General features: G+C 36.4%; 6 protein-coding genes across 6 annotated transcripts in view; 4 read left to right on the top strand and 2 right to left on the bottom strand.

Moving 5' to 3' along the window:
* The window catches only part of LOC138324204 (sorting nexin-8-like), a 19,747-nt gene extending 7,904 nt beyond the window's left edge, over positions 1–11,843 (top strand). Inside the window, exons 2-13 of the mRNA XM_069269285.1 lie at positions 1–182; positions 514–631; positions 2,830–2,951; positions 3,537–3,617; positions 3,901–4,061; positions 6,471–6,478; positions 7,075–7,103; positions 8,194–8,280; positions 8,768–8,878; positions 10,284–10,322; positions 10,713–10,862; positions 11,064–11,843. The exon at positions 1–182 is cut by the window's left edge and continues 12 nt beyond it. Coding sequence (XP_069125386.1) covers positions 45–182; positions 514–631; positions 2,830–2,951; positions 3,537–3,617; positions 3,901–4,061; positions 6,471–6,478; positions 7,075–7,103; positions 8,194–8,280; positions 8,768–8,878; positions 10,284–10,322; positions 10,713–10,862; positions 11,064–11,186 — 1,167 coding nt within the window. The 5' untranslated portion in view covers positions 1–44 and the 3' untranslated portion in view covers positions 11,187–11,843. The remainder of the gene's footprint in view (positions 183–513; positions 632–2,829; positions 2,952–3,536; positions 3,618–3,900; positions 4,062–6,470; positions 6,479–7,074; positions 7,104–8,193; positions 8,281–8,767; positions 8,879–10,283; positions 10,323–10,712; positions 10,863–11,063) is intronic.
* A 1,043-nt stretch (positions 11,844–12,886) lies between these two features.
* LOC138322670 (sorting nexin-8-like) lies at positions 12,887–15,828 on the top strand. The gene is made up of 4 exons (XM_069266687.1): positions 12,887–12,973; positions 14,593–14,631; positions 15,021–15,170; positions 15,372–15,828. Exons 1-4 carry the CDS (start codon positions 12,923–12,925, stop codon positions 15,492–15,494), a joined length of 363 nt encoding a protein of 120 aa, XP_069122788.1. The 5' UTR covers positions 12,887–12,922; the 3' UTR covers positions 15,495–15,828.
* Positions 15,829–39,517: 23,689 nt separating this feature from the next.
* On the bottom strand, positions 39,518–66,151 carry LOC138322668 (H/ACA ribonucleoprotein complex non-core subunit NAF1-like). Its single transcript, XM_069266686.1, has 10 exons — positions 65,987–66,151; positions 63,037–63,765; positions 62,532–62,610; positions 54,470–54,563; positions 53,453–53,535; positions 45,216–45,376; positions 43,024–43,075; positions 42,642–42,811; positions 41,059–41,114; positions 39,518–40,863 (listed from the first exon to the last, which is right to left on the bottom strand). The coding sequence occupies exons 2-10, from the start codon at positions 63,699–63,701 to the stop codon at positions 40,103–40,105; spliced, it is 2,121 nt and encodes a 706-aa protein (XP_069122787.1). The 5' UTR covers positions 63,702–63,765; positions 65,987–66,151; the 3' UTR covers positions 39,518–40,102.
* Positions 66,152–66,330: 179 nt separating this feature from the next.
* On the top strand, positions 66,331–87,325 carry LOC138324203 (mitochondrial import inner membrane translocase subunit Tim23-like). Its single transcript, XM_069269284.1, has 6 exons — positions 66,331–66,412; positions 77,463–77,576; positions 77,716–77,800; positions 80,446–80,504; positions 85,603–85,713; positions 86,036–87,325. The coding sequence occupies exons 1-6, from the start codon at positions 66,331–66,333 to the stop codon at positions 86,143–86,145; spliced, it is 561 nt and encodes a 186-aa protein (XP_069125385.1). The 3' UTR covers positions 86,146–87,325.
* Positions 87,326–88,245: 920 nt separating this feature from the next.
* On the bottom strand, positions 88,246–128,442 carry LOC138324202 (uncharacterized). Its single transcript, XM_069269283.1, has 19 exons — positions 128,170–128,442; positions 126,084–126,246; positions 125,764–125,833; positions 119,603–119,729; positions 119,285–119,402; positions 118,621–118,824; positions 118,360–118,463; positions 117,919–118,064; positions 116,023–116,514; positions 115,536–115,618; positions 101,545–101,636; positions 101,227–101,344; positions 100,572–100,769; positions 100,313–100,416; positions 99,874–100,019; positions 97,887–99,080; positions 89,773–89,825; positions 89,484–89,555; positions 88,246–89,124 (listed from the first exon to the last, which is right to left on the bottom strand). The coding sequence occupies exons 1-19, from the start codon at positions 128,286–128,288 to the stop codon at positions 88,930–88,932; spliced, it is 3,798 nt and encodes a 1,265-aa protein (XP_069125384.1). The 5' UTR covers positions 128,289–128,442; the 3' UTR covers positions 88,246–88,929.
* Positions 128,443–128,615: 173 nt separating this feature from the next.
* LOC138322667 (enkurin domain-containing protein 1-like) lies at positions 128,616–140,314 on the top strand. Its single transcript, XM_069266685.1, has 7 exons — positions 128,616–128,700; positions 132,175–132,339; positions 133,679–133,839; positions 134,215–134,370; positions 134,593–134,756; positions 137,761–137,897; positions 138,259–140,314. Exons 2-7 carry the CDS (start codon positions 132,270–132,272, stop codon positions 138,414–138,416), a joined length of 846 nt encoding a protein of 281 aa, XP_069122786.1. The 5' UTR covers positions 128,616–128,700; positions 132,175–132,269; the 3' UTR covers positions 138,417–140,314.
* The last annotated feature ends 3,865 nt before the right edge of the window (positions 140,315–144,179 follow it).

The raw sequence follows: 144,179 nt of genomic DNA, 5'->3' as shown, positions 1-144,179 counted from the left end.
CTGGTCTAGGAGATTTAGGAGACCTTCGGGCGAGCAGTGTAAAGATGAGGAGGTCAAAAACACCAACAGTGCTTGGTTTTACATTCCGAGAGTTGTGTGAACTAGATACTGTCAAAGTAGAGCTTGTACCCGAGAAAAAAGGCCTCATCTTAAAACATGTCGAATACGAAGTGACTAGTCAGGTAAGTAATGCTATATTAATATCAATGTTATGATTATAGGTACTCTTTTCTTTTGGTAAAGCCAATAGTCATATCACTTCTCAATTTTGATTTAAATATCAGAACAATTAAATCAAGATCAACATTGCTTACCTGAGGGTATCCATTTCAACTGGTTCGAAAAATTTGTAAGTTGATACTTGTAGTATTTAAATCATAAGCCAAATACAGGATTGATTTCTACATACAGTATAAAGTCTCTTTCTCTCTTGAGCTGATACATGTTTGACATGAAGATATCAGGGTATATAAATCTACACAACATATATAATGTGTGGATATTCTACTCCAGAATTGTAAAGCGACCGTCCTCAGAAGATACAACGACTTTGTGTCCTTTTATGAGTTGTTAATGACTCGTTTTCCCTACAGAATGATTCCAAGTCTTCCACCCAAGAAAATGATGGGAGGTAAGACATTGAGTTAATTAATATAAAAAAAAGCTTTTGAATAATACCAATTTTTAGGTCATCTGACCCGAAGGGTCAGGATGACCTATTGTCATCATGCATCGTCTGTCATCCCATGCGCCGTCCGCCATGTGTAAACTTTTCATTCAAATGACTTCTTCTCAATAACCGAAAGGCCCGGGGTACTGATATTTGGCCTGTTGCATGCTGGGATGAAGGGCTACCAAGTTTGTTTAAATGAATGACCTTGACCTTCATTTAAGGTCACAGGGGTCAAATGGGATAAAATCCTTTAAACAACTTCTTGTGAATAACTTAAGAGGCCTAGAGACGTGATATTAGGCCCATGACATGCTGGGATGAGGGGCTATCAAGTTTAATCTTTAAATGACTTCTTCTCAGTAACCAGAAGGCCAAGGGTACTGATATTGGGCATGTAGCATGCAGGGATGAAGGGCTACCAAGTTTGTTCAAATGAATGACCTTGACTTTCATTCAAGGTCACAGGGGTCAAATAGGCTAAAATCTTTAAACGACTTCTTCTCAATAACCAGAAGGCCCAGGGTACTGATATTGGACCTGTAACATGCTGGGATGAAAGGCTACCAAGTTTGTTCAAATGAATGACCTTGACCTTCTTTCAAGGTCACAGGGGTCAAATAGACTTAAATCTTTACACAACGTCTTGTGAATAACTAAGAGGCCTAGAGACCTGATATTTGACCCCTGACGTGCTGGGATGAAGAGCTATCAAGTTTGTTCAAATGAATGACCTTGACCTTCATTCAAGGTCATAGGGGTCAAAAAGGCTAAAATCTTCAAACGACTTCTTCTCAAGAACCAGAGTGCCCAGGTTACTGATATTGGGCATGTAGCATGCTGGAATAAGGGGCTACCAAGTTGTTCAAATCAATGACCTTGACCTTCATTCAAGGTCACATGGGTCAAATAGGCTAAAAAATTTAAAAGACTTCTTGAGAATAACTTTGAGGCCTAAAGAATAGATATTGGGCCTATGACCTGCTGGGATGACGAGCTACCAAGTTTGTTCAAATCAATGACCTTGACCTTCATCCAAGGTCACAGGGGTCAAATAGACTAAAATCTTGAAATAACTTTTTAATAAAGGGCTACCATATTGGTTTAAAAATGACCTTGATCTTCATTCAAGATCACAGGGGTCAAAATGGCTAAAATCTTTAAATGACTATGTTGTATTGTGCCAATAGTCAGATGACTGTTAAGGCCCATAGGCCTCTTGTTATCTTTAGAGGGTTGGTGGGGAGCAGCTTTAGAAATATGCAGCTTTTACACTTTGATTCTGTTCACTGTAAAATACAAAATGGGATGTAAAGTGCATATAACAGTTAGCTCTATTTATACTTTTGATTTGTTGATCTCTAGAGCAAGCAGAAAGTTTACTATACCTATATGTATAGCTAGCTTAATTTAACATAAAATTTAGGGTTAGCATATTATCCCTATCAAGAGCGCCTCTAATAAGCCCCCCCCCCATGTTTTTTGCTGAAAAAATAAACTAATTTCATACAATTTTTAAAGCAGATTGTGATGATTTGTCTTTGGTGGTGCTACTTAAATAGTGCCTCACATCAGTTTGGTGCATAACATATCTATATCATCTTGTATAAGAACTAAATTTATTGTATTGGACAACTTAAGACATGTTTGCCAAGTGTTTATGCATAGAACAGTAAGGCCGCCATGTTCAAAACAAAACATGTCACTTGAATGTCCCACACACGAGTGGATGAACACTAACTGGCATTAACATTTTAGCAATGTCTACACAGGTTTTATGAATACTTACTGTATATCTATGATAAAATCTCCGCCAAACAGACATATTTAACCAATGTTTAATACTTCTGGTGTATACATTTCTTCATAATAATGTAATTCCAATACTTACTTGACTTAAAAACGTAAGTTGGTTATAGTAAGTTTCACAAAAATACGAAAATAGATGCAAGATGACAATGTAGTCTGTTTCAGAAAAAAAACTTCTAAAAATGGTCTCAAATAACGGTGCCCCCCTTCGGCCAATTAGCCGCACCCGGTGCCCTTATTAGGGAAAATATGGTATTTATAAAATATACTGCACTATTTTAACGGGCAGAGATACTAAGCAGCAGTATCTTTTAATTCCTGCTTATTTGCGTATTTATTTTACTTTATAGCCAGCAGAGAGTTCATAGAACAAAGGAGAAAATCTTTGAGAAGATTCCTGAACTTAATAGCTCGCCATCCTCAGATCTACGACGATAAATTAGTGCTGTTCTTTTTTACCTTTAATGGATCGGTAAGTAATGTATTTTTATCTTACGAAAAATCTGGTAATATATTAAGGTACCATTCTAATATCTGACAAATAAGAAACGACATCCCGATACTGGAGTTTGTGTGTCTGTCTATCTTTCCATCTCAGAGTATTACAGCTGTTGATGAAACCTGGCTCATATCATACGTAACGTGTTCTTGTGTTTCGCAAACTGAATAATCACCCTGTTACAGTATGTTATATTTTGGCACTCTAATTTCGTCCAATTTTGACAATAAACGAATTGCCCTCAATATAAACATTTTCTTTGTACCATAAAATCTGAATATAGGATAGTGTTTTTATTGGTATAACATTTACAATATTATAAATCATTTTTAGAAATATTTTCACTATAATTTGATTGATGAAATAATAATATAAGTTAGAAATCAAATTTTATCAGTTTGTTAAAATCTACTTTCCTTGGTTTTAGTGAATATTTACAAAGTTGCAAAATAAAAAAAACTAATTCAATAATAACCGTAATGTAATCATAAAAAGTAAATGATAGTCATCATGTGATAGAGAGTTATATAAAGCGCTACATATGTTTGATCTCTACAGGATATGCAACATAAGATAAAGGAGGCCTTCCGAGGGATACCCGATGAATTTATGACCAGTAACCTTGCTAGTCAGGCCAAGGTGAGTGTCTCATTCACGATGGTCAAACATTTACAGTTTTATGCCTGAAAACAAACAGTGAAAGCACATATACAATGACACAGAAAAACTCCAGGCTTGTTATGGAATTAGATTAATATGCACCTTGAATTTTGTACTAAAAGTACATGATAAAAGCAGATAACAAAAACATAGATAATTATTGGCTTATAGTGGAAATTGCCTCAATTCTTTGAATCAAAGAATAATAAAGAATATTCTTTTGGCTTTAGATTATCAGTTGATCTTGTTGTTTGGTTGTTAGGACCTGGTTCCCATGGATACACAGGTACAGCTTGGTAACAGTAAGGAACACATTCGTATCCTGAGTAGCAGTGTCTCCAAGCTAAAGGACATCGCCGAGAGGATGGTGATGAGGGCCACGAGCTATGCGTGTGATATGTTACAATTTGGCCAAGAACTCAGGTAGTCTAGCGATGCGTGTGATATATTACATTTCAGCCAGGAACTCAGGTAGTCTAGCGTTGCGTGTGATATGTTACAGTTTGGCCAGGAACTCAGGTAGTCTAGCTATGTGTGTGATATGTTACAATTTGGCCAGGAACTCAGGTAGTCTAGCTATGTGTGTGATATGTTACAGTTTGGCCAGGAACTCAGGTGGTCTAGCGATGCGTGTGATATGTCACAGTTTGGCCAGGAACTCAGGTGGTCTAGCGATGCGTGTGATATGTCACAGTTTGGCCAGGAACTCAGGTAGTCTAGCTATGTGTGTGATAATTTACAATTTGGCCAGGAACTCAGGTAGTCTAGCTATGTGTGTGATATGTTACAGTTTGGCCAGGAACTCAGGTAATCTAGCTATGTGTGTGATATGTTACAATTTGGCCAGGAACTCAGGTAATCTAGCGATGTGTGTGATATGTTACAATTTGGCCAGGAACTCAGGTAGTCAAGCTATGTGTGTGATATGTTACAGTTTTGCCAGGAATTCAGGTAATCTAGCGATGTGTGTGATATGTTACAATTTGGCCAGGAACTCAGGTAGTCTAGCTATGTGTGTGATATGTTACAGTTTGGCCAGAAACTCAGGTAGTCTAGCTATGTGTGTGATATGTTACAGTTTGGATATGTTACAGTTTGGCCAGGAACTCAGGTAATCTAGCTATGTGTGTGATATGTTACAGTTTGGCCAGGAACTCAGGTAATCTAGCTATGTGTGTGATATGTTACAGTTTGGCCAGGAACTCAGGTAGTCTAGCTATGTGTGTGATATGTTACAATTTGGCCAGGAACTCAGGTAGTCTAGCTATGTGTGTGATATGTTACAGTTTGGCCAGGAACTCAGGTAATCTAGCGATGTGTGTGATATGTTACAATTTGGCCAGGAACTCAGGTAGTCTAGCTATGTGTGTGATATGTTACAGTTTTGCCAGGTAATCTAGCGATGTGTGTGATATGTTACAATTTGGCCAGGAACTCAGGTAGTCTAGCTATGTGTGTGATATGTTACAATTTGGCCAGGAACTCAGGTAGTCTAGCGATGTGTGTGATATGTTACAGTTTGGCCAGGAACTCGGGTAGTCTAGGAACTCAGGTAGTCTAGCTATGTGTGTGATATGTTACAATTTGGCCAGGAACTCAGGTAGTCTAGCTATGTGTGTGATATGTTACAGTTTGGCCAGAAACTCGGGTAGTCTAGCTATGTGTGTGATATGTTACAATTTGGCCAGGAACTCAGGTAGTCTAGCGATGCATGTGATATGTTACAATTTGCCCAGGAACTCAGGCAGTCTGGTTTTCCTGACCAATAGAAAATAGATTTTAATTTACAGCTATAGAGAGCAAGAGATCTGGTAAAATACAACCAAGTGAGGGTGTTTGGATTTCATTGGGACTATATCTTGTTAGGGTCTTCATGTAAATAAAACAAATTAAGAAATAGGCAAAGGTCATGTAGAGGGTAAAATAGTGACCAGTTTGTTGACTGTATATTCTATTGAATGTAGAGGGTAAAATAGTGACCAGTTTGTTGACTGTATGTTCTATTGAATGTAAGGTTAAAATAGTGACCAGTTCTTGACTGTATATTCTATTGAATGTAGTGGGTAAAATAGTGACCAGTTCGTTGACTGTATATTCTAATTTTTACAGTTTGCACTGACATGGACTCAATAACCATGCTTTCTAGTATTATCATTATCAGTGTATAATGATAGTAGAACACGTGCGAAGATTCTATTGTTACGTGAATAGTCGATGGCGTAGCAACGTGAGGTCATGACCCCACTTTTGGCAGGAACATATGAATGACTCGATTCCAATCAGCTGTTCAATCGAATTCGTTGACAATGACAGGAGAGAAAAAAATATGGGTATTTCAATTAAAAAATATGCAACTGATAATTAATTATATTCATTTACGTGAAAAACTGTAAATATAAGGAATAGATTTTTATTTTGTTGAGGTAACATAATATTTACACGGGCTCCATTATCATTATACCCTCAAAACCTCTACAAATAAAAGTCTATTCCTTAATTGAATGTAGAGGGTAAAATAGTGACCAGTTCGTTGACTGTATATTCTATTGAATGTAGAGGGTAAAATAGTGACCAGTTTGTTGACTGTATATTCTATTGAATGTAGAGGGTAAAATAGTGACCAGTTTGTTGACTATATATTCTATTGAATGCCATTATTATACTTTACCCCATTGTCTTGATCATGAAAATTAAAAAAAAAAAAAAAAACATTATTCAAGAAATATTAAAAAAAAAAAAATCATTCATTAAAGACAGAAATTTTTGTTCCCAAATTAATAACTTGCATTTTGTGACAATGAGTTTCTTTAATAACCAAATGTTTGTTTATAGTGCCCTAAGTAAATCCTTATAGTGGGGTAATTCAAAATAATGACCCCCCGAGGGCCTGAGGGGCTCGACATCATTCAAAAATTTGGCAAAATGTGACGACAAATGGAAGAGCACTTATAATGCAATGGGGTTGGGATTTTGAAATTGTACAAATGATAGGGCTGACCCCCGGGGCCTTAGACGGCAATTGATGCGAGTGGTCAAAAGGTAATGTAGGCTACTACGACTGGGATTGCTTATTTGTATGGTTTCAATCTAACGACTCGTACAGGGCCCTGGTCTTGATCATGAAAAGTCTGAAGAGAAAGGAAATTAAAACACCTTTTGTCCTTAATGAGTTTATGCTAGCCATGGGAGACACGGGCTTCAAAGTCAAGAGGTAAACACACTAATGCTAGCCCTCAAGGCTTGAGGTAAATTACCTTAATATTCCTGTATGTCTCTGTAAACAATGGTTTTGATTTAAAGTTATCTCCCTTTAATCTGATTTGTTCATGGTGTTGATGTGAAACAGTATAATTATTATTGATTACTGTATCACCCCACCAGGGTAAAGCCTGCGGGATATAAAATCCAGCATTTAATGCTATTTTGTTAAACAAAGTCCAGATAGCCTCCACTGACAGGTTTCTCGTAGGTTGCATGTCTATAACAAAGTAATTTTATTTGAAAATTGACAATACACCTTATATAGGTACATATTGTATATATTCAAAGGCATGTAAATCAAATGATTTGTAAAATGTTAAAAAAGGCTTTAAATATATAAGAATTTTTAAAAATTTCCAGAGATAGCCCACAACAGCAGATAGTCTCATTAAGCATCTTCTGATGTAAATGTAAAAAATAATTGTATTTTTCATGAGCAATACACAGGAAATCATGATATCTCTTTAGAAGTTAGAATACTTCTTCATGTCTTTTTAGCCCACCATCATCATATGGTGGGCTATTCAAAAAGCTTTTCGTCCGTGGTCCGTCCTTCCGTTCGTTAAGCTTTCTTGTTACCGCTATTTCTCAAAAAGTACTAAAGGGATCTCTCTCAAATTTCACATGTAGGTTCCCCTAGGGCCCTAGTTGTGCATATTGCATTTTGGGACCGATTAATGAACAAGATTGCCGTCAGACAGCCATCTTGGATTTTGATAGTTAAAGTTTGTTACCGCCATTTCTCAGAAAGTATAGAAGGGATCTCTCTCAAATTTCACATGTAGGTTCCTCCTCCTAGTTGTGCATATTGCATTTTGGGACTATTGCATTTTTGGACTGATCAGTGAACAAGATGGCTGCCAGGCAGCCATCTTGGATTTTGATAGTTAAAGTTTGTTACCGCTATTTCTCAGAAAGTACTGAAGGGATCTGTCTCAAATGTCATGTGCAGATTCCTTAGTTTTCTAGTTGATCATACTGCATTTTGGTACCGATGGGTGAACAAAATCGTCAACAGGACGTCATCTTGGATTTTGACAAGTGAAGTCTGTTACTGCTATTTCTCAGAAAGTATTGAATGGATCTGTCTCAAACAGGTAGCCATCTTAGATTTTGAAGTTTATTACTGTTATACATTTCAGAAAGTGATCTCTTGTTTTAGTTAGTCATAATGTTTCGTCTGTCATCGTCCGCCGCTCACTTTTCACATTTTGAGCTTCTTCTGAAGTTCTACCATGTATTTACTTCAAATTCAGAATAAAACAGATTTCAATAATGATTTCTTATTGATAAGATGTGTGTTTTACCACAGGCTGCAGATGAAGCTGAGAAGGTGGTAGAAAAGTTAGCACTCTTCCAGGATTTACTATTGTCATATAAAGTAAGTACTGTCTATTCTTCTGTTATGTAGATCATTGATGCCCTTATTGTAACCTAAATTAGGGCTGCATATATATCTATTGAGGAAAGCCTACTGTAATCACCCTGTCAGTTTGTATGTTTGTCTGAGATTTTCTTGAAAACTGATACCCAATTGTTTTGAAAATGGTATACAATGGTGTACATAATAGGACTTCTATGTGGTCTTCTAGAAGTCCATGATATACTTTGGACACAAAACTATGAAGTGGTTCTATGCATCAATTCCTCTGGGATATCTTGTTTTATATCAGTAGGAACATTGGAGTCTGTTGATATTGTACCCATATCTAAGAACATTTGTTTTATTATGAATTGTATTATATCTATATCAAAGTAATTTGTACCAATAGGTGTTGCATGATCTTTGTGTTATAAATACATGTACAGATTTGTTTACTGATATGATGTACGAGGTATTAATGTATTCTGGTACCTTTATTTTATAGGAATTATGTGAGAGACATGAGAAAGGTGTACTACATGACCACCAAAGGGCGATCCAGAAGATGGGACAGTATAAGAAAAAGAAGATGTCGGCTACTGTTGGCACCTCAGAGGTAGATGGATGTTTTATTTTTTTTGTGCTTGTTTTGAGGTTAATGCAGCTTCAAACTTTCAATACAGGTATTTCATGGCCTTGGGGTCTCAGATTCCCCCTGTGGATCTAGAGGGGGTCAAATTTAGTATATAGGGAAAACACATTTATAAGTATAATTTGTTAAATTTCATTAGGTAAGGAGTCAAACCAGGAGAGCGATATAGGCCCTATGGGCCTCTTGTTTGTTTAATTTCAGTAGATAATCAGTCAAACTAGGTTAGAAAACCTGAGATTGTACAGCATTTTAACATCATATTCATATTGACCCAGGGGCCAAAAGGGGTCTCTGTATTTGATTGAAATTTATAATCCAGTATATAGATGTTTTTAAAACTGCTAATGGCAGAACCAAGCGGCTTTATTAAGATGGGTGCGTGTTGGACCCATCTACGGTTGATGCATGCACATCTGCTGACTTCCGGTATTGACAGTTCGCAGATAAACAATCAATAGCCGTGTCACCAACCTGTTCATATTATTATAATCATTACTTGATATTTTTGGAGTTCACAAATAGAAATGGGGTTTTTCGTGATGCATCTTTCTGTATTATTAGCGTGTTTCCCAGTTGGTATATGGCTTTAGACGATGACTTTGTTTTGGCCACTGGCAGTTGATTTTTAGTACACTTAAATAAGGCACATGCTTTAGAGGGTATTAAACACACATGAAATAAAAATTTAGAGGCACATGCTTTAGAAAATAGGCACATGCTTTATTAAAACACACATGAAAAATAAGGCACATGCTTTAGAGGGTATTAAACACACATGAAAAATAAGGCACATGCTTTAGAGGGTATTAAACACACATGAAAAATAAGGCACATGCTTTAGAGGGTATTAAACACATGAAAAATAATAAGGCACATGCTTTAGAGGGTATTAAACACACATGAAAAATAAGGCACATGCTTTAGAGGGTATTAAACACACATGAAAAATAAGGCACATGCTTTAGAGGGTATTAAACACACATGAAAAATAAGGCACATGCTTTAGAGGGTATTAAACACACATGAAAAATAAGGCACATGCTTTAGAGGGTATTAAACACACATGAAAAATAAGGCACATGCTTTAGAGGGTATTAAACACACATGAAAAATAAGGCACATGCTTTAGAGGGTATTAAACACACATGAAAAATAAGGCACATGCTTTAGAGGGTATTAAACACACGTTTCGTAGGTAACATCAGATCTGTAGGATAGATTGTTTTAAGAAACAATCAAAATCAGCTGTGCAGCGGCTTTTCATGTCATTACTGACATAATTCTAGTTTAAATAAACTTTAAAAATTTTAACCATTTAGTAGTTGTGATTGGAAGAAGTTTGATTTAATTATCTTTGTTTACATTGTAGGTGGGAGCAGTAGAACAACTAGAACAGAAAATATTACAAGTAAGTATCTGTCTTTTGTCAAGAATGATTAAGTGTATTGGCCAAATGGCATGTAATTTGACTGTACATTTTTTTCACAAATTTTGATCAATAGCATAGGATGGTTCTTGATGACCTGTTGATGTCTGTATTGTCTGCTATCACATCAGATAAAAGTTCAATTTTCTCTCACTTTTATCAATCACATTAATGTCCAAATTTCTTTTATCATAGTTTTTAGTGATCACCAGCCAAGGTTAAAGATTTTATTGTATCTCTTAGCCCTATTTTAATGCCAAAATTTATGCATTGTTTTATTTTCTGTAATATATTCTCTGCTATTGTATAACCTATTTTGTATTCTGTAACTAGTATTTGGTTGGTTATATGAAAATTCTTTTTTACCTGCAGCAAGAAAGTCAGATTGCCAACATGGAAAACAGAAACTACTACAGCTTACACTGCCTACAAATGGAGACTCAGCTAATATATGCAAATGTAGAAATACTGTACGATGTGCTCGGTGGGATGGCAGAAACACAGGCAAGGTCACACACAGAGGTAGGTTCAACTGTTTTCTTTATCTATGTTAAATTTTTTTGTTGAAATTCGATTTTACTGTTTAATAGTCTCTATTTATGTAAGATTTGGTAAATATACTAAAATTGATCTAAAAATACTTTTCTAAATTTCTATAATTTATCTTTTTTGCTCACATTCATCAAAAAATGTTCAGACCAAATTAACTATTTTTGTTTACAGCTCAGCAGAGTGTGGAATGAAATTCGACCAATCATAGAGAATGTAATAGGTAAAGAAATTTCCTCAAGGACTTCCCCTGTCGGCTCCTCACTGAACAACAACCATGCCGGCATCACCTTATGAAAACAAGCAATACTTGTGTAAATATAGACAATAAATATATGATGGTGGGAAGTGAATATCCAGTCTGTCAACAGCAGTATACTGGGCCCTAAGGTCATTCCTCAAGGTCATCCAGGACCAGTAACCTTGACCTCAGTGTTCCAGTCCCTCCTCAGTACATGTGATGTGATGAAGATGTTGTTTGGGCCTGTTGTCTCTACACATTTCTCAGAAGAACTTTACACACACTACTTTAGGGATACTCTATATGATCCCACCTGTACAACTCCTAATACAATGAGCTGTTGGAACATCTCCAGAAAGAGACTTTCCTGGTGTCATGCTGACTCTACAGTGAGGTTCCCAGATAGTTACCCCACCACAGTCCTTTCCATGTCAGCCTTTGTCTGTGTTTGGCAGCAACCTGTATTAACCAGAGAGCCTCGGCCACTATAGGGTTACCCTGACAGCTGTGTATTTATTCCCCAGTGTAACTTTTGATGTTATTTTTTTGTTTAACAGCTGAAGGCATGTTACCATTATACACAGATTATTATTGGATGCATGTGTTGTTAATGCAGATTATCAATTTATTTCATTTTTAGCTCACCTGGCCCGAAGGGCCGGTGAGCTTATGTGATGGCGCGGCGTCCGTCGTCCGTCGTCCGTCGTCCGTCCGTCCTCCGTCCGTCCGTCCGTCAACATTTCCTATAAATCGCTACTTGTCCTAGAGTTCTGCATGGATTGTAACCAAATTTGGCCACAAACATCCTTGGGGGGAGGGGGAACAGAACTTGTATAAATTTTGGCTCTGACCCCCCAGGGGCAGGAGGGGCGGGGGCCCAATAGGGGAAATAGAGGTAAATCCTTTAAATCGCTACTTGTCCTAGAGTTTGGCATGGATTGTAACCAAAATCAGCCACAAAACATCCTTGGGTGAAGGGGAACAGAAACTTGTATAAATTTTGGCTCTGATCCCCCAGGGGCAGGAGGGGCGGGGCCCAATAGGGGAAATAGAGGTAAATCCTTTAAATCGCTACTAGTCATAGAGTTCTGCATGGATTGGAACCAAATTTGGCCACAAACATCCTTGGGGGAAGGGGAACAGAACTTGTATAAATTTTGGCTCTGGCCCCCCGGGGGCAGGAGGGGCGGGGCCCAATAGGGGAAATAGAGGTAAATCCTTTAAATCGCTACTAGTCATAGAGTTCTGCATGAAATGTAACCAAATTTGGCCACAAACATCCTTGGGGGAAGGGAAACAGAACTTGTATAAATTTTGGCTCTGACCCCCCGGGGGCAGGAGGGGCGGGGCCCAATAGGGGAAATAGAGGTAAATCCTTTAAATCGCTACTAGTCATAGAGTTCTGCATGGATTGGAACCAAATTTGGCCACAAACATCCTTGGGGGAAGGGGAACAGAACTTGTATAAATTGTGGCTCTGACCCCCCCGGGGGCAGGAGGGGCGGGGCCCAATAGGGGAAATAGAGGTAAATCCTTTAAATCGCTACTTGTCACAGAGTTCCGCATGGAATGTAACCAAATTTGGCCAGAAATATCCTTGGGAGAATAAGAACTGAGTTTGTATAAATTTTGGCTCTGGTCCCCGGGGGCAGGAGGGGCGGGGCCCAATAGGGGAAATAGAGGTAAATCCTATAAATTGCTACTAGTCATAGAGTTCTGTATGGATTGTAACCAAAATTTCATGGCCATAGAGTAAGGTGTACTACATGACCACCAAAGGGCGATCCAGAAGATGGGACAGTATAAGAAAAAGAAGATGTCGGCTACTGTTGGCACCTCAGAGGTAGATGGATGTTTTATTTTTTTTGTGCTTGTTTTGAGGTTAATGCAGCTTCAAACTTTCAATACAGGTATTTCATGGCCTTGGGGTCTCAGATTCCCCCTGTGGATCTAGAGGGGGTCAAATTTAGTATATAGGGGGGAAAACACATTTATAAGTATAATTTGTTAAATTTCATTAGGTAAGGAGTCAAACCAGGAGAGCGATATAGGCCCTATGGGCCTCTTGTTTGTTTAATTTCAGTAGATAATCAGTCAAACTAGGTTAGAAAACCTGAGATTGTACAGCATTTTAACATCATATTCATATTGACCCAGGGGCCAAAAGGGGTCTCTGTATTTGATTGAAATTTATAATCCAGTATATAGATGTTTTTAAAACTGCTAATGGCAGAACCAAGCGGCTTTATTAAGATGGGTGCGTGTTGGACCCATCTACGGTTGATGCATGCACATCTGCTGACTTCCGGTATTGACAGTTCGCAGATAAACAATCAATAGCCGTGTCACCAACCTGTTCATATTATTATAATCATTACTTTATATTTTTGGAGTTCACAAATAGAAATGGGGTTTTCGTGATGCATCTTTCTGTATTATTAGCGTGTTTCCCGGTTGGTATATGGCTTTAGACGATGACTTTGTTTTGGTCGCTGGCAGTTGATTTTTAGTACACTTAAATAAGGCACATGCTTTAGAGGGTATTAAACACAAATGAAAAATAAGGCACATGCTTTAGAGGGTATTAAACACACATGAAATATAAGGCACATGCTTTAGAGGGTATTAAACACACATGAAAAATAAGGCACATGCTTTAGAGGGTATTAAACACACATGAAAAATAAGGCACATGCTTTAGAGGGTATTAAACACACATGAAAAATAAGGCACATGCTTTAGAGGGTATTAAACACACATGAAAAATAAGGCACATGCTTTAGAGGGTATTAAACACACATAAAATAAGGCATACATGAAAAATAAGGCACATGCTTTAGAGGGTATTAAACACACATGAAAAAATAAGGCACATGCTTTAGAGGGTATTAAACACACATGAAAAAATAAGGCACATGCTTTAGAGGGTATTAAACACACATGAAAAATAAGGCACATGCTTTAGAGGGTATTAAACACACATGAAAAATAAGGCACATGCTTTAGAGGGTATTAAACACACATGAAAAATAAGGCACATGCTTTAGAGGGTATTAAACACACATGAAAAATAAGGCACATGCTTTAGAGGGTATTAAACACACATGAAAAATAAGGCACATGCTTTAGAGGGTATTAAACACACATGAAAAATAAGGCACATGCTTTAGAGGGTATTAAACACACATGAAAAATAAGGCACATGCTTTTAGAGGGTATTAAACACACATGAAAAATAAGGGCACAATGCTTTAGAGGGTATTAAACACACCATGAAAAATAAGGCACATGCTTTAGAGGGTATTAAACACACGTTTCGTAGGTAACATCAGATCTGTAGGATAGATTGTTTTAAGAAACAATCAAAATCAGCTGCTAGTTTAAATAAACTTTAAAAATTTTAACCATTTAGTAGTTGTGATTGGAAGAAGTTTGATTTAATTATCTTTGTTTACATTGTAGGTGGGAGCAGTAGAACAACTAGAACAGAAAATATTACAAGTAAGTATCTGTCTTTTGTCAAGAATGATTAAGTGTATTGGCCAAATGGCATGTAATTTGACTGTACATTTTTTTCACAAATTTTGATCAATAGCATAGGATGGTTCTTGATGACCTGTTGATGTCTGTATTGTCTGCTATCACATCAGATAAAAGTTCAATTTTCTCTCACTTTTATCAATCACATTAATGTCCAAATTTCTTTTATCATAGTTTTTAGTGATCACCAGCCAAGGTTAAAGATTTTATTGTATCTCTTAGCCCTATTTAATGCCAAAATTTATGCATTGTTTTATTTTCTGTAATATATTCTCTGCTATTGTATAACCTATTTTGTATTCTGTAACTAGTATTTGGTTGGTTATATGAAAATTCTTTTTTACCTGCAGCAAGAAAGTCAGATTGCCAACATGGAAAACAGAAACTACTACAGCTTACACTGCCTACAAATGGAGACTCAGCTAATATATGCAAATGTAGAAATACTGTACGATGTGCTCGGTGGGATGGCAGAAACACAGGCAAAGTCACACACAGAGGTAGGTTCAACTGTTTTCTTTATCTATGTTAAATTTTTTTGTTGAAATTCGATTTTACTGTTTAATAGTCTCTATTTATGTAAGATTTGGTAAATATACTAAAATTGATCTAAAAATACTTTTCTTAATTTCTATAATTTATCTTTTTTGCTCACATTCATCAAAAAATGTTCAGACCAAATTAACTATTTTTGTTTACAGCTCAGCAGAGTGTGGAATGAAATTCGACCAATCATAGAGAATGTAATAGGTAAAGAAATTTCCTCAAGGACTTCCCCTGTCGGCTCCTCACTGAACAACAACCATGCCGGCATCACCTTATGAAAACAAGCAATACTTGTGTAAATATAGACAATAAATATATGATGGTGGGAAGTGAATATCCAGTCTGTCAACAGCAGTATACTGGGCCCTAAGGTCATTCCTCAAGGTCATCCAGGACCAGTAACCTTGACCTCAGTGTTCCAGTCCCTCCTCAGTACATGTGATGTGATGAAGATGTTGTTTGGGCCTGTTGTCTCTACACATTTCTCAGAAGAACTTTACACACACTACTTTAGGGATACTCTATATGATCCCACCTGTACAACTCCTAATACAATGAGCTGTTGGAACATCTCCAGAAAGAGACTTTCCTGGTGTCATGCTGACTCTACAGTGAGGTTTAGTTACCCACACCACAGTCCTTTCCATGTCAGCCTTTGTCTGTGTTTTGGCAGCAACCTGTATTAACCAGAGAGCCTCGGCCACTATAGGGTTTACCCTGACAGCTGTGTATTTATTCCCATGTAACTTTGATGTTATTTTTTTGTTTTAACAGCTGAAGGCATGTTACCATTATACACAGATTATTATTGGATGCATGTGACCCCCAGGCAGGACGTTGTTAATGCAGATTATCAAATTTATTTCATTTTTTTTTGCATTTGTATGTTGTAAAATTTAAATATTGTTAAGATTTTAGAATGTTATGAAATTAATTGTAACTTAAAGGGACAATTTAGTCTGAATGTATTGAAAGTTAAATTAATTGCACTAATAAATCATTCTAATGAATGTAGGAGTACTTGGTATCACTGGAGTACTTGGTATCACTGAAGTACTTGGTATCACTGGAGTACTTGGTATCACTGGAGTACTTGGTATCACTGAAGTACTTGGTATCACTGGAGTACTTGGTATCACTGAAGTACTTGGTATCACTGGAGTACTTGGTATCACTGGAGTACTTGGTATCACTGGAGTACTTGGTATCACTGGAGTACTTGGTACTTGGTATCACTGGAGTACTTGGTATCACTGAAGTACTTGGTATCACTGCGACCTGTTGGAGTACTTGGTATCACTGGAGTACTTGGTATCACTGGAGTACTTGGTATCACTGAAGTACTTGGTATCACTGGAGTACTTGGTATCACTGAAGTACTTGGTATCACTGCGACCTGTTGGAGTACTTGGTATCACTGCGACCTGTTGGAGTACTTGGTATCACCACGACCTGTTGGAGTACTTGGTATCACCGCGACCTGTTGGAGTACTTGGTATCACCACGACCTGTTGGAGTACTTGGTATCACACTGGAGTACTTGGTATCACTGCCACCTGTTTAGAGTACTTAGTATCACCACGACCTGTTGGAGTACTTGGTATCACTGCGACCTGTTGGAGTACTTGGTATCACTGGAGTACTTGGTATCACTGCCACCTGTTGGAGTACTTAGTATCACCGCGACCTGTTGGAGTACTTGGTATCACTGCCACCTGTTGGAGTACTTAGTATCACCGCGACCTGTTGGAGTACTTGGTATCACCGGCCACCTGTTGGAGTACTTGGTATCACTGCGACCTGTCGGAGTACTTGGTATCACCGCTACCTGTTGGAGTACTTGGTATCACTGGAGTACTTGGTATCACTGCGACCTGTTGGAGTACTTGGTATCACTGGAGTACTTGGTATCACTGCCACCTGTTGGAGTACTTGGTATCACTGTGGCCTGTTGGAGTACTTAGTATCACCGCGACCTGTTGGAGTACTTGGTATCACTGCGACCTGTTGGAGTACTTGGTATCACCGCGACCTGTTGGAGTACTTGGTATCACCGCGACCTGTTGGAGTACTTGGTATCACCGCGACCTGTTGGAGTACTTGGTATCACCGCGACCTGTTGGAGTACTTGGTATCACCGCGACCTGTTGGAGTACTTGGTATCACTGCGACCTGTTGGAGTACTTGGTATCACTGCGACCTGTTGGAGTACTTGGTATCACACTGCGACCTGTTGGAGTACTTGGTATCACTGCGACCTGTTGGAGTACCTGGTATCACTGCGACCTGTTGGAAGTACTTGGTATCACTGGAGTACTTGGTATCACTGCGACCTGTTGGAGTACTTGGTATCACCGCGACCTGTTGGAGTACTTGGTATCACTGCGACCTGTTGGAGTACTTGGTATCACTGCGACCTGTTGGAGTACTTGGTATCACTGGAGTACTTGGTATCACTGCGACCTGTTGGAGTACTTGGTATCACTGCGACCTGTTGGAGTACTTGGTATCACTGGAGTACTTGGTATCACTGCGACCTGTTGGAGTACTTGGTATCACCGCGAGCTGTTGGAGTACTTGGTATCACCGCGACCTGTTGGAGTACTTGGTATCACTGCGACCTGTTGGAGTACTTGGTATCACTGCGACCTGTTGGAGTACTTGGTATCACCGCAACCTGTTGGAGTACTTGGTATCACTGCGACCTGTTGGAGTACTTGGTATCACTGCGACCTGTTGGAGTACTTGGTATCACTGGAGTACTTGGTATCACTGCGACCTGTTGGAGTACTTGGTATCACTGGAGTATTTGGTATCACTGCCACCTGTTGGAGTACTTGGTATCACTGGAGTACTTGGTATCACTGCCACCTGTTGGAGTACTTGGTATCACCGCGACCTGTTGGAGTACTTGGTATCACTGTGGCCTGTTGGAGTACTTAGTATCACCGCGACCTGTTGGAGTACTTGGTATCACCACGACCTGTTGGAGTACTTGGTATCACCGCGACCTGTTGGAGTACTTGGTATCACCGTGACCTGTTGGAGTACTTGGTATCACTGTGGCCTGTTGGAGTACTTAGTATCACCGCGACCTGTTGGAGTACTTGGTATCACCGCGACCTGTTGGAGCACTTGGTATCACCGCAACCTGTTGGAGTACTTGGTATCAACGTGACCTGTTGGAGTACTTGGTATCACTGCCAGCTGTCTGTCACTGTGGTCAGTGGGTTCAATATAAAGATTATCTCATAAGGAATAAAAAACAGAAGTGTTATCTGATCTTTTGCTCTGTGGTTATATGACAGAATTCATTTCACTTAATTGTCCCTTTAAGTGTTTGTAATGTGTAAAAGTTCTCAACAAATTTTGAAATTGTATACTTGCACAATTCAAGTCTTTGATCATCGCATACTATGTCCTTAACTATGTTACTTATATATATTGGAATATGTACATAAATAGTATGAGTTTAAAATCAGCTGCTACATAGGTGTGATATTTAAGACATGTGTCAAAACTAACGACAATAGTAATACCTCAACAAACGACAATGTTCATATCTCTACACAAGGTCTTTAAACAGGTAAATTCCTAACTAGTGACATATGTTCATATCTCTACACAGGTCTTAAAACAGGTAAATCCTAACTAACGACAATGTTCATATCTCTACACAGGTCTTAAAACAGGTAAATCCTAACTAACGACAATGTTCATATCTCTACACAGGTCTTAAAACAGGTAAATCCTAACTAACGACAATGTTCATATCTCTACACAGGTCTTAAAACAGGTAAATCCTAACTAACGACAATGTTCATATCTCTACACAGGTCTTAAAACAGGTAAATCCTAACTAACGACAATGTTCATATCTCTACACAGGTCTTAAAACAGGTAAATCCTAACTAACGACAATGTTCATATCTCTACACAGGTCTTAAAACAGGTATGATACAGGTCTCTGGTCTCTGCATGGCCTTGGGGCATCTGAGGGACAGTTGTTATATATATATAATAAAACATTAGCCAAACCTTGTGACAAATGCCATACCTTTGTATTACCTATATTATATCTTAGAAAAAGTGTTTTAGTATAAGATTAGTGAGATATTTGTCCAAAAATACACTACTGCGCCGCTGTTGGATTTCTTGCTAATACAGATGCATTTTTTGTATGTGCACAGAACAATGAGCCATGGATATTGTGAGGTTATTTTTTTAAATGTCAGGTCAAAGAAAAGTTTAGGATAAAAGTGAAATACAATATTACTGCTTGTAAAGTTTAGTGACAACTTACAAAACCATGTTGTTGACTTATGTGCTGAAGTCTATAGACAACTTACAAAACCATGTTGTTGACTTATGTGCTGAAGTCTATAGATTTCTGAATATTGTATGAAATGAATGAGTGCTTAATCTGTTATATTTTACACTGTTATAAGTCTGATCAAATTGCCTTTTATGATTGTCAATTTAGTCCAATGCTATTTATGATAGATTTTCAGGGTTAACCCTTAACCTTGGTCCTTTTTACTGGGATACATGAAGCTTTTGTCTCACGGACTCTGTATCATTTTCAAACTTATTGTCCAGGAATGTACCAATATTGGTGGACTGATGATTAGATTTTCTTTTAAGTGAACTGCAATTTTTACAGCTTTGTTAACTATAAACGGCAGAATTTAAAATAAGAATTTGTAAGCCTATTCACTTTGTAAATTATAACTCCTCTGATACCTCCTACTTTGCTTGACCTTGATCAGGCCAGCTTTTTCTGCGCAATACTTAGCAATACTCACCTCTATAATATATTCCCAATGTGTTCTAGTCTCTCATTTCTCTCTAAACCTTGACTCACTTATGTTTATCATTAAGCTCTTACCTATTTGATTTACAACAACCTCCCCTCACCCTCAGAGATAGTGTCAAAACTCCACTATGCTACATTACACAACCCAGTGCAGGCTGATCACGAGGGAAGTTGATGTGAACCTCCCCATAATATGAAATATTATTATCACATATTTTTTTTCAATTTTGATACGTAAATTACAGTAGATAACATAAAAGATTTAAATGTGTATAAAATTACTTGAAAAAAATTATAAGATTGTTTTATATTGTGAAATATGTTGTGAAGGAAAACAAGTTTCCATTGGTTGGATAATAATTATTTTTTCTTTGTTTTCGTACTAAATCTAAATCTTTTCTTTTTACATTGTCCAACTAAATACCTCCCCTTACAAATGATCATTTCTAAAATTTAATGACCTCCCCTGAAATCTGATTATCAACCTAACATGTTATTATCTCCCTTACATTTAATTACCTCCCCTGACATGTTTATGTCTCTTATAGCCCGAGATACTCTGGCCCTAACACCAGACTTAGACTTTATGACAGATAGATGTCTGGTTTAGCGCCAGAGTGCACTAGTGCATGAAAAGGTGGAATTTGCCGACACTGTTTGATATCGGGCCAGGTCATCTCCTGTTCAGAATGACCACCGAGAAGAACCACTTATCTTTTTTTTTCTTTTTTTTTTAAATGATTGATTTATCTTCCAAAATATGGCAATTCGTCAAGATTACAGCCAATTTGCATACTATGAGAAAATGGCGGCGACGACGAGGAAGAAGATTTAAAGTTGGGGAAAAGAAACTAGTGTATTCACATAATATAACGTATGCGGGATAAAATGGATTGCTGTGAGTAGATAAATTACTCAGTTGTTGAAAAGACCAAGGTAAGTGATGGTTCTCGGTGGTAATGTTATGTAAGCAGCTGAATCAGAGATGACCTGGTCCGATACCAAACGGGGTCGGTTAATTCCATCTATCTGTGATAATATCTAAGTCTGGTGTTAGGGCCATAGTGTCTCGGGCTATGTCTCTTATATCTATATTTGTTGACAACTTTTGGTACTAACTCTGAGTTTGAATGTTGTGGTTTTGTTACGTTAATGAGATGTTGATTTATGTTACAAGGGTGATAGAATAATAATCAAATTCAAAATATATGTATTGTTTGTTGCATGTGTTACGATGAGAACATTTTTTATTGAGAAACTGTCCTTAAGTGGCTTTTGTGTGTATTGTTGAACTTATGGTAGTCTACTTATACAAGAGGATTATTGCATGCTCTCCGGGTGCAGAGAGTGCATGTTAATTGAATGGTAGATAAATTTGTGAGGAGAATTGGTTTGAGGAAAAGTCAGTAAAATGTTAGGTAAACTTGTGAGGTGAATTGGTATGAGGAAAAGTCAGTAAAATGTTAGGTAAACTTGTGAGGAGAGTTGGTATGAGGAAAAGTCAGTAAAATGTTAGGTAAACTTGTGAGGAGAGTTGGTATGAGGAAAAGTCAGTAAAATGTTAGGTAAACTTGTGAGGTGAATTGGTATGAGGAAAAGTCAGTAAAATGTAAGGTAAATTTGTGAGGAGAGTTGGTATGAGGAAAAGTCAGTAAAATGTAAGGTAAACTTGTGAGGAGAGTTGGTATGAGGAAAAAGTCAGTAAAATGTTAGGTAAACTTGTGGGGAGAGTTGGTATGAGGAAAAGTCAATAAAATTGTGAGGGAGAGTTGTTAGGTAAAACTTGTGAGGAGAGTTGGTATGAGGAAAAGTAAGTAAAATGTTAGGTAAACTTGTGAGGAGAGTTGGTATGAGGAAAAGTCAATATAAAATGTTAGGTAAACTTGTGAGGAGAATTGGTATGAGGAAAAGTCAATAAAATGTTAGGTAAACTTGTGAGGAGAATTGGTATGAGGGAAAGTCAATAAAATGTTGTAATGTTTTTGGTAAACTTGTAAGAGTGAATTGGTATGCGGAAAAGTCAATAAAATGTTAGGTAAACTTGTGAGGAGAATTGGTATGAGGAAAAGTCAATAAAATGTTAGGTAAACTTGTGAGGAGAGTTGGTATGAGGAAAAGTCAATAAAATGTTTGGTAAACTTGTGAGGAGAGTTGGTATGAGGAAAAGTCAGTAAAATGTAAGGTAAACTTGTGAGGAGAGTTGGTATGAGGAAAAGTCAGTAAAATGTAAGGTAAACTTGTGAGGAGAGTTGGTATGAGGAAAAGTCAGTAAAATGTTAGGTAAACTTGTGAGGAGAGTTGGTATGAGGAAAAGTCTGGAAAAGTCAATAAAATGTTAGGTAAACTTGTGAGGAGAGTTGGGTATGAGGAAAAGTCAGTAAAATGTTAGGTAAAACTTGTGAGGAGAATTGGTATGCGGAAAAGTCAATAAAATGTAAGGTAAACTTGTGAGGAGAGTTGGTATGAGGAAAAGTCAGTAAAATGTTAGGTAAACTTGTGAGGAGAGTTGGTATGAGGAAAAGTCAGTAAAATGTTAGGTAAACTTGTGAGGAGAGTTGGTATGAGGAAAAGTCAGTAAAATGTTAGGTAAACTTGTGAGGAGAGTTGGTATGAGGAAAAGTCAGTAAAATGTTAGGTAAACTTGTGAGGAGAGTTGGTATGAGGAAAAGTCAGTAAAATGTTAGGTAAACTTGTGAGGAGAGTTGGTATGAGGAAAAGTCAGTAAAATGTAAGGTAAACTTGTGAGGAGAAGGAAATTGGTATGAGGAAAAGTCAGTAAAATGTTAGGTTAACTTGTGAGGAGTAATTGTTATGTAAACTTGAGAAAAGTCAGTAAAATGTTAGTAAACTTGTGGGAGAGTTGCTATGAGGAAAAGTCAGTAAAATGTTTAGGTTTAACTTGTGAGGAGTAATTGGTATGAGGAAAAGTCAATAAAATGTTATGGTAAACTTGTGAGGAGAATTGGGTATGAGGAAAAGTCAATAAAAATGTTAGGTAAACTTGTGAGAGAGAATTGGTATGAGGAAAAGTCAATAAAATGTTAGGTAAACTTGTGAGGAGAGTTGGTATGAGGAAAAGTCAGTAAAATGTTAGGTAAACTTGTGAGGAGAGTTGGTATGAGGAAAAGTCAGTAAAATGTTAGGTAAACTTGTGAGGAGAGTTGGTATGAGGAAAAGTCAGTAAAATGTTAGGTAAACTTGTGGAGGAGAAGTTGGTATGAGGAAAAGTCAGTAAAATGTTAGGTAAACTTGTGAGGAGAGTTGGTATGAGGAAAAGTCAGTCAAAAATGTTAGGTTAAACTTGTGAGGAGAGTTGGTATGAGGAAAAGTAGAGTAAAATGTAGAGGTAAATGTTAGGTAGGAGAGTTGCTATGGAGGAATAAACTTGTGAGGAGAGTTGGTATGAGGAAAAGTCAGTAAAATGTTAGGTAAACTTGTGAGGAGAGTTGGTATGAGGAAAAGTCAGTAAAATGTTAGGTAAACTTGTGAGGAGAGTTGGTATGAGGAAAAGTCAGTAAAATGTTAGGTAAACTTGTGAGGAGAGTTGGTATGAGGAAAAGTCAGTAAAATGTTAGGTAAACTTGTGAGGAGAGTTGGTATGAGGAAAAGTCAGTAAAATGTTAGGTAAACTTGTGAGGTGAATTGGTATGAGGAAAAGTCAGTAAAATGTTAGATAAACTTGTGAGGAATTGGTATGAGGAAAAAGTCAGTAAAATGTTTAGGTAAACTTGTGAGGAGAGTTGGTATGAGGAAAAGTCAGTAAAATGTTAGGTAAACTTGTGAGGGGAGAGTTGGTATGAGAGGAAAAGTCAGTAAAATGTTGGGTAGAGGAAAAGTCCATAAACTGTTAGGTAAACTTGGGGAGAATTGGTGTGAGGAAAAGTCAGTAAAATGTTAATAAACTTTTGAGGAGAGTTGTAACTGATGAATGATTCCGACAAATTCATGTAAACATATATATACTTGTACAAATATATTCTGTTATTAAAAATATCAGTAAACAAATTTCAGAAATATCTAAATAATATATGTTTTGAGTTTTGTTATCTTTTGGCCCAAAGGCAAAATGAAATGGAGTACGGTCTTTCCTAAATCCATCCAGCTTCAACATTTTTCCACAATAATCAAACGGCCGTCAGTAATTACCATGACGAGTCTGTAACATGCTTGGGAAGGGATACCAAATTTGTTCTAATGAATTAGAGATTAACTGGTTGGCTCAGTATCACACTTGTATAACGGTCATTAAAGCTATATATACTGAAATGACCAGTAATGAGTAGCATATATTACTGGTTCATCTTGTCATTGACCAAGATGGGTGGTATGGACTATGGTGTACAGAAGTCTATATAGCAGCAACAAACTTCAATTATCAGCATCCAATATGCCAATCAGTCGGCCTTTTTATTTTCAATGGTTCCCAAAAAGGAATATACAGAACCAATGACAAAAGGACCCTACAACTACAAACTGAGAAAGATCTCTTCAAAATGAGAAATTGCAGTAACAAATATCCAAGATGGATGCATATGGTTGTTTTGACGACATTGGTAACTATGGTCATTGGGGAAAGTGAAATTTAAGATATATTTGGTCTTTTCTGAGAAGTTCAATTTTAGATGGCCACCCCATCAGTCATAAAAGCCATCAAAAAGCATATATGTGACGGCGACTGACAAAATGGGCCCTGGGTAGATGAGGAAGATGATATTAAAGCCATAGGATAATGCATTTAAGAGATATGCGACTTTGAATGAGGCAACATTTACATTCATTAATGACAAAATTAGCGACGTAAAATCATCACGTCATGAACATTGACGTCATGCCACAAGGCTGCCAATGACGTTACATAAAAACATACACGTGCACATGACTATGCTTTGAACTGGTCTTTAACACCTGTAATTGATTTAAAGGGCTTTCCTTTAGCTCAATCAATGTTAAATGAAACTACATCATTGTCCGTTCTATCAAAATACAAGATAATCTGTGACACGTGCATGTACATGTAACAAGAGGCCCAGAGGGCCTGTATCGCTCACCTGGTTTTTTGTTGGTAATTATCACAAGACTCATACAAATATGCTATCCAATACATAGGTTCAGAGACAAAGTAATTTATATGAAAGTAGTTAGCCTAATTATGGTGACCTTTTTGAACCTCTCGCATCTATTGCCGTCTATAGGCCCCGGGGGTCAGCCCTATCATTTGTACAATTTCAAATCCCAACCCTATAAGGATGCTACCATTGCATTATAAGTGCTCTTCCATTCTTAGTTGCAGAGAAGAAGTCGTTTATATGGAAATAGCCAAATTAACCCCTTTTGACCCCACCCTCAGGCCCCAGGGGGTCAGCCCCATCATTTGCACAATTTTGAATCCCCACCCTATAAGGATGCTACCATTGCATTATGGGTGCTATCCCATGCTTAGTTTCAGAGAAGAAGTCGTTTATGGAAATAGCCAAATTGACCACCTTTTGACCCCGCCCCTCAGGCCCCCGGGGGTCAGCCCCATCATTTGCACAATTTTGAATCCCCACCCTATAAGGATGCTACCATTGCATTATGGGTGCTATACCATGCTTAGTTGCAGAGAAGAAGTCATTTATATGGAAATAGCCAAATTGACCCCTTTTGACCCCGCCCCTCAGGCCCCCCGGGGGTCAGCCCTATCATTTGCACAATTTTGAATCCCCACCCTATAAGGATGCTACCATTGCATTATGGGTGCTATACCATGCTTAGTTTCAGAGAAGAAGTCGTTTATATGGAAATAGCCAAATTGACCCCTTTTGACCCCGCCCCTCAGGCCCCCCGGGGGTCAGCCCCATCATTTGAACAATTTTGAATCCCCACCCTATAAGGATGCTACCATTGCATTATGGGTGCTATACCATGCTTAGTTTCAGAGAAGAAGTCATTTATATGGAAAAAGCCAAATTGACCCCTTTTGACCCCGCCCCTCAGGCCCCCCGGGGGGTCAGCCCTATCATTTGCACAATTTTGAATCCCCACCCTATAAGGATGCTACCATTGCATTATGGGTGCTATACCATGCTTAGTTTCAGAGAAGAAGTCGTTTATATGGAAATAGCCAAATTGACCCCTTTTGACCCCGCCCCTCAGGCCCCCGGGGGTCAGCCCCATCATTTGTACAATTTTGAATCCCCACCCTATAAGGATGCTACCATTGCATTATGGGTGCTATACCATGCTTAGTTTCAGAGAAGAAGTCGTTTATATGGAAATAGCCAAATTGACCCCTTTTGACCCCGCCCCTCAGGCCCCCCGGGGGGGTCAGCCCCATCATTTGTACAATTTTGAATCCCCACCCTATAAGGATGCTACCATTGCATTATGGGTGCTATACCATGCTTAGTTTCAGAGAAGAAGTCGTTTATATGGAAATAGCCAAATTGACCCCTTTTGACCCCGCCCCTCAGGCCCCCGGGGGGTCAGCCCCATCATTTGTACAATTTTGAATCCCCACCCTATAAGGATGCTACCATTGCATTATGGGTGCTATACCATGCTTAGTTGCAGAGAAGAAGTCGTTTATATGGAAATAGCCAAATTGACCCCTTTTGACCCCGCCCCTCAGGCCCCCCGGGGGGTCAGCCCATCATTTGCACAATTTTGAATCCCCACCCTATAAGGATGCTACCATTGCATTATGGGTGCTATACCATGCTTAGTTTCAGAGAAGAAGTCGTTTATATGGAAATAGCCAAATTGACCCTTTTGACCCCGCCCCTCAGGCCCCCGGGGGTCAGCCCCATCATTTGCACAATTTTGAATCCCCACCCTATAAGGATGCTACCATTGCATTATGGGTGTATACCATGCTTAGTTTCAGAGAAGAAGTCGTTTATATGGAAATAGCCAAATTGACCCCTTTTGACCCCGCCCCTCAGGCCCCCGGGGGGTCAGCCCCATCATTTGTACAATTTTGAATCCCCACCCTATAAGGATGCTACCATTGCATTATGGGTGCTATACCATGCTTAGTTTCAGAGAAGAAGTCGTTTATATGGAAATAGCCAAATTGACCCCTTTTGACCCCGCCCCTCAGGCCCCCCGGGGGTCAGCCCCATCATTTGCACAATTTTGAATCCCCACCCTATAAGGATGCTACCATTGCATTATGGGTGCTATACCATGCTTAGTTGCAGAGAAGAAGTCATTTATATGGAAAAAGCCAAATTGACCCCTTTTGACCCCGCCCCTCAGGCCCCCAGGGGGTCAGCCCTATCATTTGCACAATTTTGAATCCCCACCCTATAAGGATGCTACCATTGCATTATGGGTGCTATACCATGCTTAGTTTCTGAGAAGAAGTCGTTTATATGGAAATAGCCAAATTGACCCCTTTTGACCCCGCCCCTCAGGCCCCCGGGGGGTCAGCCCCATCATTTGTACAATTTTGAATCCCCACCCTATAAGGATGCTACCATTGCATTATGGGTGCTATACCATGCTTAGTTTCAGAGAAGAAGTCGTTTATATGGAAATAGCCAAATTGACCCCTTTTGACCCCGCCCCTCAGGCCCCCCGGGGGTCAGCCCATCATTTGCACAATTTTGAATCCCCACCCTATAAGGATGCTACCATTGCATTATGGGTGCTATACCATGCTTAGTTTCAGAGAAGAAGTCGTTTATATGGAAATAGCCAAATTGACCCCTTTTGACCCCGCCCCTCAGGCCCCCGGGGGGTCAGCCCTATCATTTGCACAATTTTGAATCCCCACCCTATAAGGATGCTACCATTGCATTATGGGTGCTATACCATGCTTAGTTTCAGAGAAGAAGTCGTTTATATGGAAATAGCCAAATTGGCCCCTTTTGACCCCGCCCCTCAGGCCCCCGGGGGGTCAGCCCCATCATTTGTACAATTTTGAATCCCCACCCTATAAGGATGCTACCATTGCATTATGGGTGCTATACCATGCTTAGTTTCAGAGAAGAAGTCGTTTATATGGAAATAGCCAAATTGACCCCTTTTGACCCCGCCCCTCAGGCCCCCCGGGGGTCAGCCCTATCATTTGCACAATTTTGAATCCCCACCCTATAAGGATGCTACCATTGCATTATGGGTGCTATCCCATGCTTAGTTTCAGAGAAGAAGTCGTTTATATGGAAATAGCCAAATTGACCCCTTTTGACCCCGCCCCTCAGGCCCCCAGGAGGTCAGCCCCATCATTTGTACAATTTCAAATCCCAACCCTATAAGGATGCTACCATTGCATTATAAGTGCTCTTCCATTCTTAGTTGCAGAGAAGAAGTCGTTTATATGGAAATAGCTAAATTAACCCCTTTTGACCCCACCCTTCAGGCCCCCGGGGGGTCAGTCCCATCATTTGCACAATTTTGAATCCCCACCCTATAAGGATGCTACCATTGCATTATGGGTGCTATACCATGCTTAGTTTCAGAGAAGTCGTTTATATGGAAATAGCCAAATTGACCCTTTTGACCCCGCCCCTCAGGCCCCCCGGGGGTCAGCCCCATCATTTGCACAATTTTGAATCCCCACCCTATAAGGATGCTACCATTGCATTATGGGTGCTATACCATGCTTAGTTTCAGAGAAGAAGTCGTTTATATGGAAATAGCCAAATTGACCCCTTTTGACCCCGCCCCTCAGGCCCCCGGGGGTCAGCCCCATCATTTGTACAATTTTGAATCCCCACCCTATAAGGATGCTACCATTGCATTATGGGTGCTATACCATGCTTAGTTTCAGAGAAGAAGTCGTTTATATGGAAATAGCCAAATTGACCCCTTTTGACCCCGCCCTCAGGCCCCCCGGGGGGTCAGCCCCATTCATTTGTACAATTTGGAATCCCCACCCTATAAGGATGCTACCATTGCATTATGGGTGCTATACCATGCTTAGTTGCAGAGAAGAAGTCATTTATATGGAAAAAGCCAAATTGACCCCTTTTGACCCCGCCCCTCAAGCCCCCCCAGGGGGGGGGGGTCAGCCCTATCATTTGCACAATTTTGAATCCCCACCCTATAAGGATGCTACCATTGCATTATGGGTGCTATACCATGCTTAGTTTCAGAGAAGAAGTCGTTTATATGGAAATAGCCAAATTGACCCCTTTTGACCCCGCCCCTCAGGCCCCCGGGAGGTCAGCCCCATCATTTGTACAATTTCAAATCCCAACCCTATAAGGATGCTACCATTGCATTATAAGTGCTCTTCCATTCTTAGTTGCAGAGAAGAAGTCGTTTATATGGAAATAGCTAAATTAACCCCTTTTGACCCCACCCTTCAGGCCCCCGGGGGGTCAGTCCCATCATTTGCACAATTTTGAATCCCCACCCTATAAGGATGCTACCATTGCATTATGGGTGCTATACCATGCTTAGTTTCAGAGAAGAAGTCGTTTATATGGAAATAGCCAAATTGACCCCTTTTGACCCCGCCCCTCAGGCCCCCCGGGGGTCAGCCCTATCATTTGTACAATTTTGAATCCCCACCCTATAAGGATGCTACCATTGCATTATGGGTGCTATACCATGCTTAGTTTCAGAGAAGAAGTCGTTTATATGGAAATAGCCAAATTGACCCCTTTTGACCCCGCCCCTCAGGCCCCCGGGGGGGTCAGCCCTATCATTTGCACAATTTTGAATCCCCACCCTATAAGGATGCTACCATTGCATTATGGGTGCTATACCATGCTTAGTTTCAGAGAAGAAGTCGTTTATATGGAAATAGCCAAATTGACCCCTTTTGACCCCGCCCCTCAGGCCCCCCAGGGGTCAGCCCATCATTTGCACAATTTTGAATCCCCCACCCTATAAGGATGCTACCATTGCATTATGGGTGCTATACCAAGCTTAGTTGCAGAGAAGAAGTCATTTATATGGAAAAAGCCAAATTGACCCCTTTTGACCCCGCCCCTCAGGCCCCCCGGGGGGGGGGGGGGGTCAGCCCTATCATTTGCACAATTTTGAATCCCCACCCTATAAGGATGCTACCATTGCATTATGGGTGCTATACCATGCTTAGTTTCAGAGAAGTCGTTTATATGGAAATAGCCAAATTGGCCCCTTTTGACCCCGCCCCTCAGGCCCCCAGGAGGTCAGCCCCATCATTTGTACAATTTTGAATCCCCACCCTATAAGGATGCTACCATTGCATTATGGGTGCTATCCCATGCTTAGTTTCAGAGAAGAAGTCATTTATATGGAAATAGCCAAATTGACCCCTTTTGACCCCGCCCCTCAACCCCCGGGGGGGTCAGCCCTATCATTTGCACAATTTTGAATCCCCACCCTATAAGGATGCTACCATTGCATTATGGGTGCTATACCATGCTTAGTTTCAGAGAAGAAGTCGTTTATATGGAAATAGCCAAATTGGCCCCTTTTGACCCCGCCCCTCAGGCCCCCCGGGGGGTCAGCCCCATCATTTGTACAATTTTGAATCCCCACCCTATAAGGATGCTACCATTGCATTATGGGTGCTATACCATGCTTAGTTTCAGAGAAGAAGTCGTTTATATGGAAATAGCCAAATTGACCCCTTTTGACCCCGCCCCTCAGGCCCCCCGGGGGTCAGCCCCATCATTTGTACAATTTTGAATCCCCACCCTATAAGGATGCTACCATTGCATTATGGGTGCTATACCAAGCTTAGTTGCAGAGAAGAAGTCATTTATATGGAAAAAGCCAAATTGACCCCTTTTGACCCCGCCCCTCAGGCCCCCGGGGGGTCAGCCCCATCATTTGTACAATTTTGAATCCCCACCCTATAAGGATGCTACCATTGCATTATGGGTGCTATACCATGCTTAGTTTCAGAGAAGAAGTCGTTTATATGGAAATAGCCAAATTGACCCCTTTTGACCCCGCCCCTCAGGCCCCCCTGGGGGGTCAGCCCCATCATTTGTACAATTTTGAATCCCCACCCTATAAGGATGCTACCATTGCATTATGGGTGCTATACCAAGCTTAGTTGCAGAGAAGAAGGCATTTATATGGAAAAAGCCAAATTGACCCCTTTTGACCCCGCCCCTCAGGCCCCCCGGGGGGGGGTCAGCCCTATCATTTGCACAATTTTGAATCCCCACCCTATAAGGATGCTACCATTGCATTATGGGTGCTATACCATGCTTAGTTTCAGAGAAGAAGTCGTTTATATGGAAATAGCCAAATTGACCCCGCCCCGCCCCCCTCAGGCCCCCAGGAGGTCAGCCCCATCATTTGTACAATTTTGAATCCCCACCCTATAAGGATGCTACCATTGCATTATGGGTGCTATCCCATGCTTGGTTTCAGAGAAGAAGTCGTTTATATTGAAATAGCCAAATTGACCCCTTTTGACCCCGCCCCTCAGGCCCCCCGGGGGGTCAGCCCCATCATTTGTACAATTTTGAATCCCCACCCTATAAGGATGCTACCATTGCATTATGGGTGCTATCCCATGCTTGGTTTCAGAGAAGAAGTCGTTTATATTGAAATAGCCAAATTGACCCCTTTTGACCCCGCCCCTCAGGCCCCCCGGGGGGTCAGCCCAATCATTTGTACAATTTTGAATCCCCACCCTATAAGGATGCTACCATTGCATTATGGGGGCTATACCACGCTTAGTTGCAGAGAAGAAGTCATTTATATGGAAAAAGCCACATGACTCCTTTTGACCCCGCCCCTCAACCCCCGGGGCGGGTCAGCCCTATCATTTGTACAATTTGGAATCCCCACCCTATAAGGATGCTACCATTGCATTATGGGTGCTATACCATGCTTAGTTTCAGAGAAGAAGTCGTTTATATGGAAATAGCCAAATTGACCCCTTTTGACCCCGCCCCTCAGGCCCCCCCGGGGGTCAGCCCCATCATTTGTACAATTTTGAATCCCCACCCTATAAGGATGCTACCATTGCATTATGGGTGCTATACCATGCTTAGTTTCAGAGAAGAAGTCGTTTATATGGAAATAGCCAAATTGACCCCTTTTGACCCCGCCCCTCAGGCCCCCGGGGCGGGTCAGCCCTATCATTTGTACAATTTTGAATCCCCACCCTATAAGGATGCTACCATTGCATTATGGGTGCTATACCCATGCTTGGTTTCAGAGAAGAAGTCGTTTATATGGAAATAGCCAAATTGACCCCTTTTGACCCCGCCCCTCAGGCCCCCGGGGGGTCAGCCCAATCATTTGTACAATTTTGAATCCCCACCCTATAAGGATGCTACCATTGCATTATGGGTGCTATCCCATGCTTAGTTTCAGAGAAGAAGTCGTTTATATGGAAATAGCCAAATTGGCCCCTTTTGACCCCGCCCCTCAGGCCCCCAGGGGGTCAGCCCCATCATTTGTACAATTTTGAATCCCCACCCTATAAGGATGCTACCATTGCATTATGGGTGCTATCCCATGCTTAGTTTCAGAGAAGAAGTCGTTTATATGGAAATAGCCAAATTGACCCCTTTTGACCCCGCCCCTCAGGCCCCCCGGGGGGTCAGCCCCATCATTTGTACAATTTGGAATCCCCACCCTATAAGGATGCTACCATTGCATTATGGGTGCTATACCATGCTTAGTTGCAGAGAAGAAGTCATTTATATGGAAAAAGCCAAATTGACCCCTTTTGACCCCGCCCCTCAACCCCCGAGGGGCGGGTCAGCCCTATCATTTGCACAATTTTGAATCCCCACCCTATAAGGATGCTACCATTGCATTATGGGTGCTATACCATGCTTGGTTTCAGAGAAGAAGTCGTTTATATGGAAATAGCCAAATTGACCCCTTTTGACCCCGCCCCTCAGGCCCCCCGGGGGGTCAGCCCAATCATTTGTACAATTTTGAATCCCCACCCTATAAGGATGCTACCATTGCATTATGGGGGCTATACCATGCTTAGTTTCAGAGAAGAAGTCGTTTATATGGAAATAGCCAAATTGACCCCTTTTGACCCCGCCCCTCAGGCCCCCCGGGGGGTCAGCCCCATCATTTGTACAATTTTGAATCCCCACCCTATAAGGATGCTACCATTGCATTATGGGGGCTATACCACGCTTAGTTGCAGAGAAGAAGTCATTTATATGGAAAAAGCCAAATTGACCCCTTTTGACCCCGCCCCTCAACCCCCGGGGCGGGTCAGCCCTATCATTTGCACAATTTGGAATCCCCACCCTATAAGGATGCTACCATTGCATTATGGGTGCTATACCATGCTTGGTTTCAGAGAAGAAGTCGTTTATATGGAAATAGCCAAATTGACTCCTTTTGACCCCGCCCCTCAACCCCCGGGGCGGGTCAGCCCTATCATTTGCACAATTTGGAATCCCCACCCTATAAGGATGCTACCATTGCATTATGGGTGCTATACCATGCTTAGTTTCAGAGAAGAAGTCGTTTATATGGAAATAGCTAAATTGGCCCCTTTTGACCCCGCCCCTCAGGCCCCCCAGGGGTCAGCCCAATCATTTGCACAATTTGGAACCCCCACCCTATAAGGATGCTACCATTGCATTATGGGTGCTATACCAAGCTTAGTTGCAGAGAAGAAGGCATTTATATGGAAAAAGCCAAATTGACCCCTTTTGACCCCGCCCCTCAGGCCCCCCGGGGGGGGGGGTGTCAGCCCTATCATTTGCACAATTTTGAATCCCCACCCTATAAGGATGCTACCATTGCATTATGGGTGCTATACCATGCTTAGTTTCAGAGAAGTCGTTTATATGGAAATAGCCATATTGACCCATTTTGACCCCGCCCCTCAGGCCCCCAGGAGGTCAGCCCCATCATTTGTACAATTTTGAATTTCCACCCTATAAGGATGCTACCATTGCATTATGGGTGCTATCCCATGCTTGGTTTCAGAGAAGAAGTCGTTTATATGGAAATAGCCAAATTGACCCCTTTTGACCCCGCCCCTCAGGCCCCCCGGGCGGGTCAGCCCTATCATTTGCACAATTTTGAATCCCCACCCTATAAGGATGCTACCATTGCATTATGGGTGCTATACCATGCTTAGTTTCAGAGAAGAAGTCGTTTATATGGAAATAGCAATTGACCCATTTTGACCCCGCCCCTCAGGCCCCAGGAGGTCAGCCCCATCATTTGTACAATTTGAATTTCCACCCTATAAGGATGCTACCATTGCATTATGGGTGCTATCCCAGCTTGTTTCAGAGAAAGAAGTATTGGAAATAGCCAAATTGGCCCCTTTTGACCCCGCCCCTCAGGCCCCCCAGGGGTCAGCCCAATCATTTGCACAATTTGGAACCCCCACCCTATAAGGATGCTACCATTGCATTATGGGTGCTATACCATGCTTAGTTGCAGAGAAGAAGTCATTTATATGGAAATAGCCAAATTGACCCCTTTTGACCCCGCCCCTCAGGCCCCCCGGGGGGGGGGGGGGTCAGCCCTATCATTTGCACAATTTTGAATCCCCACCCTATAAGGATGCTACCATTGCATTATGGGTGCTATACCATGCTTAGTTTCAGAGAAGAAGTTTATATGGAAATAGCCATATTGACCCATTTTGACCCCGCCCCTCAGGCCCCCAGGAGGTCAGCCCCATCATTTGTACAATTTTGAATTTCCACCCTATAAGGATGCTACCATTGCATTATGGGTGCTATCCCATGCTTGGTTTCAGAGAAGAAGTCGTTTATATGGAAATAGCCAAATTGACTCCTTTTGGCCCCACCCCTCAGGCCCCCGGGGGATCAGCCCCATCATTTGTTCAATTTTCAGTTAGTAGCCCCATAAGGATGCTACCAGTCAAATTTTGTTGAAATCAGACCAGCGGTTATGGAGAAGAAGTCAATTATTGACAGATGACGGACGCTGGACGGCGGACGACGGATGACGGACAACGGACGACGGATGCTGCGGTATCCCATAAGCTCACCTCAGTCCTTCAGACCAGGTGAGCTAACAATCTAATTCTACGATGTGACGGGGTGAAACACTGCGTACTGTGTGTCACAAAAATATTCGCGTGTAATTTAATTTCGTGAGTGTTTTCGTGGGAAGAGATACTGTATTTATGATTCGCCAATGATACCATTAATACATCAAATTTGTTCATATATATATTCAATCATGGTTCCACAGCAACCGCTAATAGATAAACTTCACGAGAAAAAAATCATGCAATATTAATTTTTATGTTCTAATGTTCGTGAAGATTTCACGAAAACATTAAAGTGTATATGCTTCCAGATTCTTTTAACTTGAATGTTGGTATACGAATAGCATTAATGGGGCGACCGATTACATACGTAACGAAGAAGTCAAATAATATTACATGTATGCATGAACAGATTTAAGCTACATGCACATGCATGCGTATGTACTCATGTGCTAAGATTTGACGAAAAGCGAATAGATGATGTAAACAAAATCGTCAAAACTATATTGAATGTAGATCAAATGACCACATAAAAAAAGACTAATGAATGGAATTTCGTATTCGGGTCAGATAAGGTTTTCAAAGTATACTAATGAATCGAGCCCGAACCCTCCGATCCCTTTGCGATCACCCTCGGACACCATCACCCTCGGACATGTCTGTGTACATGTCTAAACAGCCGTCATGTAGGCTGATTACGTTGGTAACCAGTGATATATATTTTCAATTCCCTATGTTTCTTTCCTTATGACCGGAATAATGTCGTTCTATCTCATCCACAATACGGCATACAATTATACGTTTCTATATATATTTTTGTTATATGTATGTCTTTTCTGTTAAATGTGTGTTTTGAGTGGAATATTTATATTTTTTAAATTGTGAATCAGGAAGTGCTTGTAGTTCTCCGATCCACACATTTTTTTATTTTATATCTTGTAGATATGCTACTAAATTTAGTATACTAACCCAATATGGCACATAAAACAAAAACCTGTGGATGGAGTGATCGAATTTAAGAAACCATTGATCGCATTTACATTTCGGACTCTCTCCTTTCAATATACCTGCTAGACAAAAAACGTAAAGAGAAATTGCAATACACACGATTGAAAAGAAAAAGATGCAAACATGTTTCAAACAGAGGGTTCTGAGAATTAAAACCCTAAAACCAATATGTATACACTCTGGTACACAAACGAATTGATATAAATTGTAACAAATTCTCAGACCCCTGTGGTTTCTAAAATAGTATTTCTACATAAAGCTCTTTCTAGATGGTGTGGATGAACTGAAAAATAATGTTTAACCCTAAGATTTCAGCCTGGATGAGTGATTTAACTAGACCGGGTGGGGTTGTCGAGAGCTGTACACTTCTGGTTTTGGGCCATTTTCCGACATATGACAACAACGGTCAAAAACGTACGGTGTCTGTTTCCCAAGAGATTTTTTGGGGTGCCGGTGAGGCATCCTCGATACTCCAGGGGTTCTGATCACTTACGATCACTTACATTTGACCAATCATAGGCTAGCAAAGATTTCCTTTGAAGACTACAGAGAGGGCGACGCCTAACATCAAAGCCACAGTCAACCACAGTGTACTGTTATACGACTCTTTTGATGTACATCAAATGACTAATTCTGTTGCCTCCAGTTTTACTATGAGATAGTCCAGGATTGTAGAGATCGTAAGTGATCGGAACCCCTGGAATATCGAGGATGCCGGTGAGGCAGTGAATATCGACCTAACATATCTAATGCTAATCGGCCGATTATCATATGATGTCCGGGCGATAACTGGCCTATTCACTGGACATCGTACGAATACCGCCTTAGTAGATTACGGACAACGAAGGACACCTGTACAAGGGCTGGGCAAATGTCGGGCGATGTGATTGCCCCTCGATTCCTGGCCCATCCTCCATACTGCAGGGGTTCCGATCACTTACGACTTCTACACTCCTGGACTAGCTATCTCATAGTAAAACTGGAGGCAACAGAACAGGTAATTTAGTTGTTTGATGTACATCAAAAGAACCGCACAATGATACACTGTGGTCGACTGTGTGGCTTTGATGTTAGGCGTCGCCCTCTCTGTAGTCTTCAAAGGAAATCTTTGCTAGCCTGTGATTGGTCAAGTTTTTTCCGCTGAGCTGTCTTCAATTTCACTATGAGATAGTCCAGGGGTGTAGAGATCGTAAATGATCGGAACTCCTGGAGTATCGACGATATTCCCGGCCGGACATCGGACGATGTTTAAACGATATGTGAAGTAAATTTTGCTGATTATGAAATTCTAAGGGACATCGGAGATATTTTAACTTCTAATTAAAACTCTTGGGGACGTCCCCGATGCTGTCTGAGAGCCTCGGACACCGGCCGGCCATGTCTGGTGTCCGACCGGATACCAGGCAAAATGGCTAAAATTCATGCCGGGAGTACATCATAATCGGACGGGGTTGTGACCAAAGCATAAGTACTGAACTATACGGATGTCCACTTTAAATACCACATTCTTTGTTATCATCGTCGCATAGTTCTACAAGAAAATAGACATCTTGTGCACTGATCAGAAACTTAAATTATTCTCATACAAAATTAAAGATCATATACAGGTGTTTGGTTCTATAGTTATTCTCTCTCTCTCTCTCTACTATAGAATTACATATGTATACAGAGTCTGTATACACCTGTGGTTTGCATTTTAAGTTTCCACACTCGTGATATGTTTGTTACATATACATGTATATCAATGTATTCGGTATAATTTCAGAGACTTTTACGGCTTTGATTTTCGATATTTGATTTTAAATATGTTACGACATATTGCAAAATATTATTAACTTGTGAAAGAGCAAAGCCTGTGGAATTTCCAGAATATCCGTGGAGAAACAATATAGCTAGATAAGATTAAAAAATGTTTAACTGTATTAAATTTATTTATAAATATTTTTGTCCGGATCCCCTGACATGTGGCATATTGGAATTTCAGTCGAAAAACTGCATTAACAACTGATTGAGATAAGTCAGGATTTGTTTCACTCTTATCTTTGATTGATTTCCATAAATATATTAATTGCTATCTCTACTAACGAAGAGAAAAACAATCTCAATATTTTTTTTCTAATGTGCTGTTCGCAGCTATATTTATTCATTTATTTATATTTTTGTTAGAATGTACCTACATGTATATACTGATCACCTGACACTCACCAATCTACCCTTCATATTATGTATTGATACTGTACAGGTAATTAAATTTATACATAAAATGCGGGCTTAATGAACCGTAGTTTATTGAGAGTTTCCGCAAATATACGTGGCGAAGTCGGCAAAAATTTTGCGTAACTATATAACGTCATTTATTCCGACGTCATAATCGCCGCATCTAGGCCCATTTTGTCAGTCGCCGTCACATATCATCAAACTTTTTCAATATTTTTATCATTTAAACATTTCCTACGGGTATTTAAAGGGACAATTCAGTGATGCCTATTGTAACATAACCACAAAGCAAAATATGACATAAATGTATTGTTCTACATTCCTTATGAAACATATAACAAGAAATATCAACAAATTTCAAAAAGTATTTTGCTTGATAACATTGGAATTTCATATTGTTGATCAGTACGCTGTACCTATAAACGAGTAAAAGTCACACACGTTAAAACAAATGCAATACATAACCACCGAGTTGATGAAATCATTTTTAGACAAGAACATGCACTTAATAAGGTAAACACACTTCTGTAAAAGCTATTTGAGTAATTCTAGACAAAAATTTCTTTTCTACATTGGCAAGTGCCAGGGTTTCGGCATACAAAATATCCGACCACTACCAGTATGTGTACACATAGTTTCACATACATTTCATTACAGTGGGATTTTCTGGCATATCACAGTAAAACCAACTAATCTAATTTCTATGAGAACTGGTTTGTTTCCGAAATATGTGCAATTTCAATGTACTCTTAGACTGAATTGTCCCTTTAACCTTGTAAAACATAGTTTACAGAAAAGCGAACCATTGACCTGTATGGATCATACCATACAGACAACCATCTTGAATTTCAACAATTTGTATAATTTACATGTTCCTACTTTATATTTACTTCCACCACATCTTGTGAGAAAGTAGGACAGAAGGGAATAATACAATCTTACATGGGTCTGTCAAGTGGACAGGGATATCTCAACCTGAGTGAAAGATTTTGGCCGTCAATCCTCAGCTTTCTTTTTCTCCCATACTTAGTAGAAAAAAATGATGAAATTCCACTTGGTTTCCAGCTTTTTCATCGCGCCATTATCGCAGGAACGTCGTTATGCGTCAAAATTGATGACGTCACATTATTGTATAGTGCATGTGAGCTGTCTTACACCCCTCTGTGTAAGATAGAGATATCTTTTCCCTAGCAACCACAGGATATCCCTGTGACGTATGGGAGAAAAGTAAGTCATTGATAGGATTTTGGTAAATTAAGTGATATCAATGGTATATCGTTGGTAACACAGGATCCTTACAAAAGTACATCTGTAGAATATGCATCGGAGTGATACAGATCATAACATATAAAAAGAACAGCACATTCTGGTATAATTTTATTAATGATTATAACAAAAACTTTCTTGTAGATAAAACAAAATATAAACATTTACGTACCAGACATGAACAATCAACAATGCACAATTGTTATCCCAGCTTTGGGCTGTAAGACTGTTAAGATATTATCAGAAGTAGGTTTATGATAAAATCACTATACATCAAATATTTTTGATAAATAATTGATATTTACTCTATATCAGAACTCAAAACAAGATAAAAAGTGAATGGGGTTTTTCATATGAAATGACTATTGAAATGACCATGTAACCAAAATTATTTGAATATACATGACAGCTGCACTCATTATTCCAACAAAATGCCCAGAGGAACATCAAATTATTTCCTAATGAACACATCAGACAACAATTCATATAAGAATTCAAAAGGAGTGTTCTTTCTAAAATTATACAAAAACTTCATATGTCCTTTCCATGATATGAATCTCTAAAAGAAATTATGGCTTTAAAATATGGTCAACATTTGGACAGACTTTCTTGACCTCTTGATCCCCAGGTATTTAATATCTGCCAACCTGACACGTCCTTATTTGGTGTCGACGCCTGTTTGACTATTGTCTGCCACTAGGTCCCTGGTTAAAGTAAGGCTGACCCCCAAACACAGGCGGATGTTGAGGGTACATTGGCCGTGCCATCTGCTGGTTAGGCATCGTTAGTGGGTGTAGGGGTGGGGGAGGTACAGCAGGGTTATAACTACCCTTATTGGACGAAGGTAAAATTGGAGGTGGCATTATGAATGGGTTTGTATTCGTGTTCAAAGCTGGAGGGGGAGACTGAAAAGACATGTGTTGTGTAGATTGAGGTGGTGGGAACTGTGCTGGGTTTATATCTAACCCAGTACTGGGATTGTAACTGGTTTGTGGAGGAGACGAGAAGTTCCGGCTATCTTGGTTCATCATAAGCCTGTGGTCAGTAACAGGTTGTCTAGGTAACCGGTTATAACTCTCCATATTACTCCACTGATTAGCACCAGTAGTGAAGTTTGGTCTAAAACTGGTGTGTCCTACATTTGGACTTTGTCCAATCTGCATTCCGCCAGGAGAATTGAATCTTCCAGGGGAGATAACTCTATTACTGTCTGGATAAAACTGGCCTGGGCCTGAATTCATATTGTATGAAGGTTCTGACTGGAAGACAGGGGGTCTACCAAAGGGTCCTGGGGCTCTCAGTCTGTGAAAGCGCTGGGGTGAAGCTCCTCCTTCTCGTGTTGCTCCTCCTCGGTTGTAGGGCTGACAGGGGTACCTGGGACCACCCCCTCTCCCTGGCTGGTTACCATAACTACACCGAGGTCCTTCACCATTGTACAAGTCACCTGTTCAAAACACTTTAATCTTAAGATACTGGAGGAATATAGATACTGAATTCACAATGGCACCATATCAAAGGAACCAATAATTCATCTATTGATATCTACTATTGATATCTACAACTTAGGCAATTTTCTTTACAGTAGCAAATTGTCATATAATGAGGCGAATTGTTTTCCACACAATATTTGTATACAAACCTGCATTATTCCAGCTCTGGGGATTATCCGTTGTTCCATACTGCTCTGTATCATTCCTGGAATTCATCAACAATGTTTTTGTTTAAATTTTTTTTAGACATGAATATAGATTTTATCATCTGAGTATTAAGAATATATTGGAACATTCAGATCATTGTTAGCTATTTTAGAAAAAAGGAAGACTATTTTTAATTGTTATATGCTTCACACTTAAGACAAGAATCGACAGTTGATCTAAAGGAACTAATATTTTATCAATGGACCATATTAATCAATTTATCATTTGTATTCTTTGATAAGATAAATACCATACAATGTTTAAGCATTTTTATCCAAATATCATGAAAAGATCTTTTAACAGCCTGGAAATTCACTGACTAACTTCTGTTATCAATGACTCATCATAATTTCTCCTGGACCTGGAGACAGCACACAATGTGTAGATTATTTTGTACTGTATAGGAGGTCTATATACTGAGGTGGTCTATATACTGAGGTGATCTATATACTGATGTGGTCGATATACTGAGGTGATCTATATACTGAGGTGATCTATATACAGGGGTGGTCTATATACAGTGATGGTCTATTCACAGAGATGGTCTATATACAGAGATGGTCTATATACTGTGGTGGTCTACATACAGAGGTGGTCTATATACTGAGGTGGTCTGTATACAGAGGTGGTCTATATACAGGGGTGGTCTTTATACAGGGATAGAGATGTGGTCTGTATACATAGGTGGTCTGTATACATAGGTGGTCTGTATACATAGGTGGTCTATACATAGGTGGTCTAAAACAGAGATGGTCTTTAAACTGATGTGGTCTATATACAGGGGTGGTCCATATACAGAGGTGGTCTATATACAGTGATGGTCTATATACAGTGATGGTCTACATACAGTGATGGTCTATATACTTAGGTGATCTATATACAGAGATGGTCTATATACAGTGATGGTCTACATACAGTGATGGTCTATATACTGAGGTGGTCTATATACAGAGGTGGTCTACATACAGAGGTGGTCTTTATACAGAGGTGTTCTATATACAGAGGTGGTCTATATACAGAGGTTATCTATATACAGAGATGGTCTATATACAATGATGGTCTATATACAATGATGGTCTATATACAGAGGTGGTCTTTATACAGAGGTGGTCTTTATACAGAGGAGATCTATATACAGTGATGGTCTATACACAGAGATGGTCTATATACAGTGATGGTCTATATACTGAGGTGGTCTATATACAGAGGTGGTCTACATACAGAGGCGGTCTTTATACAGAGGTGTTCTATATACAGAGGTGGTCTATATACAGAGGTGATCTATATACAGAGATGGTCTATATACAGTGATGGTCTATTTACAATGATGGTCTATATACAGAGGTGGTCTTTATACAGAGGTGATCTATATACAGTGATGGTCTATACACAGAGATGGTCTATATACAGTGATGGTCTATATACGGTGATGGTCTATATACAGAGGTAATTTATATGTACACAGATATGTGGTCTCTTTACAGACGTGGTCCCTAAGACATATTTTACTGTACAGTATAGTTACCAGTGTTTCTGTGGCCGGCCCGTCCCCCTTCCTGATGCCCGTCTGATTTTAGCCCCTGGTAAGACTTCGCCTTCGTTTCCATCTGTATCGTCCTTCAGTTTAGATCGATCTTTAGCTCTAGATTTAGACTTTGACGCCCTCTCTTCCTCGTCGTCCGAATACTCCATATACTGTAGACAAGATTTTCTCATTTTTCCTTATACTGTTTGCATATTCATTAACATTTTTTTCCTATTTGAATTAAATTAAATCTTCAACAGTGTTTTCAAATCTTGAAAATGAATTGAGATTTCTTCACATATGTATCACCATCATGTATAAGTTATCAACAAAGTTAAGAAAAGAAAAGCAGTTTGATTATACATATTCTTTGGTAACTCACCTTTTCTGGAGGTTCATTGTCATCTTTCCAGGAGGCATCTGATCCCCTTAGACTGAAAAATAAAATTAGAAAATCAAATAATAGCAGAACTGTCTGTAATATATAAATGTTCTGCCTTCGAATGAAATCTGGACAGGATACAAATGGATGAGAGATAAAGTGATTGGAGTACCGTCATACACAGCAGTAACTCTCGTCAACGTGCCAAACATCATAATTCAAATATCACCTTTCCACAGGAGTAATTAATCACAAAAAATAAAACAAGAGATCCCAGAGGGATCTTGGCGCTCACCAAAGATTGATCTATGTCTGACAATTGACAGATGGATCTTTTTTCTACCTTTCTCTATTTTTAAAACTTCAACTATCAAAATCCAAGATGGTGGCCTGTAGGTCATCTTGTTGACCGATCGGTCCCAAAATACAATATGCACAACTAGGGCCCTAGGAGAACCTACACATGAAATTTGAGAATGATCCCTCCAGTACTTTAACATGAAATTTGAGAATGATCCCTCCAGTACTTTAACTATCAAAATCCAAGATGGCTGCCTGGCAGCCATCTTGTTGACTGATTGGTCTCAAAATGTTAACGGATAGACAACAGACAAAAGACAAAAAATTATTTGAAAACTGTTAAAGGTATTTTCATAATTCCAACTGTTCTGAAATCAAAAAGAAAAGAAAACTACCTACAAGTAATATCAGTGAAAACAAGAGGCCCATAGGCCCATGGGGACTGTATTGCTCACATGGTTTGTAATGCTAAGTAATGTTCTGAATACAGGTTCATTGGGGTTTTTTCTGAAGGAATTTATGTATTTACCTCTTTTGGGCCCAACTCATTCTGCTCAAGGGGGTCAGAGCCAAAAAATTATATTCGTTTTGTTCCCCTTCCTAAGAGGATGTTTCTAGCCAAATTTGGTTACAATCCATGCAGAACTTTATGACTATATAGTAGTGATTTAAAGAATTTTCCTTTAATTCCTCTATTTGGCCCTGCCCTTCCTGACCCTACGGGTTCAGGCACACAAAAGTCTGTTCCCTTTTCCCATAGGATGTTTCTGGCCAAATTTGGATACGATCCATGTATAACTCTATGACTAGTAGCGATTTAATGACTTAACCTCTGTTTAAGGATTTACCTCTGTTTCCCCTATTGGGCCCTGCCCTTCCTGCCCCCTGGGAGTCAAAATCAAAATTTAAGCAAAATGTGTTCCCCTTCCCTATAGGATGTTTCTGACTATATTTGGTAACATTCCATTCAGAACTCTATGACAAGTAGCGATTTGAAGGCTTTACCTCTATTTCCCCTATTGGGGGGTCAGAGCCAAAATTTATACAATTCTATTCCTCTTCCCCTAATGAAGTTTCTGGCCAAATTTGGTTACCATTCATGTAGAACTCTTTGACAAGTAGCAATTTAAAGAAACAAGGACATAGTCATTCAGATCCCCCGCCAACGGAGATATCAAAGCTGAAGTAAGTTTGATTGTGGAGACTTATGTGTATGAAAAAAAACCCAGGAAAAAGTGCAAAAAATGAAAACCTAAATAGCAAAAGGTACTACTAGACCATAAAATGAATGTGTCTATGAAGTGGAAATATCTCTGCTGGTTTTAGAGTTGTGCTCCAGAAACGATTCTTACACAAAAATCTGCCATTTTCAGCAATGTTTCCATGGTAACAGAAAAAAGTACAAAAAGTTAAAACCTTAAAATAGCAAAAGGCACTACTATACCATAAGACCAATGTGTCTATGAAGTTTCGTGGAAATATCTATTCTGGTTTTAGAATTATGCTCCGGAAACGAACCTGGTACAAAAATATGATATTTTCAGCAATGTTTCCATGGTTACGGAAAAAATGCAAAAAATGAAAACCTAAAAATAGCAAAAGGCATTACTAGACCATAAGACCAATGTGTGTATGAAGTTTCGTGGAAATATCTCTACTGGTTTTAGAGTTATGCTCCGGAAACCATTCGTACGGACCGACAGACAGACGGACGCTCGGACGGAACCCATTTGTATATCCCCCGCCAACGATAATAAATGTTGACGGACAGACGGACGGACCACGGACCACGGACCACGGACGAAAAGCAATTTGAATAGCCCACCATCTGATGAAAAACTGAAAAGTTACGTATATTGGGCCTTTATAGGAACATATAAGCAATTACTTGCCTTTTTAGATAGCTGACAAACACATATTTAGTGTAATCATCCTTGGCTGGTGCATAGAAGACTTTCATACCACTTTTGATTCCCTTGGTTTCTATATCTGCATTGGTGTTAAATCTCACAGAATACCATGGAGTACTGACTGGACCAAAAACTTCAAACACCTTCAAATGGAAAACATTGTATATTAATAGGATATAGTACAAACAATTAAGTAAAGTAAAGTCTCCTACATCATAAACAAGCTTACAGTAAGTGTTGCAAGCAACACACGTCCCCTGCCGTCAATTACACTTTTAAAATCTATGGCCAGTTATTATTGCTTAGGTATGCTATCATTGTATGAAGTTTGAACAAATTCTGTCTCAAGTTATCGTCCTGAAACAAAAATTTGTGAAACAAACTATTTTTTTAGTAACATTGACCATTTGACCCCAAATTCAATCCCAAGCTATGTTTTCTCCTATCACTGGTAACCCAAAATGTGTTAATCTTGCCGAAACTTGTTAGAATAACGGCAGAATACTTAATTTTTAACAAGTTTCGGCAGGATTAACATATGTGCTTTTTTATTCAGTATTAACCCTTTATATTAAGACTTTTCCTCAGAATTCCAATTCGATCAATAAAATTAAGTATTTCTGCCGTAAAATTAAGTATTTTTCTGTCCGCCGTGGATCGTGACGGCTGACGGCCGAATAACGGAGGGTATCAGTCACAATATACCCAACTTCGTTACGTGCACGGCTATTTATTGCTACATTGTCGGAGGTTGGGAATCGACAAACTTTTCCGATGCGACGGTGAAGTTAACAGATTCGGCGATAGAATTAAGAGTTTCTGCGTTTATATTCAGTGTTTCTGCGTTTATATTCAATGTTTCTGCGCTAATATTAACACATTTCGTCGCTTACATCGAGCGGGCGCGCCGAGCCGTGACGGCCGAGCACACGGCTTACACAGGTAAACTTTACCTTGTGAAACGAGACTTACAGTACGTACAGCCGATTGTACCTGTAAAATAATTATGTTTACATAATCTCTTTTCCCCTTTAAAAATACATATATCCTCATTATCCTATTCTACTATCTTTTGTTGTTTTCTTTCCCGCGTTTCGTCATTTGAGCTATGCATTTTGCACCTTTTTTCGGAAGAGTTCCGATACGAGCGGTAACAAATGAATAACTGTCTAGGTTATGTGTAAAATATGTGTATATACACGGGGATTAACTATGACAAACAAATTATGTGTTTGATTATGTGCAATTACATGTATGTATATTCTTCTCACAAATTTGAATTGTTGACGATATTAAAGATAGTTTTTTCATTAAGATCATCATTTTTTTCATGATCTTTCATTAAAAATATTTTTGATGAATCTGGTCAGTCAAATATCTTCCTCAATGAAATACAAATGATTAATAGTTTTTATAAAAGTTTTATGAAACAGCGCCTTCAAGATCAGTTCACACAAAAATGGTTCTCAGATGTGGAAAATTCCTCAAGAGGGCAAACTTATCTAATATATAAAAAAAAAATTGGATTTGAAAAGTATCTTATAAAATTATCGGAAATGTATATATAACTAAATTCCGTACATCAAATTTAAAAATTCCAATTGAGACTGGAAGATGGTGTAATGTTGAGAAACGTGAAAGAATATGCCATTTATGCAATGAAAATATCGGGGATATGTGTATGATTTTTAACACCAGAAACACAGTCATACAGCTACCTAATAATTTAATGAGACCATAGTATATATAGTTTCATATGTAGTGTATGTCTAATTTCTGTGAGCACTTTTTCACACCGCGGTCGCTTATAATAAGATGATAATATGATACTAAGGATTTTTGTCTAAAATACATCCTTGATGATACCAAGGACGTATGTGAGGTGAATAAGTCACGCTGGGTTTTGGGCAAGTACGACGTAGGAGCTTTTGCGTTTGTGTACTGACCGTGACGTTGGGCGACGACTGATTTTCCGTTAATATCCGCCGGCGCAGCCTTTGATGTAGCTTGTGGGTGCGAGGGTTACCGTCTTACTTTCTGAAGCGTCATTTCATGAGTTGTTTTTTTTTTAACAAAAATTTAAGACATATCTTCTAAATCTTCCGTCCTTAAAGCAAGTACTAAACGTTGTGAAATTTTATTAACTTTACATTGGTGTTTCGTTGGACTCGATTTCCCGGTTCGTCTAGCCAAGGATTTATAAATGAGACTCATATACGTTCTTGGTCTAGCGTTACGCGTGGTGTTTAGTAGGGTAAAGAGACAGTTCTCACTTATAAATCCTTGATGATACTTTTGACGATGTTGGGATACAAAATGGGGGTGGTTTCAGTACCAAGTATTTATGAATTGGCATATATAATTACATTCACTTGACTTTATATATATATAATCATTGACACACACGCCATATTGCAAGTCAGCACTTTTAGGAGATTCATGTAACAGTACATCCGGGTACTCGGTAATCTGTACACATTTACATTTTTATTATGATAAAATGGTGCGTTAGTCCGATAACTATTAGGCCTAAATCAAGTTCAAAAAGTGTTAATAAAATACGGAACACGATTACATATATACAAGGATTTATAATTCCGTGATATATTTAAAGGATTTGTGCAGTCAAAAATGATAATTTTTTAGTTTATGCTGGAAATGGCTTTATTAGACCGTGTAGAAACCTCTCCGTGTCGCGCGCGACCGGATTAACCTGTAAACCGCCGATATCGAGGTCAAATTTTCTGACCGCCCGATTATGCATATTTTCTAGCCCTAAACCGTGTGACGTCACAATAGTCCGTGGCTTATTGCTGTACTTTAACTGATGTGCTATCACTTACATCGACGGTCACAGGAAAAGCCGATCAAAGATTTTTTTTATGATTACTTTTGAGTGAAGTTAATCGTACAATAACTTTGTCTCGAATATACTCTAATTTATGCTCTAATAGCAGGTATCTTCGTGTAATTATAAAAGAAAATCCACACAGAAATAAAAGTTTCCGATTTTTTGTCGAGGAGTTCAGCAACGAATTCGCTTTAATTAAATAATATTTTCCTGTAATCTGTATCTTTGATACATTGTGAATTGCAAAGTTTGTGACTGTAGAATGAAATTTTACGTAACAGTTGAAGAAATTCTTGATTAAAGAATCAAGGATATGATGCTTGACATACGTACACACCGATGATTTATCATTACAAACATTGTGTTGTGTGTTGCTAACCGAATAAATTACAATACCGTAAAACGTTTCAACATGTGGTAGAAAGAATTTACTTTCGATATTATAAAAGATCTAAATATTGATATTAAGCAAAACAAACTATTTTTTCAGACCGTGCGGTCGCTTTCAATTTTTAATCGATATACTAGTAGATACACCGACATTATAGATATATAATTAGCCATGCCTTTGGTTTGATGGTTATGTAATACCTTGACCAGGATGTTATTTACCTGTACACAACGCCATTCATCGAACTCACCTGTAATTACCTGGCCGCGGGCAATTTGCTTATCGGTGGACTATATCGGGTATTTGGCATTGTCTTACTGTCAATCAGGTTAGGACATCCGTTAATTGGATTGTGATTTGAATTATGGAAACCCCGTACATCTATGCTAAAGGTTTTTTTATTGTCACCTCCATTTTTAGAATGAAGATGTAAAAGCAAATGGAAATAAAATATACCTGATCATACCTAGGAATATATATTACATATATATATATGTCGTACACAGGTAAAACAAAAATGGAAGGTGACTTATTCAGAAACAAAAATGGTTCTAAGAACTAACTCAACTAAAGGTTTAACCTTAAAAATTATTCCAGTCTAGACTGTAATTACGGAATCGTGGCATATAGCAATCTCCAGTAATTTTAAGGTATTAGTAAAAATTCTAAGCATGTATTTTCACCGTTTCGAATCTTAATGTACATGTATAGTCATACAAGAAGGGTTACAACATTATCACACTAAATATACTTATTTAAAGATCACTTAGTATATTTTTAAAAAGATACAAGATATTATATCTATTTTTAACGCCTGTATACGAATAATTTCAATTTTCATTTGAACACTGTATGTGGTTACTTTTTGGATTATACGATAAATGTTCATATATCATACTATTAAATCTCGGTATGATATACAAAACGGTCGACAATGAATATACTATTAAGGATTTAGTATAATTTTGAAATAATGAATTTAAATCTACACTTAAACTGTAATAAAGGAACATATATCAGAAATACCATTGATGTATTTCTGCTTTTTAGTAAACGTTATGGATAAAGTTTCAAAGGCAACAATATAGATATACATATTATTTTCGGTATAAGTTCGGTACTGTAACTCCAATATCACATTTACTCAAAAACGGTGCCGTGTTTGCATCATATCATTATAGCAGAAGTTTGAATGAAATAAAAACACGGATTCTAGATATATTCATGCTAAATTTTGGGATTTTACTAGTAAAAAGATAGTGTTACATTATACTTTTTTTATTACACTGAAATTTCCATCATATGCTATCTAAATCTCAGTCCAGACTGATCCGAACATCATTTTGATATCGCTATCAAATTGGACTGATTATCTAATCTAAAGTTAAATATATGCTTGTTTGAATTTTTGAAGTGGTGTAAATGGAAGGTTTTGAAACTGAAAATATCTACATCATAAAGCTAGAATAACCATTTACTCGAAAAACTCAAATTGTAGATCTAACGTATACGTATATATGCTGTATACATGTATAGTACTAGGCTTACCTTGCGTCACGGCTCGGCGCGCCCGCTCGATGTAAGCGACGAAATGTGTTGATATAAACGCAGAAACATTGAATATAAACGGAGAAACATTGAATATAAACGTAGAAATAAATAAATACTGGAATTACATGCAACAAAGTACATCAAATATTACCAGAATATGATATCAGTCGTTTTATGTATATCAAATCAATTCAGCAAACCTGAAAAGCAGATCATTATGTATAACACTTAATCAGCATTTTACAATTAAAGGCAACAGCAAAATATCTTTCAAAAATTTTATTATAGTCTCCCAGACACATTTAAATGTGTTACATGGATTATAAAAATACAAGTTACATTTTTAACTGCACGTGGCAGGATGGACAATATATATCATTACCAATTACTAAAATGTGGACAATTAATTTGGAAATTAATACTTATACCGTACTACTATCATAGCTTTTATTCACATCTACAAAAATACCATCATTTTTCTAATGAATAGAGACACCTTCTTCAATAACTGGATATTACAAATACCTATAAGGCCACCCATTTTATGAAGACTGGGATTACTATAATAATGCTGTGGGATATATTTAATACGTATATTTTTTATTTCTTCGTGTTTACATACAAAAAGATAGTGAAATTCATCCCCGATATTTTCATTGCATAAATGGCATATTCTTTCACGTTTCTCAACATTACACCATCTTCCAGTCTCAATTGGAATTTTTAAATTTGATGTACGGAATTTAGTTATATATACATTTCCGATAATTTTATAAGATACTTTTCAAATCCAATTTTTTTTTATATATTAGATAAGTTTGCCCTCTTGAGGAATTTTCCACATCTGAGAACCATTTTTGTGTGAACTGATCTTGAAGGCGCTGTTTCATAAAACTTTTATAAAAACTATTAATCATTTGTATTTCATTGAGGAAGATATTTGACTGACCAGATTCATCAAAAATATTTTTAATGAAAGATCATGAAAAAAATGATGATCTTAATGAAAAAACTATCTTTAATATCGTCAACAATTCAAATTTGTGAGAAGAATATACATACATGTAATTGCACATAATCAAACACATAATTTGTTTGTCATAGTTAATCCCCGTGTATATACACATATTTTACACATAACCTAGACAGTTATTCATTTGTTACCGCTCGTATCGGAACTCTTCCGAAAAAAAGGTGCAAAATGCATAGCTCAAATGACGAAACGCGGGAAAGAAAACAACAAAAGATAGTAGAATAGGATAATGAGGATATATGTATTTTTAAAGGGGAAAAGAGAATTGTAAACATAATTATTTTACAGGTACAATCGGCTGTACGTACTGTAAGTCTCGTTTCACAAGGTAAAGTTTACCTGTGTAAGCCGTGTGCTCGGCCGTCACGGCTCGGCGCGCCCGCTCGATGTAAGCGACGAAATGTGTTAATAATATTAGCGCAGAAACATTGAATATAAACGCAGAAACACTGAATATAAACGCAGAAACTCTTAATTCTATCGCCGAATCTGTTAATTTCACCGTCGCATCGGAAAAGTTTGTCGATTCCCAACCTCCGACAATGTAGCAATAAATAGCCGTGCACGTAACGAAGTTGGGTATATTGTGACTGATACCCTCCGTTATTCGGCCGTCAGCCGTCACGATCCACGGCGGACAGAAAAATACTTAATTTTACGGCAGAAATACTTAATTTTATTGATCGAATTGGAATTCTGAGGAAAAGTCTTAATATAAAGGGTTAATACTGAATAAAAAAGCACATATGTTAATCCTGCCGAAACTTGTTAAAAATTAAGTATTCTGCCGTTATTCTAACAAGTTTCGGCAAGATTAACACATTTTGGGTTACCAGTGTATGCTACCATTGTGTGAAATTTGTTCAAAATCTGTTGATGTTTTCTCAAGTTGTCTTTTGGAATCTAATATTTTGTGAAACAATCTATATTTAGCAACATTTACCTTTGTAGTTGAACTTTTGACCCTAAATCCAATCCCAAGCTGTATTTTCTCATATGCTACCATTTGGGAAGTTTGATCGAAATCTGTTAATGTTTTCCAATTTATCATCTGATGAGGAAACTAATGTTTGGTGAAAACATGGAAACTAATGTTTTGTGAAACAATCTTTGTTTTTTAGTAACAATGGCCTTTGAATTTGACCTTTTGACCCCAAATTCAATTCCAAGATACGTTCATCCCCTATGTTACCATTGTATGAAGTTTGAACAAATTCTGTTGATGTGGTTCTAAACTTATCAGCATAAACAAAAATTTGTAAAACAATCTATTTTTAGTAACAGTGACCTTTGTAGTTGATCTTTGACCCCAATTTCAATCCAAAGCTGTATTTTCTCATATGCTACCATTGTGAGAAGTCATCTGACTACCTTGGCAATAGTAAAATTAATTATATATGGTGTCACTTTGTCAGGACCATATCAGGATCATTTTCAATTTCTTTCAACAAATTTTATTTCAAACAAGAGGCCCAAGGGCCTTAACATATAGGAAATTAATTAGATATAGTGTCATGGTAGACATCTTCTATTTGTGATCAACCAGAGATGTAACAATACTTTGTCGGGACCAAGTGAGGAACATTTCATGCAAGTTTCAGCCAAATTGCACCGGTAGAACTTGATAAGAAGTTCAAAATGTGTTTTCAAGATGACGGCTGTGGCGGCCATCTTGGATTTCGAATCAACCCGAAAAATAACAACACTTTGTCGGGACCATGTCAGGATCATTTCATGCAAGTTTCAGTCAAATCGCACCGGTAGAACTTGAGAAGAAGTTCAAAATGGATGCTAGAAAAAATCGATTTTTAGTAACAGTGAGTTTTATAGTTGACCTTTTGAACCCTAATTCAAACCCATGTTCGATCGTTCGTTCTTTCGTCCCATCTGTCTGTCTGTCTGGGCTAGCCGGCCGGCTGCGGGTGGACGGACGGACAGACAGACAGATGGGAACAAACATCAGAAACGATCACTGTCAAAATGACTGTTATTAAACTGTTTTCTTTATTTAACCTTGACATCTATCAACATATAGACACTCCAATGAGTGAAGAATATACAGACAATAATTTCATATCGCTCTAGCACACAATATGGTGATTTTCTGCAACATTCTGGCATCTGTCGGTATAAAACCATAGACTCCATGTAAAGAAAATGTAAATGCTGAAATGTCAAAATACAGATCATAGTAATCTTGTTTTTGGTACAATATACACCACCTCATTAAGATGGACCCATTTTTCAAGAATGAGGTCCCGGTGGCATATAATTTAGGTGGTAAAATCAGGACTAGATCAAGAATTGCACAGACAGATGTACAAACGCAAACCACTTATTCCTTAGGTTCCTGATAGAGAATTATATATATATACTCAGTAGTGATAGCCTACCCTGCCAAAAACTTTTGGTCCTTCAGTGAACAAAATGGTGTCTTCATTGAGTGGGGGCACCCCAACAGACGACTGGATTATTGCTGAAATATCAAACAAATAAAATAATAGATCTATTCCATAAACCAGTACAGTAAGGTGCAGGAGTTTCATTATTTTTCAGGAGAGGTGGTTCAATTGCAGTTCTAGGGCGTACTTTTCTGTACTATCTGTAAGCTATCTAATGTAATTTTTGCCCAAATCAGGCGGTAACACAACTAGGTTTAACCAGCAAAAAGTACCGGGTACCGCCTGATAATGAAACCCTTGAAGGTGGAAATTTTGATGGAGTTTAGATTTGCTTTACTTGCATTGACATGAAAGCCCAGTCATATGTATATCATTATAAAACATAAACAATATAGATCCATAGATATTATACATATGTATATCATTATAAAACATAAACAATATAGATCCATAGATATTATACATATGTATATCATTATAAAACATAAACAATATAGATCCATAGATATTATACATATGTATATCATTATAAAACATAAACAATATAGATCCATAGATATTATACATATGTATATCATTATAAAACATAAACAATATAGATCCATAGATATTATACATATGTATATCATTATAAAACATAAACAATATAGATCCATAGATATTATACATATGTATATCATTATAAAACATAAACAATATAGATCCATAGATATTATACATATGTATATCATTATAAAACATAAACAATATAGATCCATAGATATTATACATATGTATATCATTATAAAACATAAACAATATAGATCCATAGATATTATACATATGTTTATCATTATAAAACATAAACAATATAGATCCATAGATATTATACATTTTTCACACAAGGAAATTGATAAAAAAAATCCCTTGACAAGAACCTATTACTGTGGTAGACCAAATGTAGCACAGATGGACAAAAGGTGTACATTGCAATATTTTAATATCAAAATTGTTTCTTTTTACACTCACCAAGTACCCCAAGCACACTGGAGACAGTTCCCACAGGAACCATTTCTAATCCTTCTTCAATATCCAACGACAACTCTTCTATCGGAGGCAGACTCTGCTCACACAAAATTCATGTAAATGAGGAGTTTTAACTAACACGAGCATGTATATCAAAACAATGTTCCAAGGGTCTATAGACTCAATGACTACACTAAGAATATATTTTTATTTATAAATATTATTTACAAAATGCATGTCATCGAACCATTATCAGTTTTCAAGGCCTTCTGGTAATTCAGATCAAGAATTTCTTGAACCACCTAATCAATATGATCCAAATGACCTTGAGAAAGGTTGTTCATTTGGACAAACCCATATGACATGCTCAGTTTCAGATCCCACTACTGGTTATTGAGAAGGAGTCAATTCTTATTTGACACCTCTAGCCTTGAATGAATCAATTTATGAGCTCAATACCAGGTATCTTAGTCTCACATGAGGTGAAACTCACGTGTTATAAGTTGTTTGAAGATTGATCCCTTGAAATTGAGGTTACATTCATAAATGATCACCACCATGAACCTATCAGGTATGTAATTTAAAGGTTTTTCCTTTATAACTAAAAGGTCTTAACTGGATATATGTATGTCTATAAGAAGTACTGGCTGTAAATCTGTACCAAGGCCTTGTGACTGTCAGTATGTAGTACTGTAAATCTGTACCATGGCCTTGTGGCTGTCAGTATGTAGTACTGTAAATCTGTACCAAGGCCTTGTGGCTGTCAGTATGTAGTACTGTAAATCTGTACCAAGGCCTTGTGGCTGTCAGTATGTAGTACTGTAAATCTGTACCAAGGCCTTGTGGCTGTCAGTATGTAGTACTGTAAATCTGTACCAAGGCCTTGTGGCTGTCAGTATGTAGTACTGTAAATCTGTACCAAGGCCTTGTGGCTGTCAGTATGTAGTACTGTAAATCTGTACCAAGGCCTTGTGGCTGTCAGTATGTAGTACTGTAAATCTGTACCAAGGCCTTGTGGCTGTCAGTATGTATACTGTAAATTGTACAGGCTTGTGGCTGTCAGTATGTAGTACTGTAAATCTGTACCAAGGCCTTGTGGCTGTCAGTATGTAGTACTGTAAATCTGTACCAAGGCCTTGTGGCTGTCAGTATGTAGTACTGTAAATCTGTACCAAGGCCTTGTGGCTGTCAGTATGTAGTACTGTAAATCTGTACCAAGGCCTTGTGGCTGTCAGTATGTAGTACTGTAAATCTGTACCATGGCCTTGTGGCTGTCAGTATGTAGTACTGTAAATCTGTACCATGGCCTTGTGGCTGTCAGTATGTAGTACTGTAAATCTGTACCAAGGCCTTGTGGCTGTCAGTATGTAGTACTGTAAATCTGTACCATGGCCTTGTGGCTGTCAGTATGTAGTACTGTAAATCTGTACCAAGGCCTTGTGGCTGTCAAGTATGTAGTACTGTAAATCTGTACCAAGGCCTTGTGGCTGTCAGTATGTAGTACTGTAAATCTGTACCAAGGCCTTGTGGCTGTCAGTATGTAGTACTGTAAATCTGTACCAAGGCCTTGTGGCTGTCAGTATGTAGTACTGTAAATCTGTACCACATGGCCTTGTGGCTGTCAGTATGTAGTACTGTAAATCTGTACCAAGGCCTTGTGGCTGTCAGTATGTAGTACTGTAAATCTGTACCAAGGCCTTGTGGCTGTCAGTATGTAGTACTGTAAATCTGTACCATGGCCTTGTGGCTGTCAGTATGTAGTACTGTAAATCTGTACCAAGGCCTTGTGGCTGTCAGTCAGTATGTAGTACTGTAAATCTGTACCAAGGCCTTGTGGCTGTCAGTATGTAGTACTGTAAATCTGTACCATGGCCTTGTGGCTGTCAGTATGTAGTACTGTAAATCTGTACCAAGGCCTTGTGGCTGTCAGTATGTAGTACTGTAAATCTGTACCAAGGCCTTGTGGCTGTCAGTATGTAGTACTGTAAATCTGTACCAAGGCCTTGTGGCTGTCAGTATGTAGTACTGTAAATCTGTACCAAGGCCTTGTGGCTGTCAGTATGTAGTACTGTAAATCTGTACCAAGGCCTTGTGGCTGTCAGTATGTAGTACTGTAAATCTGTACCAAGGCCTTGTGGCTGTCAGTATGTAGTACTGTAAATCTGTACCATGGCCTTGTGGCTGTCAGTATGTAGTACTGTAAATCTGTACCATGGCCTTGTGGCTGTCAGTATGTAGTACTGTAAATCTGTACCAAGGCCTTGTGGCTGTCAGTATGTAGTACTGTAAATCTGTACCAAGGCCTTGTGGCTGTCAGTATGTAGTACTGTAAATCTGTACCAAGGCCTTGTGGCTGTCAGTATGTAGTACTGTAAATCTGTACCAAGGCCTTGTGGCTGTCAGTATGTAGTACTGTAAATCTGTACCAAGGCCTTGTGGCTGTCAGTATGTAGTACTGTAAATCTGTACCAAGGCCTTGTGGCTGTCAGTATGTAGTACTGTAAATCTGTACCAAGGCCTTGTGGCTGTCAGTATGTAGTACTGTAAATCTGTACCAAGGCCTTGTGGCTGTCAGTATGTAGTACTGTAAAATCTGTACCACAGGCCTTGTGGCTGTCAGTATGTAGTACTGTAAATCTGTACCAAGGCCTTGTGGCTGTCAGTATGTAGTACTGTAAATCTGTACCAAGGCCTTGTGGCTGTCAGTATGTAGTACTGTAAATCTGTACCATGGCCTTGTGGCTGTCAGTATGTAGTACTGTAAATCTGTACCAAGGCCTTGTGGCTGTCAGTATGTAGTACTGTAAATCTGTACCAAGGCCTTGTGGCTGTCAGTATGTAGTACTGTAAATCTGTACCAAGGCCTTGTGGCTGTCAGTATGTAGTACTGTAAATCTGTACCAAGGCCTTGTGGCTGTCAGTATGTAGTACTGTAAATCTGTACCAAGGCCTTGTGGCTGTCAGTATGTAGTACTGTAAATCTGTACCAAGGCCTTGTGGCTGTCAGTATGTAGTACTGTAAATCTGTACCAAGGCCTTGTGGCTGTCAGTATGTAGTACTGTAAATCTGTACCAAGGCCTTGTGGCTGTCAGTATGTAGTACTGTAAATCTGTACCAAGGCCTTGTGGCTGTCAGTATGTAGTACTGTAAATCTGTACCAAGGCCTTGTGGCTGTCAGTATGTAGTACTGTAAATCTGTACCAAGGCCTTGTGGCTGTCAGTATGTAGTACTGTAAATCTGTACCAAGGCCTTGTGGCTGTCAGTATGTAGTACTGTAAATCTGTACCAAGGCCTTGTGGCTGTCAGTATGTAGTACTGTAAATCTGTACCAAGGCCTTGTGGCTGTCAGTATGTAGTACTGTAAATCTGTACCAAGGCCTTGTGGCTGTCAGTATGTAGTACTGTAAATCTGTACCAAGGCCTTGTGGCTGTCAGTATGTAGTACTGTAAATCTGTACCAAGGCCTTGTGGCTGTCAGTATGTAGTACTGTAAATCTGTACCAAGGCCTTGTGGCTGTCAGTATGTAGTACTGTAAATCTGTACCAAGGCCTTGTGGCTGTCAGTATGTAGTACTGTAAATCTGTACCAAGGCCTTGTGGCTGTCAGTATGTAGTACTGTAAATCTGTACCAAGGCCTTGTGGCTGTCAGTATGTAGTACTGTAAATCTGTACCAAGGCCTTGTGGCTGTCAGTATGTAGTACTGTAAATCTGTACCAAGGCCTTGTGGCTGTCAGTATGTAGTACTGTAAATCTGTACCAAGGCCTTGTGGCTGTCAGTATGTAGTACTGTAAATCTGTACCAAGGCCTTGTGGCTGTCAGTATGTAGTACTGTAAATCTGTACCAAGGCCTTGTGGCTGTCAGTATGTAGTACTGTAAATCTGTACCAAGGCCTTGTGGCTGTCAGTATGTAGTACTGTAAATCTGTACCAAGGCCTTGTGGCTGTCAGTATGTAGTACTGTAAATCTGTACCAAGGCCTTGTGGCTGTCAGTATGTAGTACTGTAAATCTGTACCAAGGCCTTGTGGCTGTCAGTATGTAGTACTGTAAATCTGTACCAAGGCCTTGTGGCTGTCAGTATGTAGTACTGTAAATCTGTACCAAGGCCTTGTGGCTGTCAGTATGTAGTACTGTAAATCTGTACCAAGGCCTTGTGGCTGTCAGTATGTAGTACTGTAAATCTGTACCAAGGCCTTGTGGCTGTCAGTATGTAGTACTGTAAATCTGTACCATGGCCTTGTGGCTGTCAGTATGTAGTACTGTAAATCTGTACCAAGGCCTTGTGGCTGTCAGTATGTAGTACTGTAAATCTGTACCAAGGCCTTGTGGCTGTCAGTATGTAGTACTGTAAATCTGTACCAAGGCCTTGTGGCTGTCAGTATGTAGTACTGTAAATCTGTACCAAGGCCTTGTGGCTGTCAGTATGTAGTACTGTAAATCTGTACCAAGGCCTTGTGGCTGTCAGTATGTAGTACTGTAAATCTGTACCATGGCCTTGTGGCTGTCAGTATGTAGTACTGTAAATCTGTACCAAGGCCTTGTGGCTGTCAGTATGTAGTACTGTAAATCTGTACCAAGGCCTTGTGGCTGTCAGTATGTAGTACTGTAAATCTGTACCAAGGCCTTGTGGCTGTCAGTATGTAGTACTGTAAATCTGTACCAAGGCCTTGTGGCTGTCAGTATGTAGTACTGTAAATCTGTACCAATGCCTGTAAATTGTGGCCTTGTGGCTGTCAGTATGTAGTACTGTAAATCTGTACCAAGGCCTTGTGGCTGTCAGTATGTAGTACTGTAAATCTGTACCAAGGCCTTGTGGCTGTCAGTATGTAGTACTGTAAATCTGTACCAAGGCCTTGTGGCTGTCAGTATGTAGTACTGTAAATCTGTACCAAGGCCTTGTGGCTGTCAGTATGTAGTACTGTAAATCTGTACAGCCTTGTGGCTGTCAGTATGTAGTACTGTAATCTGTACCAAGGCCTTGTGGCTGTCAGTATGTAGTACTGTAAATCTGTACCAAGGCCTTGTGGCTGTCAGTATGTAGTACTGTAAATCTGTACCAAGGCCTTGTGGCTGTCAGTATGTAGTACTGTAAATCTGTACCTGTGGCTGTCGTATGTAGGCTGTACCTGTCTGCAGTATGTAGTACTGTAAATCTGTACCAAGGCCTTGTGGCTGTCAGTATGTAGTACTGTAAATCTGTACCATGGCCTTGTGGCTGTCAGTATGTAGTACTGTAAATCTGTACCATGGCCTTGTGGCTGTCAGTATGTAGTACTGTAAATCTGTACCATGGCCTTGTGGCTGTCAGTATGTAGTACTGTAAATCTGTACCAAGGCCTTGTGGCTGTCAGTATGTAGTACTGTAAATCTGTACCAAGGCCTTGTGGCTGTCAGTATGTAGTACTGTAAATCTGTACCAAGGCCTTGTGGCTGTCAGTATGTAGTACTGTAAATCTGTACCAAGGCCTTGTGGCTGTCAGTATGTAGTACTGTAAATCTGTACCAAGGCCTTGTGGCTGTCAGTATGTAGTACTGTAAATCTGTACCAAGGCCTTGTGGCTGTCAGTATGTAGTACTGTAAATCTGTACCAAGGCCTTGTGGCTGTCAGTATGTAGTACTGTAAATCTGTACCAAGGCCTTGTGGCTGTCAGTATGTAGTACTGTAAATCTGTACCAGGCCTTGTGGCTGTCAGTATGTAGTACTGTAAATCTGTACCAAGGCCTTGTGGCTGTCAGTATGTAGTACTGTAAATCTGTACCAAGGCCTTGTGGCTGTCAGTATGTAGTACTGTAAATCTGTACCAAGGCCTTGTGGCTGTCAGTATGTAGTACTGTAAATCTGTACAGTATGGTAATCCTTGTGGCTGTCAGTATGTAGTACTGTAAATCTGTACCAAGGCCTTGTGGCTGTCAGTATGTAGTACTGTAAATCTGTACCAAGGCCTTGTGGCTGTCAGTATGTAGTACTGTAAATCTGTACCAAGGCCTTGTGGCTGTCAGTATGTAGTACTGTAAATCTGTACCAAGGCCTTGTGGCTGTCAGTATGTAGTACTGTAAATCTGTACCTTGTGGCTGTCAGTATGTAGTACTGTAAATCTGTACCAAGGCCTTGTGGCTGTCAGTATGTAGTACTGTAAATCTGTACCATGGCCTTGTGGCTGTCAGTATGTAGTACTGTAAATCTGTACCAAGGCCTTGTGGCTGTCAGTATGTAGTACTGTAAATCTGTACCAAGGCCTTGTGGCTGTCAGTATGTAGTACTGTAAATCTGTACCAAGGCCTTGTGGCTGTCAGTATGTAGTACTGTAAATCTGTACCATGGCCTTGTGGCTGTCAGTATGTAGTACTGTAAATCTGTACCAAGGCCTTGTGGCTGTCAGTATGTAGTACTGTAAATCTGTACCAAGGCCTTGTGGCTGTCAGTATGTAGTACTGTAAATCTGTACCAAGGCCTTGTGGCTGTCAGTATGTAGTACTGTAAATCTGTACCAAGGCCTTGTGGCTGTCAGTATGTAGTACTGTAAATCTGTACCAAGGCCTTGTGGCTGTCAGTATGTAGTACTGTAAATCTGTACCAAGGCCTTGTGGCTGTCAGTATGTAGTACTGTAAATCTGTACCAAGGCCTTGTGGCTGTCAGTATGTAGTACTGTAAATCTGTACCAAGGCCTTGTGGCTGTCAGTATGTAGTACTGTAAATCTGTACCAAGGCCTTGTGGCTGTCAGTATGTAGTACTGTAAATCTGTACCAAGGCCTTGTGGCTGTCAGTATGTAGTACTGTAAATCTGTACCAAGGCCTTGTGGCTGTCAGTATGTAGTACTGTAAATCTGTACCAAGGCCTTGTGGCTGTCATATGTGTAGTACTGTAAATCTGTACCAAGGCCTTGTGGCTGTCAGTATGTAGTACTGTAAATCTGTACCAAGGCCTTGTGGCTGTCAGTATGTAGTACTGTAAATCTGTACCAAGGCCTTGTGGCTGTCAGTATGTAGTACTGTAAATCTGTACCATGGCCTTGTGGCTGTCAGTATGTAGTACTGTAAATCTGTACCAAGGCCTTGTGGCTGTCAGTATGTAGTACTGTAAATCTGTACCAAGGCCTTGTGGCTGTCAGTATGTAGTACTGTAAATCTGTACCAAGGCCTTGTGGCTGTCAGTATGTAGTACTGTAAATCTGTACCAAGGCCTTGTGGCTGTCAGTATGTAGTACTGTAAATCTGTACCAGTGTGCTGTCAGTATGTAGTACTGTAAATCTGTACAGCCTTGTGGCTGTCAGTATGTAGTACTGTAAATCTGTACCAAGGCCTTGTGGCTGTCAGTATGTAGTACTGTAAATCTGTACCTTGTGGCTGTCAGTATGTAGTACTGTAAATCTGTACCATGGCCTGTGTGGCTGTCAGTATGTAGTATGTAAATCTGTACCATGGCCTTGTGGCTGTCAGTATGTAGTACTGTAAATCTGTACCTTGTGGCTGTCAGTATGTAGTACTGTAAATCTGTACCAAGGCCTTGTGGCTGTCAGTATGTAGTACTGTAAATCTGTACCAAGGCCTTGTGGCTGTCAGTATGTAGTACTGTAAATCTGTACCATGGCCTTGTGGCTGTCAGTATGTAGTACTGTAAATCTGTACCAAGGCCTTGTGGCTGCCAGTATGTAGTACTGTAAGTCTGTACCAAGGCCCTGTGGCTGTCAGTATGTAGTACTGTAAATCTGTACCAAGGCCTTGTGGCTGTCAGTATGTAGTACTGTAAATCTGTACCAAGGCCTTGTGGCTGTCAGTATGTAGTACTGTAAATCTGTACCAAGGCCTTGTGGCTGTCAGTATGTAGTACTGTAAATCTGTACCAAGGCCTTGTGGCTGTCAGTATGTAGTACTGTAAATCTGTACCATGGCCTTGTGGCTGTCAGTATGTAGTACTGTAAATCTGTACCAAGGCCTTGTGGCTGTCAGTATGTAGTACTGTAAATCTGTACCTTGTGGCTGTCAGTATGTAGTACAGGGTAAGTGCAACACACTAATGTACAATGATTTAAAGAAATAAGTATTGAAAGGACTCACATCAAGGCCAAGTTCTCCTTCAGTTTTAAGATCTTCAAATGGGATTTTATTGGATGACTTCTCTGCAGCAGAATTGGGTCTGTGTGATAAAGCAATCATAAAATTGAAATTGTTATTTGTTATAAATGCATTCTTAATCATAAATACTTCAATAGTGCCTTCTTGTATGTTTTGATATACTTGTATAGGTCACAGTTAGGAGCTCCCAAGTTTAACCTATTGCTTTACACAATAGATAAATATTATAAGATATATACCGTAATAATCATTTTAACAACCATCTTTCCAATATGGAAAATCCCTAAACAGTTAAATAATACTCCATCAATACTAAGGCCCCAAAGCAGGTACATTAATTTACTGTCTGCCAACTTGTAAATGTTATATGATTGTAATGACAAAGTCTTTGTACCAGTTTAACAGCTAATAAATGTTGAAGGAGTGTTTTTATAATTTGTATCTCTTGGCTCTGTAGCTAAAGGCTGATGTAGGAATTCTGTCATACCTGTTGGTACTCAGCACTTCTTCATCCTCTTCCTCGTCACTGCTGCTGCTGCTGGAACTGCTACTACTACTGTCAGATTCGCTGTCAGAACTATCCAGGTCTCTGTATTCACTCACTTTCTCTATGTCAGCTGTCTTCTCTGTAGACGTGTTTCCATCATTTACAGAGTGGTCAACATTTAGAGGGTTGACAGTTGATTTTTGTGAATTTTCTTTTTCTGTTCCAGATGTCTCTGTGTTTTCCAAACTTGTTTTCATGTTCTCCACTGGATCAGTTTGTGTGTCAATATTTGTCATGTGATCACTTTCATTCGCTGCGACTGTCAATATTTCTACACCATTTGCCTTTACACCACCAGTCGGTGTGTCTATTTTTAATGGTTGAGAAATATCGTTTTCGCTCTCTATCGTGTTCCTGTTGTCCCCCACCTGCACAGAGTCTGTCTCTACTGAATATGATTTATTGTCAGATCCTATAGTTATGTTTTCCATAACAGCAGACTTGTTTCCATTTTGATCTTCTATCACAACTGGGTTACCAAGAGTGACTGAAGCTGTGTTACCATTCTGTGTATAAATGGGCAATGATGGCTGAGTATTACAGCTGTTCATATCACCACCCTCCTCATTTACATTCCCTGTACATGTTGTACCATCCACTTCCATTTCTAATGAATTTGCTGTTGACCAGTTGTTCTATCCAATTATTGGTTGTATTTCTTTAATAAATCTGAAACAAGAATAAAAAATATCCAATTGTATTATGCTCTTATGTATATATATAGAAATTCTGACCTGACATCCACCACTGGTTACCAGACAGCGAGCGAGTTTGAAAGTTTCACACGCATTTCACTACTATGGGCTTTTAAAGCATATCACATTAAAACCGACTGAACAATTTTCCATTAGAACTGTTTTTTTCACGATATATGTACAAATTTTAATGTTTCTCTGAGATTGAATTGTCCCCCCCCCAATGTTCTCTGAGATTGAATTGTCCCTTTAAACGTGATTATTAGTGAAATCCTGAAAATGTATACAAATCTGGGTCCAACTATTACAATTACCCAAAATGGCAGCCATTACGATTGCAAAGTTTGTTTGCATTGGATAGTTAGTCTAGGCTAATTAAACATTCCAAACATGAGTAAATCATTTACAGTTATATCAGTGTTTGTTTTTGAAGTAATTCTCATTATCTATAATACACAACATTCCTTGAAAGCTAGGCCAGATGATTGTTTTCCAAGTGGCTGGTCAACCTCTTACGTAACATTGGTGAATGTGACACCAAGCTAATTCAAGCAGACTGTCAATTATCTGGTAGGTCTGCTGGGGTGTTAGCTAGAGAGTGTTCGCACCTCTTTTGTTTACTTATCTATCAAGCTAGTGCCCCACTGCCTGGTGGTTTGTATTTATGCCTAGGGCAGCTGACGAATTTAAGAATTAAGCCGTATCGAAACGTCTGAAGAAAGATCTGGATTTGCTGATATTTTCGGTTGGTGGGAGGAATTATCGTAGAATGTGAGTTTTCGTCTCATGTTGCATGGGACAAGTCTTCATGGGAGTTTCTTCCTGCATAGTTTTTATGTTACAGTATGCTATCACAGGGCTCTACAATATCATTTTTTCACACTTGTCCATTCGGGCAAGTGGTTTTAAAACCCACTTGTCTGGCAGCCAAATCCACTTTTCCAAACTTTAACCACTAACTTGCTGAGAAAATTTTTTTGCATAATGTCATTTTACTATTGAAATAAATTGTGTCAGTTGCCTTTATTATCATGACTTGTTCACTGATTATTGCACTTCACTTGTGAATTATAACTTATAAGTTACAAAAGTAAATTATCCTTCTCGTCAGATACATCAGGTACTTTTCTTTTTCCTTTGACGCTAAAGCCATATTTTGTTAAAAATACATTCTCCAATATAAACAACTATGCAGGGGTTTCAATATCAGCCGGTACTCGGTACTTTTTGCTGGTTGAACCTGGCTGTGGTACTGCCTGATTAGGGCTCAATTACATTATATAGCATACAGATGGTATAGAAAAGTACCCCCTGAAACTGCAATTGTATCGCCTCTCCTGAAAGATAATGAAACCCCTGAACTATGTCATTTCAGTGTTTACAATAGAGCAACCCTTACGTACAGCGATCCAGATTTTCTTGATCAAAACACATCTGGCTTTTACCTAATGTACCAGTAACGTACCTCCGGGAAATCATTGTAGTTCAATTGATCTTTTTTAAGTCATATTTTATTGAAAAAAAACCCGACATGAACAACTATAGATTTCAGCAAAACAGACATTTTGAACCTTTTTGGCATTTCTGAGAATTTAGTTTCAGATAAAAATCACTTGTCCGAGGGTGCAAGTGCGTATCATGATGTACTTGCCCGACAGAGATTTGTACTGGTATGGACAAGTCGGACAAATGCAATTGTCGAGCCCTGTATCAGCTGTCTTTTAACACTTTAATCGAGGTACCCCTCTCATTCAAAGATTGCGGCTGTCATCCCTTGCCTTTTTTTTTATTTACTCGATACCCATTTTTATTTATTTTTTTAAAAAGATTTTCTCACAATCGAGCCCCTGTGATGGAGTGTGTAGATACATGTAGTTAAAGTATCGACATAGAGCATGTCATGTCCTACACAAACAATGTTAGAGGTATAACATGACGAAACACTTTTGATCATTACGTTGTGTCTAACGGTATTGTCCATCAGAAGTTTCAATACCGACGTCTAATATTATTGGAGTCATATCCCTGTGCCATTCTCCTGCTTTCTACATTTTACATCAGCTCCATGTATGAAAAAAACTTCTTGACTACATTTTCCTTTACAATTATGCGTGTTTCAAACATTATGGTATAGATGAACAAATGTCATGAGCCAGTAGCTATCCAGATTTGGGTTACAAACAGAATATATTTACCTGTAAGCACACACATGCAAAACCGGAACCATGTGGAGATATTTGTCGACCTTGACCTTTTAGCCTTTAACCTTACTGGATATGGAAATGATCTTGGTAAAATTATCATAAAAACTATTATACGATAAAAATTATCTATGGTAAAGCTAAAACTACTATTTCGACCTAATATTACATCTTGATATAAAAAAAAATAATAAAAATTAATTTAATGCTGTTCGATAAGTTGTAGCCCTTTACACTTCGGTGAAGAGAAAACCAGAGGTAATCCGAACAGAATCAACTTCCGGTGTCAATGATCCCCCACATGTTAGGCCTACTCTAAAGGATTTACGTAAACTAAGATGGACCAAGATCGAACCAACGCAAGCAAACCAAGGTTTTTTACACCATACTCAACTAGTGACCCGACTTTAAATGTACCAGGTAACATATTTATCGAGGAAATTGTATTAGTTTCATAACCATCTATCAACTTTTCGTTCGTCTTTGAGCAATGTCATCATCATAAATGTCCAAGTTAGGTTTATTTCATCATTCATCATGTACCCGGTACTCTACTTTTATTATTCTTAACACTTCTAGTTTATTTTGAAATTGAATTTTACTTGCTTTTGATTAATATAATTTTCAGCAAAGCCTATCTGAGAGCTCAGCAGTTAATCCATTATTTTGTTAGTTGGGTTTTTTAACTGTTACCAAATAGGAATACAGTTGAGCCAGTTCTGAATAGGTTTCGAAGTCGGTGTTGCTTGAAGTCGTTCCATAGACCAATCTATAAAATAATAAATGTGAATGGATTAAGTAAAAATATGCCATAACTGTGTAATAACTCCAAAATTATTTTCCAATGTCTGAAATATGGGAGTTTTGAGAAGTGTACCGTTTTGAGATCTCAAAACGATGCGGTTAAAGTACAATTTACACTTAATAAGTCCCAGCGTTTGGTGTTTATGACATCATCATTTGTCGTGAGCATACAACATCCGACAGAACCTGCTGATATGCAAATCCAGCCATGTCACATTATATAGAAATTAATAGAAGAGGATGTTTTATAAAAAGGCGAGTCCAGGAAAATCACTGGCACATTTAGCAGTTGTGGGTTTACACTGCTTACAGTAATGGGTTAACTGTTTACAGTATGGGTTAACTTGTTTACAGTGTGGGTTAACTGTTTACAGTATGGGTTTTTACTTGTTTACCAGTGTGGGTTAACTTGTTTACAGTGTGGGTTAACTGTTTACAGTGTGGGTTAACCCCTGTTTACAGTATGGGTTAACTGTTTACAGTGTGGGTTATTCTTGTTTACAGTGTGGGTTAACTGTTTACAGTGTGGGTTAATTGTTTACAGTATGGGTTAACTTGTTTACAGTATATGTTAACTGTTTACAGTATGGGTTAACTGTTTTACAGTGATGGGTTAAACTGTTTACAGTATGGGTTTACTTGTTTACAGTGTGGGTTAACTGTTTACAGTATGGGTTTTACTTGTTTACAGTATATGTTTGTTTACTAGTATGGGTTTAACTGTTTTACAGTGTGGGTTAACTGTTTACAGTATGGGTTTACTTGTTTACAGTAACTACAGTGTTTAACTGTTTACAGTATGGGTTAATTGTTTACAGTGTGGGTTAACTGTTTACAGTATGGGTTAACTTGTTTACAGTGTGGGTTAACTGTTTACAGTATGGGTTTACTTGTTTACAGTGTGGGTTAATTGTTTACAGTATGGGTTACTGTTTACAGTGGGGTTAACTGTTTACAGTATGGGTTAACTGTTTACAGTATGGGTTAACTGTTTACAGTATGGGTTAACTGTTTACAGTGTGGGTTAACAGTGTTTACAGTGTGGGTTAACTGTTTACAGTGTGGGTTAACTGTTTACAGTGTGGGTTAACTGTTTACAGTGTGGGTTAACTTGTTTACAGTATGGGTTAACTGTTTACAGTGTGGGTTAACTGTTTACAGTATGGGTTAACTGTTTACAGTGTGGGTTAACTGTTTACAGTGTGGGTTAACTGTTTACAGTATGGGTTAAACTGTTTACAGTGTGGGTTAACTGTTTACAGTGTGGGTTAACTGTTTTACAGTGTGGGTTAACTGTTTACAGTGTGGGTTAACTGTTTACAGTATGGGTTAACTGTTTACAGTGTGGGTTAACTGTTTACAGTGTGGGTTAACTGTTTACAGTGTGGGTTAACTGTTTACAGTGTGGGTTAACTGTTTACAGTGTGGGTTAACTGTTTACAGTGTGGGTTAACTGTTTACAGTATGGGTTAACTGTTTACAGTGTGGGTTAACTGTTTACAGTGTGGGTTAACTGTACTGTTTACAGTGTGGGTTTAACTGTTTACAGTGTGGGTTAACTGTTTACAGTGTGGGTTAACTGTTTACAGTATGGGTTAACTGTTTACAGTATGGGTTAACTGTTTACAGTGTGGGTTAACTGTTTACAGTATGGTTTAACTGTTTACAGTATGGGTTAACTTGTTTACAGTGTGGGTTAACTGTTTACAGTATGGGTTTAACTTGTTTACAGTGTGGGTTAACTGTTTACAGTGTGGGTTAACTGTTTACAGTATGGGTTACAGTTGGGTTAACTGTTTACAGTGTGGGTTAACTGTTTACAGTATGGGTTTACTGTTTACAGTGTGGGTTAACTGTTTACAGTGTGGGTTAACTGTTTACAGTATGGGTTAACTTGTTTACAGTGTGGGTTAACTGTTTACAGTGTGGGTTAACTGTTTACAGTATGGGTTACTGTTTACAGTGTGGGTTAACTGTTTACAGTATGGGTAACTTGTTTACAGTGTGGGTTACAGTGTGGGTTAACTGTTTACAGTATGGGTTACTGTTTACAGTGGGGTTAATTGTTTACAGTGGGTTTACTGTTTACAGTATATGGTTAACTGTTTACAGTATGGGTTAACTGTTTACAGTGTGGGTTAACTGTTTACAGTATGGGTTTACTTATTTACAGTGTGGGTTAACTGTTTACAGTATGGGTTTACTTGTTTACAGTGTGGGTTAACTGTTTACAGTATGGGTTTACTGTTTACAGTGTGGGTTATCTGTTTACAGTATGGGTTAACTGTTTACAGTGTGGGTTAACTGTTTACAGTATGGGTTAACTGTTTTACAGTGTGGGTTAACTGTTTACAGTATGGGTTAACTGTTTACAGTGTGGGTTAACTGTTTACAGTGTGGGTTAACTGTTTACAGTGTGGGTTATCTGTTTACAGTGTGGGTTAACTTGTTTACAGTATGGGTTAACTGTTTACAGTGTGGGTTAACTTGTTTACAGTGTGGGTTAACTTGTTTACAGTGTGGGTTAACTGTTTACAGTGTGGGTTAACTGTTTACAGTATGGGTTTACTTGTTTACAGTGTGGGTTAACTGTTTACAGTATGGGTTAACTGTTTACAGTATGGGTTAACTGTTTACAGTATGGGTTAACTTGTTTACAGTGTGGGTTAACTGTTTACAGTATGGGTTTACTTGTTTACAGTGTGGGTTAACTGTTTACAGTATGGGTTAACTTGTTTACAGTGTGGGTTAACTGTTTACAGTGTGGGTTAACTGTTTACAGTATGGGTTTAACTGTTTACAGTGTGGGTTAACTGTTTACAGTATGGGTTTACTTGTTTACAGTGTGGGTTAACTGTTTACAGTGTGGGTTAACTGTTTACAGTATGGGTTAACTGTTTACAGTGTGGGTTAACTGTTTACAGTATGGGTTTACTTGTTTACAGTGTGGGTTAACTTGTTTACAGTATGGGTTAACTGTTTACAGTGTGGGTTAACTGTTTACAGTATGGGTTAACTGTTTACAGTGTGGGTTAACTGTTTACAGTATGGGTTAACTGTTTACAGTGTGGGTTAACTGTTTACAGTATGGGTTAACTGTTTACAGTGTGGGTTAACTGTTTACAGTGTGGGTTAACTGTTTACAGTGTGGGTTAACTGTTTACAGTGTGGGTTAACTGTTTACAGTGTGGGTTAACTTGTTTACAGTATGGGTTAACTGTTTACAGTGTGGGTTACTGTTGTTGGTTAACACAGTATGGGTTAACTGTTTACAGTATGGGTTAACTGTTTACAGTGTGGGTTAACTGTTTACAGTGTGGGTTAACTGTTTACAGTATGGGTTAACTGTTTACAGTGTGGGTTAACTGTTTACAGTATGGGTTAACTGTTTACAGTGTGGGTTAACTGTTTACAGTATGGGTTAACTGTTTACAGTGTGGGTTAACTGTTTACAGTATGGGTTACTGTTTACAGTGTGGGTTACTTGTTTTTACAGTGTGGGTTAACTGTTTACAGTGTGGGTTAACTGTTTACAGTGTGGGTTAACTTGTTTACAGTATGGGTTAACTGTTTACAGTGTGGGTTAACTGTTTACAGTATGGGTTTACTTGTTTACAGTGTGGGTTAACTGTTTACAGTGTGGGTTAACTGTTTACAGTATGGGTTAACTGTTTACAGTGTGGGTTAACTGTTTACAGTATGGGTTTACTTGTTTACAGTGTGGGTTAACTGTTTACAGTATGGGTTTACTTGTTTACAGTGTGGGTTAACTGTTTACAGTATGGGTTAACTGTTTACAGTATGGGTTAACTGTTTACAGTGTGGGTTAACTGTTTACAGTGTGGGTTAACTGTTTACAGTATGGGTTAACTGTTTACAGTGTGGGTTAACTGTTTACAGTATGGGTTAACTGTTTACAGTGTGGGTTAACTGTTTACAGTGTGGGTTAACTGTTTACAGTGTGGGTTAACTGTTTACAGTGTGGGTTAACTTGTTTACAGTGTGGGTTAACTGTTTACAGTGTGGGTTAACTGTTTACAGTATGGGTTAACTGTTTACAGTGTGGGTTAACTGTTTACAGTGTGGGTTAACTGTTTACAGTATGGGTTAACTGTTTACAGTGTGGGTTAACTGTTTACAGTATGGGTTAACTGTTTACAGTGTGGGTTAACTGTTTACAGTGTGGGTTAACTGTTTACAGTATGGGTTAACTGTTTACAGTATGGGTTAACTGTTTTACAGTGTGGGTTAACTGTTTACAGTGTGGGTTAACTGTTTACAGTATGGGTTAACTGTTTACAGTGTGGGTTAACTGTTTACAGTGTGGGTTAACTGTTTACAGTGTGGGTTAACTGTTTACAGTATGGGTTATCTGTTTACAGTATGGGTTAACTGTTTACAGTATGGGTTAACTTGTTTACAGTGTGGGTTAACTGTTTACAGTGTGGGTTAACTGTTTACAGTATGGGTTTACTTGTTTACAGTGTGGGTTAACTGTTTACAGTGTGGGTTAACTGTTTACAGTATGGGTTAACTTGTTTACAGTGTGGGTTAACTGTTTACAGTATGGGTTTACTTGTTTACAGTGTGGGTTAACTGTTTACAGTATGGGTTAACTGTTTACAGTGTGGGTTAACTGTTTACAGTATGGGTTAACTGTTTACAGTGTGGGTTAACTGTTTACAGTATGGGTTTACTTGTTTACAGTGTGGGTTAACTGTTTACAGTATGGGTTAACTGTTTACAGTATGGGTTAACTGTTTACAGTGTGGGTTATCTGTTTACAGTGTGGGTTAACTTGTTTACAGTATGGGTTAACTGTTTACAGTGTGGGTTAACTGTTTACAGTATGGGTTAACTGTTTACAGTGTGGGTTAACTGTTTACAGTGTGGGTTAACTGTTTACAGTGTGTGGTTAACTGTTTACAGTGTGGGTTAACTGTTTACAGTATGGGTTAACTGTTTACAGTGTGGGTTAACTGTTTACAGTATGGGTTAACTGTTTACAGTGTGGGTTAACTGTTTACAGTGTGGGTTAACTGTTTACAGTGTGGGTTATCTGTTTACAGTGTGGGTTAACTTGTTTACAGTATGGGTTAACTGTTTACAGTGTGGGTTAACTGTTTACAGTATGGGTTAACTGTTTACAGTATGGGTTAACTGTTTACAGTGTGGGTTAACTGTTTACAGTATGGGTTAACTGTTTACAGTGTGGGTTAACTGTTTACAGTGTGGGTTAACTGTTTACAGTGTGGGTTAACTGTTTACAGTGTGGGTTAACTGTTTACAGTGTGGGTTTACTTGTTTACAGTGTGGGTTAACTGTTTACAGTGTGGGTTAACTGTTTACAGTATGGGTTAACTGTTTACAGTGTGGGTTAACTGTTTACAGTGTGGGTTAACTGTTTACAGTATGGGTTAACTGTTTACAGTGTGGGTTAACTGTTTACAGTATGGGTTAACTGTTTACAGTGTGGGTTAACTGTTTACAGTATGGGTTAACTGTTTACAGTGTGGGTTAACTGTTTACAGTATGGGTTAACTGTTTACAGTGTGGGTTAACTGTTTACAGTGTGGGTTAACTGTTTACAGTATGGGTTAACTGTTTACAGTATGGGTTAACTGTTTACAGTGTGGGTTAACTGTTTACAGTATGGGTTAACTGTTTACAGTATGGGTTTACTTGTTTACAGTGTGGGTTAACTGTTTACAGTATGGGTTAACTGTTTACAGTGTGGGTTTACTTGTTTACAGTGTGGGTTAACTGTTTACAGTGTGGGTTAACTGTTTACAGTATGGGTTAACTTGTTTACAGTTGGGTTAACTGTTTACAGTTGGGTTAACTGTTTACAGTGTGGGTTAACTGTTTACAGTGTGGGTTAACTGTTACAGTGTGGTTAACTTTACAGTGTGGGTTAACTGTTTACAGTGTGGGTTAACTGTTTACAGTGGGTTAACTACAGTGTGGGTTACTGTTTACAGTGTGGGTTAACTGTTTACAGTGTGGGTTAACTGTTTACAGTTGGGTTAACTGTTTACAGTGTGGGTTAAACTGTTTACAGTATGGGTTAACTGTTTACAGTGTGGGTTAACTGTTTACAGTATGGGTTAACTGTTTACAGTGTGGGTTAACTGTTTACAGTGTGGGTTAACTGTTTACAGTATGGGTTAACTGTTTACAGTGTGGGTTAACTTGTTTACAGTATGGGTTAACTGTTTACAGTGTGGGTTAACTGTTTACAGTATGGGTTAACTGTTTACAGTGTGGGTTAACTGTTTACAGTGTGGGTTAACTGTTTACAGTGTGGGTTAACTGTTTACAGTGTGGGTTAACTGTTTACAGTGTGGGTTAACTTGTTTACAGTATGGGTTAACTGTTTACAGTGTGGGTTAACTGTTTACAGTGTGGGTTAACTGTTTACAGTATGGGTTTACTTGTTTACAGTGTGGGTTAATTGTTTACAGTATGGGTTTACTTGTTTACAGTATATGTTAACTGTTTACAGTGTGGGTTAACTGTTTACAGTATGGGTTAACTGTTTACAGTATGGGTTTACTTGTTTACAGTGTGGGTTAACTGTTTACAGTGTGGGTTAACTGTTTACAGGTGGGTTAACTGTTTACAGTGTGGGTTAACTGTTTACAGTGTGGGTTAACTGTTTACAGTATGGGTTAACTGTTTACAGTGTGGGTTAACTGTTTACAGTATGGGTTTACTGTTTACAGTGTGGGTTAACTGTTTACAGTGTGGGTTAACTTGTTTACAGTGTGGGTTAACTGTTTACAGTGTGGGTTAACTGTTTACAGTATGGGTTAACTGTTTACAGTGTGGGTTAACTTGTTTACAGTGTGGGTTAACTGTTTACAGTATGGGTTAACTGTTTACAGTATGGGTTAACTGTTTACAGTATGGGTTAACTGTTTACAGTGTGGGTTAATGTTTACAGTGGGGTTAACTGTTTACAGTGTGGGTTAACTGTTTACAGTATGGGTTTACTTGTTTACAGTGTGGGTTAACTGTTTACAGTGTGGGTTAACTGTTTACAGTATGGGTTAACTGTTTACAGTGTGGGTTAACTGTTTACAGTATGGGTTTACTTGTTTACAGTGTGGGTTAACTGTTTACAGTGTGGGTTAACTGTTTACAGTGTGGGTTAACTGTTTACAGTATGGGTTAACTTGTTTACAGTGTGGGTTTACTTGTTTACAGTGTGGGTTAACTGTTTACAGTATGGGTTAACTGTTTACAGTGTGGGTTAACTTGTTTACAGTGTGGGTTAACTGTTTACAGTATGGGTTAACTGTTTACAGTATGGGTTAACTGTTTACAGTGTGGGTTAACTGTTTACAGTATGGGTTAACTGTTTACAGTGTGGGTTAACTGTTTTACAGTGTGGGTTAACTGTTTACAGTATGGGTTAACTGTTTACAGTGGGGTTAACTGTTAACTACAGTATGGGTTAACTTGTTTACAGTGTGGGTTAACTGTTTACAGTATGGGTTAACTGTTTACAGTGTGGGTTAAACTGTTTACAGTGTGGGTTAACTGTTTACAGTATGGGTTAACTGTTTACAGTGTGGGTTAACTGTTTACAGTGTGGGTTAACTGTTTACAGTATGGGTTAACTGTTTACAGTGTGGGTTTAACTGTTTTACAGTGTGGGTTAACTGTTTACAGTATGGGTTAACTGTTTACAGTGTGGGTTAACTGTTTACAGTATGGGTTAACTGTTTACAGTTGGGTTAACTGTTTACAGTGTGGGTTAACTGTTTACAGTATGGGTTAACTGTTTACAGTGTGGGTTACTGTTTACAGTGTGGGTTACTGTTTACAGTGTGGTAACTGTTTACAGTGTGGGTTACTGTTTACAGTTGGGTTAACTGTTTACAGTGTGGGTTAACTGTTTACAGTATGGGTTAACTGTTTACAGTGTGGGTTAACTGTTTACAGTGTGGGTTAACTGTTTACAGTGTGGGTTAACTGTTTTACAGTGTGGGTTAACTGTTTACAGTGTGGGTTAACTGTTTACAGTGTGGGTTAACTGTTTACAGTGTGGGTTAACTGTTTACAGTATGGGTTAACTGTTTACAGTGTGGGTTAACTGTTTACAGTGGGTTAACTGTTTACAGTGTGGGTTAACTGTTTACAGTGTGGGTTAACTGTTTACAGTGTGGGTTAACTGTTTACAGTGTGGGTTAACTGTTTACAGTGTGGGTTAACTGTTTACAGTGTGGGTTAACTGTTTACAGTGTGGGTTAACTGTTTACAGTATGGGTTAACTTGTTTACAGTGTGGGTTAACTGTTTACAGTGTGGGTTAACTGTTTACAGTGTGGGTTAACTGTTTACAGTGTGGGTTAACTGTTTACAGTGTGGGTTAACTGTTTACAGTGTGGGTTAACTGTTTACAGTGTGGGTTAACTTGTTTACAGTGTGGGTTAACTGTTTACAGTATGGGTTTACTGTTTACAGTGTGGGTTAACTGTTTACAGTGTGGGTTAACTGTTTACAGTGTGGGTTATGTTTACAGTTGGTTTGTTTACAGTGTGGGTTAACTGTTTACAGTATGGGTTTACTTGTTTACAGTGTGGGTTAACTGTTTACAGTATGGGTTAACTGTTTACAGTGTGGGTTAACTGTTTACAGTATGGGTTTACTTGTTTACAGTGTGGGTTAACTGTTTACAGTATGGGTTTACTTGTTTACAGTGTGGGTTAACTGTTTACAGTGTGGGTTAACTTGTTTACAGTATGGGTTAACTGTTTACAGTGTGGGTTAACTGTTTACAGTATGGGTTTACTTGTTTACAGTGCAGATTAACTGTTTACAGTGTGGGTTAACTGTTTACAGTATGGGTTAACTGTTTACAGTGTGGGTTAACTGTTTACAGTATGGGTTTACTTGTTTACAGTGTGGGTTAACTGTTTACAGTGTGGGTTAACTTGTTTACAGTATGGGTTAACTGTTTACAGTGTGGGTTAACTGTTTACAGTATGGGTTTACTTGTTTACAGTGTGGGTTAACTGTTTACAGTGTGGGTTAACTGTTTACAGTATGGGTTAACTGTTTACAGTGTGGGTTAACTGTTTACAGTGTTTACAGTGTGGGTTAACTGTTTACAGTGTGGGTTAACTGTTTACAGTGTGGGTTAACTGTTTACAGTATGGGTTAACTGTTTACAGTATGGGTTAACTGTTTACAGTGTGGGTTAACTGTTTACAGTATGGGTTAACTGTTTACAGTATGGGTTAACTGTTTACAGTATGGGTTAACTGTTTACAGTGTGGGTTAACTGTTTACAGTGTGGGTTAACTGTTTACAGTGTGGGTTAACTGTTTACAGTGTGGGTTAACTGTTTACAGTGTGGGTTAACTGTTTACAGTGTGGGTTTACTTGTTTACAGTGTGGGTTAACTGTTTACAGTGTGGGTTAACTGTTTACAGTATGGGTTAACTGTTTACAGTGTGGGTTAACTGTTTACAGTGTGGGTTAACTGTTTACAGTGTGGGTTAACTGTTTACAGTGTGGGTTAACTGTTTACAGTGTGGGTTAACTGTTTACAGTATGGGTTAACTGTTTACAGTGTGGGTTAACTGTTTACAGTGTGGGTTAACTGTTTACAGTGTGGGTTTTTAACTGTTTACAGTGTGGGTTAACTGTTTACAGTGTGGGTTAACTGTTTACAGTTGGGTTAACTGTTTACAGTATGGGTTAACTGTTTACAGTATGGGTTAACTGTTTACAGTGTGGGTTAACTGTTTACAGTGTGGGTTACTGTTTACAGTGTGGGTTACTGTTTACAGTGTGGGTTAACTGTTTACAGTATGGGTTAACTTGTTTACAGTGTGGGTTAACTGTTTACAGTGTGGGTTAACTGTTTACAGTGGGTTTACTGTTTACAGTATGGGTTAACTTGTTTACAGTGTGGGTTAACTGTTTACAGTATGGGTTAACTGTTTACAGTGTGGGTTAACTGTTTACAGTGTGGGTTAACTGTTTACAGTGTGGGTTAACTGTTTACAGTTGGGTTAACTGTTTACAGTGTGGGTTAACTGTTTACAGTGTGGGTTAACTGTTTACAGTGTGGGTTAACTGTTTACAGTGTGGGTTAACTGTTTACAGTGTGGGTTAACTGTTTTACAGTGTGGGTTAACTGTTTTACAGTGTGGGTTAACTGTTTACAGTATGGGTTAACTGTTTACAGTGGGTTAACTGTTTACAGTGTGGGTTAACTGTTTACAGTGTGGGTTAACTGTTTACAGTATGGGTTAACTGTTTACAGTGTGGGTTAACTGTTTACAGTATGGGTTAACTTGTTTACAGTGTGGGTTAACTGTTTACAGTGTGGGTTAACTGTTTACAGTATGGGTTAACTTGTTTACAGTGTGGGTTAACTGTTTACAGTATGGGTTAACTGTTTACAGTGTGGGTTAACTTGTTTACAGTGTGGGTTAACTGTTTACAGTATGGGTTTACTTGTTTACAGTGTGGGTTAACTGTTTACAGTATGGGTTAACTGTTTACAGTGTGGGTTAACTGTTTACAGTGTGGGTTAACTGTTTACAGTATGGGTTTACTTGTTTACAGTGTGGGTTAACTGTTTACAGTATGGGTTAACTGTTTACAGTATGGGTTAACTGTTTACAGTATGGGTTAACTGTTTACAGTATGGGTTAACTGTTTACAGGGTGAAGCGGAATTTATTTTCCCTGAAGGAGCAGAAAAGCAGAGAGGAAGATTTGAAGTAGCCTTCTCACAAATTGGTACTGCAGTGCTTGCAGGTTGGTCATTAATCATTATCATGGTAAATAACTTCATTTTGATTATGAATTATGTACAACTAAATTGTATTGCATTATCTTAGTGTCTGGTGAAAGCGATCTCAATTTCAAAAATCTTACAATTATCTTTGTTTTTTAGGTGGTTTATATGGGACATTGAATGCAACGTACCTGTGGAAAAAACATGGCCGAACAGATGTAACAGCCAGGATAAGATATACAGAGTGAGTAACATGAAAATAATTTTCACAAATGTCTACAAATTTATTGTGTCAAATCTTGTTACTTCAGAAATATTTCAACAGAGTAACTTTTTAGCCCACCATCATCAGATGGTGGGCTATTCAAATCGCCTTTTGTCTGTGGTCCGTCCTCCGTCCGTCCGTTAACAATTCTTGTTATCGCTATTTCTCAGAAAGCACTGAAGGGATCTGTCTCACATTTCATATGTAGGTTCCCCTAGGGCCCTAGTTGTGCATATTGCATTTTGGGACCAATCGGTCAACAAGATGGCCACCAGGCAGCCATCTTGGATTTTTAGCCCACCATCATCCTCTCTCTACCGTTGTGCCTCTCTCTACCGTTGTGTTAAAACCGGAAACGGGTTCTACAACGTATCATATATAGATATATAGATCGTCAGATGGTGGGCTATTCAAATCGCTTTTTGTCCGTGGTCCGTGGTCCGTCCTTCCGTCCGTTAACAATTCTTGTTACCACTATTTCTCAGAAAGTGCTGTATTGTATTTTGGGACCAATCAGTCAACAAGATGGCCGACAGGCCGCCATCTTGGATTTTGATAGTTAAAGTTTGTTACCGCTATTTCTCAGAAAATGCTGAAGGGATCTTTCTCAAATTTCACATGTAGGTTCCCCTAGGGCTCTAGTTATGCATATTGAATTTTGGGACCAATCGGTGAACAAGATGGCCGACAGGCCGCCATCTTGGATTTTGATAGTTAAAGTTTGTTACCGCTATTTCTCAGAAAGTACTGAAGGGATCTTTCTCAAATTTCACATGTAGGTTCCCCTAGGGGTGTAGTTGTGCATATTGTATTTTGGGACCAATTGGTCAACAAGATGGCCGACAAGCCGCCATGTTGGATTTTGACAATTGAAGTTTGTTACCGCTATTTCTCAAAATGTACTGAAAGGATCTGTGTCAAATTGCATGTGCAGGTTCCCCTTGGGGTCTAGTTGTGCATATGGCATTTTGGGACCAATCAGTCCACAAGATGGCTAACAGGCCGCCATCTTGGATTTTGATAGTTAAAAATTGTTACCGTTTTTTCTCAGAAGGCCTTGAAGGGATTCTTCTCAAATTTCACATGTATGTTCCCCTAAGGCCCTAGTTGTGCATATTGCATTTTGGGACTGATTGCTCAACATTGTTACAATATGGCCGCCATGCCGCCATCTTGGATTTTGACAATTGAAGTTTGTTACCGCTATTTCTCAAAAAGTACTTAAGGGAGTTGTCTTATATTTTATGTGCAGGTTCCCGTAGGTCCCTGATCATGCATATTGCATTTTGGTACCAATCGATGAACAAGATGGCCGACAGGCTGCCATCTTGAATTTGGATAGTTGAAGCTTGTTACCACTATTTCTCAGAAAGTACTGAAGTGGTATGTCTCAAATTTTATATGTAAGTTCCACTAGGACCTTAGTTGTGCATATTGCATTTTCGGGCTGATCGTCAAAAAGATGGCCGACAGGTAGCCATCATGGATTTTGATAATTGAAGTTTGTTACTGTTATGTATCTCAGAGAGTACTCAAAGGATCTTTTTCCATATGTAGTAATATGTAGTAAAAGTTTGAAAAGCAGAGAAAAGATCCCTCTGGGATCTCTTGTTATACTTAAAGTTTGTTATCGCTATTTCTCAGAAAGTACGCAAAAGATCTGTCTCACATTTCATATGAAGGTTCCCCTAGGGCCCTAGTTGTGCATATTGCATTTTGGGACCAATCGGTCAACAAGATGGCCGCCAATCAGCCATCTTGGATTTTGATAGTTAAAGTTTGTTATCGCTATTTCTCAGAAAGCACTGAAGGGATCTTTCTCAAATTTCATATGTAGGTTCCCCTAGGGCCCTAGTTGTGCATATTGCATTTTGGGACCAATCGGTCAACAAGATGGCCGCCAGGCAGCCATCTTGGATTTTGATAGTTAAAGTTTGTTATCGCTATTTCTCAGAAAGTACTGAAGGGATCTTTCTCAAATTTCATATGTAGGTTCCCCTAGGGCTCTAGTTGTGCATATTGCATTTTGGGACGGATCGGTCAACAAGATGGCCGCCAGGCAGCCATCTTGGATTTTGATAGTTAAAGATTGTTATCGCTATATCTCACAAAGTACTGAAGGGATCTTTCTCAAATTCCATATGTAGGTTCCCCTAGGGCTCTAGTTGTGCATAATGCGTTTTCGGATCGATCGATCAACAAAATGGCTGCCAGGCTGCCATCTTGGATTTTGATAGTTAAAGATTGTTAACGCTATTTCTCAGAAAGTATTGAATGAATCTGTCTCAAATTTCATATATAGGTTCCCCTAGGGCCCTAGTTGTGCATATTTCGATTGGGGACCGTTAGATCAACAAGATATGGCCGCCAAGGAGCCATCTTGGATTTTGATAGTTGAAGTTTGTTACTACTGTTTTTCAGAAAGTACTGAAGCGATCTGTCTCAAATTTAATATGTAGTATGTTTGCAAAAGTTTGAAAAGCAGAGAAAAGATCCCTCTTTCCATTGTCAGACATAGATTATTCTTTGGTGGGCGCCAAGATCCCTCTGGGATCTCTTGTTATATATTAATTCATTTATGTGATTCCTGTGCACTTTGACCATTGAATTTCTTTTATTCACAGTTGGGCAAACACAGTTGGAAAGAGGGCAGCATTCCATGGTCAGGCTCTGGGAACAATAGGTATGAACCAAAATTACACACATAATTATTCTATGAATGATATAATCTTATTTTTTCTAAAGGAAATAAGTTTGGCATTACAGTGCTCTATTTAGACCCGATAGAATTAGACTACAGTCATATCTGTCTATTAAAGTCTGCTCAAGGGAGACATCTCAGATTTGACTGCAGCTAATCTTGAGTGTAAACTGTTTGATTTAGTAAAGTTAGACTTCTCCAAGCTATGTAATTACAGATAAAAAAAATCTGTTTGTCCGTGGTCCTTCTGTCTGTCCATCCATTAACAATTCTTGTTATCGCTATTTCTCAGAAAGTACTATAGGGATCTTTTTTCAAATTTGATATGTCGGTTCCAATAAGGCCCTAGTTGTGCATTTTGGGTTCGATCGGTCAACAAGATGGCCGCCAGGCAGACATCTTGGATTTTGATGTTAGAGTTTGCTACCGCTATTTCTCAGAAAATACTGAAGCGATCTTTCTCAAATTTCACATGTAGGTTCCCCTAGGGACCTAGTTGTGAATGTTGTATTGTGGGACCTATAGGTCAACAAGATGGCTGTATGGCCGCCATCTTGGATTTTGGTAGTTAAAGTTTGTTACCGCTATTTCTCAGGAAGTTCTTAAGGGATCTTTCTCAAATTTTGTATTGAGGTACTATCACTAGGCCCCCTGTGCATATTACATTTTTGGACAGACCGGTTAATAAGATGGCCGCCATGCAGCTATCTTGGATTTTGATAGTTAAAGTTTGTTACCGCTATTTCTCAGAAAGTACTGAAGGGATCTTTCTCAAATTTCATATGTAGGTTCCCCTAGGCCCCTAGTTGTGCATATTGTATTTTGGCACCAATCAGCAAACAAAATGGCCGACCAGCCACCATCTTGGATTTTGATAGTTGAAGGTTGCTATTTCTCATAAAGTACTGAAGGTCTCATTGTCAAATTTCATATATATATAGGGTACACATAGGCCCTAGATTTGCACAATACATTTTTGTATCGATTGGTCAGCAAGATGGCTTTTTTCTTGGATTTTGATAATTAAAGTTTGTTACCACTCTTTCATAAGAAAGTACCAAAGGGGTCTTTTTCAAAATTCATATGTAGGTTCCCCTTAGGCCCTAGTTATGAATATTGCATTTTGGGACTGATCAGTCAACAAGATGGCCGCCAGACAGCCATCTTGGATTTTGATAGTTAAAGTTTGTTACCGTTATTTCTCAGAAAGCACTGAATGGATCTTTCTCAGTTTTCATATGAAGGTTACCCTAGGACCAAAGATGTGCATATTGCATTTTAGGACTGATCGGTCAACAAGATTGCCGACCAGCTGTACATTTTGGATTTTGATAGTTAAAGTTTGTTACCACTATTTCTTAAAAAGTACTGAAGGGATCTGTCTCAAATTTCATCTGGAGATTCCCTTTGGGCTTTGGATGTGCCTACTGCATTTTGGGACTGATTGGTCAACAAGATAGCGAACTGGTTGCTATCTTGGATTTTGGTAGTTGAAGTTTGTAACTGCTATTTCTTAGAAAGTACTGAGGGGATTTTTCTCAAATTTCATCTGTAGGTTCCTCTAGGGCCCTAGTTGTGCATATCACATTTTAGGACTGATTGGTCAACAAGGTGGCTGACCACCATACTGTACATCATTATAGAGAGTGAGGAAGAGGTTATTTTATGGTATTTTATCTTGTGTTACAGTGGTACTGTACATCATTATAGAGAGTGAGGAAGAGGTTATTTTATGATATTTTATCTTGTGTTACAGCGGTACTGTACATCATTATAGAGAGTGAGGAAGAGGTTATTTTATGGTATTTTATCTTGTGTTACAGCAGTACTGTACATCATTATAGAGAGTGAGGAAGAGGTTATTTTATGGTATTTTATCTTGTGTTACAGTGGTACTGTACATCATTATAGAAAGTGAGGAAGAGGTTATTTTATGGTATTTTATCTTGTGTTACAGCAGTACTGTACATCATTATAGAGAGTGAGGAAGAGGTTATTTTATGGTATTTTATCTTGTGTTACAGCAGTACTGTACATCATTATAGAGAGTGAGAAAGAGGTTATTTTATGGTATTTTATCTTGTGTTACAGTGGTACTGTACATCATTATTATGGTACAGTGGTACTGTACATCTTTTATGGTATTTTATCTTGTGTTACAGCAGTACTGTACATCATTAAACAGAGTGAGAAAGAGGTTATTTTATGATATTTTATCTTGTGTTACAGCAGTACTGTACATCATTAAAGAGAGTGAAGAAGATGTTATTTTATGGTATTTTATCTTGTGTTACAGCAGTACTGTACATCATTATAGAGAGTGAGGAAGAGGTTATTTTATGGTATTTTATCTTGTGTTACAGCAGTACTGTACATCATTATAGAGAGTGAGGAAGAGGTTATTTTATGGTATTTTATCTTGTGTTACAGCAGTACTGTACATCATTATAGAGAGTGAGGAAGAGGTTATTTTATGATATTTTATCTTGTGTTACAGCGGTACTGTACATCATTAAAGAGAGTGAGAAAGAGGTTATTTTATGATATTTTATCTTGTGTTACAGTACTGTACATCATTATAGAGAGTGAGGAAGAGGTTATTTTATGGTATTTTATCTTGTGTTACAGCAGTACTGTACATCATTAAAGAGAGTGAGAAAGAGGTTATTTTATGGTATTTTATCTTGTGTTACAGCGGTACTGTACATCATTAAAGAGAGTGAAGAAGAGGTTATTTTATGATATTTTATCTTGTGTTACAGCAGTACTGTACATCATTATAGAGAGTGAAGAAGAGGTTATTTTATGATATTTTATCTTGTGTTACAGTGGTACTGTACATCATTATAGGGAGTGAGAAGAGGTTATTTTATGGTATTTTATCTTGTGTTACAGCAGTACTGTACATCATTATAGAGAGTGAGAAGAGGTTATTTTATGGTATTTTATCTTGTGTTACAGCGGTACTGTACATCATTATAGAGAGTGAGGAAGAGGTTATTTTATGGTATTTTATCTTGTGTTACAGCAGTACTGTACATCATTATAGAGAGTGAGAAAGAGGTTATTTTATGGTATTTTATCTTGTGTTACAGCGGTACTGTACATCATTAAAGAGAGTGAAGAAGAGGTTATTTTATGATATTTTATCTTGTGTTACAGCAGTACTGTACATCATTATAGAGAGTGAGAAAGAGGTTATTTTATGGTATTTTATCTTGTGTTACAGCGGTACTGTACATCATTAAAGAGAGTGAAGAAGAGGTTATTTTATGATATTTTATCTTGTGTTACAGCAGTACTGTACATCATTATAGAGAGTGAGGAAGAGGTTATTTTATGGTATTTTATCTTGTGTTACAGCAGTACTGTACATCATTATTAAAGAGAGTGAGAAAGAGGTTATTTTATGGTATTTTATCTTGTGTTACAGCAGTACTGTACATCATTATAGAGAGTGAGGAAGAGGTTATTTTATGGTATTTTATCTTGTGTTACAGCAGTACTGTACATCATTATAGAGAGTGAGGAAGAGGTTATTTTATGATATTTTATCTTGTGTTACAGCGGTACTGTACATCATTATAGAGAGTGAGGAAGAGGTTATTTTATGGTATTTTATCTTGTGTTACAGCAGTACTGTACATCATTATAGAGAGTGAGGAAGAGGTTATTTTATGGTATTTTATCTTGTGTTACAGCAGTACTGTACATCATTATAGAGAGTGAGGAAGAGGTTATTTTATGGTATTTTATCTTGTGTTACAGCAGTACTGTACATCATTATAGAGAGTGAGGAAGAGGTTATTTTATGGTATTTTATCTTGTGTTACAGCAGTACTGTACATCATTATAGAGAGTGAGGAAGAGGTTATTTTATGATATTTTATCTTGTGTTACAGTACTGTACATCATTATAGAGAGTGAGGAAGAGGTTATTTTATGGTATTTTATCTTGTGTTACAGCAGTACTGTACATCATTATAGAGAGTGAGGAAGAGGTTATTTTATGGTATTTTATCTTGTGTTACAGCAGTACTGTACATCATTATAGAGAGTGAGGAAGAGGTTATTTTATGATATTTTATCTTGTGTTACAGTACTGTACATCATTATAGAGAGTGAGGAAGAGGTTATTTTATGGTATTTTATCTTGTGTTACAGCAGTACTGTACATCATTATAGAGAGTGAGGAAGAGGTTATTTTATGATATTTTATCTTGTGTTACAGCGGTACTGTACATCATTATAGAGAGTGAGGAAGAGGTTATTTTATGGTATTTTATCTTGTGTTACAGCGGTAACTGTACATCATTATAGAGAGTGAGGAAGAGGTTATTTTATGGTATTTTATCTTGTGTTACAGCAGTACTGTACATCATTATAGAGAGTGAGGAAGAGGTTATTTTATGGTATTTTATCTTGTGTTACAGCAGTACTGTACATCATTATAGAGAGTGAGGAAGAGGTTATTTTATGGTATTTTATCTTGTGTTACAGCAGTACTGTACATCATTATAGAGAGTGAGGAAGAGGTTATTTTATGGTATTTTATCTTGTGTTACAGCAGTACTGTACATCATTAAAGAGAGTGAGGAAGAGGTTAATTTTATGGTATTTTTATCTTGTGTTACAGCAGTACTGTACATCATTATAGAGAGTGAGGAAGAGGTTATTTTATGGTATTTTATCTTGTGTTACAGCGGTACTGTACATCATTATAGAGAGTGAGGAAGAGGTTATTTTATGGTATTTTATCTTGTGTTACAGTGGTACTGTACATCATTATAGAGAGTGAGGAAGAGGTTATTTTATGGTATTTTATCTTGTGTTACAGCGGTACTGTACATCATTATAGAGAGTGAGGAAGAGGTTATTTTATGGTATTTTATCTTGTGTTACAGCGGTACTGTACATCATTATAGAGAATGAGGAAGAGGTTATTTTATGATATTTTATCTTGTGTTACAGCAGTACTGTACATCATTATAGAGAGTGAGGAAGAGGTTATTTTATGGTATTTTATCTTGTGTTACAGTGGTACTGTACATCTTTTATGGTATTTTATCTTGTGTTACAGCGGTTCTGTACAGCATTATAGGGATCGGGGTAGCTAAAACCACCGGTGTTGAAGGAGAAGTGAACATCCTTACATCAGCCACAGCCACAGGAGCCCTCTACAGAATGGCAGGTAAGACTCTCTTAGGATAACTCTCCAGGTAGAGAAGCTTTGTTTGGATTTCAAGAATATGTTGATGTTATCCTTTTCTATCAGATAGCATACTGCTTAAACTGCTGTAGAAGAATAGCAATAGAAGTTTTCTGCAGGGGAAAAAAATGTTTATTTTTTATAGTTCATTTTATTCAACAAGATCTGAGAATGCTTTGCAAGAGTTGTATTGTATACATTATATTTAAAAAAAACCCATATGGTATTGTCCATCTTGTTTTTTGACTAAATATTTAAGAAATTGGGTTCCATGTTTTTGATGATTTATGTTCCTTTATATCAGATGGATACACAAAGCTGCTGAGAGGAGGAGCTATTGGTTTCGGACTTGCTTCAATTTTCTGTTTATGGAAAAACACGGACAAAATACGCTACATGCTTGATTCTAATTAAAAGAAGTCTTCTGGAGAAATTGTTATTTATATGCACATTGTAGTTCATTTTTGAAGGAGATTTTATCAAGGCACAAACAGTTAGACTAAAACTGTTCATAAGTTAAGGATGATGGACTTAACCAGTTATGCCTTTTAAATAAGTTTCCTTTGGACGAAGACGTGTAGTGATATCTGAATTTCTCTCGTTCATAGAACATTACACTACAAAGTGTTTAAGACTAAGTAATGTTGTAAGGGGTGAAATAAGTGTAATTACACTACGCTATATACAAAGCTAGTGTATACTCGGCATCTTTTTAGATACCAATGTAATTTATCAAACAAAGACTGAAAGAAATGGGGAAATGTAATGACAACTTTCACCCGTCTAGATTGTAGTCTCAGGATTGTATCCCCAGATAAAGATATCCGACATCAGCTGAACTGGATGGATTTGTACTGTATAAATGTATGTGTGAACATGTACCATTACCTATCCTAAGCTCCTTCCTACAAACAGTTCCTTCATTTTCATTTTCTCTAGGGAGGGGCTTAGTTGTGGATGAAGATGGTGACTAACTGTATGGTGTTGTGATGTTAGATGATTGTGATAGTGAAGCATAGATGGAGAGTGGTTGAGTGGATGTTTTGAAGTGAGTTTGGTTGTATACAAAATGTATATAGAGTTTTGAATTTTATGTAGATATTTTGACAGTATCAGATGCCTGTATATTTCTGTACTGAGGAAGGCTCTAAATGATTGAAGTGTTTATTCATTCTACATTCTGATGCATGTATTTCCACATTTTGCTGCCGAACTCTTTCGTGATAATTTGGCGATTTAGACCTAAATGTTCTAGATCTGCTGTGCCTATGTTGTAACTTGTTGATTTTCATTGTTCCAAGTTTTAATCACCTGCAAGGTACAAAGTATGTGGAATTTACTGGAAATAAGTAGGTTAACAATATCACAATGCAAACACAGTGTGTAGATTTCAAGTAACACAACAGCCACAAAAGCATGTAAAATGTATGCCAGTACACAGCTAATGTTTGGTGTTATACAGTACAATTTAACTATCTCAATATTTTAACTGATAATGTGGAAATGAAAATTGAATTTTCTAAATCTGATATTAATGTTGGTTTAAAGTGATTGTGATCAAATGAACATGTTAATAAATTTACAAGTGAATGTCTATATTGTGTTTCTGATGTTTTCAGTTCTCTTCAGGTAGGACAACAACTGTTGAGTGAAAATATGAACCAATATCTATGTTTTTAGCTCTTTTCTCAAAGAAAGGGGGCTCGTGGAATCATGTGTTATCGACTGACATCAATTTCTTCATTGATAAAGGCTTACAGCAAAGTGTTGCAATTGATATAGGCAATCATACAAGACTTTGAGAACTTCCATTGGACCAAAGTGTACTTCTAAGTAAGGTAAAGAGAAATACTGACAGCTCTTGTTGATGGTCTTGACCTGGTAAAGGTGCAGGGTTCCAATATTGACCAGCAGCATACTCACAGAAAGGGAAAGCGAAAAATACTGTACTCAAACCTATCAAGGTCACATGTTCAAATGGCATGCTTAGATGACGGATACTCCAACAATGTTAGAGGTATAGCACGAGACGCTTTTTATCATTACGTTGTGTCGATATTGCCTACCAGAAGTTTCTCAATATCGACGTCTAGTATTATTTGATTAAGATGACCCACAACAATGACAAAGTGAATGGATTGGAAAGGTTACATAATGAATCGAATCAAATTCTTTCTAAGAAAGTTTAATACATTTTAGTAAATTGATATCCAAATTTATCAAATCCACAGTAAAAAGTGAAACAAACAGGTCTTCAAACTGTACTTTTTGATAGCTTTTAACAACTTAAGGTCCTGGAGAGAATGTTGGTAAACACCCCTGACCTTGACAGTCTGACATCTATGTTGTGGTATGTCTATAGATCCTTATGTACGATGTAATGTTACTGCAGCATAACAGTTCTCTATACCAACTACCTGGGTACCTTTTATTCACCTTGAATGTTCGACTTCGTCAGTTGACTGCACTGTATTTACCATCTACCCACGAGGTGTAAATAACAACAGCAAATACTTTATACTTGTACATACTTTATTAAATAAACAAACCATTGAATCAGTTTGGGAATTCAGCAGCTATGTAGTGCAGATGTAATGCAACTGTATAGCCTATTTCACCTACGAGCAATTTTATCTTTGTGAACATAATTCTTAACAAAGAAATATATACATGTACATTGTACTACCATTTTATTATGATGGAATGATGTATCAACAGCAAGAACAGTTTTCAGAAGAGAAAGGCTTAAAATTAGGCTTCCTTTAACAATTCAATTTAAATAAGGCTCTTAAATTATTTATATGTAAACCAGCAACTTTCAAAAATAATAACAGTCTTCATCAACACATTAATAAATAAACGTAATATCACAGAAAGTTGATCAGCTACTTAATATACTAGTGTTTTGTAAAGTACAGTTTGTATAGCACAGTCTAATTTACATAGGATCATAATTACAACAAGTTTAACAGCATCTGTATAAAATACTATGTACAATAAAATTTACATTTTGACTATGATTTTATTTAACAAGCATTTTATTTACAATTATTTACATTTTCCACAAATAATTTCTAGGTATACATTTTAGGTATACACACTAATTCATGAATACTTTTAATGACTTTGAGATTGATAGGCAGTGTGTGACACCTTACTTCGTAGTTTTGTATTTATAGTTATACACACATCACCATGCTATGTAGAAATTCTAGACTGAGCTGGGGGGTGTGGTACAATGGGAGGAAGTGGTGGTGAGTCGCGCATCACTCGAAGTATTGGAGTTTGTCGGTCTAGAAGATCGGCTACCTCCAGAGATGGAGCAGTGGTCCGAGTAGCTACTGGCCGTAAGGACTGTTGACTCTCGGTAAATTTGTCTACCTTCCGTACATACTGTAAAAGAAGTATTTCATTAATGACAATACTTCAGTTAATTGATTTATTTCTTTACAGCTTTTCATAAACTTTTAATATTTTACAGATAGAAGTTTATTGAACTGTAAATTGTAATCTCAATATTTTCACCAGTTGAATTATAACATCTCAAACTCGACAACCTTGTTTAATTGAAAATGTTTGCTGGTTCCACTAAAACAGTTCTCTATTCAAGTACACTTTAATGGAAATGTTTAATAAGTCAATGTTTTACCCTCATATAACCATAGCTAGGAATTTCTGAGTTAAGGAGATTTGACTGTGTACAACACTTGGTGAGAATCTCTTTTATCAACACAATTGTTAAGCGGACTTACCCGGGCAGGCCCTCTTCTCACTCTACCTCCCTCTTTTACTGTAACTCCCGGCGATATCTCCATAGTGTCCGTCTGAAATGTCAGAACAATGGCTACTTAGAAATGTCTACTGATACAAATTTTAATAATGATTGTGTTGCCAAAGTAACTTTCAAGACAAAGTCACAAGTAAATTTTGAAATGGTGACATTATATTTATAGACTATAATGAATAGTCTAACACTATTTGTGGTATGTCTGAGTGTGAGCGATGTCTGACCAGGCTCACACAAGTTACATTTATACTTACCAGTGGTGGTGGTAGCGGTGTCTTCATATCCTTTTGGAAACCATTCTCCAGTTCTGAAAAAAATATATGAAAAAAAGTATAATCTGCTTCTGACAATAGTCAGACAAAAAAATATTAATAAGATTTTCAATTTCATAAAGTAGTAACAAACCTCCCAATCTTCATAAAAAATAATGTCGTTGTGTTGCAGCTTCTTATTTGAATATTATCAATGATTTATTTCCGCTAATATCTAAGTTGCAATAGTTGTCCTTCAACAACTTCCTCATAAAAAGATCAGTTACACAAGGTATTCTGATATAAGAGTCATTTGGTCTTTTAAATAAGAAGCATTGTTGTCAGATATATCCATGTACAATATACAATATCTCAACAATACAAAGGATTTACATCTAATGCTCTGCCAACTGTTTATCAATCATTTGACAAAAATTTCAAACACCATTACCAGGAAATGTTTTCAGACATTTCTTGTACAGTAAAATCAAATCTGATACATCCTGATGTGTCACTGCAATAGTCCTGTTTCTGTGTTCTTCCAAGAACAATTTAAAGTGGAGCACCAGGCAGGGGGTATGATATGACATTACTTTGGTGAAGATAGACCGATTCTTCTGTCTGGTTAAGATTTGAGGGATGGGGATATTGTTCTCTTTACAAAGTTTTCTATGATGTTTTATCAGAGTGAGATGCATTTGTTGTACTGAGGTTTATTATACCCTTACATCAACTACATCATCTTACTTATAATCTTCAACATTATACTTAGGTTTATTATACCCTTACATCAACTACATCATCCTACTTATAATCTTCAAAATTATACTTAGGTTTATTATACCCTTACATCAACTACATCATCTTACTTATAATCTTCAAAATTATACTTAGGTTTATTATACCCTTACATCAACTACATCATCCTACTTATAATCATCAAAATTATACTTAGGTTTATTATACCCGTACATCAACTACATCATCTTACTTATAATCTTCAAAATTATACTTAGGTTTATTATACCCTTACATCAACTACATCATCTTACTTATAATCTTCAAAATTATACTTAGGTTTATTATACCCTTACATCAACTACATCATCCTACTTATAATCTTCAAAATTATACTTAGGTTTATTATACCCTTACATCAACTACATCATCCTACTTATAATCTTCAAAATTATACTTAGGTTTATTATACCCTTACATCAACTACATCATCCTACTTATAATCTTCAAAATTATACTTAGGTTTATTATACCCTTACATCAACTACATCATCCTACTTATAATCTTCAAAATTATACTTAGGTTTATTATACCCTTACATCAACTACATCACCCTACTTATAATCTTCAAAATTATACTTAGGTTTATTATACCCTTACATCAACTACATCACCCTACTTATAATCTTCAAAATTATACTTAGGTTTATTATACCCTTACACCAACTACATCACCCTACTTATAATCTTCAAAATTATACTTAGGTTTATTATACCCTTACACCAACTACATCATCCTACTTATAATCTTCAAAATTATACTTAGGTTTATTATACCCTTACACCAACTACATCATCCTACTTATAATCTTCAAAATTATACTTAGGTTTATTATACCCTTACACCAACTACATCATCCTACTTATAATCTTCAAAATTATACTTAGGTTTATTATACCCTTACACCAACTACATCATCCTACTTATAATCTTCAAAATTATACTTAGGTTTATTATACCCTTACACCAACTACATCATCCTACTTATAATCTTCAAAATTATACTTAGGTTTATTATACCCTTACACCAACTACATCACCCTACTTATAATCTTCAAAATTATACTTAGGTTTATTATACCCTTACACCAACTACATCACCCTACTTATAATCTTCAACATTATACTTAGGTTTATTATACCCTTACACCAACTACATCATCCTACTTATAATCTTCAAAATTATACTTAGGTTTATTATACCCTTACACCAACTACATCACCCTACTTATAATCTTCAAAATTATACTTAGGTTTATTATACCCTTACACCAACTACATCATCCTACTTATAATCTTCAAAATTATACTTAGGTTTATTATACCCTTACATCAACTACATCATCCTACTTATAATCTTCAAAATTATACTTAGGTTTATTATACCCTTACACCAACTACATCACCCTACTTATAATCTTCAAAATTATACTTAGGTTTATTATACCCTTACACCAACTACATCATCACCCTACTTATAATCTTCAACATTATACTTAGGTTTATTATACCCTTACACCAACTACATCATCCTACTTATAATCTTCAAAATTATACTTAGGTTTATTATACCCTTACACCAACTACATCATCCTACTTATAATCTTCAAAATTATACTTAGGTTTATTATACCCTTACACCAACTACATCACCCTACTTATAATCTTCAAAATTATACTTAGGTTTATTATACCCTTACACCAACTACATCACCCTACTTATAATCTTCAACATTATACTTAGGTTTATTATACCCTTACACAACTACATCACCCTACTTATAATCTTCAAAATTATACTTAGGTTTATTATACCCTTACACCAACTACATCACCCTACTTATAATCTTCAAAATTATACTTAGGTTTATTATACCCTTACACCAACTACATCACCCTACTTATAATCATCAACATTATACTTAGGTTTATTATACCCTTACATCAACTACATCACCCTACTTATAATCATCAACATTATACTTAGGTTTATTATACCCTTACACCAACTACATCATCCTACTTATAATCTTCAAAATTATACTTAGGTTTATTATACCCTTACACCAACTACATCACCCTACTTATAATCTTCAACATTATACTTAGGTTTATTATACCCTTACACCAACTACATCACCCTACTTATAATCATCAAAATTATACTTAGGTTTATTATACCCTTACACCAACTACATCACCCTACTTATAATCTTCAAAATTATACTTAGGTTTATTATACCCTTACACCAACTACATCACCCTACTTATAATCTTCAAAATTATACTTAGGTTTATTATACCCTTACACCAACTACATCATCCTACTTATAATCTTCAAAATTATACTTAGGTTTATTATACCCTTACACCAACTACATCACCCTACTTATAATCATCAACATTATACTTAGGTTTATTATACCCTTACACCAACTACATCACCCTACTTATAATCATCAACATTATACTTAGGTTTATTATACCCTTACACCAACTACATCACCCTACTTATAATCTTCAAAATTATACTTAGGTTTATTATACCCTTACACCAATCATCACCTACTTAATCTTCAAAATTATACTAGGTTATTATACCTTCACACTTACTAATCTTCTTATAATCTTCAAAATTATACTTAGGTTTATTATACCCTTACACACAACTACATCATCCTACTTATAATCTTCAAAATTATACTTAGGTTTATTATACCCTTACACCAACTACATCATCCTACTTATAATCTTCAAAATTATACTTAGGTTTATTATACCCTTACATCAACTACATCACCCTACTTATAATCTTCAAAATTATACTTAGGTTTATTATACCCTTACACCAACTACATCACCCTACTTATAATCTTCAAAATTATACTAAGGTTTATTATACCCTTACACCAACTACATCATCCTACTTATAATCTTCAAAATTATACTTAGGTTTATTATACCCTTACACCAACTACATCACCCTACTTATAATCTTCAAAATTATACTTAGGTTTATTATACCCTTACACCAACTACATCACCCTACTTATAATCTTCAAAATTATACTTAGGTTTATTATACCCTTACACCAACTACATCACCCTACTTATAATCTTCAAAATTATACTTAGGTTTATTATACCCTTACACCAACTACATCACCCTACTTATAATCTTCAACATTATACTTAGGTTTATTATACCCTTACACCAACTACATCATCCTACTTATAATCTTCAAAATTATACTTAGGTTTATTATACCCTTACACCAACTACATCACCCTACTTATAATCTTCAAAATTATACTTAGGTTTATTATACCCTTACACCAACTACATCATCCTACTTATAATCTTCAAAATTATACTTAGGTTTATTATACCCTTACACCAACTACATCATCCTACTTATAATCTTCAAAATTATACTTAGGTTTATTATACCCTTACACCAACTACATCACCCTACTTATAATCTTCAAAATTATACTTAGGTTTATTATACCCTTACACCAACTACATCACCCTACTTATAATCTTCAAAATTATACTTAGGTTTATTATACCCTTACACCAACTACATCACCCTACTTATAATCTTCAAAATTATACTTAGGTTTATTATACCCTTACACCAACTACATCATCCTACTTATAATCTTCAAAATTATACTTAGGTTTATTATACCCTTACACCAACTACATCACCCTACTTATAATCTTCAAAATTATACTTAGGTTTATTATACCCTTACACCAACTACATCACCCTACTTATAATCTTCAACATTATACTTAGGTTTATTATACCCTTACACCAACTACATCATCCTACTTATAATCTTCAAAATTATACTTAGGTTTATTATACCCTTACACCAACTACATCACCCTACTTATAATCTTCAAAATTATACTTAGGTTTATTATACCCTTACACCAACTACATCACCCTACTTATAATCTTCAAAATTATACTTAGGTTTATTATACCCTTACACAACTACATCACCTACTTATAATCTCAAAATTATACTTAGGTTTATTATACCCTTACACCAACTACATCACCCTACTTATAATCTTCAAAATTATACTTAGGTTTATTATACCCTTACACCAACTACATCACCCTACTTATAATCTTCAAAATTATACTTAGGTTTATTATACCCTTACACCAACTACATCATCCTACTTATAATCTTCAAAATTATACTTAGGTTTATTATACCCTTACACCAACTACATCATCCTACTTATAATCTTCAAAATTATACTTAGGTTTATTATACCCTTACACCAACTACATCACCCTACTTATAATCTTCAAAATTATACTTAGGTTTATTATACCCTTACACCAACTACATCACCCTACTTATAATCTTCAAAATTATACTTAGGTTTATTATACCCTTACACCAACTACATCATCCCTACTTATAATCTTCAAAATTATACTTAGGTTTATTATACCCTTACACCAACTACATCACCCTACTTATAATCTTCAAAATTATACTTAGGTTTATTATACCCTTACACCAACTACATCACCCTACTTATAATCTTCAACATTATACTTAGGTTTATTATACCCTTACACCAACTACATCACCCTACTTATAATCTTCAAAATTATACTTAGGTTTATTATACCCTTACACCAACTACATCATCCTACTTATAATCTTCAAAATTATACTTAGGTTTATTATACCCTTACACCAACTACATCACCCTACTTATAATCTTCAAAATTATACTTAGGTTTATTATACCCTTACACCAACTACATCACCCTACTTATAATCTTCAAAATTATACTTAGGTTTATTATACCCTTACACCAACTACATCATCCTACTTATAATCTTCAAAATTATACTTAGGTTTATTATACCCTTACACCAACTACATCACCCTACTTATAATCTTCAAAATTATACTTAGGTTTATTATACCCTTACACCAACTACATCATCCCTACTTATAATCTTCAAAATTATACTTAGGTTTATTATACCCTTACACCAACTACATCACCTACTTATAATCTTCAAAATTATACTTAGGTTTATTATACCCTTACACCAACTACATCATCCTACTTATAATCTTCAAAATTATACTTAGGTTTATTATACCCTTACACCAACTACATCACCCTACTTATAATCTTCAAAATTATACTTAGGTTTATTATACCCTTACACCAACTACATCACCCTACTTATAATCTTCAAAATTATACTTAGGTTTATTATACCCTTACACCAACTACATCACCCTACTTATAATCTTCAAAATTATACTTAGGTTTATTATACCCTTACACCAACTACATCATCCTACTTATAATCTTCAAAATTATACTTAGGTTTATTATACCCTTACACCAACTACATCACCCTACTTATAATCTTCAAAATTATACTTAGGTTTATTATACCCTTACACCAACTACATCATCCTACTTATAATCTTCAAAATTATACTTAGGTTTATTATACCCTTACACCAACTACATCATCCTACTTATAATCTTCAAAATTATACTTAGGTTTATTATACCCTTACACCAACTACATCATCCCTACTTATAATCTTCAAAATTATACTTAGGTTTATTATACCCTTACACAACTAACATCACCTACTTATAATCTTCAAAATATACTTAGGTTTATTATACCCTTACATCAACTACATCATCCTACTTATAATCTTCAAAATTATACTTAGGTTTATTATACCCTTACACCAACTACATCACCCTACTTATAATCTTCAAAATTATACTTAGGTTTATTATACCCTTACACCAACTACATCACCCTACTTATAATCTTCAAAATTATACTTAGGTTTATTATACCCTTACACACTACATCATCCTACTTATAATCTTCAAAATTATACTTAGGTTTATTATACCCTTACACCAACTACATCATCCTACTTATAATCTTCAAAATTATACTTAGGTTTATTATACCCTTACACCAACTACATCATCCTACTTATAATCTTCAACATTATACTTAGGTTTATTATACCCTTACACCAACTACATCACCCTACTTATAATCTTCAAAATTATACTTAGGTTTATTATACCCTTACACCAACTACATCATCCTACTTATAATCTTCAAAATTATACTTAGGTTTATTATACCCTTACACCAACTACATCACCCTACTTATAATCTTCAAAATTATACTTAGGTTTATTATACCCTTACACCAACTACATCATCCTACTTATAATCATCAAAATTATACTTAGGTTTATTATACCCTTACACCAACTACATCATCCTACTTATAATCTTCAAAATTATACTTAGGTTTATTATACCCTTACACCAACTACATCATCCTACTTATAATCTTCAAAATTATACTTAGGTTTATTATACCCTTACACCAACTACATCATCCTACTTATAATCTTCAAAATGATACTTAGGTTTATTATACCCTTACATCAACTACATCATCCTACTTATAATCTTCAAAATTATACTTAGGTTTATTATACCCTTACACCAACTACATCATCCTACTTATAATCTTCAAAATTATACTTAGGTTTATTATACCCTTACACCAACTACATCATCCTACTTATAATCTTCAACATTATACTTAGGTTTATTATACCCTTACATCAACTACATCATCCTACTTATAATCTTCAACATTATCTATATAAAACCATGGCACGCTGAGCCATTCTGACAAGAACAAGCTCTCCAAACCACACTGAACTCAACTAGAACTGTCGCCAGAGTGGACGACTAATACCCCAAGTTCTTCTAACCTAACTCAAGTCCTAACAATCTCCTAACTAAACTTTCTCACCTCTAAATAAGCTCTTTCAAATTAATTCAACTCCAACAAGCTCTCCTAACCTCACTCAACTCTAACAGCTCTCATAACCACACTCATCTCCAATAAGTTCTCCTAACAACAAGCTCTCCTTATCATACAAAACTTTAAAAGGTTCTCATATAACCTCACTCACATTAACTAGCTCTCCTAAACACATTGAATTCTATCTATCAATTGTTAAGGTTACTATGCTTTGTATAAAAGTTATTTATCAAAAGATCAAATTTTAAAAGATTGTACTTGGAAAACTGACATAAATATCAATCCATTTGTTTTTTTTACTTTTTTTTCTTTCTAAATTAACAAGTATTCCATTGATGCATGAGTAATAAAGAGAACAAGTGAGATCAGTTTAGACACTCTTTATTTTTATGTGTACAGCACTCTCATCAGTAGTCTATGTTATGTAATATCCTCAGATTTCGTTGGCAGGATTCCTGGAGATAAATATTTGTCTATGTTTTTTAAGAATATTGCAGTTCCATATTTAGTCAGGTGGATACCGTCCCTACTATAGAGTCCATTCCTCTGGAAGTTGTCCTGGTCCACAAACACACTGTAGCTGGGAATGAAATGTATACGACACTCACTGCACATGTCCTGAAGACACCTGTTTGTAGGAATGATGTCACAGTCTGTCCGTGGTGTAATGGCCACGTAAATGACCTGTATGTCTGGGTTGGAAGATTTAATGTAAGATGTCAGTTGAATAAAGTCATCATGTATGTCCTGTTCACCTCGACCATTGGAGACGTCATCTCCACCTACATGAATGATAACACGACTATAGTCTGTCAGTGGCATTGTCTGCAGTTTCTCTCTGACAGTATTGATACTAGCTCCACGATACGTCCTCACATCCATGTTCAGCTGAAGTTTCTTTCTCTCTACCAGTCTAAGAATGGATGATCCCACAAGTAGTGTACTCTTAGCTATCTCTGTATCCTCCCAGACTGTTTTAGAGTTTGTTGATTGTGGAATGGCTTCCTGTGGAGCTGACAATGACAGAAATCTGCCTGATATGTTGCTGCATTTCCGTTCCTTCACAGCCACAGGACTTTGTGATACAACTTGGGCGTATGTTTTTACTGGGCTCTCTCTGACTACATTTTGCCCTTTTTCACTAGATTCTAATTGTCCTTTCTCTCTCACATCCATTTGTCCTTTCTGACTAGATTCTGTGTTGTCTGTTTGTGTACTACCGTCCACCAAATGTAACTTCTCCTTTCGTGCCATATTCATTTCATCTAATTTGGCATGAAGAGTTTTGACATCAGCTTGAAGGTCCATGATAATTGACACAAGAGAATGAATACTGTAGCTATTACACACATTGACCCCAGAGTAGCCTGGTATCCCGTGAAAATTTGGATTAGTAGATGTGTGTGCTGGATGTTCCTCCTGCAGATTCTCCCTAAACTCGTCTTTCCGGGAGGTTATCTCCCCTGCCAAGTTGTAGGATTGATTAACACTGGGGATGGGAGCATAGTTTTGCCTGTGGGTGGTACCCATGGATACAGCATTGTTGGTTTCTTTCACAGGGTTCTGGCACATTTCAATTGCCAGCAAATCTTCGTACCTCCAAGCTGAGTACCTATTTCCTATACCAGGATGGTTTTTGTGTTGGATAAAACAAAACAAACAAATCAGTATACGTATCCACAAGTTCTGTTCCTGCTTCAGATTATTTTTTCTAAAGCAGGACCATTACCAATCTAAAACTGAGTCTTTTTAGCTTACATTTCAGTAGACATCATTATTGTTCTATTTGATTTCATCATCAAAGTAGATATTTGCAAATCTAAAGATTCTTATCTTTTGTTTTCATGATTATCTTGAAATCTCACATTGCAAATAAGAAATATGTGTATTTACACATTCATCATAATCATGCGATATTTTTCTTTACTGAATCAATATACTTGTATGTGTGCGTGTAAAATACGCTAATTTATTTCTTTTTCAAATAACACAGTCAATTTATCTTTAATCTTTTTTATCATACGACTACTGTGTTATTCCATTACAATGTTACACCATCTGAACTTTGATTTGAGATTAAAATGTGACAATATGAACAACTCTGATTAGAAAGTAACATGTGATGTCTGCTAATAAAGGAGCATAGAAGACTCAATTCCAGATCAGCCATTTTGTGGATCTTGCTGGTAATGGTGTTTCAGTCAGTGTCATATGATAAAAAGAACCTCAAATAAGTTTGCATATTCATAGGATGCTGATGAATTTGTTAAGAATGCTTTCAATTTAGCTATATAGGCTAATAAATTGAAGATCATTCTTAACTCATTGTCATAAACAAAATATGAAATGGAAACTGAATTAAGATCCCCCTCTTTACGATATGGCACTTGCCAGCGAATCTTGAAAAGTTACCTTCTTCTGGTTTGATCTCCTCCACTTTGTTGCGTTTTAGTCTGCGCTGGATAGCCCTGCTCATATATCGACCGTGCCGCATGGCCTCCAGTCTGGCCTGGGCAGCCTCCACGGCCGGGTCGACTACCTGGTACTTCACCTTAACTCTGGCAAAAACATAAGTATTTCTTTTAATCATAGGGACACTAAATGATTGATAGCTACATTTCCCTAGGCCACAGGAAAATCATGTTACACATACAATGATGATACCTAGAAAGTTCTTTCAGGGCTCTTTGAAAAATACATTTGCTTTTATTTTTAAATCTTAAAGCTACTTTTTTAAAACAGTTCTGTTTCTTTGACCAACTATAAGCTTGATAAATTCTGGTTTACAATTGAAATAGCAACCCTAGATTCAAAAAGAGAAATAGTTAAGCAATCAGACAAAGTTTAATACCTATGTGAAGGAAGTTTCTCGGGATTTAGTTTGATAACTGCCAGGACATTGCCCATGTCATCGTACATGACATCTTTGTTTCCAGGAGGTCGACCAGCTTGTACCTGAAGACATAAAAGTATTTAAAGTTTAAACTTTGTAAATAACTATCACTGGACAAAAGGAAAACTGTCAAATACTCATTTTTCCATATCAGTTGGGTTATAAGGAATTCATTGATTAACAAATGAGGAGCTATATTATGTACTGGTAATACTACCTTGAGTATAGAATGACACGAGACGGGCATGTTAAGGAGTCCGCTGGCCTTCTCTGCGGCTTCATACTCCTGAGATTTCACATACTCTTCATACATCATAGCCATCTCTGTTTGTTCTAAAGACTCTGTCATCTGGTTTAGACCTTTTCCTGCCTTCACCCTCCCAGTGTATGGCTTGTATTTTGTTCTCTTCTTTTTCTGTGAAATTGGTTAATTATCTAAATTCAATAATACTGACGTAATATGATAATATAATATCTATATTATGTGCATTGTATTTCACAACATCTATTGACTGAGTGAAAATTTGATATTGTATGTTTTTTTAGACAGTCAGTCCAATACATATACCTGGTATATATACACCTGTGCAAACCTGTCTTAGCGATAAAGACCACTAAGGTCCCAAATGACCAATAACAATTTGCCCCATGTATAAAGACCACCTGGCTTTAACAACCATTTTTACTTGGTCCCATGAGTGGTCTATTTACAGACAGGGGTATTTTTCTAAGTGTGTAACAGTTATGAATTGTAAGCAAATGTTGCACAACTGAATACATCTTAAGTTACATCTTTGGTGTAATATTAATTATGCATATATTGATGAAACATATAGCATATAGATGTAATTCTTTATTAACAAGATGCAAACCTTTTCTTCTTCTTGAGATGTTTTTATTTCCTCTTTATTTTGACCCTCCTCAGTATCAGAGACTTTGTCAGCCAGCTCAGGAGGTTCCTCTTCTTCTACCTTCTCTTCTTCCACCTCTCTGTTAAATCAAGCAAGCCTTTTCTCAATCACAAACTCTAGTACATTAGTAACAAATAGTGACCAAATTAACTTCTACACATTTAGAACAATACTGTTTTTGCTATAGATACATCCTTTTATTGTACAAAAGCATCAAATTCTATAAAAAGATAATCTATTACTCTAGCTTAACTAAGGAGAAAAAATGTTAAAACATACTCGGGTACTGCTTCTTCTTCTGCTTTTTCTTCAGATATTTCTTCAACAGGTGTCATTGGTCTTTCAGGAACAAGTGCTTTTGGTACAGAGCCCTGGCCCAACAATCTGTCTCAGCTGGATCAGGCTCTATCAAACCAATACAACAACCATTATCAACAGATCTACCAAACCAATATAATAACCATTATCACCACAGATCTACCAAACCAATATAATAATCATTATCACACAGATCTACCAAATCAATATAATAATCATTATCACACAGATCTACCAAACCAATATAATAACCATTATCATCACACAGATCTACCAAATCTAATATAAATAACCATTATCACCACAGATCTACCAAACCAATATAATAACCATTATCACCACAGATCTACCAAACCAATATAATAAACCATTATCACCACAGATCTTACCAAACCAATATAATAACCATTATCACCACAGATCTACCAAACCAATATAATAATCATTATCACCACAGATCTACCAAACCAATATAATAATCATTATCACCACAGATCTACCAAACCAATATAATAATCATTATCACCACAGATCTACCAAACCAATATAATAATCATTATCACCACAGATCTACCAAACCAATATAATAATCATTATCACCACAGATCTACCAAACCAATATAATAACCATTATCACACAGATCTACCAAACCAATATAATAATCATTATCCACAGATCTACCAAACCAATATAATAACCATTATCACCCACAGATCTACCAAACCAATATAATAACCATTATCACCACAGATCTACCAAACCAATATAATAATCATTATACACAGATCTACCAAACCAATATAATAACCATTATCACCACAGATCTACCAAACCAATATAATAATCATTATCACCACAGATCTACCAAACCAATATAATAATCATTATCACCACAGATCTACCAAACCAATATAATAATCCATTATTCACCACAGATCTACCAAACCAATATAATAACAATTATTATCACCACAGATCTACCAAACCAATATAATAACCATTATCACTACAGATCTACTAAACTAATATAATAACCATTATCACCACAGATCTACCAAAACCAATATAATAATCATTATCACCACAGATCTACCAAACCAATATAATAACCATTATCACCACAGATCTACCAAACCAATATAATAACCATTATCACCACAGATCTACCAAACCAATATAATAACCATTATTACCACAGATCTACCAACCAATATAATAACCATTATCATCACAGATCTACCAAACCAATATAATAATCATTATCACCACAGATCTACCAAACCAATAATAATAATCATTATCACCACAGATCTACCAAACCAATATAATAACCATTATCATCACAGATCTACCAAACCAATATAATAACCATTATCACCACAGATCTACCAAATCAATATAATAACCATTATCACCACAGATCTACCAAACCAATATAATAAATCATTATCACACACAGATCTACCAAACCAATATAATAATCATTATCATCACAGATCTACTACCAATATAATAACCATTATCATCACGATCTACCAAACCAATATAATAACCATTTATCACCACAGATCTACCAAACAAATATAATAATCATTATCATCACAGATCTACCAAATCCAATATAATTAACCATTATCACCACAGATCTACCAAACCAATATAATAACCATTATCATCACAGATCTACCAAACCAATATAATTAATCATTATCACCACAGATCTACCAAACCAATATAATAACCATTATCACCACAGATCTACCAAACCAATATAAATAACCATTATCACCACAGATCTACCAAACCAATATAATAATCATTATACATCCAGATCTACAACCAATATAATACCATAATCACAGATCTAATAAACCAATATAATAACATTATCATCCACAGATCTACCAAAACCAATATAATAATCATTATCACCACAGATCTACCAAATCCAATATAATAACCATTATCACCACAGATCTATACCAAACAATATAATAACCATTATCATCACAGATCTACCAAACCAATATAATAAACCATTATCACCACAGATCTACCAAACCAATATAATAATCATTATCACCACAGATCTACCAAATCAATATTAATAACCATTATCATCACAGATCTACCAAACCAATATTAATATATTCATTATCATCACAGATCTACCAAACCAATATAATAATCATTATCTACCACAGATCTACCAAACCAATATAATAACCATTATTACCACAGATCTACCAAATCCAATAATAATCAATCCTCAATTAATCCATTATCACACAGATCTACCAAACCATATATAATAACCATTATCACCACAGATCTACCAAAACCAATATAATAACCATTATCATCACAGATCTACCAAACCAATATAATAACCATTATCACTACAGATCTACCAAACCAATATAATAATCATTATCACCACAGATCTACCAAACCAATATAATTAACCATTATCACCACAGATCTACCAAACCAATATAATAACCATTATCACCACAGATCTACCAAACCAATATAATAACCATTATCATCACAGATCTACCAAACCAATATAATAATCATTATCACACAGATCTACCAAAATCAATATAATAACCATTATCTCCACAGATTACTATACCAAACCAATATAATAACCATTATCACCACAGATCTACCAAACCAATATAATAATTTATCACTATAGATTACCAAACAGATATAATAACCATTATCACCACATATACCATAACCAATTATAATAATCATTATCACCACAGATCTACCAAACCAATATAATAATCCATTATCACCACAGATCTACCAAATCAATATAATAATCCATTATTACACACAGATCTACCAAACCAATATAATAACCATTATCACCACAGATCTACCAAACCATATAATAACCATTATCATCACAGATCTATCAAACCAATATAATCATATCATTATATAATACCTTATCACCAGATCTACATAAACAATATAATAACCATTAATCATCACAAGATCTACCAAACCAATATAATAATCATTATCACCACAGATCTACCAAAACAATATAATAACCATTTATCATCACAGATCTACCAAACCAATATAATAACCATTATCACCACAGGATCTACCAAACCAATATAATAATCATTATCACCACAGATCTACCAAACCAATATAATAACCATTATCATCACAGATCTACCAAACCAATATAAATAACCATTATCACCACAGATCTACCAAACCAATATAATAATCCATTATTACACACAGATCTACCAAAACAATATAATAACCATTATTACTACACGATCTACCAAACCAATATAATAACCATTATCACCACAGATCTACCAATCAATATAATAACATTATTACCACAGATCTACCAAACCAATATAATAATCCATTATCATCACACAGATCTACCAAACCAATATAATAATCATTATCACCACAGATCTACCAAACCAATATATCATAACCATTATCACCACAGATACTACCAAAACCAATATAATAATCATTATCACCACAGATCTACCAAACCAATATAATAACCATTATCAAATCACACAGATCGTACTACCAAACCAATATAATAACCATTATCACCACAGATCTACCAAACCCAATATAATAAATCATTATTATCACAGATCTACCAAACCAATATAATAACCATTATCATCACAGATCTACCAAACCAATATAATAACCATTATCACCACAGATCTACCAAACCAATATAATAACCATTATCACCACAGATCGCCTAACCAAACCAATATAATAACCATTATCACCACAGATCTACCATTAACCAATATAATACACATTAATTACCACAGATCTACTAAACCAATATAATAACCATTATGTACCATCAGATCTACCAAATCAAAATATAATAATCATTATCACCACAGAATCTACCAAACCAATATAATAATCCATTATCACCACAGATCTACCAAACCAATACATCCACATATCTACCATTATCACCACAGATCTACCAAACCAAAATAATAATTCATTATCACCACAGAATCTACCAAACCAATATAATATCCTTTATTATCACAGATCTACCAAACCAATATAATAACCATTATCATCACAGATCTACCAAACAATAATAATAATCATTATCACACAGATCTATCCAAATCAATATAATAATCATTATCACCCACAGATCTACTAAAACCAATATAAATAATCATTATCATCCACAGATCTACCAAACCAATATAATAACAATTATCATCACAGATACTACCAAACCAATATAATAACCATATATCACCACAGATCTACCAAATCAATATAATAATCATTATATCACCACAGATCTACCAAACCAATATAATAATCATTATCACCACAGATACTACCAAACCAATATAATAAATTAACCATTATCACCACTACAGATCTACAAACCAATATAATAACCATTATCACCACAGATCTACCAATCCAATATAATAATCATTATTTACCACAGATCTACCAAAAACAATATAATAACCATTATCACCACAGATCTACCAAATCAATATAATTAATTCATTATCACCACAGATATCTACCAAACCAATATAATATAAACCATTATCACCACAGATCTACCAAAACCAATATAATAATCCATTATCACCACAGATCTACCAAACTCAATATAATAATCATTAACACCACAGATCTACCCAACCCAAATACAATATATACTACCCAAGAAAAAAAACAATCTAATCAATATATTAATCATTATCACCACAGATCTACCAAACCAATATAATAACCATTATCACCACAGATCTACCAAACCAATATAATAACCATTATTATACACACAGATCTACCAAACCAATATAATAATCATTATCACCACAGATCTACCAAACCAATATAATAATAACATTATTACCACAGATCTACCAAACCAATATAATAATCCATTATCACCACAGATCTACCAAACCAATATAATAACCATTATCATTATCCACAGATCTACCAAACAATATAATAATCATTATCACCACAGATCTACCAAATCAATATAATAATCATTATCACCACAGATCTAACCAAACCAATATAAATAACCATTATCACATCTACAGATCTACCAAACCAATATAAAATAACCCATTATCCAACCACAGATCTACCAAACCAATATAATAACCATTATCACCACAGATCTACCAAACCAATATAATAACCATTATCACCACAGATCTACCAAACCAATATAATAATCATTATCACCAGCAGATCTACCAAATCAATATAATATAATCATTATCACCACAGATCTACCAAACCAATATAAAAATCATTATCACCACAGATCTACCAAACCAATATAATAATCATTTATCACACAGATCTACCAATACCAATATAATAATCATTATTATCCACAGATCTACCAAACCAATATAATAACCATTATCACTCACAGATCTACCAAACCAATATAATACCATTAAACCCAAATACTAATAATCACTTATCACCACAGATCTACCAAACCAATATAATAATCCATTATCATCACAGATCTACCAAACCAATAAATAATATTCTCATTACAGATCTACTATAACCTATATTAATAACATTATAACCACAGATCTACTAAACCAATATAATAACCATTATCACCACAGATCTACCAAACCAATATAATAAACCATTATCATCACCACATATCTACCTAAACCAAATAAATAACCATTATCATCACAGATCTACCAAACCAATATAATCAACCATTATCACCACAGATCTACCAAATCAATATAATAATCATTATCACCACAGATCTACTAAACCAATATAAATAACCATTATCACCACAGATCTACCAAACCAATATAATAACCATTAATTACAACAAGATCTACCAAACACAGATATAATCAACCATATAACATTATCACCATAGATCTACCAAACCAATATTTAATAATTCATTATCACCACAGATCTACCAAACATATAATAAATCATTATCTCACCACAGATCTACCAACCAATATAATAACCATTATCATCACATATCTTACTAACCAATATAATCTTCATTATCATCACAGATCTACTTACCAAAATAACCATATCATACAGATCCAAACAATATAATAACCACACAGATCTACCAAACCATTAATAATAACCATTATCACCTACAGATCGTAAACCAAACCAATATAATAAACATTATCACTTATCACAGATCTACCAAACCAATATAAAAACATCATTACCAAAAACCCTTATCCACCACTAGATCTACCAAAATCTTCAAAAATATCATAATTACCAAACCAATATTATACCCTATACACCAGATCTCTACCAAATCAATATAATAACCATTATCACCACTAAGGTTTACTACCAATATCAACCATGGATACACAAATCTGCTGAGAGGAGGATAATATTGGTCATTCCTACTTATCAATTATGGAAAAACATATTACAAAAATAACATAAACCAATATATTTTATCAAAGAAGTCTTAAAAATTGTTATAATATGCACATTATAAAATCTTATCAAACTAGTTAGACTAAAACTGTTTAAGTTAAAACCATTAACTTAACCAGTTATGCCTTTTAAAACCAATTTCCTTATGGACCAAGACTGTAAACCATATCTGAATTTCTCTCGTTCATACAACAACATTACACTACAAAGTGTTAATCAAGACTACTAAGTAATGTTGTAAGGGGTGAAATAAGTGTAATTACCTACGCTATATACAAACTATGTATACTCGGCATCTTTTTATCTATACCAATGTAATTTATCAAACAAAGACTGAAAGAAATGGGGAAATGTAATGACAACTTTCACACCGTCTAGATTGTAGTCTCAGGATTATAATCCCCAGATAAAGATATCCGACATCAGCTGAACTGGATGGATTTGTACTATATAAATGTACTGAGTGAAGATGTACCATTACCTATCCTAAGCTCACATCCTACAAACAATCCTTCATTTTCATTTATCTCTAGGGAGGGCTTAGTTGTGGATGAAGATGGTGACTAATGTATGGTTTGTGATGTTAGATGATTGTATTACCCATAGATGGAGATAGGTTTATTAGTATGTTTTGAAGTGAGTTTGGTTGTATACAAAATGTATATAAAGAGTTTTGAATTTTATGTAGATTTTTGACAGTATCAGATGCCTGTATATTTCAGTACTGAGGAAGGCTCAAATGATTGAAGTGTTTATTCATTCTACATTACCAAACTGATGCATGTATTAATCTTCCACATTTTGCTGCCGAACTCAATATAATCGTGATAATTTGGCGATTTAGACCTAAATGTTCTAGATCTGCTGTGCCTATGTTGTATTATACTTGTATTTTCATTGTACTAAAGTTTTAATCACCTGCAAGGTACAAAGTATGTTAGGAATTTACTGGAAATAACCAACAATATCACAATGCAAACAAAGTGTAGATTTCAAGTATAACACACAGCCCACAAAAGCATGTAAAATGTATGCCAGTACATTATACTTAGGTTTGGTTATATACACACAATTTAACTATCTCAATATTTTAACTACATAATGTGGAAATTAAAATTGAATTTTCTAAATCATTATTAATCCACTTTAAAGTGATTGTGATCAAATGAACATGTTAATAAATTTACAAGTGAATGTCTATATTGTGTTTCTGATGTTTTCATTACACCAACTCTCTTCAGGTAGGACAACACTGTTGATTGAAAATATGAACCAATATCTACTATACTCAAAGAAATACTTAGGGGGCTCGTGGAATCATGTGTTATCGACATCACATCAATTTACTTCATTGATAAAGGCTTAACATTATACTTAGTGTTAATTATATATGTAATATACCAACTACAACTCCATAGGCCAAATGGACCAAAGTGTACTTCTAAAATAATAAAGAGAAATACTGACAGACTACTTGTTGATGGTCTTGACCTGGTAAAGGTGCAGGGTTCCAATATTGACCAGCAGCATACTCACAGAAAGGGAAAGCGAAAAATACTGTACTCAAAACCATATCAAGGTCACAAAATTAACTTATGTTTATTATGCCCTTAGATGATATACACCACAATGTTAGAGGTATAACGAGACTTTTTATCATTACGTTGTGTCATATTGCCTACCAGAAGTTTCTCAATATCGACATCTAGTATTACATTGGATTAAGATGACCCACAACAATGACAAAGTGAATGGATTGGAAATATTATTACATAATAACATCGAACTCAAATCCTACTAAATCAAAGTTTCAATTATTTTAGTAAATTTTAATATAAATTTATCAAATACATTACAGTAAAAAGTGAAACAAACAGGTCTTCAAACTGTACTTTTTGATAGCTTCTAAATTTAAGGTCCTGGATAGGTTTATAAACACCCCCTTACACCTTGACACATCACATCTACTTATAATCTATGTCAAAAATCCTTATGTAGGATTAATGTTACTGCAGCATAACAGTTCTCTATACCAAATACCTGGGTACCTTTATTCACCTTGAATGTTCGACAATCGTCAGTTGACTGCACTGTATTTACCCTTACATCTACCCACAGGTGTAAATAACAACATCATCAAATACTTTACTACTTGTACATACCCTTATTAAATAAACAAACCATTGAATCAGTTTGGGAATTCAGCAGCTATGTAGTGCAGATTAATGCAATTGTATACCTATTTCACCTACGAGCAATTTATCTTTGTGAAAATAATTCTTAACAAAATATTTATATATACATGTACATTGTACATACCACTTATAATCTGGAATGATGTTATCAACAGCAATAACAGTTTATTAGACCCTTAAAATTAGGCTTCCTTTAACAATTCATTTTCAAAATCTACTATAAATTATTTATATATACCATTAACCTACATCAACTTTCAAAAATAATAACATCTTCACCAACTCAACACATTAATAAATAAACGTAATTATCACAGAAAGTTATCAAACCCTTAATAACTACTATGTTTTGTAAAGTACAGTTTGTATATCACAGTCAAAATTATACTTAGGTTTATTATTACCAAGTTTAACAGCATCTACTATAAAATACTATGTACAATAAAATTTACATTTTGACTATGATATTTATTTACAAGCATTTATTTACAATTATTTACATTTTCCACAAATAATTTCTAGGTATACATTTTAGGTATACACACTAACTACATTCATGAATACTTATTAATGACTTTATTATACAGTTTATTACACATCTTACATCGTAGTTTTATATTCAATAGTTATATACACACATCACCATCTATTATAAATCTTCAGACTGATACTTGTGGTTTATGGGAGGAAGTATGAGTCGCGCATCACTCGAAGTACAGTTTGTCCCTACTAGAAATCGGCTACCTCAGAGATGGAGCAGTGGTCCGAGTAGCTACAACCCTTATGACTCTCGGTAAATTTGTCTACCTTCCGTACATACTGTAAAAATTATACTATTTCATTAATACCCAATACTTCAGTTAATTGATATTATTTCTTTACAGCTTTTCATAAACTTTTAATATTTTACAGATAAAGTTATTGAACTGTAAATTATAATCTCAATATTACTTCACCAGTTAATTATAACACACTCAAACTACAACACTTATTTAATTCAAAATTATGCTGGTTTATTAAAACAATTCTTATTCACAGATTTTAACCAACTAAATCAATACTTATAATCATTAACATAGATCTAGGAATACTTAGAGTTATAGGAGATTTGACTCACTTACAACACACAGAATCTCTTATATCAACAACAATTGTTAGGTTTATTATACCCTTACCCAACACATCCTCTTCTCAAATTATATACTCTTTACCAAAGTACACCAACTATATACTTACTTATACTATTATTATACCCTTACATCAATATCCATAGTTCCTACTTATAATCATCAAAATTAATACTAGGTTATTATAACCATTACATCACTACATCACAAACTTATAATAAAAATTATACTTAGGTTTATTATACCACACCAACTACATCTACTTATAATCTTCAGACAAAGTCATAAGTAAATTTTATAATCAATTGATTATATACAAACTACATCACCCTACTTATAATCCATCATATACTATCATTCATAACCCAACACATCATCCTAATAAAATCTTGGTAAATCATATACTTAGATGTAGCGATTACACACCAACTACATCACCAGGCTACACAATCTTCATTTATACTTACCAGTTTATTATACCACACCAACTTATCAAACCTACTTATTGAAACCATTACTCCAGGTTCTTACAAAACAAATATTATAAAAAAAGGTTTATTATACTACTTACACCAACTACATCACAACTTATAATATTAACAAAATTATACTTAGGTTTATTATATTACATAACTAAATCACCAACTTATAAACCAATAATACTATAATTTATTAAGCAGCTTCATTTGAATTTATACTTAGGTTTATTTATTACACCGCTCAATATAAACTATCATTTATACTTATTTATTATACCCTTACAACAACTTCCTACATAATCTTACACAAATTATAATCTTCAAAATTATACTTAGGTTTATTATACCCTTACACCAACTACAATCATCCGACTTATTGTCATATCTATACAATGAACAATTATACTTATGTTAACATCTCATATCATCCTTACATCCAACTAACATTACCACCCTACTTATAATCATCAACTGTTATATCAATAGGTTTATTATACCCTTCATCAACTACATCACCCTACCTTTTTATATTACCCTATTTAACATTATATACTTAGGTTTATTTATACCCTTACACCAACTACATCACCCTACTTATAATCTTCAAAAATTATACTAAGGTTTATTATACCCTTACACCAACTTACATCATCCTAACTCCATAATCTTCAACATTATACTGAGGTTTTATTATACCCTTACATCAACTACATCAACCCTACTTATAATCTTCAGATGCATATTAATACTTAGTTTTATTATACCCTTACATCAACTACATTCACCCTACTTATAATCATCAAAGCATTATACTTAGGTTTATTATACCCTTACACCAACTACATCATCCTACTTATAATCTTCAAAATTATACTTAGGTTTATTATACCCTTACACCAACTACATCATCCTACTTATAATCTTCAAAATTATACTTAGGTTTATTATACCCTTACAACTACATCATTCCTTCTTATTATCATCTAACATTAATAACTTAGGTTTATTATAACCCTTACACCAACAACAATACCTACTTATTTCAAAATTTAATCTTCAAACAACATCAATTATACTTAAAATTAGACTTAGGTTTATTATACCCTTAAACCAACTACATCATCCTACCCTACTTATAATCTTCAATTATGACAACAACTACATCATTATTATAATTATTATACTTATGGTTTATTATACCCTTACACCAACCATCCATCCCTACTACATAACCCTACTTATAATTCTTCAAAATTCATACTTAGAGGTTTATTATTACCATTCTACTTACAAAAATATACCACACCAACTACATCACCCTACTTATAATCTTCAAATATACTTACAGCCACTACATCACACCTACTTATAATCTTCAACATTATACTTAGGTTTATTATACCCTTACACCAACTACATCACCCTACTTATAATCTTCAACATTATACTTAGGTTTATTATACCCTTACACCAACTACATCACCCTACTTATAATCTTCAAAATTATACTTAGGTTTATTATACCCTTAAACCAACTACATCACCCTACTTATAATCTTCAAAATTATACTTAGGTTTATTATACCCTTACACCAACTACATCACACCCTACTTATAATCTTCAAATTATACTTAGGTTTATTATACCCTTACACCAACTACATCTTCTTACTTAAAATCTTCATACATTATACTTAGGTTTATTATACCCTTACACACCAACTACATCACCCTACTTATAATCTTCAAAATTATACTTAGGTTTATTATACCCTTACACCAACTACATCACCCTACTTATATATCTTCAACATTATACTTAGGTTTATTATACCCTTACACCAACTACATCATCCTACTTATAATCATCAAAATTATACTTAGGTTTAGTATACCCTTACACCAACTACATCATCCTACTTATAATCTTCAAAATTATACTTAGGTTTATAATACCACTTACATCAACTACATCATCCTACTTATAATCTTTAAAATTATACTGAGGTTTATTATACCCTTACACCAACTACATCATTCCCTACTTATAATTCTTTAAAATTATACTGAGGTTTAATAATACCCTTACACCAACTACATCATCCTACTTATAATCTTTAAAATTATACTGAGGTTTATTATACCCTTACACCAACTACATCATCCTACTTATAATCTTTCAAAATTATACTTAGGTTTATTATACCCTTACACCAACTACATCACCCTACTTATAATCTTCAAAATTATACTTAGGTTAATATTATACCCTTACATCAACTACATCACCCTACTTATAATCTTCAAAATTATACTTAGGTTTATTATACCCTTATACATCAACTACATCACCCTAACTTATAATCTTCAAAATTATACTTAGGTTTATTATACCCTTACACCAACTACATCACCCTACTTATAATCTTCAAAATTATACTTAGGTTTATTATATACCCTTACACCAACTACATCAACTTATAATCTTCAAAATTATACTTATTTTATTACATACCCTTACACCAACTACATCACTACTATAATCTTCAAAATTATACTTAGGTTTATTATACCCTTACATCAAACTACATCACCCTACTTATAATCTTCAAAATTATACTTAGGTTTGTATACCCTTACATCAACTACATCACCCTACTTATAATCTTCAAAATTAATACTTAGGTTTATTATACTTACACATCAACTACATCACCCTACTTATAATCTTCAACATTATACTTAGGTTTATTATACCCTTACACCAACTACATCACCCTACTTATAATCTTCAAAATTATACTTAGGTTTATTATACCCTTACACCAACTACATCATCCTACTTATAATCATCAAAATTATACTTAGGTTTATTATACCCTTACATCCAACTACATCACCCTACTTATAATCTTCAAAAATCAATACTTAGGTTTATTATCGTACCCTTACACCAACTACATCATCCTACTTATAATCTTCAAAATTATACTTAGGTTTATTATACCCTTACATCAACTACACATCCTACTATAATCTTCAAAAGTTTATACTTAGGTTTATCATACCCTTACACCAACTACATCATCCTACTTATAATCTTCAAAATTATACTGAGGTTTATTATACCTTACACCAACTTACATCATCCTACTTATAATCTTCAAAATTATACTTAGGTTTATTATACCCCTCTACATCAACTACATCATCCTACTTATAATCTTCAAAATTATACTTAGGTTTATTATACCCTTACACCAACTACATCATCCTACTTATAATCTTCAACATTATACTTAGGTTTATTATACCCTTACACCAACTACATCACCCTACTTATAATCTTCAACATTATACTTAGGTTTATTATACCCTTACATCAACTACATCATCCTACTTATAATCTTCAACATTATCTATATAAAAACCATGGCACGCTGAGCCATTCTGACAAGAAACAAGCTCCTCCAAACCACACTGAACTCAACTAGAACTGTCGCCAGAGTGGACGACTAATACCCCAAGTTTCTTCTAACCTAACTCAAGTCCTAACAATCTCCTAACTAAACTTTCTCACCTCTAAATAAGCTCTTTCAAATTAATTTCAACTCCAACAAGCTCTCCTAACCTCACTCAACTCTAACAAGCTCTCATAACCACACTCATCTCCAATAAGTTCTCCTAACAACAAGCTCTCCTTATCATACAAAACTTTAAAAGGTTCTCATATAACCTCACTCACATTAACTAGCTCTCCTAAACACATTGAATTCTATCTATCAATTGTTAAGGTTACTATGCTTTGTATAAAAGTTATTTATCAAAAGATCAAATTTTAAAAGATTGTACTTGGAAAACTGACATAAATATCAATCCATTTGTTTTTTTTTACTTTTTTTTTCTTTCTATATTAACAAGTATTCCATTGATGCATGAGTAATAAAGAGAACAAGTGAGATCAGTTTAAACACTCTTTATTTTTATGTGTACAGCACTCTCATCAGTAGTCTATGTTATGTAATATCCTCAGATTTCGTTGGCAGGATTCCTGGAGATAAATATTTGTCTATGTTTTTTAAGAATATTGCAGTTCCATATTTAGTCAGGTGGGATACCGTCCCTACTATAGAGTCCATTCCTCTGGAAGTTGTCCTGGTCCACAAACACACTGTAGCTGGGAATGAAATGTATACGACACTCACTGCACATGTCCTGAAGACACCTGTTTGTAGGAATGATGTCACAGTCTGTCCGTGGTGTAATGGCCACGTAAATGACCTGTATGTCTGGGTTGGAAGATTTAATGTAAGATGTCAGTTGAATAAAGTCATCATGTATGTCCTGTTCACCTCGACCATTGGAGACGTCATCTCCACCTACATGAATGATAACACGACTATAGTCTGTCAGTGGCATTGTCTGCAGTTTCTCTCTGACAGTATTGATACTAGCTCCACGATACGTCCTCACATCCATGTTCAGCTGAAGTTTCTTTCTCTCTACCAGTCTAAGAATGGATGATCCCACAAGTAGTGTACTCTTAGCTATCTCTGTATCCTCCCAGACTGTTTTAGAGTTTGTTGATTGTGGAATGGCTTCCTGTGGAGCTGACAATGACAGAAATCTGCCTGATATGTTGCTGCATTTCCGTTCCTTCACAGCCACAGGACTTTGTGATACAACTTGGGCGTATGTTTTTACTGGGCTCTCTCTGACTACATTTGCCCTTTTTCACTAGATTCTAATTGTCCTTTCTCTCTCACATCCATTTGTCCTTTCTGACTAGATTCTGTGTTGTCTGTTTGTGTACTACCGTCCACCAAATGTAACTTCTCCTTTCGTGCCATATTCATTTCATCTAATTTGGCATGAAGAGTTTTGACATCAGCTTGAAGGTCCCATGATAATTGACACAAGAGAATGAATACTGTAGCTATTACACACATTGACCCCAGAGTAGCCTGGTATCCCGTGAAAATTGGATTAGTTAGATGTGTGTGCTGGATGTTCCTCCTGCAGATTCTCCCTAAACTCGTCTTTCCGGGAGGTTATCTCCCCTGCCAAGTTGTAGGATTGATTAACACTGGGGATGGGAGCATAGTTTTTTGCCTGTGGGTGGTACCCATGGATACAGCATTGTTGGTTTCTTTCACAGGGTTCTGGCACATTTCAATTGCCAGCAAATCTTCGTACCTCCAAGCTGAGTACCTATTTCCTATACCAGGATGGTTTTTGTGTTGGATAAAACAAAACAAACAAATCAGTATACGTATCCACAAGTTCTGTTCCTGCTTCAGATTATTTTTTCTAAAGCAGGACCATTACCAATCTAAAACTGAGTCTTTTTAGCTTACATTTCAGTAGACATCATTATTGTTCTATTTGATTTCATCATCAAAGTAGATATTTGCAAATCTAAAGATTCTTATCTTTTGTTTTCATGATTATCTTGAAATCTCACATTGCAAATAAGAAATATGTGTATTTACACATTCATCATAATCATGCGATATTTTTCTTTACTGAATCAATATACTTGTATGTGTGCGTGTAAAATACGCTAATTTATTTCTTTTTCAAATAACACAGTCAATTTATCTTTAATCTTTTTTATCATACGACTACTGTGTTATTCCATTACAATGTTACACCATCTGAACTTTGATTTGAGATTAAAATGTGACAATATGAACAACTCTGATTAGAAAGTAACATGTGATGTCTGCTAATAAAGGAGCATAGAAGACTCAATTCCAGATCAGCCATTTTGTGGATCTTGCTGGTAATGGTGTTTCAGTCAGTGTCATATGATAAAAAGAACCTCAAATAAGTTTGCATATTCATAGGATGCTGATGAATTTTGTTAAGAATGCTTTCAATTTAGCTATATAGGCTAATAAATTGAAGATCATTCTTAACTCATTGTCATAAACAAAATATATGAAATGGAAACTGAATTAAGATCCCCCTCTTTACGATATGGCACTTGCCAGCGAATCTTGAAAAGTTACCTTCTTCTGGTTTGATCTCCTCCACTTTGTTGCGTTTTAGTCTGCGCTGATAGCCCTGCTCATATATCGACCGTTGCCGCATGGCCTCCAGTCTGGCCTGGGCAGCCTCCACGGCCGGGTCGACTACCTGGTACTTCACCTTAACTCTGGCAAAAACATAAGTATTTCTTTTAATCATAGGGACACTAAATGATTGATAGCTACATTTCCCTAGGCCACAGGAAAATTCATGTTACACATACAATGATGATACCTAGAAAGTTCTTTCAGGGCTCTTTGAAAAATACATTTGCTTTTATTTTTAAATCTTAAAGCTACTTTTTTAAAACAGTTCTGTTTCTTTGACCAACTATAAGCTTGATAAATTCTGGTTTACAATTGAAATAGCAACCCTAGATTCAAAAAAGAGAAATAGTTAAGCAATCAGACAAAGTTTAATACCTATGTGAAGGAAGTTTCTCGGGATTTAGTTTGATAACTGCCAGGACATTGCCCATGTCATCGTACATGACATCTTTGTTTCCAGGAGGTCGACCAGCTTGTACCTGAAGACATAAAAGTATTTAAAGTTTAAACTTTGTAAATAACTATCACTGGACAAAAGGAAAACTGTCAAATACTCATTTTTTTCCATATCAGTTGGGTTATAAGGAATTCATTGATTAACAAATGAGGAGCTATATTATGTACTGGTAATACTACCTTGAGTATAGAATGACACGAGACGGGCATGTTAAGGAGTCCGCTGGCCTTCTCTGCGGCTTCATACTCCTGAGATTTCACATACTCTTCATACATCATAGCCATCTCTGTTTGTTCTAAAGACTCTGTCATCTGGTTTAGACCTTTTCCTGCCTTCACCCTCCCAGTGTATGGCTTGTATTTTGTTCTCTCTGTTTTTTTTTTCTGTGAAATTGGTTAATTATCTAAATTCAATAATACTGACGTAATATGATAATATAATATCTATATTATGTGCATTGTATTTCACAACATCTATTGACTGAGTGAAAATTTTGATATTGTATGTTTTTTTTTAGACAGTCAGTCCAATACATATACCTGGTATATATACACCTGTGCAAACCTGTCTTAGCGATAAAGACCACTAAGGTCCCAAATGACCAATAACAATTTGCCCCATGTATAAAGACCACCTGGCTTTAACAACCATTTTTACTTGGTCCCTTGAGTGGTCTATTTACAGACAGGGGTATTTTTCTAAGTGTGTAACAGTTATGAATTGTAAGCAAATGTTGCACAACTGAATACATCTTAAGTTACATCTTTGGTGTAATATTAATTATGCATATATTGATGAAACATATAGCATATAGATGTAATTCTTTATTAACAAGATGCAAACCTTTTCTTCTTCTTGAGATGTTTTTATTTCCTCTTTATTTTGACCCTCCTCAGTATCAGAGACTTTGTCAGCCAGCTCAGGAGGTTCCTCTTCTTCTACCTTCTCTTCTTCCACCTCTCTGTTAAATCAAGCAAGCCTTTTCTCAATCACAAACTCTAGTACATTAGTAACAAATAGTGACCAAATTAACTTCTACACATTTAGAACAATACTGTTTTTGCTATAGATACATCCTTTTATTGTACAAAAGCATCAAATTCTATAAAAAGATAATCTATTACTCTAGCTTAACTAAGGAGAAAAAATGTTAAAACATACTCGGGTACTGCTTCTTCTTCTGCTTTTTCTTCAGATATTTCTTCAACAGGTGTCATTGGTCTTTCAGGAACAAGTGCTTTTGGTACAGAGCCCTGGGCCCAACAATCTGTCTCAGCTGGATCAGGCTCTATCAAACCAATACAACAACCATTATCACCACAGATCTACCAAACCAATATAATAACCATTATCACCACAGATCTACCAAACCAATATAATAATCATTATCACTACAGATCTACCAAATCAATATAATAACCATTATCACCACAGATCTACCAAACCAATACAACAACCATTATCACCACAGATCTACCAAACCAATAGAATAACCATTATCACTACAGATCTACCAAATCAATATAATAACCATTATCATCACAGATCTACCAAACCAATATAATAATCATTATTACCACAGATCTACCAAACCAATATAATAACCATTATCACCACAGATCTACCAAACCAATATAATAATCATTATCACCACAGATCTACCAAACCAATATAATAACCATTATTACCACAGATCTACTACACCAACATAATGACCATTATCATCACAGATCTACCAAATCAATATAATAATCATTATAACTACAGATCTATCAAATCAATATAATAATCATTATCACCACAGATCTACCAAACAAATATGATAATCATAATCACCACAGATCTAATAAACCAATATAATAACCATTATCATCACAGATCTACCAAATCAATATAATAATCATTATAACAACAGATCTACCTAACCAAATATAATAACCATTATCATCACAGATCTACCAAACCAATATAATAATCATTATCACCACAGATCTACCAAACCAATATAATAATCATTATCACACAGATCTACCAAACCAATATAATAACCATTATCACCACAGATCTACCAAACCAATATAATAACATTATCACCACAGATCTACCAAACAATATAATAATCATTATCACCACAGATCTACCAAACCAATATAATAACCATTATCACCACAGATCTACCAAACCAATATAATAATCATTATCACCACAGATCTACCAAACCAATATAATAATCATTATCACCACAGATCTACCAAACCAATATAATAATCATTATCACCACAGATCTACCAAACCAATATAATAATCATTATCACCACAGATCTACCAAACCAATATAATAACCATTATCACCACAGATCTACCAAACCAATATAATAACCATTATTACCACAGATCTACCAAACCAATATAATAATCATTATCACCACAGATCTACCAAACCAATATAATAACCATTATCACCACAGATCTACCAAACCAATATAATAATCATTATCATCACACATCTACCAAACCAATATAATAACCATTATTACCACAGATCTACCAACCCAATATAATAACCATTGTCATCACAGATCTACCAAACCAATATAATAACCATTATCATCACAGATCTACCAAACCAATATAATAATCATTATCACTACAGATCTACCAAACCAATATAATAACCATTATCACCACAGATCTACCAAACCAATATAATAACCATTATCATCACAGATCTACCAAACCAATATAATAACCATTATCACCACAGATCTACCAAACCAATATAATAACCATTATCATCACAGATCTACCAAACCAATATAATAACCATTATCACCACAGATCTACCAAACCAATATAATAATCATTATCACCACAGATCTACCAAACCAATATAATAACCATTATCACCACAGATCTACCAAACCAATATAATAACCATTATCATCACAGATCTACCAAACCAATATAATAATCATTATCACCACAGATCTACCAAACCAATATAATAATCATTATTATCACATATCTACTAAACCAATAAATAACCATTATCATCACAGATCTACCAAACCAATATAATAATCATTATCACCACAGATCTACCAAACCAATATAATAACCATTATCACCACAGATCTACCAAACCAATATAATAACCATTATCATCACAGATCTACCAAACCAATATAATAATCATTATCACCACAGATCTACCAAACCAATATAATAATCATTATAACTACAGATCTACCAAATCAATATAATAACCATTATCATCACAGATCTACCAAACCAATATAATAATCATTATCATCACAGATCTACCAAACCAATATAATAATCATTATCACCACAGATCTACCAAACCAATATAATAATCATTATCATCACAGATCTACCAAACCAATATAATAACCATTATCACCACAGATCTACCAAATCAATATAATAATCATTATCATCACAGATCTACCAAACCAATATAATAACCATTATCACCACAGATCTACCAAACCAATATAATAATCATTATCACCACAGATCTACCAAACCAATATAATAATCATTATCATCACAGATCTACCAAATCAATATAATAATCATTATCATCACAGATCTACCAAACCAATATAATAACCATTATCACCACAGATCTACCAAATCAATATAATAATCATTATCACCACAGATCTACCAAATCAATATAATAACCATTATCACCACAGATCTACCAAACCAATATAATAATCATTATCACACAGATCTACCAAACAATATAATAACCATTATCACCACAGATCTACCAAACCAATATAATAATCATTATCACACAGATCTACCAAACCAATATAATAATCATTATCACCACAGATCTACCAAACCAATATAATAATCATTATCACCACAGATCTACCAAACCAATATAATAACCATTATCACCACAGATCTACCAAATCAATATAATAATCATTATCACCACAGATCTACCAAACCAATATAATAACCATTATCACCACAGATCTACCAAACCAATATAATAATCATTATCACCACAGATCTACCAAACCAATATAATAATCATTATCACCACAGATCTACCAAACCAATATAATAATCATTATCACCACAGATCTACCAAACCAATATAATAATCATTATCACCACAGATCTACCAAACCAATATAATAACCATTATCACCACAGATCTACCAAACCAATATAATAACCATTATCATACACAGATCACAAATGTAATAATCATTATCATCACAGATCTACTAAACCAATAAATAACCATTATCATCACAGATCTACCAAACCAATATAATAACCATTATCACCACAGATCTACCAAACCAATATAATAACCATTATCATCACAGATCTACCAAACCAATATAATAACCATTATCATTACAGATCTACCAAACCAATATAATAACCATTATCACCACAGATCTACCAAACCAATATAATAACCATTATCACCACAGATCTACCAAACCAATATAATAACCATTATCATCACAGATCTACTAAACCAATAAATAACCATTATCATTACAGATCTACCAAACCAATATAATAACCATTATTACCACAGATCTACCAAATCAATATAATAACCATTATCATTACAGATCTACTAAACCAATATAATAACCATTATCACCACAGATCTACCAAACCAATATAATAACCATTATCATCACAGATCTACCAAACCAATATAATAATCATTATTACCACAGATCTACCAAACCAATATAATAACCATTATCATCACAGATCTACCAAACCAATATAATAACCATTATTACCACAGATCTACCAAACCAATATAATAACCATTATCACCACAGATCTACCAAACCAATATAATAACCATTATCACCACAGATCTACCAAACCAATATAATAATCATTATTACCACAGATCTACCAAACCAATATAATAACCATTATCATCACACATCTACCAAACCAATATAATAACCATTATCACCACAGATCTACCAAACCAATATAATAATCATTATCACCACAGATCTACCAAACCAATATAATAACCATTATCATCACACATCTACCAAACCAATATAATAACCATTATCACCACAGATCTACCAAACCAATATAATAATCATTATCACCACAGATCTACCAAACCAATATAATAACCATTATCATCACAGATCTACCAAACCAATATAATAACCATTATCACCACAGATCTACCAAACCAATATAATAACCATTATCACCACAGATCTACCAAACCAATATAATAACCATTATCATCACAGATCTACCAAACCAATATAATAACCATTATCACCACAGATCTACCAAACCAATATAATAACCATTATCACCACAGATCTACCAAACCAATATAATAACCATTATCACCACAGATCTACCAAACCAATATAATAATCATTATAACCACAGATCTACCAAATCAATATAATAACATTATCACACAGATCTACCAAACCAATATAATAATCATTATCACCACAGATCTACTAAACCAATATAATAATCATTATCACCACAGATCTACTAAACCAATATAATAACCATTATCACCACAGATCTACCAAACCAATATAATAATCATTATCACCACAGATCTACCAAACCAATATAATAACCATTATCACCACAGATCTACCAAACCAATATAATAATCATTATCACCACAGATCTACCAAACCAATATAATAACCATTATCACCACAGATCTACCAAAAAATATAATAACCATTATCACCACAGATCTACCAAATCAATATAATAACCATTATCACCACAGATCTACCAAACCAATATAATAATCATTATCACCACAGATCTACCAAACCAATATAATAATCATTATCACCACAGATCTACCAAACCAATATAATAACCATTATCACCACAGATCTACCAAACCAATATAATAATCATTATCACTGCAGATCTACCAAATCAATATAATAATCATTATCACCACAGATCTATCAAACCAATATAATAACCATTATCACCACAGATCTACCAAACCAATATAATAACCATTATCACCACAGATCTACCAAACCAATATAATAATCATTATCACCACAGATCTACCAAACCAATATAATAACCATTATCACTACAGATCTACCAAACCAATATAATAATCATTATCACCACAGATCTACCAAACCAATATAATAACCATTATCACCACAGATCTACTAAACCAATATAATAACCATTATCATCACAGATCTACCAAATCAATATAATAATCATTATTACCACAGATCTACCAAATCAATATAATAATCATTATCACTGCAGATCTACCAAATCAATATAATAATCATTATCACCACAGATCTATCAAACCAATATAATAACCATTATCACCACAGATCTACTAAACCAATATAATAATAATTATCACCACAGATCTACTAAACCAATATAATAACCATTATCATCACAGATCTACCAAACCAATATAATAATCATTATTACCACAGATCTACCAAACCAATATAATAATCATTATCACTGCAGATCTACCAAATCAATATAATAATCATTACCACCACAGATCTACCAAATCAATATAATAATCATTATCACCACAGATCTACCAAATCAATATAATAATCATTATTACCACCAATTTAATAACCATTATCACTACAGATCTACCAAATCAATATAATAATCATTACCACCACAGATCTACCAAATCAATATAATAATCATTATCACCACAGATCTACCAAATCAATATAATAATCATTATCTCCAGAGATCTACCAAATCAATATAATAATCATTATTACCACAGATCTACCAAACCAATATAATAACCATTATTACTACAGATCTACCAAACCAATATAATAACCATTATTACTACAGATCTACCAAACCAATATAATAACCATTATTACTACAGATCTACCAAACCAATATAATAACCATTATTACTACAGATCTACCAAACCAATATAATAACCATTATCACCACAGATCTACCAGACCAATATAATAATCATTATCCCACAGATCTTCCAAACCAATATAATAACCATTATTACCACAGACCTACCAATATAATGACAATTATCACCACAGATCTACCAAACCAATATAATAATCATAATTATCACAGATCTACCAAATCAATATAATAACCATTATCACCACAGATCTACCAAACCAATATAATAAACATTATCCAGGAATCCATTATACTAGATTATAAGACTAACAAATGATAATTGACAAATGTTGCTATATATGTATACAAAGATCTTAATTACCTTCGTCTTCCATCCATCCAGGATCTGTTTCTACCTCTTGCTCTCCTTCATCCCTAGATAAAAATTGCCACTGAAAAAAAAAAATTACACATACTAAAATATTCTCATATCGAAACATCAATGACAGCTTACTAGATATGTATTATGTTTTGGATAGGTTATTGATCTTGTCATATTATGTAAGGCGACACAAAATTTATATTTTATCTCATCATATTGTGCATCAAACCAATTATACTGAGGTGTACTAACAGGATGTAAGAGTCTTTATCAATCATGTAATCTGATGAAGTAGCTGATCATGTGATCTTTATTCTTACCTCTATTATTTGTAAAATTGCATCTTTGGCCATAGTCACATTAAAGGGAAGTAACTGTTGACCAATGTAATTATTGTATATGACATCTAAAGTATTATCCACAAGTTCATCGATTATATCTTCTACAAATTCCTCAGAGCCATCTTTTTCCACCATAAATGTCCTGCGAAAACAATAAAGAGAGAAAAAATATATTATTTTTGCACAAAGAATGTGCATGATGGGGTAATAAATAGAACCTAAATTCGTAACAATCCTGTTGAAAGGGAACGGGTAGAGTAATTGTTTGTTTGTTTGTTTGTTTGCTTAATTAACATCCCATTAACAGCTATGGTCATGTAAGGACGGCCTCCCATGTATGCGATGTGTTGCGTGTATGTTGTGCGAGGTGCGTGTTTTTGGAGACTGCGGTATATTCATGTTGTGTCTTCTTGTATAGTGGAACTTTTGCCCTTATTATAGTGCTATATCACTGAAGCATGCCGCCGAAGACACCAAGCAACACACCCCACCCGGTCACATTATACTGACAACGAGCGAACCAGTCGTCCCACTCCCTGTATGCTGAGCGCTAAGCAGGAGCAGAAACTACCACTTTTATAGACTTTGGTGTGTCTCGGCCAGGGGACAGAACCCAGAGCCTTCCTCACAGGGGCGAAGGCTCAACTCAAGGCCAAAAGTGAGGCTGTGCCAAGTGAGGCATTAGGAAGAATAAAGTCAGTTAGGAAGGAGAGAAAAGATAAGATCCTAAATTTAGTCGCCTTTTACGATCATGCAATAGGGGCAGCAGGTACAATTCTAACGCCCTACCTGCAGGGCCTAGGGGTAGAGCAAAGCTTCTTCATATGTGAATACGGAGTCAGACCCTGTCATTCAGCTGTAGATGCATTGTTCTTAACATTTTTTTTATAAAAAAAAGGCATCACAATTTTCATATTTCCTTACAACTGATTTCAGACAAGTTTATACGTCTTTGCACATGAACTATTGTATCGCTTTGTCGTAAGATGACAATTTATATCACTGTCTGTGTTTTACATTAAGTGACTTGTACCATAAATTGGGATATTTCGGACGTGGTCATATTTTGGCTTATTTGGCGTTTGGTATGAAAGTGCCAAAATTAAACACACCAAAATTTGGCTACGAATTTAATTGTTAGTATATAATGATCAATACATCTACATGCCATTCATTAGGTATGTGAACACATACTCGCAGGTAAATTGCTTGATCATGTTACATAAACATACATTTAAGGTATATGTGCTGTCAACCAGAAAAATAATGTTACCTGTGCGGGTCTTTCTTTTGTGCAAACATGTATATAATTAGATGTGACTATTAATCACTTCTAAAGAAGACCAATATTTCAAAGGGTTGTCTGTATCGATAAGGCTCTCAAAACCAATCACGTCGGTTTTTCATTGTTGCTGGATCTATGTGCAAAGTGAATCATCACAATGTTTTTCTTTTATCAAATCAACTTATGCGCCAAAATTTTACATGACATAGGGAAACTCTAAATTGAAATGTACCAAAAGTTAACAACCCTATTTTGATACAAAAACGCCAAATTTTCCAAGTAGCAAAATATCCCAATTTACGGTAGCCAATTTATATCACTGTCTGTGCTCTCCATAGCTACTGTTGCAGCGGAAAAGATATCACCTTCTAAAAGGCGTCAGAAGGTGATATCTTTTCCGCTACAACAGTAGCTATGCTCTCCATTGACTACTAGACTACCAGTAGTCATCTTTCATAACAAAACATGTACATACCCATCAGAGACATTCAGTGCAAATGGCCTGTGTTCGATTTTAGTCCCATAGTAAACAATGGGAGTTATTTATTTTGTGACTTTTACAAAAAAAAAATAAGACAAGAAGTTTCTCTTGAGTATTCAATTAATAAAATGATGTTATACAGGGTTATATCGATCCTGATATCATCGATAACGCTAGATATTTTTTTTTATAAAAGCCATACTACTAAAACATACGAGAAATAATTAGATCAAAGGAAACAAAATACATGGTATGTACAGGTCGATACATTTAGCATATGTCTTAATGATTGAGCGTACCAGTCTTGGTCATTGAATTTCCCAGGCACAATTTCGTGTGCCACCACAGGTGTGTGTGCAGGTGGTCCGGGTTTGGCGCCCTTGTCGGCCCTTGATTTTGAAACGGCTGCTCTCGACATTATGTAAGGTATGGAATCTACACGTAGAGTAACTCAGCCAATTCCAGCAATAGTGACTGTCACATACACATAGCCGCTTAAGTAATATCTACATGTTTGTTGATGTTTCCTGCTTAACGTTTACCGTCCTCCATGATAGCGGATGTTTGCGTATCCATAGCGACGAGTAATCTCGTTAAAGCGATAACTTTTATTCGAAATGTATATTGTTACAATACCACATGAAACTGAAACTTTATTTTTTTCGATATTCTATTTTCTGTCGCTTTGCAAAATTTATTAATTCCGTTAAATTAGCTTTTTGTGAAAGTTTTTTAGCTAGTCACGTGATTAACAAGCAGAATTCAATATGGAGGACGACTAACGTTGCGCTTGGATCGGGGTCTTTTGTTGTGTTATTATCTTCTTTTCTGTAAGGTAAATAATTGAGCATCGAATCCCTATCAATGCAGGTAAAGCTGTGGAAGATGGTTCGCATGGGTGTAATTTTAACTTTTGTATTGTGTTATTAGAGGACACCATGGTGAGCTTAATGTCTTCTTTTCGTCTGTACGTTGTCCGTCGTCCGTCGGCCGTGCCTGTCAGTCCCGTCCGTAAAGTTTCTTCTGCCATAACCGCTGGTCGGAAACAAAAATAATTTATGAGCATGTTGGGGCGAATCCCTAATGTCCATTTAAACGGTGGGATAGAAGTTCATCCTTATAGCAAAATTGTTATTTGTGGGGCGGGGCCCAAAGGGGTCACAAATATGAAACCAATAAGCCATCCATAATGCTAATGGTATGTTTCAAAATTGATTCTCTCATCAATTTGGCTTATTTGCGCCATGACTTCCTTCTCTGAAACTAAGCATGGAGATTATAATTATTGTTATGGTAGTTACAAATGGCTGGGGGCCTGTTGTGTTTGGACTTGAGTCACCGGTATCACTTACAAATGTAAACATTGAAATATGACAACACAGGTAAGCTGTGTTGGTGAAGATGGTCATCATCTGCATGAAGTTGTGTAATTTTAACTTTAAAGTTATGCCCAAACATATTTTCACTTTTCACAAATTAACCTGAAGGGTAGACCAGTCTACTGCCACACTTTTTTTTTTTTTTTTTACAAAAATGGAGCTACCCATGATCAGTAGGCCTACTGCATCTTCGCTAGCCAAGCCACTTCGTGGAGTGTAACGTAATCAGAAGTCTTGGTTAGCGAAGACGGGTCCAGAAATAGCCCCTATACTCTCAATTATCTTCAACCAATCTCTCCTATCTGGATCTGTTCCTACTGACTGGAGGCTAGCGCATGTCGCCCCAATTTATAAAAAAGGCAATAAGATCAACCCTGAAAACTATAGACCTATATCACTTACCTGTATATGTAGTAAGCTGTTAAAGCACATCGTGGTTAGTAATATCATGAACCATGCAGATACTCACAACATCCTGTATCCACTACAGCACGGTTTCCACATGTCACTATCATGCAAAACCCAATAAATAGAATTCATTGATGATGTTACTAAACATGTAGACCAAGGCAAACAGACTGATGTACTTATAATGGATTTCTCCAAGGCTTTTGATAAGGTGAGTCATTCTCTCCTATGTCACAAGTTGTGGTACTATGGAATCAATGACAAGGTTAACACCTGGAGTGAGAATTTCTTACATAATAGAAAGCAGGCTGTTATAGTAGAAGGTGAAAGATCTGGTTACATAGATGTCAAGTATGGAGTCCCTCAGTCTTAGGTCCTTCCCTCTTCTTATGTTACATCTATGACATACCAACTGGCCTTAATTCCACCGTACGCCTTTTTGCAGATGACACCATTGCATACATGACAATAAAATCCACACATGATGCGAAATGCCTACAAGAAGACCTTATAGTAGACCGTCCCTTCTGTGACGTCATACGTTTGTTACGTCGCTATCCGAATCCCAGCAAACGCAATTTATTTCTCCGTACCCATCTATTACAACGTTACTCGCTTCTGAAATTGGCATTGGAGCAAGTATTTCGTAAAACTAACAAGGGTAAATGAATAACATAAAACGTTGAAAAGTGCTACAGATTCGCCTATTTTTTTAACATTTTCAGGCCAAAATTTAAGGGGTATTAGGAAGCAAATCGGTCATAATTTAAAAAATAATGCGATGAGGTATATCTTTTATTGGCTTTTCGTATTGCAAATAATCCAATCTTCATGGAAATTCTAAAAAATAGATTTTTCTTGAGATCATTTTTTCAGAAAAAAAGAAAACATGACTATTTTGATGCAATTTTCACTAAAATTGGGTCTGGACTTAATTTTAAAATAACGATATTTCGTTTTATTGTGGAAAGCCCAGCTTATTTGATATAGTTATGAATTCTGTAACACCTACTGAAGGTATGAACATAGCTGTTACAGGCATATTATTTATATATAAAGGGATGATACAGGGAGGAAATATTATTTATTTAAAAATCCTTAAAATCCGGATTGTTAAGTCATTTTTACATATCTTTAAGCAACCCTAGAAGAAAAATTAACCCGGTGACATATGATTTTTATGCGGTTTTTGTGATCATTGTGTACCTAAAATCAAAATATCAAAAAATGAACGAAATCCATGAGAGGAAACCAGAAGGGACAGTCAACCTTAATAAACTTGCCAAATGGGAGAAGTCTTGGGAAATGTCATTCCACCCAGACAAATGCAACATCCTTTCAATAACAAATAACAAACAGGCCATTCATCACAAATACATCCTACACCAGAAAGAATTACAACATATAGACAAAGCCAAATACCTAGGCATTACAATTCAATCAAACCTGAAATGTGAATCCCATATATCAAACATCTGTGGAAAAGCCAACTCCACCCTGGGCTTTCTCCATAGAAACTTCAAGATCGGCTCTACCTCTATTAAAGAACAGGCCTATAAGACCCTTGTTAGACCATCATTAGAGTACGCCTACTCAGTATGGGACCCTTATAATAAATCAGACATCAGTAAAATTGAAATGGTACAAAGAAGAGCACCAAGATTTGTCACCAACAAACACCTCCAGTGTTGGTGACATGATACAACATCTAAACTGGCGCTCTCTTGAACACTGTAGGAAAGACATGCGACTAACCATGCTTCATAAAATAACACATAATAAAATAAACATTAGAAAAGACTTACTCGACACAAATTCTCTCAAACCCTTCAACTACAGCATTCAAATCAGCAATCCTTTCTGCCTATTAAACTTTTTTTTTTTTTTTTTCACTCACTCAATTTGACATAGACTTCAGCTTGATGAAGGTGGTCAATATGATGTAGATGTAGATAGATGTACTGTATCAGGTCGTGGAAAACCACCAACTTGCAAATTCATACACAAACTAAGAGTATTATACCGCAATTGCAGTATGGATTTGTTACTAAAAATAGATGAAATTACTTTAAAATCAACTTTTCCCAAATATTTTCACCTATCGCATTTAATAAAGCATGAAACATAACACAAATGCAAAGTTAGATTTATTTTCATGTCGGAAATTGGACTATGATACTAAAGTTTGTGTATAATACGCAAGTTGGTGGTTTTCCCCGACCTGTGTATACAGAAGGCAAAAACTAATTATCTCTGACATGGTTATAATTATGTGTACAGTTAAAGTTTAAACTTTCAGAACCTTTTGGTTTGGGCAGTGTTTGGTATATATATTGAATTAATAATATCATACCGTGCATTCCATTAGCGGATTAATATTTGCACAATATTTGATAATGTATTTGCATACATTTTTGACAATAATATATATATGGGACATTTATTTTTAGGCATACAGTCTTACTACATGAACATGTACTTGAAAATGTATTCATTTATTGTGTTTAAATGTTTTAGGTTTGAAAATTGAAAAGTGCAGGTAAAGAACCCATCACAGAGTGTGATATGATTAGGTGATCCCTGGCCCAATTAAACAACAAAAAGGCGTCGTCATGCATGGAGGAGGCGGAATGATGCTTGTAAATGGACAGGGATATGGTTCAACAAAGAAGTATGGAACAGGTAAAAATGTCAAATATCATGCAGTCAGTCAGTCTAAAGTCTATTATCATCAGTGAACGGACATGAAAAAGGGTGTGGGAGTGCCCCAAAAATTGTTTTAAAGTTAACAGATGCCAACAATATGGGAGACATATGTACAATATAAAAAGTGTATTTTTGTATTGGAATTGTGTGTACCATTTTTTAGCTCGCCTATTCGAAGAGTAGGGGGAGCTAATGTTGTCACCCTGGCGTTGGCGTCAGCGTTGGCGTCGCATTTCACGTTAAAGTTTTTGAGCAAGTTTCTGTTTCGTCAATTGTTTAAGCTTAAGTCATCATAAATGTTAATGATTTTTTTCCCTAATGTGTATGGATGCTGAACGTGATAATACAACCAATTTGGGGCCCTTTAGGGGTTTTTTGGAGTCTGTTAATTTGTCATATTTCCATGTTAAAGTTTTTGAGCAAGTTTCTATTTTGTCTATTGTTTAAGCTTAAGTCATCATAAATGTTTATGATTTTATTTTCCTAATGTGTATGGATGCTGAACATGATAATACAACCAATTTGGGGCCCTTTAGGGGGTTTTTGAGTCTGTTAATTTGTCATATTTCCATGTTAAAGTTTTTGAGCAAGTTTCTATTTTGTCTATTGTTTAAGCTTAAGTCATCATAAATGTTTATGATTTTATTTTCCTAATGTGTATGGATGCTGAACGTGATAATACAACCAATTTGGGGCCCTTTAGGGGGTTTTTGAGTCTGTTAATTTGTCATATTTCCATGTTAAAGTTTTTGAGCAAGTTTCTATTTTGTCTATTGTTTAAGCATAAGTCATCATAAATGTTTATGATTTTATTTTCCTAATGTGTATGGATGCTGAACGTGATAATACAACCAATTTGGGGCCCTTTAGGGGTTTTTTGGAGTCTGTTAATTTGTCATATTTCTATGTTTAAATAGTAAATACTTGAACATCAACTTCTTCTGAATAGGCGAGCTTTGCTGTTCTCCAACAGCTCTTGTTTTCTCTTTACAATGACTTAAAAATAATTTCTGACCAATTTTCTTCAAACTTGGTAAAATTATTATCTTAATTAAAGGCTTGGTCAAATTTAAATTGCCTCATAATGTGTCAGATGTTATTTTTTAGCTCCTCAGTTTATATTTTTTTGCTTTTCTGTTTGTTGATTTGCTGCAGCATTCCATAATTTCATCAACTTTCCATAAACTTTGTAGTATTATTATAGTAGCTTTAAGGGTTCAGTGAAATTCTATTACTGCTCATCAGCTTTCATAAGACTTAACTTTTTGGACTCCAGACACAGAGTTTGTAGGAGTATGTTTGTTCATTTTTTCAGACTCCAAAGCAAAAAATCATTATATGGACAATGTACGACGCATGAGACAAATACAACGGAAAAGTAAGGAGCGAGAGGCAGAGAGCAACAAACCAGTTAAGGCATTATGGAAGTCAGACAAGTATCGCGACATTCAGTCCCGGATCAAGGGGGATATTGAGGTGAGTAGCTGTTTGTCTTTTGGTCCAAACAAACTGAAACTGGAGAGGAGTACAATAGGCTATGTCTGATGTCCAATCCTACTGACATTTACCACCTTGTGTCAATAAAATATTTGAAAATAGAACTGAAAATGGGTTCCGATGTACTCATAATTTATATTATTGATTTTCAAGGGAAGACTTTTATATAGGGAATGGAGGAGTTGACAATTTAATTTATTGATTACATTTTTCTTCATAAAAAAGTTTCTATTAGAATAAACAATTGTAAAGTTATTGATATCAAATTGTTCTTTGAGTTCATGGCACTAATAATAGTGAGAGATCAAAATAATAATAACAATTTACCAAATCAAAATTGTTTGGTTATTTCAGCGTGAACCAGACGCACCAAGACCACATTCAGCCTGCTTTACCAGGGCTCATTCCCGGTCAGGCCCATCTGTCAAGTTTTCATCTCGTCCCAGTACTCCAGAAATCAATGTACCTGATGAGAAACGTACAGTTCCGCGTGCAAGCTCTGCAACAGATGTAAGTTTCCAATACAGAATAGGTTAAGAATTAACTATTTTTCCATCAAGAAAGTGTAAATAGCAGTAGGCTTTTGATTTGATCTCTTTGTAAATCTAAAAGAATAATTCAAGGAATTTTTTCAAGATTATTTTGTTGACTGGTAATGGAATTCTATGTATGTTTGTGTTAAAAGATAATTGAAATTAAAGGACTTTTCATTATACACATTATTTTTGTCAGGTCAAGATGACAAGAAATAACTTTGACTTCATCAAGATTAATGGTGTGAATGCCAGGAGGGTGCCAGTGGTCAGAAGTCCGAGTCTTACTGCACTGGATGACCTCAAGAAGAGTAGAGAGGAGGAGTTCTCACAGAGGCACAAATATGGGGAGGTTCCTAAATAGTAAGTGTTTGGAAAGATCAGAGGCAAAAATATGGAGAGGTTCCTAAATAGTAAGTATTTAGAAAGATCAGAGACACAAATATGGAGAGTTTCCTAAATAGTAAGTGTTTGGAAAGATCAGAGACACAAATATGGGGAGGTTCCTAAATAGATGTTTGGAAAGATCAGAGACACATATATGGGGAGGTTCCTAAATAGTAGATTTTTGAAAGATCAGAGACACAAATATGGGGGATTTCCTAAATAGTAGGTGTTTGGAAAGATCAGAGGCACAAAAATGGGGGGTTTCCTAAATAGTAGGTGTTCAGAAAGATCAGAGACACATATATTGGGAGGTTCCTAAATAGTAAGTGTTTGGATCAGAGACACAAATATGGGGAGGTTCCTAAATAGTAAGTGTTTTGAATGATCAGAGACACAAATATGGGGAGGTTCCTAAATAGTAAGTGTTTGGAGAGATCAGAGACACAAATATGGGGAGGTTCCGAAATAGTAAGTGTTTGGAAAGATCAGAGACACAAATATGGGGAGGTTCCTAAATAGTAGGGTTTTGAAAGATCAGAGGCACAAATATGGGGAGGTTCCTAAATAGTACAGTTTGGAAAGATCAGAGGCACAAATATGGGGAGGTTCCTAAAGAGTAGGTGTTTTGAAAGATCAGAGACACAAATATAGGGAGGTTCCTAAATAGTAGGTGTTTGGAAAGATCAGAAGCACAAATATGGGGAGGTTCCTAAATAGTAGGTGTTATGAAAGATCAGGGGCACAAATATAGGGAGGTTCCTAAAAAGCTAGTGTTTGGAAAGATCAGAGGCACAAATATGGGGAGGTTCCTAAATAGTAGGTGTTTGGACAGATCAGAAGCACAAATTTGGGGAGGTTCCTAAATAGTAGGTGCTTGGAAAGATCAGAGACACATATATGGGGAGGTTCCTAAATAGTAGGGGTTCAGAAAGATCAGAGACACATATATGGGGGGTTTCCTAAATAGCAGGTGTTTGGAAAGATTAGAGGCACAAATATGGGGAGGTTCCTAAATAGTAGGTGTTTGGAAAGATCAGAGGCACAAATATGGGGAGGTTCCTAAATAGTAGGTGTTTGGAAAGATTAGAGGCACAAATATGGGGGGTTTCCTAAATAGTAAGTGTTTTGAAAGATCAGAAGCACAAATATGGGGAGGTTCCTAAATAGTAGAGTTTTGAAAGATCAGAGACACAAATAAGGGGGGTTTCCTAAATAGTAGGTGTTTGGAAAGATCAGAGGCACAAATATGGGGAGGTTCCTAAATAGTAGAGTTTTGAAAGATCAGAGACATAAATAAGGGGGGGTTCCTAAATAGTAGGTGTTTGGAAAGATCAGAGGCACAAATATGGGGAGGTTCCTAAATAGTAGGTGTTTGGAAAGATCAGAAGCACAAATATGGGGAGGTTCCTAAATAGAAGAGTTTTGAAAGATCAGAGACACAAATATGGGGGGTTTCCTAAATAGTAGGTGTTTTGAAAGATCAGAGGCACAAATATGGGGAGGTTCCTAAATAGTAAGTGTTTGGAAAGATCAGAGGCACAAATATGGGGAGGTTCCTAAATAGTAGGTGTTTGGAAAGATCAGAGACACATATATGGGGAGGTTCCTAAATAGTAAGTGTTTGGAAAGATCAGAGACACATATATGGGGAGGTTCCTAAATAGTAGAGTTTGGACAGATCAGAGTCACAAATATGGGGAGTTTCCTAAATAGTAGGTGTTTGGAAAGATCAGAGACACAAATAAGGGGAGGTTCCTAAATAGTAGGTGTTTGAAAAGATTAGATGCACAAATATGGGGAGGTTCCTAAAAAGTAGGTGTTTGGACAGATCAGAGACCCATATATGGGGAGGCTCCTGCTTCCATGAGCTTTTGTTGTAAAACTAGTTTGAGGTCAAGTGATTAAAATGTCTACCACTAGTCCTCCACTTCTGAAAGAAAAGTAACTTGTGGCATATCCGTAATGAAATTAGAATGTGTTAACATGATAAATTACATATTTAATTAGAATGTGTTAACATGATAAATTACATATTTAATTAGAATGTGTTAACATGATAAATTACATATTTAATTAGAATGTGTTAACATGATAAATTACATATTTAATTAGAATGTGTTAACATGATAAATTACATATTTAATTAGAATGTGTTAACATGATAAATTACATATTTAATTAGAATGTGTTAACATGATAAATTACATGTTTAATTAGAATGTGTTAACATGATAAATTACATGTTTAATTAGAATCTGTTAACATGATAAATTACATGTTTAATTAGAATGTGTTAACATGATAAATTACATGTTTAATTAGAATGTGTTAACATGATAAATTACATATTTAATTAGAATGTGTTAACATGATAAATTACATATTTGATTAGAATGTGTTAACATGATAAATTACATATTTGATTAGAATGTGTTAACATGATAAATTACATATTTGATTAGAATGTGTTAACATGATAAATTACATATTTGATTAGAATGTGTTAACATGATAAATTACATATTTAATTAGAATGTGTTAACATGATAAATTACATATTTAATTAGAATGTGTTAACATGATAAATTACATATTTAATTAGAATGTGTTAACATGATAAATTACATATTTAATTAGAATGTGTTAACATGATAAATTACATATTTAATTAGAATGTGTTAACATGATAAATTACATATTTAATTAGAATGTGTTAACATGATAAATTACATATTTAATTAGAATGTGTTAACATGATAAATTACATATTTAATTAGAATGTGTTAACATGATAAATTGCATATTTAATTAGAATGTGTTAACATGATAAATTACATATTTAATTAGAATATGTTAACATGATAAATTACATATTTAAAGAATATATATGTTAATATACTCACATAATGTTAAGTGCTACCACGGACAAATTCACTGAATAGTAAAGTGAAATGGTATTAATAGATTTCTATCTTCTCAGCCTTCAGTCACGTAAAATGCAATGGAAGAAAGACGAAGAGGACCGTGTAGCCAACATACCAGACCCTGAAATGCCTCCAGGTCACAGAGCACTGCCAGAGGCTGAACGACGCACAACACTCGATCTTCTTATAAAAAGTAGGTAGAGCGACGCGCAACACTCAATCTTCTCATAAAAAGTAAACAACGATCTTGGATTTTTCAGAGAGTACTGAAGAGGTCTAATTTCCTTAAATTAAACTTGTAGGATCCTAAGTTCTGTATATCCATTTCCGAACAAATCCAAGCACAGCATGGCAGAAAGTGGTCCGATTAAAAATTGACTTATTCATTAAGTTTCTTATGAAAATTCTAAAAAAAAATCCGAAAGGAAATGTGCTGAAGTATGTCTCTAATATTATATTGAATTTTAAGTTATAGTATGAACGAGAGTGTCAGTGCCAAATTTAACATATCGGTATTCTTTAGAATATTGAACAAAACTTGTTTTTGATTGCAGAGGAAGAAGAATTGGTTCGTGAAATGTCAGCATTGCCTTTAAGAATGGACACTTTCCGAATTCGGTCACAAAAGCAAGAAATTGAGAAAAAACTTGCAGAAGTGGATGAGGCTAAAAAGATATTTTCACGGTCAAAGGTGTTTGTGAAAGTGGACTGATAGCAACTATTTTAACTAAATTTTGTATATTTTATTGACGCCAGCTGTTTTTGTAGATAAATGTATTTATTGTGTAGGTAATATACTCACTATTTGGTTTATCAAACAGTGCAAGTAACTTTGTTATCTATGTCTACTCATGGAAAAGTGCTTGTCGACCTTGGACTAGACATAATTAAGTAGTCTCGGCTAATTAGTTGAATACCATTGGTATTATTTACAACAATTTGGCTCCCCTTCACTTCAGCTAGTGTAATAAATTCAGATTTATACTTGTAGAGGGGCACCTTTTAATTTGTTTAAAGTATATTTAATATTGAGGCAAGAACTTGAATGCTCTGGTTATGATCTTGTCTTGTGAGAAGTGCATGTCTCAGTATTTTAGTGCCTCTCTTTGCAATCGTTAAAGATAGATCATGACTGATAATTGGAGACATACCTAAGTGATAATACTATTTGAAATAGTGATGTACATTATGACCTATTTTGTATAACCGATACCATTAAAGGGACAATTCACTCAGGCTAATTCTTTTACATAACCAAGAAGCAAAATATAGCATAAATGTATTGTTCTACATTTCTTATGAAACATATGACAAGAAATAGTGACAAATTCCACGTCATTGTTAAGTATTTTAATTGATACCATTGAAATTACAAATCGTTGATCAATACAATAAAGCAGGTGCATGGATACGCTGTACCCGAGTCAAAGTCACGTACGTTAAACAAATGAACTACATAACCGCTGAGGAGGTGATAAAATGATTTTTAGGCAAATCAATTCAACTAATAAGGTAAACACACTACTGTCAGAGCGATTTGAGCAGTTCTAGACAAAAGTTGCATTACTTTACGAGCAAGGAACAGGGTTCGGCACACAAGACGTTTGACCACAATGTGTAATGGCGGACAGCGAGCGAGTTTGAATATTTCACACACATTTCACCACCATGGGCTTTTCTGGCATATCACAGTAAAACCGACTGATCTAATTTCCATTAGAACTGGGTTTTTTCCAATATATGTACAAATTTTAATGTTCTCTTAGACCGAATTGTCCCTTTAAAGAACTTGAGTATGTTTCTCTTATTTCCTGTCCATACTAACCTATTGTTGTTGAAAAATACCTGAATTTTTTTCTTCCCTTGGAGGGTAACATATGACGGGTTTAACTTAAAGTTGAAGTAAATCATTTTCACTATCAGGCTTATCCTTGTATGCACAGGTATTACCTTGAACACAATGTGTTTTGTAGCAGACCTCTGTTTATGGGAGGATGTATTTTTAACTCAGCTAAAACTAAAAAAGTACCATTTATTTAATCATGGTGTTAAAGAAATATAGACATAAATATATATCATTCAAAAGACAGACAAGTTAATGTATTTTTCATTCTTTCACTTTCATATTTGTTTTCTCGTATATTAATTTATAGTAACAGACAGAAATGAATTTGTGTATTTGTTCCGACTGTCCAGTAAAAATGTTTTTTTATTTATATATATTATGACTTGTTACCTGATGTCTTGTCCTCATAGTTTATATACCATTCTTTCTTTAATTTCCAGTATTTGTATACGGCTGTAATCTATGTCGATTAATACATACCAAGTAGTATATATTACAAGAGCTTTTAGAGGAGGATCTTTGGAGACGTCAAGCTTCTTTTTGAGATCTGAATATTTGTTTTACATTTCTCAAAGAAAATTACTTATATTCTATATGTATCTGTGGACGTTCTCAATACATTCCTAAATCTGTTTATATTGATTCTTGTAGTTCATTGGTTGTTGAGCGTTATTGACCAACGAATTATTATAATGTGAATGTAATCTTAATTGTTGAGACTTACAGCAAATGAAATTTATGATATTAAAGTAGTGGAACTGTTACCTGTTGTTTTAGTCTGTCATTTTTAGCTCACCTGGCCCAAAGGGCTGGTGAGTTTATGTCATGGTGTCAGTACCAAGAGTGATGTTCCACGCAGTAAGTACCAAGACCGATGTTCCACTCTGTCAGTACCAAGAGCGATGTTCCACTCTGTCAGTACCAAGAGCGATGTTCCACTCTGTCAGTACCAAGAGTGATGTTCCACTCAGTCAGTACAAAGACCGATGTTCCACTCTATCAGTACCAAGAGTGATGTTCCACTCGGTCGGTACAAAGAGTGATGTTCCACTCGGTCAGTACCAAGAATGATGTTCCACTCAGTCAGTATCAAGAGTGATGTTCCTCTCAGTTGGTACCAAGAGTGATGTTCCACTCCGTCAGTACCAAGAGTGATGTTCCACTCCGTCAGTACCAAGAGTGATGTTCCACTCAGTAAGTACCAAGAATGATGTTCCACTCAGTCAGTACAAAGAGCGATGTTCCACTCGGTCAGTACCAAGAATGATGTTCCACTCAGTCAGTATCAAGAGTGATGTTCCACTCGGTCAGCACCAAGAGTGATGTTCCACTCGGTCAGTATCAAGAGTGATGTTCCACTTCGTCAGTACCAAGAGTGATGCTCCACTCAGTCAGTACCATGAGGGATGTTCCACTCTCCACTCGGTCAGCACCAAGAGTGATGTTCAACTCTCCACTCGGTCAGTAGCAAGAGTGATGTTCCACTCTCCGCTCGGTCAGTACCAAGAGTGGTGTTCCACTCAGTCAGTACCAAGAGTGATGTTCCACGCAGTCAGTACCAAGAGTGATGTTCCACTCAGTATCAAGAGTGATGTTCCACTCAGTCAGTATCAAGAGTGATGTTCCACTCCGTCAGAACCAAGAGTGATGCCCACCAAGATATGTCCACTCCTCAGTACAGAGTACCAAGAGTGATGTTCCACTCTCAGACCAAGAGTGATGTTCCACTCCGTCTACCGTCAGCAGTACCAAGAGTGATGTCCACTCGTCAGTACAAGTACCAGAGTGATGTTCCTCCGTCAGTACCAAGAGTGATGTCACTCGTCAGTACCAAGAGTGATGTTCCACTCTCCGGTCATATACCAAGAGTGATGTTCCACTCCGTCAGTACCAAGAGTGATGTTCCACTCCAGTCAGTACCAAGAGTGATGTTCCACTCCGTCAGTACCAAGAGTGATGTTCCACTCAGTCAGTACCAAGAGTAGAGTGGATGTTCCACTCCGTCAGTACCAAGAGTGATGTTCCACTCCGTCAGTACCAAGAGTGATGTTCCACTCGTCAGTACCAAGAGTGATGTTCCACTCGTCAGTACCAAGAGTGATGTTCCACTCTAGTCAGACCAAGAGTGATGTTCCACTCCGTCAGTACCAAGAGTGATGTTCCACTCCGTCAGTACCAAGAGTGATGTTCCACTCCGTCAGTACCAGAGTGATGTTCCAAGTACCAAGGTGATGTTCCACTCCGTCAGTATCAAGAGTGATGTTCCACTCCGTCAGAACCAAGAGTGATGCTCCACTCAGTCAGTACCAAGAGTGATGTTCCACTCGGTCAGTACCAAGAGTGATGTTCCACTCCGTCAGTACCAAGAGTGATGTTCCACTCAGTCAGTACCAAGAGTGATGTTCCACTCCGTCAGTACCAAGAGTGATGTTCCACTCCGTCAGTACCAAGAGTGATGTTCCACTCCGTCAGTACCAAGAGTGATGTTCCACTCCGTCAGTACCAAGAGTGATGTTCCACTCCGTCAGTACCAAGAGTGATGTTCCACTCAGTCAGTACCAAGAGTGATGTTCCACTCATCGTCAGTACCAAGAGTGATGTTCCACGCAGTCATGTACCAAGAGTGATGTTCCACTCCGTCAGTACCAAGAGTGATGTTCCACTCCGTCAGTACCAAGAGTGATGTTCCACTCCGTCAGTACCAAGAGTGATGTTCCACTCAGTCAGTACCAAGAGTGATGTTCCACTCAGTCAGTACCAAGAGTGATGTTCCACTCAGTCAGTACCAAGAGTGATGTTCCACTCAGTCAGTACCAAGAGTGATGTTCCACTCAGTCAGTACCAAGAGTGATGTTCCACTCCGTCAGTACCAAGAGTAATGTTCCACTCAGTCAGTACCAAGAGTGATGTTCCTCTCAGTCAGTACCAAAAGTGATGTTCCACTCTGTCAGTACCAAGAGTGATGTTCCACTCCGTCAGTACCAAGAGTGATGTTCCTCTCAGTCAGTACCAAGAGTGATGTTCCACTCCGTCAGTACCAAGAGTGATGCTCCATTCTGTCAGTACCAAGAGTGATGTTCCTCTCAGTCAGTACCAAAAGTGATGTTCCACTCCGTCAGTACCAAGAGTGATGTTCCACTCCGTCAGTAGCAAGAGTGATGTTCCACTTTCCACTCAGTCAGTACCAAGAGTGATGTTCCACTCAGTCAGTACCAAGAGTGATGTTCCACTCCGTCAGTACCAAGAGTGATGTTCCACTCTGTCAGTACCAAGAGTGATGTTCCACTCAGTCAGTACCAAGAGTGATGTTCCACTCTCGTCAGTACCAAGGTATGTTCCACTCGTCAGTACCAAGAGTGATGTTCCATCCGTCAGTACCAAGAGTGATGTTCCACTCAGTCAGTACCAAGAGTGATGTTCCACTCCGTCAGTACCAAGAGTGATGTTCCACTCGTCAGTACCAAGAGTGATGTTCCACTCGTCAGTACCAAGAGTGATGTTCCACTCCGTCAGTACCAAGAGTGATGTTCCACTCGTCAGTACCAAGAGTGATGTTCCACTCAGTCAGTACCAAGAGTGATGTTCCACTCCGTCAGTACCAAGAGTGATGTTCCACGCAGTCAGTACCAAGAGTGATGTTCCACTCAGTATCAAGAGTGATGTTCCACTCAGTCAGTATCAAGAGTGATGTTCCACTCAGTCAGTACCAAGAGTGATGTTCCACTCCGTCAGTACCAAGAGTGATGTTCCACTCCGTCAGTACCAAGAGTGATGTTCCACTCCGTCAGTACCAAGAGTGATGTTCCACTCCGTCAGTACCAAGAGTGATGTTCCACTCCGTCAGTACCAAGAGTGATGTTCCACTCCGTCAGTACCAAGAGTGATGTTCCACTCAGTCAGTACCAAGAGTGATGTTCCACTCAGTCAGTACCAAGAGTGATGTTCCACTCCGTCAGTACCAAGAGTGATGTTCCACTCCGTCAGTACCAAGAGTGATGTTCCACTCCGTCAGTACCAAGAGTGATGTTCCACTCAGTCAGTACCAAGAGTGATGTTCCACTCCGTCAGTACCAAGAGTGATGTTCCACTCCGTCAGTACCAAGAGTGATGTTCCACTCCGTCAGTACCAAGAGTGATGTTCCACTCCGTCAGTACCAAGAGTGATGTTCCACTCCGTCAGTACCAAGAGTGATGTTCCACTCCGTCAGTACCAAGAGTGATGTTCCACTCGTCAGTACCAAGAGTGATGTTCCACTCCGCAGTACCAAGAGTGATGTTCCACTCAGTATCAAGAGTGATGTTCCACTCCGTCAGTACCAAGAGTGATGTTCCACTCCGTCAGTACCAAGAGTGATGTTCCACTCAGTCAGTACCAAGAGTGATGTTCCACTCCGTCAGTACCAAGAGTGATGTTCCACTCAGTCAGTACCAAGAGTGATGTTCCACTCCGTCAGTACCAAGAGTGATGTTCCACTCCGTCAGTACCAAGAGTGATGTTCCACTCCGTCAGTACCAAGAGTGATGTTCCACTCCGTCAGTACCAAGAGTGATGTTCCACTCCGTCAGTACCAAGAGTGATGTTCCACTCCGACAGTACCAAGAGTGATGTTCCACTTCGTCAGTACCAAG

The sequence above is a fragment of the Argopecten irradians genome, chromosome 5 (genome assembly GCF_041381155.1).
Source record: "Argopecten irradians isolate NY chromosome 5, Ai_NY, whole genome shotgun sequence".
Classification (NCBI taxonomy): domain Eukaryota; kingdom Metazoa; phylum Mollusca; class Bivalvia; order Pectinida; family Pectinidae; genus Argopecten; species Argopecten irradians.
Note: the sequence above shows the minus strand (reverse complement) of the source record. Positions and strands in the feature narration are given on the sequence as shown.

What these genes read in the sequence shown, in the direction of transcription:
- LOC138322670 (XM_069266687.1), top strand. Translation starts at nt 12,923, where the DNA reads ATGGGACAGTATAAGAAAAAGAAGATGTCGGCTACTGTTGGCACCTCA. An exon ending in TAGAACAGAAAATATTACAA is followed by an intron (nt 14,632 to 15,020) that starts GTAAGTATCTGT and finishes TTTTACCTGCAG; the next exon opens with CAAGAAAGTCAGATTGCCAA. An exon ending in AGGCAAAGTCACACACAGAG is followed by an intron (nt 15,171 to 15,371) that starts GTAGGTTCAACT and finishes TTTTGTTTACAG; the next exon opens with CTCAGCAGAGTGTGGAATGA.
- LOC138322668 (XM_069266686.1), bottom strand. Translation starts at nt 63,701, where the DNA reads ATGGAAGTGGATGGTACAACATGTACAGGGAATGTAAATGAGGAGGGT. An exon ending in AAGGAGAACTTGGCCTTGAT is followed by an intron (nt 54,564 to 62,531) that starts GTGAGTCCTTTC and finishes TTGTGTGAGCAG; the next exon opens with AGTCTGCCTCCGATAGAAGA. An exon ending in CAGTGTGCTTGGGGTACTTG is followed by an intron (nt 53,536 to 54,469) that starts GTGAGTGTAAAA and finishes TTGATATTTCAG; the next exon opens with CAATAATCCAGTCGTCTGTT.
- LOC138324203 (XM_069269284.1), top strand. Translation starts at nt 66,331, where the DNA reads ATGGACCAAGATCGAACCAACGCAAGCAAACCAAGGTTTTTTACACCA. An exon ending in GCCAGGATAAGATATACAGA is followed by an intron (nt 77,801 to 80,445) that starts GTGAGTAACATG and finishes TTTTATTCACAG; the next exon opens with TTGGGCAAACACAGTTGGAA. An exon ending in TCAGGCTCTGGGAACAATAG is followed by an intron (nt 80,505 to 85,602) that starts GTATGAACCAAA and finishes CTTGTGTTACAG; the next exon opens with CGGTTCTGTACAGCATTATA.
- LOC138324202 (XM_069269283.1), bottom strand. Translation starts at nt 128,288, where the DNA reads ATGTCGAGAGCAGCCGTTTCAAAATCAAGGGCCGACAAGGGCGCCAAA. An exon ending in AAATTCAATGACCAAGACTG is followed by an intron (nt 126,247 to 128,169) that starts GTACGCTCAATC and finishes TTGTTTTCGCAG; the next exon opens with GACATTTATGGTGGAAAAAG. An exon ending in GGAGATCAAACCAGAAGAAG is followed by an intron (nt 116,515 to 117,918) that starts GTAACTTTTCAA and finishes TGTCATTGTCAG; the next exon opens with CTCCACAGGAAGCCATTCCA.
- LOC138322667 (XM_069266685.1), top strand. Translation starts at nt 132,270, where the DNA reads ATGCATGGAGGAGGCGGAATGATGCTTGTAAATGGACAGGGATATGGT. An exon ending in AACAAAGAAGTATGGAACAG is followed by an intron (nt 132,340 to 133,678) that starts GTAAAAATGTCA and finishes TCATTTTTTCAG; the next exon opens with ACTCCAAAGCAAAAAATCAT. An exon ending in GTGCAAGCTCTGCAACAGAT is followed by an intron (nt 134,371 to 134,592) that starts GTAAGTTTCCAA and finishes TATTTTTGTCAG; the next exon opens with GTCAAGATGACAAGAAATAA.